Raw genomic sequence first — 144179 nt, forward strand, 5'->3', positions numbered from 1 at the left:
AGACCATTCAACTATTACAATACTTGTCCAGTTTTTCACTGAATCTTTGATAATGCTGATATTATCTCTTTCCTTTCTGGTCCAGTGCTGAGAAAGGTGAAAATATTTGTCCTGTCGTGGCTGTGCTAATCTAGGTAGGTCACTTTCATGCAGCCTTGTAAATTTACTAGGCTAAGTAATGCCTCCATGATTGCTACATGGGCACATCTCAAGCATACTGCTCAATCATCATCTAAATCTTGTAGCCACTATTATCTCGATTAAACCTTATTTCTGAGGTTGCCCACTATTACAATTATTGTTCAATATTGTATTATAAATGCTAACCTCGGCAATAAGAGTCGAGTAAGAGATTAAAGAAATTAAAGAAGGTAATGAGGAAACCAAACTATCTTTCTTTGCAGATGATATGATAGTATACTTAGAGAACCCTAGGGATTCTACTACAAAGGTATTAGAAATAATTCATAACTTTAGCAAAGTTGCAGGATACAAAATAAATGCACATAAATCTTCAGCATTTTTATACATCACCAACAAAATCCAACAGCAAGAGATACAAAGAGAAAATCCATTCAAAATAATTGTCGATAGCATAAAATATTTGGAACCTATCTACCAAAGGAAAGTCAGGAATTATATGAGCAAAATTACAAAACATTTTCCACAAAAACAAAGTCAGATTTAAATAATTGGAAAAATATTAAGTGCTCTTGGATAGGCCGAGCAAATATTATAAAGATGACAATACTTCTAAACTAATCTATTTATTTAGTGCCATACCAATCAGACTCCCAAGAAACTATTTTAATGACCTAGAAAAAATAACAACAAAATTCATATGGAAGAACAAAAGGGCAAGAATTTCAAAGGAACTAGTAAAGAAAAAATCAAATGAAGGCTGCCTAGCTGTACTTGATCTAAAACTATATTACAAAGCAGCGGTCGCCAAAACCATTTGGTATTGGCTAAAATAGATTAGTCGATCAGTGGAAAAGGTTAGGTTCACAGGACAAAAAAGTCAATAACTACAGCAATCTAGTGCTTCACAAACCCAAAGATCCCAACTTTTGGGAAAAGAATTGACTATTTGACAAAAATTGCTGGGAAAACTGGAAATTAGTATGGCAGAAAATAGGCATGGACTCACACTTAACACTGTACATCAAAATAAGTTCAAAATGGGTCCACGATTTAGTCATAAAGAAAGAGATTATGAATAAATTGGAGGAACATAGGATAGTTTATCTCTCAGACTTGTGGATGAGGAAGGAATTTGTGACCAAAGAAGAACTAGAGATCATTATTGATCATAAAATAAAAAATTTTTATTACATCAAATTAAAAAATCTTTGTACAAACAAAACTAATGCAAACAAAATTAGAAGGGAAGCAACAAACTGGAAAAACATTTTTTACAATTAAAGGTTCTGATAAAGGCCTCATTTCCAAAATATATAGAAAATTGACTCTAATCTATAAGAAATCAAGCCATTCTCCAATTGATAAATGTTCAAAGGATATGAACAGACAATTTTCAGATAATGAAATTGAAATTATTTCCACTTATATGAAAGTGTTCCAAATCACTATTGATCAGAGAAATGCAAATTAAGATAATTCTGAGATACCACCACATACTGTCAGATAGGCTAAGATGACAGAAAAAAATAATGATGAATGTTGGAGGGGATGTGGGGAAACTGAGACATTGATGCATTGTTGGTGGAATTGTGAACTAATCCAACCATTCTAGAGAGTTATCTGAAATTATGCCCAAAAAGTTATCAAATTATGCATACACTTTGATCCCACAATGCTACTACTGGGCTTATACCCCAAAGAGATACAAAAGAAGGGAATGGGACCTGTATGTGCCAAAATGTTTGTGGCAACCCTGCTTGTAGTGGCTAGAACCTGGAAAATGAATGGATGCCCATCAATTGGAGAATGACTGGGTAAATTGTAGTATATGAATGTTATGGAATATTTTTGTTCTGTAAGAAATGACCAGCAGGATGAATACAGAGAGGCTTGGAGAGACTTACATGAACTGATGCTAAGTGAAATGAGCAGAACCAGGAGATCATTATACACTTCAACAATGATACTGCATGAGGATGTATTCTGATGGAAGTGGATATCTTCCACAAAGAGAAGATCTAATTCAGTTCCAATTGATCAATGATGGACAGAAGGAGCTACACCCAGAGAAGGAACACTGGGAAATGAGTGTAAACTGTTTGCATTTTTGTTTTGCTTCCCAGGTTATTTTTACCTTCTGAATCCAATTCTTCCTGTGCAACAAGAGAACTGTTCTGTTCTACACACACACACACACACACACACACACACACACACATATATATATATATATATATATATATATTATCTAGGATATACTATAACATATTTAACATGTATAAGACTGCTTGCTATCTAGGGAAGGGGGTGGAGGGAGGGAAAGGAAAAGTCTGAACAGAAATGAGTGCAAGGGATAACATTGTAAAAAATTACCCAGGCATAGATTCTGTCAATAAAAAGTTATAATTAAAAAAAAAATAAACCTTGTTTCTGACTTGTTACAGGTGGGACCTCTGAATTTTCCAAATTCACCAAATCATCTGAACACATTTATTTCCAGAAACATGTTTGCCCAAGATAAGGAAAGAAAAAACACATGGAGTTAGATGGTTAAAGGCACATCATGTTGGATGACATCATTTGTTCAACATCACCTGTCTTACCAAACAATTCAAGGAACCTTTTTTCTCTTGAAGGAAAAGACTGAAATATTGTTGGGCTACACCTTTCATGTATACAGTCAATTCTGGTTCTTTACTTTACTCTTCTTTAGAAGAAGAGTTATCAGTTCTTCTAATTGCTCAGTCAATTGGAAGATTTCTTTTTATCATGCAGTGCAAGACCCTCAAAAACTCCTGCCTCAAATCAGGCTCACCAATATTCCATTCCACAGTTTGGTAGCACAAAACTGCAACTGGGTAGAGAATGTGTATGTTTGTGTATGTTTCTCCATCTCCTGGCTTCCCCTTCAAGTTTCACCTAAAATCTTACTTTCTGCAACAAGACTTTTTTTCTGTCCTCTTTAATTTTCATGCCTTCCCTCTGAGATTACTCCAGCTTATCCTATATTTATCTTGTTTGTACAGTTTTTTATATTGTTATTGTTGTTTTTCATGTTAGACCATAAAATAGAGAATAGACATTTTAAAAAGTATATCTTCAGGTCTTAGCAAAATAGCTTTGTACATAGCAGGTGCTTAATGAATTCTAGTTGACTGAATTAACTTAAGCTTATTTACTCAAACTAAAAAAGGTTAAATAAAAAATCGCAAATATCTATGTTTACTACAAGGACATGTGTGAAGCCATATTATTATAAGAGAAAAATTTTGATTCTTACTGTGGGAGACCAACAGGTGTTTAATTTAAAATATCACATAAATGAAAGCAATAGGTTTAATTAAAATAGTACATTTCAACCTTGCAAATAATAGTAGTTTTTCTTTCTCTTGGTCTTTCTCAGTCTCTCTCTCTCTCTCTCTCTCTCTCTCTCTCTCTCTCTCCTTTACTCCCTCCTTTCCTCCTTATCTTTCTGTCTCTGTCTCTATCTCTGTCTGTCTGTCTCACTCTCTTTTTCTTTATTTGTCTTTTTTTCTTTCATTCAAAGGTTACTCTCCTATCAGAAGGTAGGATGGATTGCACTAGTCATCTTTACTTCCTTTATTATAAAAATCACAAGTTACTATAAGCAAGGAACCTGGGAAAATTGCCTGTTTTTATTTAGTAGTATTTTTTTATAATTTCAATAAAGAAGCATTAGCAATAACACAGGACTCCGAATTTTAGAAGCAATTGCCTCATTTGACAGCTGTAATTCCCAGAAGTAAAGCATTTTGTACCTGATCTTAGAAGTAACAAAACTGGGTTTTGAACTCATGTTCTCTTGACCCCAGAATGAGTGTTTATTTCAAAAAGATCTTACACTACCACTATATTCTGAGTTATGGAATCACAGAGTCTTGAAGTTAGAATCGACTTTAGCTATTATCTAATCTAACCCTTCATTTTACAAATGGCTCTCCATCTAGTTTCTATGGTACAACAATGGTCCCTGAAGCAAATTTGGTATTGCATTTTAAAGGACAAAATTATCCTGTTATATAGTAGTCATGTCAAATAAAAACAACTCTTTATAGTGGAAAAAAGAAGTATACTATTTTCACAACTCTGGGAACCTCTATAAATATAGCATGTTATTTGAAAAACACCTAAATACTATGCATTGATTTTACAAGAGATATATCTTTCTGTTACAAATGCTTCCTTTCATACTATTTAACTTATAGGCAAAATTGTATAAAATATCTTTTGAAGTTTAGAAGCAATTTTATTTTATTTAAGTGATATCTTTCCTGACCTAAAAAGAGCTTAAACAAAATGTGATTTAAAAAATTATTCCACTATGTACTTATGAATATTTAATTTTTTTTTAATTTGTTGAAAGCATTAAACTAATAACCAGCTGAACTGTATGATTCTGAAGTTATTACACTTTTGTTTCCTGTAGTAGTTAATACTGTGCAATTATGTTGAAGACAATTTAAGAATAGATTATAGTTAACTTATTGAAATTTTCAAAACAAGATGTAAATTGATTTAAGAGAGCTAAGAAATATTGATATAGTTTAAAGCTACAGCAAACATATGCAACTTAACTTCCTAAAATAGATTATGTGAATTTAGAGTAAATGCAGATTATAGGAAAGGCAATATTATTCCTTATAAAGCATTGTGGCACAGTGTAATTTTCTCTAGTAAAAGAATAATGTTAACCTGTTGTTTACAATATTTTCTAAGAAAACAAACAAAAACAAATGGGAATTGTAGTAAATTGTTTCCAAAGATTTAGATTAAACTTAAAAAAAATCCTCACTTGGAATATTAAATATTGAAAGAGGTTAAGGAGGGAGGCTGGCATAGTCTTCTTCCCTTTCACATATACAACAATTAAGGAGAAAAGCATCCAATTATCTGTTGAGTGCTTTAGAGACGGTGACAAATACTGTCAATATGGACACTGCATATTTAAAAATAATAACATCCCGTGCATTTGTGTGAGCTGCCATGAAGCATCAATGCTATTAGATAAATCATGTTCTATCATGGTAAACCTAAGGAAGCATTTAACAATATAGAAAGAGTTGTAATCAATCCTCCCAATCAACTCTGTTAGGGCCATGGAGAATTAGTTGAACATGAAAAGTGATTTACTGATAGTAATTAAAGAACACTAATTATGCACATCTTAGATCCCTTATTCTAGGCGATTTTTCAAAAATAAATCACACTTCAGCCACAGTGGAAAAAGCAGCATGGTATTATAAGATGTAGGGAATATTTTATGAAATGATTTCATACTCCTATAATCAGCATAAAAATAAGTGGCAGCTATATCTACCAGGAATCCTAAACTTGGCCATTGATAGAACAAAGATTTTTCAGTCAAAATATTTTAGGAAAATTCTTAGGTAGGGACAAGCTTTTGAGCTAAAATACACAAATATTTCTAATGCCTCCTCTACATGTTATTCAGAATAGATGTGATAAAACCACTGAGTCAGCAAGCATTTATAAAATGCTTTATTAATTAATTCCAGGCATTGTGTGAAATTCTGGGCATGCAAAAAGAAAAGACCAAAACAGAGTTCTTGTCCTCAAGGGGCTCCCATGCAAATGGAATAGATGTAAATGATTAGGAAAATAAATGATATATACAAATTAGATATAAAATAATCTCAAAAAGGTAGACACTAGAAAGTAGATGAATGGGAAATGTTTTCTGCACAAGGTAGGTTCGAGCTTTTCTTGGAAGAAGCCAGTTAAATAGAGTAAACAGACATAGACATAGAAGATAGTGCATCCTTTGCAAGAAATAGTAAGCAGGCAATTGTAATTATAATATTGATGTCTTTTAGGGAGTAAATCTCTAAAGGCAGGAAGGGGATTCAAACTACAGGCATTTGATCATGAAGGCAACAGGAACCATTGGATTCATTGACTGTGGCAGGGCATGGGGATGAGGGGACACAGAAGGAGTATTGAGACTTACCCTTTATAACAATCCCTTTGGCAGCTGGGTGGAGGTACAATTGAGATTTGGAGGGACTTGAGACAAGAAAAATAATTATGAGGGTGATGGCTATAAGCAAAAAGAAGAGATATTTAAAAGATACTATAAAAATAGAAATGATAACATTTCACAGCAGACTGAAGTTGTGATTTGAGTGAGAACAAGAAATCAAAGATGACACAGATTTTGAAGCAGGATGAATGAAACTATTTGTGATCAAAAGACAAAAAAGTTAAAAATGAAGAAAGGCCCATTACATATGACAATTAAAAGATACCATTATCTCTGATGGTAATTTCTGAGATAGCACTTTCAGATGAATGCTGAGGTCAGAAGAAAGGTATCCAAAGACTGAGAACAGAATGAGAGGAAAGGAAGTGGGAACACCAAGTTTAAATGACTATCTCAACCATGTTGGCTTAATAAAGCTATTTAACTTCAGGTAAGTGGTTTTGTTGTTGTTTAGGCTAAGAGAGATGAGTGTCTTTGTAAGCAGTGGGAAAGAATATAGTAGATGGGAGGAAAATAAAGTTGAGAATGAGAATGGAAACAATTATGGGAACAATCTGATAGAGATAGAGAAGACTTGCTGGGATGGAGGTACAAGAACTTTGCCAGAAAAAACGATTCAACTATTTCTTTTAACAGTAATATTAGAATATACCTAAGTGATGCAAGATGAAAAAAGATGGGCAAGCTCTCTATAAACTGGGTCAATGTTTTTCAAGTGAAGTTTGAAGTATGTCTTCATCTGAGATAGGTGCCATAGGTAGGAAGAGTTAGAACAACCACTCTGTGTAATGGGATAGAAAACTGATTCAAAAGGAGGCATTGATATATAAACAGATGATATAAATCTGTGGTGAACTGAGTTGGCATAATTTTTTAAATTTCTTTCTGATCTATTTTGCAGAAAGTGAATACAATAGAAGGGGATAGATGGTATGTGAAATTCAAGGTTGGGGTTTGGCAAAACATATAACATAAGTGTTTAAGGGGAATTAAAATAGAAGGAAATACAGAATTGAGTAAGTTCACAAAGGTATTAAGCATGAATTGAAGAGTATGTAGACATTATAAAAGTAATTGATTAGGAAATAGCTGAGGAATAGAAAGAATGGTGAGAACAAATGAGAACAAATAAATTTAGGTGTTGTGATACGGGGAGGTTGGAATGATAAAATGTGATCAAAGGAACTTTGGAGTTTGTGCACATAAAAGAATTAGATTTGTGAGTGACAGTAAGATTAATTGTAAGACAACTTGTAGCTAAGCTTAACTGGAAGAACAGATAATTTTAATTGAATAAATTGAGGAACTCACAAGGTATAGCATTTGTGGGCACATCCGAATATATGTAGAAGGGCACAGGTTAAGGCAGTGGAAAAGTTTCTTAGTCAGGTACTGAACTTATTAAAGAAGAAAAAAGGTGATCCTGGAATTTTGTAGGTGCCACAATGATAGAGAGTAGGTGATAAATGGAATATGATGGGCAGTGGTTGAGATCTTATTTACTGATGTTTGTAGAAATAAAGTCCAGACATGGCAATTTGGAGCAAAGTATTCCGGCTTTTCTAAACTAATTTTTGAAGAGGGAAGAGGAGGAGGAGGAGGTGAAGAAGAAAAAAAATATAAGAAAAGGGAAAAAAAAACAAATTTAACAAATATGCATAGTAACTCTGCATTGGCCATGTCTAAAAGTAAATGTCTCATTCTACATCTTCAGCTTAAGCACTTTTCTTTCAGGAGGTAGGTACCAGTCTTTATCTTGTTCTTTAGCATCATGTTATATCATTGCTTTAATAAGAATTTTCACCTTTCAGAGCTTTTTTTTGTTGTTGTTGTTCTGTATCAGTTCATCCAAGTCTTTCCATTTTCTCTGAAGCCATTCATTTTTTAATTTATTCCAGCCTAAAAATATTCCATTTAGACTTCTGGTCAAGATGGCAGAGAGGACATACACATCTATCTAAGCTCCTTCTTGCCCACAAAATGTTTTTTTTTTCCTGACAAGTCTTCAGAATTAGTGCTTGACTGAAAAACCCACAAATACATTACCAACACAAGATATTCTCGAAATTCACCAGAAAAGGTCTGTTTTTGCTTGTAGTCAGGGATGGTTAGATCAGGAGCAGACTGCAGGCCAGCAGGGAGAACGTGGCAGGCTCACACTGAGCAGACCAGAAGGGGGTGGTGTGTGATCCCAGACAGCAGAAAAACCGCAGGCAGAACTTTACCACAGTGTGGCTACTTTGCCCTGGCAGCAAGTTAGTAGTAGATCAGTAGAGAAGCTATAAACACAGGGGTAAAGACTCTAATCCTGAAAAGCTAGGGTCTCTTTCAGGACATGACCACACCCACCTAACACCAGGAGTGACTCAGCACACTCAGATTCTCAGAGCACAAAAACAGCGTAGCCATTGCTGTCCTGCTTGTGCCTCACTACTACCTCCTGCAGTCTTTAGAGGAAGCTTGGTAATACCATCTAGCAGATCTCATTTGTTTTTGGTATTAGTTTGTTTTCTTTGATTCTTCTTTGACAAAATGAGCAAAAGGTGAAAGAGGGCTCTAGCAATAACTAGCTTCTAAACAGACAGAGAGTAAACTTTACTCCATAAGGAGACTGAAAACAGAGTGTCTCCAGATGAATCCCCAAAGAAGGATATGATCTGATCCCCAACACACAAGACTCTCATAGAAGACATTAAAAAGGCTTCCGTAAGATAGAAAGAAGTTAAATGGGGAGAGGAAAGGGAAGCTTGGCAAGAGGGTCTGGATAATCATCCCACTCATTTAAAGATAAAGTGGATAAAGAAATCAAATCATTGAAAAACAGAATTAGTGAACTGGAAAAAGTAAACAATTCCAAGGAAAGCAGAATTAGTGAATTGAAAAAAGAAAATAGCTGTCTAAAAAATAAAGTTGGTGAAATGGAAGAAAATTCCATAGAAGGAAACAATTCACTTGAAAATTGAATTGAACAATTAGAAAAAAGGAATAAAAAAGTGAGTGAAGAAAATAATTCATTATAAACCGGAATTGAACAAATGGAAATGAATGACTCAAGGAGATACCAAGAATCAGTCAAGCAAAATTAAAAAAAAAATGAAACAATGGGGTAAAAATGCCAAATACCTTCTTGGGAAAACAACAGACCTGGAAAATAGGTTTGGAGAGATAATCTGAAAATTATTGGACTTCCTGAAAAATATGATGAAAAAAAATTTAGACAATATTTTCCAAGAAATTATCAAAGAGAGCTTCCCAGATGTTATAGAAACAGAGGATAAAATAGACATTGAAATAATTATTGATCACTTACTGAAAGGGACACTAAAATCAACACTCCAAGAAATATTGTGACTAAATTCCAGAACTGTTAGACCAAGGAAAAAATACTACAAACAGGTAGGAAAAAAAACACAAAAACAAAAATAATTCAAATATGGAGAGCCACAATAAGGATTAGTCAGGATCCAGCAGTGTCCATATTAAAGGATTGAAGGGCCTGGAATCTGATATTCTGAAAGGCTAAGGAACTTGCTATGCAGTCAGGAATAACTTACCCAGACCACATGATCATTTTTTTCCCCAGGGAAGAAGATATACATTTAATGAAAGAGGTGAATTTCATCTATTTCTGATGAAAAAAAAAAAAAAAAAAAACAGAAATAAACAAAAAGTTTGATTTCCAAATATAGGACTCAAGAGAAACATAAAAAGGCAAAAAGAAATCTTGGAAACTAAATTTGTGTTATAAATATACATAAAGAACACATGTATAATTTTTACCTAGAAACTAGAGGTGGGAAGGAATCTGTATAAGAAAAAGGGTAAAGTGGAGGTACAATATCTCACAAAGAGGCAAAGGAAACCTATTCTATCTGAGGAAAAAAGGTACAGGGAGGAAAAGAGTGCGTATCTTACTCTAATCAGAATTAGCTTAAAGAGAAAAAAAAATATTAGACATATTCAATTTACAGAGAAACTTCTCCCACCTCATTGAAAAGTGGGAGGAGAAAAGTGAAAGGGGAATGAGTAAGCTAAGTGGAAAGGAACACAGAAATTGTGAGTAAAGGGGGTAAGAAAGGGTGAGAAACTCCAAGGTGAAGGGAGGGATACCAAAAAGGGAGCACTGTGAGAGACAAGTGGTGCTCGCAAGTTTAATACTTGGGAGGGAGGTAAGAGGGAAAGAAAGGAGAATAGCATAAGCAGGGGTTAACAAGATGGCAAGTAATACATAATTAGTAATGTTAACCATAAATGTGAATAAATTCCCCCATAAAATGAGAGCAGATAGCAGACTGGATTAAAAGCCAGAATACTACAATATGTTGTTTACAGGAAATACAGGGAAATACACACAGAGTAAAGGTAAAAGGCTGGAGCAGAAACTATTATGCTTCAGGTGAAATTTGGAAAAAAAAAAAGCAGGGGTAGCCATATTGATCTCAGATCAAACAATAGCAAAAACTGATCCAAGTAAAAGTGATAAGGAAAGACACTATATCTTGTTAAAGGGTAACATAGATAATGAAGCAATATCAATATTAAACATATATGCACCAAGTGGTATAGCTTCTGAATTCTTAAAAGAGAAATGAAGAGACCTGCAAGAAGAAATAGACAACAAAACTATAATAGTGGGAGATCTCAAGATTGCACTCTTAGAATTAGATAAAACAAACCACAAAATAAATAAGAAAGAAGTCAGTGAGGTAAATAGAATACTAAAAATGTTAGGTATGATCTAACTTTTAGAACTTTAAAGAAAACTGAATGAAGACAGAAAGGAGTACACTTTCTTCTCAGCAGTTCATGGAACCTATACAAAAATTGAACATATATTAGGCCATAAAGACCTCAAATTCAAATGCAGAAAGGCAGAAATAGTAAATGCATCATTTTCAGATCACGATGCAATGAAAATTACTTTTAATGTAAAGCCAGAGGGAAATAGACCAAAAATAATTGGAAACTAAATAATCTCATACTAAAGAATGGTTGGGTGAAACAGCAAATCATAGACATAATTAAGGATTTCACCTATGAAAATGACAATAATGAGACATCATAACAAAATGTGTGGAATGCAGCCAAAGCAGTAATAAGGGGAATTTTCATATCTTTAGAGGCCTACTTCCATAAAATAGAGAAAGAGAAGGTCAATGAATTGGGCTTGCAACTAAAAATGCTAGAAAAGGAACAAATTGAAAACCCTCAGTCAAACACTAAAGTCGAAATTCTAAAAATAAAAGGAGAGATCAATAAAATTAAAAGTTCAAAAAAACCCCATTGAATTAATTAATAAAACCAATTAATTAATTAATAAAACCACATGTAAATCCATCTGGCCCTGGAGATTTTTTCTTAGGGAGTTGATTAATACCTTGTTCTATTTATTTTTCTAAAATGGGACCATTTAAGTGATGTATTTCTTCTTCTATTCATCTGGGCAATATTTGTGAGATGTAATTTCCCTTATTTTACCTCCATTTTCCCCTTTTTCTAGTACAATCCCTTTTCAACGTCTAGTTTCTTTTTTTATGTTATATCAGCAAAATCAAATTATACATGCACTCTCTGTATCCATAGCATATATACAGTTAGTTCACAAGAGTTCTTTTCTTTTTACCTTTTTATACTTCTCTTGATTCTTTATCTGGAGGTCAATTTTTTTCAGCTCTGGTCTTTCAGAAATAAATGGATTCATTATTGAATGTCCATCTTCTTCTTTGAAAGAAAATGTTCACTTTATCAGGGTAGTTTATTCTTTGCTACATTCCAAGTTCCTTTGCCTTTCCGAATATCAGTTTCCAGGACCTTTGATCCTTTAAAATGGAATCTGTTAGATCCTGTGTAATCTTTGCTGTGCTCCTCAGTACTTCAATTGTTTCTTTCTGGCTGCTTGCAACATTTTTCCTTGGTCTTGTAATTCTGAAATTTAGCCACTATGTTACTTGGAGTTTTAATTTTGGGGTTTCTTTCAGGAGATGTTTAGTGAATTCTTTCATTGTCCATTTTACCTTCTGATTCTCAAAAATTAGGACAGTTCTCTTTGATGATTTACTGAAAAATAATATCTAAGCTCTTTTTTTTTTCATCATGATTTTCAGGAAGACTAATAATCCTTAGATGGTTTCTCCTAGATCTATTTTCCAGATCAATTGTTTTCTCATGTAAGTATTTTACATTTTATTCTTTTTTTTTTTTTTTTTTTTTTGGTTTTGCTTGACTGATTCTTGTTGTCTCATGGAGTCATTCATTTCCATTTGTTCAGTTCTGATTTTTAGTGAGTTATTTTCTTTATTTACATTTGTAGTACTTTTTGTATACACCAATTGAATTTTAAATGAGTTGTTTTGTTCTGTGGATTTTTCTCTATGTCACAAATTCTGCTTTAAGGAGTTATATGCTTTTTTCTATTTCACTGTTTATTTTGTAATGAATTTTCTTCAGATAATTTCTTTGTTTCTTTTCACAAACCCTCTTGCAAATTTCTCATTTCTTTTCCCCATTTTTCTTCTAGCTCTCTTTTAAGATTTTTAAAATTTATTGTAGGAGAGCTTTCTTTGATGAGGACCAATTTATATCACCTTTTGGCGATTCATCTGGAGATAATCTGCTTTTAATCTCCTCTGGGTTTGAAATTGTTTCTTCTCTTTCATCATAAAAACTATCTATGGTCAGAGTCAGTTTTCCTTTTTTACCCATTTTTTTTTAAAGTTGAGATCTGCTTTTAGGACTAGGGCAATTTTTCAACCTTTCTCTACAAGGGGCAGGAGCTACACTGAGTGAGTTCTGGTGATGGGAAGGCATGACCAGGTTCTGTAAAATTCTGATGTATCTGGTGTATCTGGTCTCTCTTTACCTTTCATGTTTGTATTGAAGGTTTTATAACTTCTCTGCTAATCTACTGCCTTGAAACCATGGCAGCATAGCCAACACTGCTGTAAATTCCTCCCCATAGATTCTCCAGGGCATTGAGGCCATACCACTCTGGAATTGTGCTTGGCCTGAATATGCTTGGCTTCCTTCCCTCCATGCCTGATTGAAACAGCCTTTTCTGAAGATCCTCAAAATTATCTTCTGCTGGTAATTTGTTACACCCCCAATATTTGTGGCTTCTGCCAGTCCAAAAGTTATTCAGAGACTGGATTTGCCAGTTAGTTTGAGGGTCATGGAAAGAAGTCAGAAAGAAATGTATGTTCTCTCCACCATCTTGGCTCCACTCTGAAATTAATTTTTTCCAGGAAATATTGACTTAACATATAACACACACACACACACACACACACACACACACACATACACACACACAAACTTACTCCTCCAATACTTTTAAACCATATCCCCTTGAATCATGTTAGTCTCAATGAAGAAAATGGGTTCAGACTTATAACTTAGCCCCATTCCTATAGAATATCGTCCCAAATCCAAGTCCAGTACATACTGTAGGCTCAAATTCCAGGTAACCACACTTCTCTGGACCCACTGGATACAATCACTGGCCTTCAGTTCTGGCTCCAGGATCTTTATTGCTCTGATTCACAGTGCAGTGCTTTCATCTAAAACTGGGAAAAATAAATGACTCGGAATAGAAACAAACACTCCTAGGCCAAGAGAAACTTTGGAGCCAAGTGGTAAATGAGAGAGCAGATGAAGGAAGTGCTATTAAACTCTATTCCAGTATTTGCTTCCACATTAACCAATTAAAGTGTTATATCCAACACCATAAAAATTAAAAAAAAAAACTTCTGGAAAACATAGACATATTGAATTTCTTTTTTTCGAATAATTATAATTCAAAAATTTACTTTTCTACTATATAGCAAAATGCCCTTATATATGTACTCCATATTCTACCCAAACCTCATCTGAAGCTTAACTCAAAAACTCCATTCGTTTTTGGGTCTTTTGTGCTATACCTATCAGAACCCATGAAATTATTTTGAACGTATTTTCTATAAACATATTTTATGTATATGAATTGAATTGAATTAATTGGATTAAATTCTCTCCTTTGATCTCAATGAGCCTTCTGCTTTTGTGTAGTTATATATACTCTCATCAATGTCTGGATTGGATTTATATGATTACTATTACCATTAGTACCGCCAACTCTATATAGTGCTGTTGTCTTCTTTTAAGGTTCATTTGCGATGGCACTTTGCAAACTAAATCTTCCCTAATGTCCTAAACAAATCATCCTTCCCAATTTTCCCGTTTGATTCTATTTGAACTCTCATGAAATTCATTATATAAATCTTGTTTTACAATTCTTTGTGCATATCTCATATTTCCACTAAATTGTAAGTTTCATATAGGTATTTTCCATTTTCTTATTTATGTCCTCAGTGTCTAGCACAGTGACATATATTAGACCTCTGTTATGAGAGATTTTTTAAACTCAATTTAAAATTATCCTAATCAATTTCAAAACTTTAGTCATGATATTTTTAAATATTTGTGGATCTAAATACAATCTCAGAAACTGGGTAAGAAGACTATAAACATATCTATTAAGATAACAAAATAATTTAAAATTTACTTGAAGCCTAAAGTACTTTTAATAATGAGATCAAATAAAGCATTATTGTATATTGTAAACTTCTTTAATTTTTCTTAGATACTTATTTAATAATTTAGATTTATACTATTGTCCAATTTTGGATTCTGGGATTACATTTTTTTTCTCAGATTCATTCAATAGGCGTTGAGAGTATTTAATATGTTTCAAGTATTATGATATGCACTTGAATTATACAGATGAAAATCAGTTCATGCTCTCAAGAACTTTACCTTTGGCTGGAAGGAGTGAAAAACTATATGTATGTACATTTTTAATTCAAGTAATTGAAGAGGAATGTACTAACAATAGCCCAAATCAGGAAAGGCTTCTCATAGTATAAGGTATTTAAGCTGAAGATTGAAAGAAGACAAAAGACTTCAAATGCAAAAGTGTGGAGAATGTAGATGGACCTTCATATGCAGGAGCTAGCAAATTGGTCAGTTTGGCCATCAAATATACACCGGAGAATAAGAGTGCCTAAGGGAAACAAATCTTTAATAGATCTTAAAAGGTAATTTGGATTCAGATTGTGTAGGGCTTTCTTTAAATGCCAAACTGAGAGATTTATATTTTAATTTCAAGATAATATATAGTAAAGTTTCTTGAATAGAAGTGTGGAATCATCAGACTTGTGCTTTCAGATACTTTTAAGCAAGTATATGGACATAGAAGATTTTGGTTATTTTTGAGCAAAAGAGTATCAACAATGTGTAATCTTCTATAATTCACTAAAATATTATACTCAAATGTATAAACACAAACTGCTGCCTTGTAAATTGGGGATACTGAATTGTTCATGATGAAGACCAAAAGCAAAATTTTTTAAGTTCTATAAATGAACCAGGAGTATTTATAGTATAAAGACAAATCCTAAAACTCTTTGGAAATAAGCCAAACTAAGAAAATGAAGAGCTTTGATGGTTTGTTTCCTGCATTCTCTTTTAGCTCTAAATATATGAGTTAGCAATAGATATACATATAGCTATACAACTAGATAGATGTAGAAGAGTATTGTCTTTAATATTACTCAACAACTTCCTGTCAGATGATTTAATTGTACAAAATGCTATAGAATATAGGTGTATTCAGCTGGAAGTATTTGATTAAAAGCATTTGATGTCTCAGGAATAAAATACATAAATGTTTAAATAACACCAATATCTACAGTATGAAAAAAACATAAAATTTTTAAAAAATGCATTATCTAACTACAACAACTCAACCAGCATCAATAATTTATTAGAACCAAAACTCAATCTGGTAATTTTTACAATGAGTCATGATAAAATAAATAAAAAATTCACTATGTTTTAAGTTAAGAAAAGTACATGCTTGTACATTTTGACAGCTTGTTTATAAGATATGCTTCCTGAAAAATGAAAGCAAGGAATTTTATTGATTTTTCTGAGAACAGCTTTAAATGGGATTCTCATTCAAGTATAATAAAAGTGTATGAAATCTCATTTACATTCAACATAAACTTTTTGCTTAAAAAGCAATATGTTGCATGTAGATGCCAAGATTTATCTTATTATATTAATTCATAAGTGAGGTAAAAGCTCCAAATTATGCACATACCATCATCTCATTTCCTTAATCAACATTGATTGCAAAATTCTTGCTAATTGACTCAATTGTGTTATGCCTGTCTCGACTCATTCAAATCAAAGAGGCCTAATTGAAATTCAGGTTGCTTATAATAACATCAGATTAAACTTTAATATGATCCATTTGTTTAGGTACAGAGTAGATCCAACTGTAGTGATTTTATAGATACAAAGATGGTCTTTGATAAATTAGAATGAACTAAATATATATTAAATATATTCTGTTAAAAGTTATTTTTATGAATTCAGTTATAATTTTCATGAAGGCATGAATGATTGGGTATATATTTTTTCACATAAAACATTTTATGATAGTGTTATTTTGATTGTTTTTGGAAAAACAATAAAAAAGTAAGGCATGATCCTTCAAAAACAAATTTTAAAGTAATCCTCAAAGTGATTTAATTTTTAAAATTAAAATATGTGTCACATATCTTTTGATATTACTTCTACCTGCTACATGAGTTAAGTAAAGGTGTAGCATCCCTTTGGGAACTTGTCAAACAATGATCTTCTCTCTCCTCCAAAGTAGACATATTTTGTCTTTGTTTCCTATAGGCAACAAATATGATTTTAATTATCTGCTAAGATAGACCTTCATGTGTATTAACAGAGAAAACCCTGTCTTTTACACTTTTTCATCCATTTTTCTAAGCCTGAGTGTTGCATACCTCATTAGTGTTTGCTTTCTGAATATATTTGTAAAAACATAATGTCAATGAATTTAGATGAGGGCCCAAACAAATTGGGTTTATATACTATAGGAAATCTAACAAGGACATTTTGATTTCTATAACTTAAAATTCAGGAATATATATATGTGAATATATATGAATATATATATATATATATATATATATATATATTTCACCATAATTCTGATGTCAAATGTCACAAATAAGAAATTCTAATGCATATTTCTAAGTTCCCCATTTTGACTTTGGCTATTTAGAATATACAGGATTCACACATGCACAGACATGCATAGTTTAAGAACTACTGATCTATATCAATAATATAAATTATTTTTGTTATAAAAATTATGAAAATGTACAAGAAAAAAGTAATGCCAATGTTTAAAAATGTTTTCAAAAAGCTATAGATTTCGATATAATATCAGGGAAATATAAATTAGAAAACTTCAAATAAGGATGCTTCCTATAGAATTTTAGATATTTCCTATCATTTTATCTTTAAACAATATTCTTTCCTCTTTTCATATCACCTCTGATGGAGAAAATATCAATTCATTTCAGATTTTACTATCAGGTTTCTATATTTTGGTTTCTATTTATGCTGCCATACAATGAACAGAATCTATTATTATTATCACTATTATATTTTGCTTATTGAAAATAAGCAAAAGAAAAAGCTGCTGATAAAAAAAGCTGATATGAAAGTAAACATCATTATTCATAAAACACATGTTATTCAGTGGTTATCTATGATTCACTGTATCAGATCATGATATAAATCCATTTATACTGATGTTTTCATACACATGATAGGCTATTATTACAAACATCATTCAAATGTTCAGTGAAACGATGAAACACCTGTTTGGGTTTGGGTATGGATAAATTGTTGCATTTTGCTGATAGTGTAGAGGACAATTCCTTTTGAGGTATATGATAAGCATTCTTGCATAACATGGGACAATGTTGAAAAAGTCTAAGAGAAAGTCAACAAGAGTTTCTAAAGAATCAGATTTAGAAAATTATACCTTTATACATTTAGACCCATAAAAGGGACAAGCAGAATTTCAAAAATCTATAGTGTGCTCATGTCTATTTGTTGCCATTTTTCAGCAATGAAAAATACCTCCTCTCTAACACAGCATGAAGTAATTTTTTCAGGCTGATACTAGATGTGGACCTCCTTAATAGCTCTATTTATTCATATAATATTTACTTTTTACTAGAATTGGCATTTCATTACTTAAAATGATGTACTTCCATTGAAAATATCTTGTAATTTAAGATGTTGTTTTAAAGGGTGACAAAATGAAAATGCATTAATCAGAACTTGCAGTTAGGAACAGAAGGAAAGATACATTTATGATACATTACCTTGAAAATGGATTGACATAGCAGTTTGAGGATTTTACGTTTATCTGCCTGTTGGTTCTAAAACAATTGGAATTGAATTTGGAGGCTCCTTTTTGTTATACATAATACTCCCTATCCTCCCTTCCAAAAAGGAGTAAAGGATTAGAATATATATAATATATATATATATATATATATATTGCAAGGACTCATTTTCTTATTATCCTTATCATATTATTATATTATATATCCTTATTATATAGTATATCCTTATAATATAGCTGTATATATGTATATATATTAATTTTACGAAGGGAATTAACTTATTTCAAATAGTAGGTGAGTGTATATGTGGCACTGTCTTCACAAAGGCAACTCTATATTATTTTTGTGTGTCATTTAAATTAAGGCCTAATTCTTTTTGCCTTAATATTCTTCTTTTCACACTTTAAGCATGAGGTAAAGTGTAGTCTTTTTTAATTATTTGTTTTGCCTGACATAATAGAAATTTTTTTCTGGGCATGATAAATATATTTAAATTCAGATTTAATAAACATTGCCTCTTATGTGCAGAACATTGTACTAGGCACTAGGGAAGACAAAACTATAAGTTAAGACAAGTTATCTTAACTATAAGTTAAGATAAGTTAAATTCAAGAATATTAACTGGCATATAAGAAATGAAAATAATGAATTGCCCTACTAATACTTGTCCAGTTCTAAACTGAAATTAATACTGAGTTTTAAAATATATAAATAAAGTAAACATTATTTGAAATAATGAATACAAGACTGTTCTTTATTCTTGGCACCAGATATGTTATACATTATATTGAATATATACATTATAACATACATAACTATATCTATGTAAAAATATAAGTATTTATTTTTATTTCATCAATAGAGAAGTGTTGATCTTTACATATGCTATGGAAAAAATGATACAAATAGCAAATGGGAGAATAAAATAGGGAAAGTGGATATCAAGAACTTAGCTCTTGAAATTACATGGAATATTCTTCAGACAAGAGCAGGATAAATCAGAAATGACTGAATCAAAATTAATGTCCCATAAAATTACATGTCAACTATCCTGCTAAAATATAATAATACAACATAAAAACAAATGTGAAGTGAATGTATGTATTAGAGATTCTGGTTTAGATTGCCTCAGAAAAGCCATCTCAATGTTTATATGGCATGTAACATGTGGACTATGTCATTTCTTCTTTATTCTTTTTCAGATCCTTTAATCTTTTTCCAGATTCCAGATAATAAGATAAGTTAAATGCCTCAAGCTATTAGATAATTATCTAAATGAATTATACTCTTAGAGTGGTCCTAGCATTTTCTGGTAGCCTACAAACCAAAAAAGAGTTTCTACCCTATAAGTTATTATATCCCTTTTATCTCTCCCCAGATCATCTTCTCAAAAGTAGATTCATTGAATAACATTATTCACATATTGAAATTTTTAGAAATACAATAGAATAGAATAGATTGTCCATAATTCATTAAATTAATTTAAAAATAGTAATGGATTTTTACTGAGGTACAAGAATCATTTTAGAGATGATTTTAATTCTGACTTTAGTGTTTAAAAGGAAGCCAGAATATGGCAAAAATATTTTTATTTAACTAGTATATATTTCATTATTCTATAAATTGTATAATATTGCATATATATTATATAATTTTCATATGTAGTTATCTCTTCCATTGGAAAATAAGTCCTTTCTATCAGGAAAGGAATTGTTCATCTTTTGTTCTTATATTCTAATCCTTGCAGAAAATAGGCAACACTCAATAAATAATAATTGATTAAGATGATGAAAATGACAACTAATATTCACATAGTGCTTACTATTGTGCCAAGGACTATGCCAAGAAATTTACAAATATTATTTTATTTGATCTTTACAATCACTCTTGGAGGGATAGGTACTATTATTATGCACATTCTACAGTTGAGGACATTAATATAAATTAAAATTTAGTGATTGCTTAGGGTGCTACAGCTAGTGGATATTTGGGGATGGATTTTATCTCAGGGATTTCTGACTCTAAGCCCAATGCTCGGTCCATTGCACCACCAAACAATTGATAGTTCAGTTTATTCATCTATAAAAAGTAAATGATCCCTAAAACTCCTTCCAACCATGAACTTAAGATTCTTTTTTTGCCTATTTCCTTCCTAAGAACCTTCAGGAAGATTACACTAACACTATGGTTCATTATGTTTTAATGTAAGTGCATGAAGGAAAAATAAGCTACAATTTAGAATTCTGCAGTCCAGAAAAGCTATGCATTGTTTGGGAAACAACAAGCAGAACAATTTGATGTGCCAAACTAGGCAGACCATGATGACAAATGAAAATCAGTGGTTGTTCAAAGGAGAAATGTTGGGCAGAATATAGGGTGAAGAGGCCAAGTCACATAGAGAGCCAGACATTACAAAGACCAGCTGCTGTGTCAGACAAACCGAAAGACTCAAATGCAGCATTGCATTACTACTGTCATTTTCAGATAGAAAAGAAAATCTTTAGGGACTTTAATACCTTCTGGGACTGAATAATGAATCTGAAAGATAAAGGCAGGAGCCCAAGATGAACCAAGGAGGTTCCAGAGTGATTTGTTCTCTTCTATTGTAAAGATTTTTGATTTAGGGAGTGTCCTGCATTAGTACATAGGAAGTATACACAGGTGAATGGAGTGTCAAGGTAGTCTGGCTAAGATGTGTAAGTGGAGATAGGCAATTAGCTAGTATCAACATTATCTCATTATGGGCAGCAGGTTCCTGTCATGTTAGGTGGGCAAGTAGAAGACCAACACATGACATAAGGGCTCAAAGAGAGGACTTAGGATTTTAATCATTGAAGGACTGTGTGTGTGTGTGTGTGTGTGTGTGTGTGTGTGTGTGAGAGAGAGAGAGAGAGAGAGAGAGAGAGAGAGAGAGAGAGAGAGAGACAGGGACACAAAGAGAAAGAGACAGAGAGAGAAAATACGAATATAAAGATTCCAGTCTTAGAGAAATTGGAATAATACAATTCTGTTGTTCTATGGGGCTTGCTTTGGGATCAATTTAGAGCAAATAAAAACAAGAGCAAGCAACTATTGGTACAGTGATACAGAGCCAAAGCTAAGTCATAAGGAGAAAAAAAATTACATTATAAGTTTCAAGTTCAGAAAAATATTAATAGTAAAACTGTTGAACTAAAAAAAGCAATCAGTCCATGGATTCTATTTTTTCACCGACAAGGGGGTTGAACTGGTTACTGGATTTTGTATGGGACTAAACCTACAGGTAGAGGTTAAATGGTGCCTTTTGTCAAGACAGAAAAACTTTAAGATTTAAGCATCAGGCCAGAAACCATAAGAATTATAAAAAGATGAGGTGTGAGTCAATAAAAATGGTGAATCATGCATCTCCTGCATTATTATCCCATCTCCTGGGATATCAGTGACACATAAGAAATTTAGTCTTAAAAAGACACATATGAATGGAATTTCCTTACTTCTTCAGATATGGGATATTTGGTTCATCATTTAACTCTTCTTCTACTTGCAAGATACTAAAAAATATTTGAGAGTTTGGTATTGTAAAGACAAAAGAGAAGGCATGTTCTCTTATTACCATCCTTGATTTATTGTTAATTAATTAAGACTCAACAGAGAGACTAAGTGACTTACATAAATTCACAATACTATTAAATGGAAGAGGAAAAGGACTTCAACTTGGACTTGAATTTAGTACTCCTGCCTCCAAGTCTCCTATTCTTGTCTTTACACCAACCTCTCTGCCTGTGATATGTCAATCAGTCAACAAGCATTTTAGCGACCTGCAACAAAGCTTGAGTATCTATAGAATGTACCTAGAAGTCACTCAGGCTGAAACTGAGACTGGCGATCTAGCGATTTTGAGTAAATAAATAAGTTAATAAGCAATCTATCCATTGCTCCTGAGCTATATTGAATCGTGCCAAAGGCAATATAAGTATTAAGAGAGAGGTGAGATTCTAACTGGCCAAAATTAGAGCAAAATGGAAAAAAGCATGGAAGAGATAAAAAAGAAAAAGAAAAAGAAAAAAAGTAGCCATAGCATATCGTGATTTACATCCTTCTTAGTCCTTTTTTTATATGTAGATGACATGTTATGTCCAAAGTCTTTTGGGATTGATTTGAATCACTGAACTACTAGGAAGAACCAGCTTTTGTATTTGATCATCACATATTCTTGCTGTTAATTGTGTACAATGAAGGTTTTATTTCTGGTTCTATTTGTTTTACTCAGATTAAGTTCTTTTAAATCTTTCCAGATCTTTCTAAAATCAACTTGTTCATCATTTTAGCTGGTCATCTCAGAACACTGCTATTACTTTCTATATAGTACATTTCATTTTGCTAGAGTTCATGGAGGACTTCCCAGGTTGTTGTTGTTGTTTTTTTCCCCAAGAGAATTCTGCTTATCTCATAGAACAATAATATTCCATGACAATCATTCTCCACAGTTTATTTAGCCCTTCCCTTATTTATGGGTATCCCCTCAATTTCCAATTCTTTTCCCTGAGAAGAGACCTGCTACAAATATTTTTTGTACATTTAAGTCCTTCACCCCCCATTTTTAATATCTCTTTTTGTATTCACTCCTAATAGTTGTATTGTTAGGTCAGAGGATAGGTATGAATTTATAGGCACTTTGGCATAATTTATCTTTTGAACATCTATCAATTAGGGCATAGCTTATTACTTTACATAATTTTGATTCAGTTCACTCTATTTGAGCAATCAGGCCTTATGACAAAAACTTGCTTCAAAATTCATTTTACAATTGCTATTGCTAATTGTATTTCCCCCTCATTTATTCTTTTCTCTCTTTTTGCCCTGCTCATTTTCAAATTTTTTTTCTACTGACCACTCCCTCCTCCAATATGGTTTCTCTTTTATCACCCTCACCTCTTCCTGTATCCCATTCCCTCGTGTTTTCCATCAGTATAAAATAATTTCTATATTCATATTGTGTATAATATTTTCTCTTTGAGCTAATTCTACTGAGAGTAAAGTTCAAGTACTCTCCCTCCCCTTTCACTCCTCTTTATCTTCACTGTTAAAGGTTTTTTTTCCCTTTTTTACGGCAGATAATTTATGTCATTCCACTTCTCCTTTTTCTTTCTTCCAGTATGTTCCTTGCTTTCATTTTAATTTCCTTAGTTTCAAGACATTGTCTCTTCATATTCAACTTACACCTGTGTTTACTCTGTCTGTCACTGTGTGTGTGCGTGTGTAATGTTTTCCTTAAAATTGCCATAATAATGAAAACAAAGTTATAATAAGTTATAAGTACCATCCTCCCATGTAGGAATGTAAACAGATAAACCTGAGTAAATTCCCTATGCTATCACTTTGCTGATTATCTTCTTATGTTTCTCTGAAAATTAAAGTTTCCATTCAGCTCTGGTCTTTTCAACACAATGGTTTGAAAATTATTTAATTCATTCAATATCTATTTTTTCCTCTAAAGGATTATTCTTAGTGTTGTGGAATAAGTGATTCTTGATTATAATCCCAGCTTCTTTACTCTCCAGAATGTATTTCAAGTTCTCCTGTCTTTTAAGTTAGAAGCTCCTAAATCCTGTATTATCCTGACTGTGGCTCCACTATATTTGACTTGTTTCTTATGGATGCTTATAATATATAGTTCTTGATTTGAGAGCTCTAGAATGTGGCTACAATATTCTTGGGATTTTTCATGTTGGGATCTCTTTCAGGAGGTGATTGGTGAATTCTTTTCTTTTTTATCTTCCAATTCTAGAATATCAAGGCTGTTTTCCTTGATAATTTCTTGAAAGATGATGTCCCACCAGCAGGATGATTTCAGAAAGACCTGGAGAGACTTACATGAACTGATGCTGAGTGAAATGAGCAGAACCAGAAGATCATTATATATTTCAACAACAATACCATATGATGATCAATTCTGATGCAAGTGGCCATCTTCAACAATGAGATAAACCAAATCAGTTCCAATAGAGCAGTAATGAACTGAACCAGCTATACCCAGAGAAAGAACTCTGGGAGATGAGTATGAACCACTACATAGAATTCTCAATCCCTCTATTTTTGTGCACCTGCATTTTTGATTTCCTTCACAGGCTAATTGTACACTATTTCAAAGTCCAACTTTTTTAATACAGCAAAATAACTGTTTGGACATGTATACATATATTGTATTTAACATAAACTTTAACATATTTAACATGTATTGGTCAACCTGCCATCTGGGGGAAGGAGTGGGAGGAAGGAGGGAAAAAGTTGGAACTAAAGGATGCTGAAAAATTACCTACGCATATATCTTGTAAATAAAAAGCTATAATAAAAAAAGAAAGATGATCTCCCAGATCTTTTGTTTTTGAGCATGACTTTTAAGTAGACCCATAATTTTAAAATTATCTGTCCTGTCTATTTTTGAGGTCAATTATCTCTCTAATGGGTTATTTCATTTTTTTATTTTTTATTTTGCTTTATTATATCTTGATTTCTCATAATATCATTAGCTTCCCTTTGCTCAGTTCTAATTTTTAAAGAATTATTTTTTCATTGGATTTTGTATCTCCTTTCCCAAATGGCCAATTTTACTTTTTAAAGCATTCTTCTTTTCATTAGTTTTTTTTTTTGAATTTTGTTTTGTACCACTCTCCAGTCTTTTTCTAAATTTTCCTCTATTTCTCTTCCTTGAATTTCAAAATCTATTTTGATTTCTTCCATAACCTGAGACCAATTTTAAGTTTCTTAGATGCTGGGATGTAGAAACTTTGACGTTATCACCTTTTAACAGTGTATTTTAATCTTCCTTTTCACCATAATAAGTTTCTATAGTCAGAAACATTTTTTGTTGTCTGCTCATCTTCCTAGCTTATTACTTGGTTTTTAACTCTTTATTAAAGTAAGGCTATGTTTCCATGGTTAAGGGTGCATTGTCCTAAGCTTCAATGGTTTTGTGCAACTGTTTTCAGAGATCCTTCTAGCCACCTGACTACTTGCACTGTTTTCTGCCTTGTGGAACTGTTAGGAGTGACACCCTCACTGCTGCAGTAAGATCTAGTGTGCTAAAGTAACAGTCTTCCTTTGCTTACATTAGGACTAGGACGGTGATGGTATGCTTCTCCCTGGGTCAGCAATCCTGATTCTCACCCTGATGCTAGAGATCTTCTCTATTGATATTCCAAGTCTTCCCTAGTGTCCCTGGGGCTGGAAGGTCCAAAAGCCATCAGAACTACCTCTGATTCAGACGTTCCACCTTGCTGATTCTAGGGTCTTGCTGGCTCCAGGCCAGGGACTGGGGTTGTACTGGAAGTGCCTGCATTAGTATTGTGCACTGGATTCTTACCCTAGTTCTCCAGACCTTTTCTACTGACCTTCCAAGTTTACTTTGGTATCTCTAGGCTGAGAGCTCTGGAAATCACGAACACTGCTGATGATTCAAATGTTCTGCTTTGTTGGGGCAATACTGGGGCTAGGTCCCAGACTATGGCATAGCCTACACCAGGACTGCATATGGAACTCCCACCCTGCTATCACAGACCTTTTATGCTGATCTTTTAAATTGCATTCTGTTGAAAAATTTTCTACTCTGTCTTTTTCTGATGCTCTAAAATTTGTTTGAGTCATTATTTAAAGGAATTTGGAGTGATTTAGGAAAAGGTTGGGCAAGTTTCTGTCTTTCTTCTGCCATCTTGGCTCCACCCACCCCCACAGCCTACACACACTTTCAGGATAATGAACATGGCATTAAGGGCATTTGTTGAACTGATGTTAAATTATTATTTAACTTGAAAAGGCTATTAGCAAAGACTAAATTGAATGGAGAGTTGGTGCATGATCTTTCTGATGTACAGATGGTATTGTGTACTAAATGCAATCTCTGAAACTGAGATGCAGCAACATATGAATAGATTCTCTGCTGCTTATGCTTATTTTACCTGGACAATTAATATCAAGAAAATGCAAGTTCTATACCAATCAGCACCACACTGTTCATTTGTGGAACTATTGGTTACAGCATATGGAGAAGTTTTGAATACAGTGGATAAATTCACTTTTCAGGAATGTACACAATGATGGTAAGATTGAACCATTAATTGCCAGAGATAGTTGCAAGTGTTTGGAAGGCTCTGAAGGAAAGTGTAGGAGAAATGAGGTATTGTTATACTTACCAAAGTGAAGGTCTATAGGGTTGTTGTGGTGACTTCATTGCTGTATGCCCATGCAACCTGAACAGTTTACCAGTGCCTTGCCAAGATACTGAGTCATTTCCATTTGCATTTTCTTAAGAAGATTCTGAAAGTCACCTGGAAAAATAAAATAACAGATACTGAGGACTTCTTTTCAGCTAAACTGCCAGACATTCAAGCATTGGATCTTTCTGGTAATATTGAGCACAATTTCAATGGGTTGACAACATTATTCAAGTGCCAAATTAGTGATTACCTAGCTGACTATTTTATGAAGAAGTTATACTAGGAAGGTGCTCACATGCTGGTCAGAAGAATCAGCAAGAGGACACTCTCAATATGTATTTAATGGACTTTAGACTTGTCTGCATGACCTGGGAGACAATAGCAAAGGACCATCTAGCATATGGGTGGGTCTGCATCAAAGAAGACACTATGCTCTATAACCAAAACAGAATTTCAATAGCTCCAAAGAAATATAAGATGCATATTTAATTTATAATTTAAATTTAAATATAAAGACATCTCTCCCATGAATGTTGATATGCACTATTTGTGCTCTACCTATGATAGCACATTCAGAGCTCATATTGGTCTGATCAGCTGCATTCACATAACTGTTCTTTGACTCCAACATAATGATGTCATTGTGGTCCTATTCAAAATGAAGAAAAACAATCAACCAGCTTATTCTAGTAAAATGCAGTATCTCTAAGATGAAGTTATAGCAAGTTTGGCTCTGAGCTCAATATAGTAAAGAATAAATAAAATTTATGATTTTATTGAAGATTAAAATGGTAATTATCAAGACTTTAAAGTCTAAGAGGATTGGTTTGTTTGATCAGCTTGCTATATATTAAACAACCTATCATTATCAGGGTTTTAAGTTAATATGATATTCTCAAAGGGAGCTTAACTTATTTGAAATTATACTATTATAACAGCACTGAAAGACATCATACCTTAGTTCTTCATTTTCAATAAATATATATTACTTTGAACAGAACAATCCCCATTATCAAAGGGATTAAGTTTTAGGTGAAATTCCCCCTATTTATACTAACCTCTGGAATGGTTACTGATGATCAGTGTTCCAGAGAATCTAAGGATATTCAGGTTATTCACACTTGGTAATTGTTTTAGGCCTTGTTCAAAAAAATTGAATATATAGATGTTGTGCTGCAAATATCTAAGGCTACAATAATACCAGAAAGGTCAAATCCTAAATAAGCAGTATGTATAAGGTAAAAGAAGAAAATGCTTAGAAATTTAGAATATTAGCATTAGTGTTCTGAAAGGTCCTTAGGCTATAATATATCTTCTTCGACTTCTTTGATTTATTGCATGCATAACCTGATGCATTTATTAAACAGTCTCTACTGGGTTTGCCCATAGGATTCTTCAGGATACTTCTGTATCCAATAAGAATTCCCTATTACCTTGAGAGATTCACTGAGTAAGAAATTAAGCAACAAATAAAACAGAGTTTTATTAAATGCAGAAAACTACTTTCTGGATTGCAAATTGATTTAATCAATACAGAAGCAGAATATATTAACTATTCACAGTATTTCAGGCACTATGTTAAGTGTCAGGAAAACATGATAAAAGAAACAAGGCATTTCATTAAGGAGCTTGTATTTCATTGGAATGATGGGATCTTGTATAATAAAGTTGGCTTCCTAGTATCCTTTAAAGAAAAAAATACATTTTTGAAGTACTTGACCTTTCCACATTTTGCTCTGATATTTTCTGATTTAAGATATTCACCATCGTTTTACTATATTTCTTGAAGTAGAGTTTGAAGTAATTAATGTTTTTTTTTTCTCTTGTAAGTTTCATAACGAATGCCTTTCAATTCAAATATTCTGAAAAATAGACCAATTTTAAAAGAAAATATCCAGAGAAACGGATGTCTCTTTTGCATGAAATAGCATGTATTTCATTTTTGGCAATAAAACGGTCATTCTGACTAAAAAGTCATTATTGGTTACCATGAACTTGAATGCCTGGTTACATGGCTAATAACCTAATATAATTTAATTATTCATGCCTAGTAATTTAGAACAAGGCTCCTTAATTTATTTCCCTCTCTTGATCCCTTTTTGCCAGAGAAAATTTCGCATCAACCCAAGTACATAGACATAAAACATACATACACAAATCAAACACTTCCTGATAATAAATTATAATTTCATGACCTCCTGCTTTCAGTTATGATATTCCATATGGGATCACAAACAAGATGCAATGCAAGAAGCTGTGTTATAGAAAACCAAAAACTATTCCCCAATGAATAAGGGGTTGAATGATATGAACAGTTTTCAAAAGAAGTATTAATCATTAAAAACCACGTAAAAAGAATGTTCCAACTAAATAATATAAATGCTAACTAATGGAAGTTTGAATTTTAAAAATAATTCATATGGAAAAATACAAGAAAGATAATAAAAGATATAAAAAGTCAATATTGGAGGGGCTTCAAACTAATGGAAACATCAATTATTTGTTGATGTATAAACTGTTCCAATCATTTTAGAAAACAATTTATAATTACATTTTTAAAAATGATATTCATCTTCTTTGACTCAAAGATCTAAATAGTAAGCATAAACCCTAAGGATGTCAAAGATAGAAAGGTTTCACATAAACTAACAAATTCATTACAGCACTTTTTGTGGTAACAAATGATGAAAACAAAGTAAGTGATCATCACTTATTGGAGAATGACAACAAAATGTAATATAGGAATTTAAAGGAACATTACTGTGTTGTTGGAAGCAATAGATAAGACAAATTTAGAAGAATATGGGAACACAAATGAAGGGACATAAGATCAAGTAAGAAGTATAAGAATCAATGTGTGTGGCTATAAAAATGTAGATATAATAAACAATAAAATTACATCAATATAAAGTTAGATGCTTATAATGATCAAGCTGGCTTGTAAAGGAAATTTGGGGAGGGGCCTCAGGAAGACCTCAGTTCAAATCTGGCCTCAGAAACTTAACACTTCCTCACTATGTGACCCTGGACAAGTCACTTAACCCCAATTGCCTCAGGGGGAGAGAGAGAGAGAGAGAGAATTTACCTTTTTCCTATCATTGCAGAGGTTTTAGAAGACTATGGAAATATGGAATTTGGAAATATGACATATATAATTCATTTTATCTCAAGTCAATGAGTTGGTTTTGCTATGGTATTTTTTCCCAGTTTTCCTTATTGTCACATTTCTTCTAACATGGAAACACTTAGTGAATTTAATGCAGGGGGCAGTGATTTAAGGGGCAGAGATATACAAAAATAAGGAGATGGTTAAAACAAAGCATTAAACATTAAAATATTAAAATTGGAAGTGGCTTATTTTGTTCACTGAAACAAAACAAATATTTTAATCAAGTACCTGGTAAAGAGTGATTGCTGAGAATATTTTGGTTTGTATGGCTATATCCAAAAGCAATACTAAACTGTATTCATATAATTATAAAAAGCAAAACTAAATTTTGTAAAGATAATTTTTTCTTGCATTTAAAGGTTTGTTCTTAGATTTATTAAATGAGTTTCCTAGAATCTTCAATGTCTATGTATTACCTAAAATTGAAGGAAAACATTTCTAAAATGTTTTTGAAAAAAAAGACAACTGAAGCCCAGCAATTGAATAGATCTGATGGGAACTATAACAGTATTTGTAACCTTATGAGGCCTTTGGAGGCACACAAAATTATATATAATATTTTCTGAATTAAAAACTTTGAGGATAGTTATAACAATCCATCTTCCATAGCCTTTTATTTATATAAACTCATTCTTCCAAAGATCCAGGACTACCTGAGACAAGGCCAAACTTGTCTCATCAACACCCTTCATTCCTTTAAGGAACTGGGAAAAAAAAGAGTCTAGTAGAAAATATTTTTAAAAAGGAAGTTTATGTGAGGGAGACCATGATGTTACTTAATTATATTTAGGGCTAATAAAATATATTTGTGTTTTGTTTTCCCCAAGGAACCCCATCTGATCACAAAAATAGGAACATCCTTAATATTGTTTGTTTCTCTTAAGTTGTGAATCATTACTCATACAAATTTGAGGTCATAGCTATAGCAATTATCCATTGTAACAATTGGGCTATATTTGAATCAGCTCTAGATATTTGACCATAAATTGTATGATGGACCAAATTAAATCCACACTAATATTTAGACATCTAAATTATTGAAATCATTTCATTCTTGAATGAATGTCCTGATTTATTTATTAAGCACAATAACAGTATTCCAAATCATTTATATAGCATGTTCTACAATTCTGCAGATGAAACTTCATATCAGTCTAGAGAACATTATAAAAATATCATGTGTTTTATTTAATAACCAGAGGTTGGATAGAGAGATCCCTCATTAAATATTTACCATCTGCTACTAAGCCAGATGGCCCAAGTTGTTCTTTTATTTATATGGTTCAAAATAAAGTATTTGTCTGATCTGGGATTTAGTAAAGTCTAAATAAAGATTATTTTATGTCAAGATTTAAGTGAGGAAATCATTTTACTTCAGGGGTTTGAAATTATTTACTTAGAGATCAGGTCCCTGGGTTTTAACTTCCTAACGAGGTTGCAGAACTTTAGCAGAGAAGCCCAGGAAGGCAGTATGTCTATCTGACCTCTTCTGTAACACAAATAAGGAAATATATATTTTCCTTTTTTTATAATCTGAGGTAATTTCATACATACACACACACATTATCAAGCTGGCACGTAAGCAGTCTAGAACTAAAATAGGGGCAGAGAAGCACTTATTTATAGAAATACAAAGTATTGTTTTTAAGCCAATATTGTAGGCAAAAAAACGTTATGAGTCTGAAAAATTGCTCACCAACTCAAATATGTTCTGAAACTATTTCTATATTTGTTTGTGCTACATCTCAATTTCTCCTAGTTTTAACTCTTTTCATTCTGCTATTAATCATGTGAAAATATAAGTTTAAGAATGTAACAAAATATTCAGATATATCCCCACACATAAATATAACCATGAATACCTAATAAACATTCAATGAAAAAGACTCCCAGAGCTCATTAAATTATCTTTAGTTCCTACTATCTGATTTCTGTCAGTTCTGGGGTGATTTCTTTTAGCATCAACTTATTTATCATTAATGCATTGGATTAAAAAAAACTAATTTCATCATCACATTATGTTAATATTAGTACTGAAGTAATGCTCTAGCATTCTTTAAGTATGAGGATAGAGGAATGGATGGAAACCATCACTGAATATGCTTGTCATTTCCTTGACAGATAAGGTATTTGCTCATCCAGCCCTTTAGCCTGGAAGCAGCTAGTTCCCTTTGTGATGTGTCTTAGTGGTTCCCCTGCACATAATTATCTTGCATATAATCTGGTATGATCAGGGGAATGCATAGGTAGCATTAACTTTGTGCTTTAAAGGTTATGGCATTAAAACATTCATTAAAGTATGCACATTTTTTCTAGGAATAATAATGTATTTTAAAGGACTATTACCAATTAACACCTTCATATAAGGTAATCAGAAATCATATTAGTTATTTACTTATCATAGTCATTGGTAGTTGGTCGAAGAACTGGATACTGATGGACAGACAAGAATATTAAGAAATTGGGATAATGTTAGATAACCATAGATCAAAAGCTCCATGAGCACATGTTTTAGCAGCTTCCCAATTGTTCCTACCTTAGATTCTGGGGCTGCCTTCATAAAAGATTATTCTGGGAAATATACATAAATCATCTCTTTGTGATATATAACAGGACTACCATTAAAGACAGAAAGAAGAGTTTTCCAAGTACTATGTACATGAACTTTTGGAAATTGTCATATAAAGAGAATCTGGATGGAAGGGTTGTAAGTATATGTGTGTGTGTGTGTGTGTGTGTGTGTGTGTGTGTGATGGAGGTTAAAATTAGTTCCCAAAAAGAAGTTAAAGATAGAGTTTTGAGATAGTTTTCCTCTAAAGTGAGAGTGAGGAAGTAAAATTATGTGTAGAAAAATAGCATAAAAACTAGGTTAACTCCATAGTTGTTTTTTTAATGCAACTAGTTTTCCTATGGCCAGCTCCTCCTTCACAGCAGGAGGTAGAGTTGGGGAGTGTTCAATTAGTGTTTCACTCTTCACTCACTCCATCCTACCCCAGGACACATATAGTTGGTGATGTATGCTGTTTCCTCTTTCTATTTTGAAATGATGGTATTTTAAATCAAGAATTTTCTGTTTTTTCAGTTGTTTACCTGCTGGTTTAATTAGTATCAAAGCATATCTATGATAAATTCTAATTGCTCTTTTGAAATTATTTTATTATTTGTCTCTCTGTGTTTCTCTCTCTCTCTCTCTCTCTCTCTCTCTCTCTCTCTCTCTCTGTGGGTGTCTCTCTGGCCTTCTGTCTCACCCTGGCTTACTTCCTCCCCTGTGTCCCCTCAGATTCGCAGATTCTCTTGCCAAATTGAGGTGTTTTCTTGCCTCAGGAGATGAAAAAAATAAAAACAAAACCCTTCCAAATCCCAGAATTCTATGTAAGCCCAGATCATTTTTATGCCTCCTAATACATAAGACTTTGTTCTAAATTAAGGATGAAGAATACTTTTCATCTTTTAAAAAAATCTGGAAGAGTTGAAAAAAAGATACCCAAATAATTAAAATACAGCACTAAGTATGCTTCAGACTTAATATTTTAAAAGTTTTTATTACAATTTCCATAAAAGCAATCCCTTGCTCCTTTGTTAGGTGGAGAATTAAAACATTAAAATCTAGATTTTGTAGATGAGGAAACAAATTCAGAAAGCTTAAATTCTTTGTACAAAGTCCCATATAACCAGTTAGTAGTAGAAGTAGACTAGAACCAAGGTCTAATAGGCAACAGCTGAAGGAATATGTAGATTTTAGGTTTTCACAAATAAATATCCTGAAACTTACAGTGTTCATGTCTATGACTAAAAATAAGATCCACTATGGTATTTCTTATTAATGCAAACATAAAAAAGAGAAACTGCCAAATTTGTTAAATGCACACATTAAATGTTTTCTTTAAGCACATTACTATGCATCATCTGGATGGATTCCTTCCTGATTATTATGCACAAATGATTTTTTTTTTTTTTTTTGCTGGAAATAGTCTCCCTAAGTCTCAAGATTTGCAATGAACTCCACTGGCTACCTGTTGCCTTTAACACAAAATATAAATTACTTGTCATTTAAATATATTCACAACTTGTCATCTTCCTACAGTTTCAGGTATTTTACATGCCCCTTCTTCATACAAGCTGTGATTCATCCATAATGACATATTCACTGATCTCTACACAATGCTTTATCTATTATCTCTATGCCTTTGTACTAGCTTTCATTTGCATGCTTTCACTCCTTACCTTTGCCTTTTTGGAAGCTCTAGTTGGAATTGGTAATTAAACAAACAGCAACAGCAACAACAACAACAACAACAACAAAAAAAAACCCACAAACATTTTACTGCTTTAGCCCCAGTTCTCAGAATTGTTCATGTTTCCCATTTTCAAGTTTCATTTACTCAGGATATTGGATCTCGACAACATCCTATTTTGGCTGCAACAATTTTTATCTTACTTTTTAATTCCTTCACTTGTGGTTAGAATTAAAATTTCTAAATCTCTGCTTCTTTTTCCTTATTAGTAAATTTAGATAATCCTCATTATATTGGTCCAAATCACTCCCCTGGTGATAGATGACATCTATTTGTTTCATATGAGCTCTGTCTAAAGCTATTAGTTCATTTTTTTTCTGAAACTACTTTGCAACCATTATGCTTTCATAAGTATATAATACTTTTCCCATTAGAATGTAAATTCCTTGAGAATAAAGGATATTAGATTTTTGCCCTTGTATCCCCTACACTTAAAAACAATACCAGTCATAAAATATATGCCTAATTAATCACAAGCATTTTTCATATGATTATTTAAGATTTGCAATGAACTTTATAAATATATTTTCAATTGATATTCACGATAGCTTTGGGGGATAGGTGGTGTTCTTTTTCCCATTTTACAGATGATGGAACTGATAGTGAAAAATATCAAAAGACTTGTTTCCTAAGGAAGAATAAATGTAAAAAATTATGAAAAACACAGGATGATTCATTGGTACCAGTTTAAGCAAAGAAAGCAAAACCCAAAGAGCAATATTCATGATGATTATAATTATGCTATCACCTTAATTCAAGCATTCAAGGGAAAGAGGGACAGATCCCTACAATTGTGCAGGTAAGAAAACTTCAGCCAAACTCCAAGGGAACTAGGGATTTCAATATGCTAAGATGAAATAAGGAGATCTTCAGTAGTAGCAGGTACAAACATGTAAAGTAACAGTTGTATTTTAGGAAAGGAAAATTAAATTGAAATAAAAGTGTACTTAGCCAAGCATTTGAACATGTGTAAGTGCCTTAATTACTTAGCGACATAGACAACTCTCTAAAAATTAATTTTATAAATGAATTCCCAAACTGCATTGCTAGAAATAGTACCAACACTAGGAATTGCAGTAATCATAGGAATAGGCAAAAATTTCTAAAATGCTATGACTTAACTAAGGCTTTGCAAAGTGAGAGCAAGCCAAAAATTGATTTTAATGCTAGAAAAATCATTTATACAAATAATGTTCAAGCTGTTATGCCCAACTAAATTAGAAATGGAGCCATTAAACTATACATTAAGATCATTGTAGCTACTTATTATTTCAGGAAATGACATATTTACATTATTTATATTCTTTTGTATTTTTATTTATTTTGTAAACTATTTCCCAATTACATTTTAATGCACTTCAGTTGCAATTGAAAGTTTTGTTGATGCCCTTCTATTGAAGAGATTAAATGAACACTTAGGAAGTAAAATTTCATGGAAAATAACTATGTAATATATAAAATATTTTAAGTCCAAATACCAACACACACCCATAAAGGAACTGTCTGCTACTAAATACACACAACATTTATGTTCATTAAAGACTTAAAGATAGACCCATACATTTAGAGAAATGTTAAATGATTATGGATAGACTATGCCAATATAATAAAAAATAACAAACTCTCTAAATTATTTACTTAGTTTCCTACAAATCAAACTACCAAAGGATTATTTTACAGAGCTACAAAAATAATTTTAAAATTTCACACAGAAGAATAAAAGGATAATATTCTGAAGAAATAATTTTAAAGACATTATGAACCAAGAAAAGGCCCTAAGTATAAGATCTAAGGATATGTTAAAAAGAAAATTATTATATAGTAACAAATAAATATACTATATTATACAAGTAAATATAGTAAACTTTAGTATAATAGTTTTTAATAAAAGGTCCAAATTACCAATGTAAATATATATTATCCAATGAAAACCATCAAGAAAATTAGAATATAATCTGGCAGAGATTAGGTCTGACCCATTATCTCATACCATATAACAAAATAAGCTCCAAATAGACATATGGCATATATAAAAAGACATAACTTAGAGAATACCTTTGCAGGAAATGGATGGAGGAAGAATCAATAAACTAATAAAAGAGGTAATCATAGATTTGAAAATGAATAATTTTGATTAAATAAGCATAAGCTTTGCAACAACAAAACCAATGTAATTAAAATGAGAAGGGAAATAGCTAAAGGGAAAATATCTTTGTAGAAAGTTTCTTTTATAAAATTCTTATATGTCAAATCAAATTATAGCATATATCTATATGTATATGTGAATATATTGATGTAAAGTCAAATCATATATTAAAATTCCAATGAATGCAATCAATATTTCCAGAGCACTGAGGATGAAGCTTGGTACACAGTTCTTATGATCCTTCTAATGTGGAAATTTTATATATTTGACTATGCACATTCATTATAAAATGTTTATCTTTTTTTATTTGCTCACTGGAGGATGGAAGGATGAGATAATTAAGGGCAAATAGGTATAGGGTTAACAGGGGAAAAGAGAAGTAATTGAACATGTTTTTTTTAATGCATAGAAAAGGAAAAAAACAGAAATTCATATGGAAGCATAAGCAATAGGTTATCTTTGAAAGGAAACTGTTGAATTTATTAATGTTTAAAATATCAACACAAATTTTACATTATAAAGATTTTAAAATTGCCCAACGTACCCTTTCTCTTCTACTGTACATATAGAAGTGATCTTGTTAGTTGATGTTAATTAAACTAAAATTTTAAAATAATGAGAATAAAATAATATTTATTTTGGGTAACAAATAATTGGTTAATTATTAATTAAATTATTTTAAATTGAATAGGAAATTATATAAGATCAAAATTTAAAGAACCAATCTTGGTAGAGAGTAATCCCCTACCAATAAAATTTTAGAAAATACAGTCCAAAATACATTTTAAAATATTTGAATAAAATAAACTACAGATAAAAAAATAATCTTGTACCTCGATCTTCCTATAATGCAGAGATAATTTGTGAACTTGGAGAATTAAAAAAAATATCAAAGATGTCATCTTGTAATAGAAATATATGAAAGAACTACCTAGTGAAGACTCTCATGTGCTGAAATTCCAAATGAACCTTCTATGACTTTTAAATAAATGACTTGCAAGGGAGAATGGTGAAATTTTGCTTGGGTAGCAAAAAAGAAAGTAGAGTCATTGAATAATTAATCACAAAGTGAAAATATGACCAGCATCATTTCCAAAGTGTTAAAATAGTAGTGTCAATAGTAATTTTATAGGATAAGCTCATTGGGAAAATATCAGGAATCACTTTAAATATTATAGCTACCTTAGAGCTTCATTAACCTTTACAAAGTAGTGGCTGATCAACCACATAACATAAGCTAAACTGACCATTAATATGGTTCACGTAGGAATTAATAAAATAAATGCTCAAGATAATGCAATTGTCTTAGGGGAACCCTCCAAATCAAAAATTTCTCTTAAGCACTATATATAAAGATATGTCTTAAACTAAATAGGATACCTCTGTAAAAATTATGGAAGTGCATAAATATGCAAGCTTCTCAGTTTATTAGTCTTTCCTAAGGCAATATAGTGCAATCAAAGAGAGTGCTGGATTTCCCATAATAAGAGTTGGATTAAAATTTAAGCTCTCATGCTAAGTAAATGATGTGACCTAGAGAAATTCAGTTAATGTCTCTAATTCTCAGTTTCTTCATTTATAGAATGAGTAGTTTGTCCTCTTAGGGTAATCTTTCTAGATTCAGTACATTAAGAAGGAAAAACTATATTTCCTACTATTGAAGTCTAAACATTGTTCAAAACAACTTATTAACATCTACTTAAGATAGCAAAATAATGTACTCAAGATTTCTTTGGTTAAACTGTTTCTAACATTGACATCTAAGTATGCAGTATTAAAATTCCAATAAACTTCCTGTATCATTATAATCCTGAATCCTGGGTGGTCCCTTTCAACTTTTTGCAATGACAGAGACAAAGTGGTAGAAAAGGCTCCCAAGAATCAAACAGATTTTTAGACTATGAATCTTAACTGTTCTCCAAATGAGCAGTGACTAACGATTAGACACAATGTTAGGAGGCAGAGATTGAATCATATCAATCTTGATATTTTCACTCTAAAGAAGACCAGAAGAAAGAAAGAAATTGTAGCTAAATTGTAAGGTCTATAGTACCTAAACTTTATAGAAACAAAGAAAAATATTAGCAGAATTGGTATTACAGTACTTCCAAAGAGAGTTAGGTACATTGTTTCTTGAGATAATTTGGTTGCTTTATATGGCTTGGGAAGAGGAAAGGGAAGGGAAGACAAAAGACAAGAAATTGGAGAGGAGAGAAAGAGAGGGGAGGCAAAGGAAAGGAAAGGAAAGATAAAAGAAGGCTGTTTTCGTCTGCTTGCATTTTTGATTTCATTAAAAGGTTAATTGTACATTATTTCAAAGTCCAATTCTTCTTGTGCAACAAAATAACTATATGGATATGTATACATATATTGTATTTACCATATACTTTAACATATTTAACATATATATTGGTCTACCTGCCATGTAGGGAGGGAGTGGGGGAAGGAAGAGGGAAAATTGGAACAAAAGGTTTTACAATTGTCAATGCTGGAAAATTACCCATGTACAGATCTTGTAAATAAAAAGCAATAATAAAAAAGAGAGATAGAGAGAGAAGAGAGAAAGGATGGAGAGGGCATTGAGAACTAAAAATAGATGTTAAAATGAAATAGATTATATGATGGGATGGCTTATTATTGATGAATCAGATTTTCATATACTCAAACCATCAGTTTGTCAAAGAAAATATTCAGATTTTATAAAAGCTGAAAAAGTACAAAGAAGACAAAGTAGATCAGAATTTCTAGGCTTTCCAGATTTCCTTCACAAACTGACAGAAAATTACAAGGAAATGAATATAGAATGGCAAAAATAAAGAGTAAAGCAGTTGTCCTCCTAAGATATGTTGAAAGGTCTTCAGAAAAGACTACAAGGGCTGGAATTTGTTCTTAGTAAAGTATAAACACCTCCACTCCATTTTATTGAATCAACAAACAGTAAGCCCAGAGAGAAGTAGAACAGACCTCAAGAAATTTTACTTCAAATAATCCTATCTAAATAACAACAAATGCTGAGTGAGGAAAGATTAAAGGACCCCCTTCTGTTTCTGAAAGTCAGTGTTGGCAGAGTTGACCAGACTCAATCCTTACCTGTAGCTATGATGAAAGAAGAGTGATCACAAGTGTATGGAATCATAGGGACAAGCACATTTTCAGGATGGTGTGACTGGGATTTACAGGAGGAAAAGAGGAGTCCCTGATATCGAGCCCTAGAAGAGAATTCAGAAAACAAGAAGAATGTGAAGATTATAGCACCATTACCAACAATTTAGGATTAAAACTTGTTTATAATAATAAATTGCTAAAACTAGAGTATGAAAAATTAAAAATAAAAATAAATAAGTAAAGGAAAAGAATCAATTATTGAAAACTATTTTCTTGTTAAGGAAGAACTGGGTTCATATTCAGAAGAAGAGAGCAAGAATAAAAGAAAGCCACACCTACCCCAAAGTCCTACATTTCAAACCATCACAAATCCTCAAAATATTTTTAAAAGAACTTAAAGAGAAATTTGAAGATCAAATGAGAAAGAATGAAGAAAAAATAGGAAAAAATAGAGAGAACAAGTAAAAATTAGGGGGAACATAAAAAAGTAAAAATTCCATGTTTTACATCAATTGCTTTTTATCTTATCATGTTGGTTTTATGTTTTATAGAACAAATTTCCATGTTTTTTTTTTTTACAGACTAAGCCATGAGTGTTAGAATCAAAGTATTTGTGATAATAAAAGCAATACAACCATAAACAAAAAAAAAAAAAAAACCTCTGACCACAATTATTTTTTATGGTGAAAGAGAAGAACAGATTTCAAACCATGAGGAGAATAAAAGCAGATTTTCTCCAGATGAAGCATCCAAGGGTGATATAAATTGGTTGTAATATCACAAGGCTCTCTTGGAAGAAATTTATTTTTTTTGTTTTTTTTATTTATTTTCATATTTGTCATGTTGTACAAGAAAGAACAAGAGGTAAAACAAATTACCCAACCAACCAACCAAAAATGAAAATACTATGCCTCAATCCATATGTAGTATCCATAATTTTCCCTCTGGATGCAGATGGCATTTTCCATCCCAAGTATTAAGTCATTGCATTGCTGAGAAGAGCCAAGTCCATCACAATTGATCATCACACAATCTTGCTGTTTACTGTGTACAATGTTCTCCTGGTTCTGCTAACTTCACTCGGCTTCAGTTTATTTAATTTTTTTTCAGGCTGTTCACCATTTCCTATACATCAATAATATTCCGCCATTCCCAAAAAGCTATCAAACTATGCATACTCTTTTTTAATAACTTTTTATTGACAGAACCCATGCCAGGGTAATTTTTTACAGCATTATCCCTTGCACTCACTTCTGTTCCGATTTTTCCCCTCCCTCCCTCCACCCTCTCCCCCAGATGGCAAGCAGTCCTATACATGTTAAATAGGTTACAGTAGATCTTGGATACAATATATGTGTGCAGAACCGAACAGTTCTCTTGTTGCTCAGGGAGAATAGGATTTAGAAGGTATAAATAACCTGGGAAGAAGAACAAAAATGCAAGCAGTTTACATTTATTTTCTAGTGTTCTTTCTTTGGGTGTAGCTGCTTCTGTCCATCCTTGATCAATTGAAACAAGGTTAGATATTCTCTTTGTCCAAGAAATCCACTTCCATCAGAATACATCCTCATACAGTATCGTTGTTGAGGTATATAATGATCTCCTGGTTCTGCTCATTTCACTCAGCATCAGTTCATGTAAGTCTTGCCAGTCCTCTCTGTATTTGTCCTGCTGGTCATTTCTTACAGAATAATAATATTTCATAACATTTATATACCACAATTTGCTCAACCATTCTCCAATTGATGGGCATCCATTCATTTTCTTGGAAGAAATTTAAAAAGGATCTTAAAGGAGAGCTAGAAAAAATGAGGGAAACAAATGAGAACTTTGAAAGAAGTTTTGTATAAAGAAACAAATAAGTTGTTTAAAGAAAACTCCTTACAAAATAGATTTAGTGAAATGGAAAAGGCATGCAACACATTGCAAAATAGATTTGACTAATGAAAAATAGAAATGAAAAAATAAAACTCCCTGAAAAACAGAATTTGTGAAATAGAAAAAGAAAACAACTCCCTGGAAAACAGAATTTGTGAAATGGAAAAAGAAATTCACAAAACAAAACATTCATCTAAAATTCAATTGGCCAAAAAAAGAACAACAAAAAAAGGTAAATGAAGAAAATAATTTACAAAATTCAGAACTGAACAAATGGAAATGAATGTCTTAACAAGACATCAGGAATAAGTCAAGCAAAACCAAAAAGAAGAAAAAAAGAATTAAACTATCAACTTGGGAAAAAATGATATAGAAAATAGAATAAAAAAGAGACAATCTACGGATTTCTGGAATTCCTGAAAACCATAATGAAAAAAGAACCCAGGCATTATCTTAAAGGAAATCATCAAAGAGAACTGACACAATGATTTAGAATCAGAAGGTAAAATAGCCATTGAAAGAATTCACTGATTACTTCTTGAAAGAGACTGCAAGATGAAAATTTCAAGAATTATCAGATAAAGAAAAAAAATATTATAAGCAGACAGAAAGAAACAATTCAAACACAATAAGGATTAACCAGGACCTAGCAGCTTCAACCTTAAAGGACAGAAGGACTTGGAATCTGATATTTTAAAAGGGAAGGAACTTGGAATGCAGCAAAGAATAAACTACCCTGCTAAACTGAGAACTTTTTTTCAGGGAAGAAGATGGACAATCAATGAAACAGGTGAATTTAATTTATTTCTAATGAAAAGACCAGAGCTGAATAAAAAAATTTGACTTCCAAATATAGAACTCAAGAGAAGTATAAAAAGGTAAAAAGAAAAGAACTCTTTTTTATTTTTTTATTTTATTTTAAGTCTTTTATTTACAGGTTATATGTATACGTAACTTTACAGCATTAACAATTGCCAAACCTCTTGTTCCAATTTTTCCCCTCCTTCCCCCCAACCCCTCCCCAGATGGCAGGATGACCAGTAGATGTTAAACATGTTAAAATAGAAATTAGATACATAATATGTATACATGGCCAAAGCATTATTTTGCTGTACAAAAAGAATAGGACTCTGAAATATTGTCAATTAGCCTGTGAAGGAAATCAAAAATGCATATAGGCAAAAATATAGGGATTGGGAATTCAATGTAATGGTTCTTAGTAATCTCCCAGAGTTCTTTCACTGGGGGTAGCTGGTTCAGTTCATTACTGCTCCATTGGAACTGATTTGGTTCATCTCATTGCTGAGGATGGCCAGGTCTATCAGAACTGGTCCAAAAGAAAAGAACTCTTGAGAACTATATCTCTGTTATGGGTATATATAGAGAATACATATATAATTTGATTTTACTGTTATAATATTTTTAAAAAAGCCTAAAAGTGAATAGGGGATTCTATTGAAAAGGGGGGAGATAAAATGAGGGAAATTATATCTTATGAAGAGGCAAAGAAAACATATGATAATTGAGAGAAAGAAGCGAGGGGATGAACATTGTGTGAATCTTATTCTCATGAAATTGGCTCAAAGAAAGAATATTAGATATATTTTATTTCGCACAGAAAGTTCTCTTACCTCATAGGGAAGTTGCAGGGGAAATGAAAAAGAAAAAGGGGAGGCTGATAGAAGGGAAAAGACAAGTAGTAGAGAAAAGTATAAGAAGTAGGTGCTGTAAAGGAGAAAAAAGCAGGGATAACCATCATGATCTCAAATCATGCAAAAGCAAAAACAGATCTAACTAAAAGAGGTAAGGAAGGAAACTATATCTTGCTAAAGGGTACCACAGATAATGAAGCAATATAAATACTAGATATATATGCACCAAGAGGTATAGCATCTAAATTTCTAAAGAAGAAGTTAAGATAGGTGTAAGATGAAATAAATACCAAACAACAATATTGGGAGAGCTAAACCTTGCTCTCTCAGAACTAGATAAATTGAATCGAAACACAATACAAATAAAAAAGAAGTCAAGGATATAAATAGTATACTACAAAAGCCAGGTATGATACACTTTTTGGGAAAATTGAATGGAGCCAGAAAGGAGTTTCCTTTTTGCTCATTGGTTCATAGAACCTATACAAAAAATTGACCATATTTTAAGGCATAAAGACCTCAAAATCAAATGTAGAAAACCAGAAATATTAAATGATTTTTTTCAGATCATGATGCAATAAAAATTACATTCATTAAAAGGCCAGGGGAAAATATAGCAAAAATCAGTTGTAAACTAAATAATCTAATCCTAAAGAATGAATGAGTGAAACAGCAAATCTTAGACCCAATCAATAATTTCATCCAAGACAATGAAAATAATGAGTCAACATACCAAAACTTTTGAGATGCAGCCAAAGTGGTAATAAGTGGAAATTTTATATCTCTATATCCGCACTTGCACAAAATATGGAAAGAGAAAATATACTGATAGGGATTGCAAGTAAAAAAGTTAGAATAAAAACAAACACATTGAAAAAAAACCCAATCAAATAGCAAACTTGAAATTCTAAAAATAAAAGGAGGGAATGAAATTAAAAAAAATTTAAAATTGAATTAATAAATAAAACTGAGTTGGTTTAATGAAAAAAAAAAACTAAATAGATACATCTTTAATTAATTTGATTAGAAAAAGGAAAGACGAAAATCAAATTGTTAGTATCAAATATGAAAAGGGACAACTTTCCACCAATGAATAAGAATTAGAGCAATAATTAGGAGTTACTTTACCCCATGAATTTGATAATCTAAGTGAATTGAAAGAATATCTACAAAAATATAGCTTGCCCAGCTTAACAGAAGAGGAAATAAATTGCTTAAAAAGTTCCATTTTAGAAAAAAAAATAGAGTAAGTTATTAATCAGTTCCTAAGGAAAAAATCTCCAGGGCCAGTTGGATTTACATGTGAGTTCTACCAAACATTTAAAGAAAATAAACTCCAATACTATACCAATTATTTTAAAAAATAGAGAAAAGAAGACTTTTGCCAAATTCCTTTTGTGATACAGATATGGTACTCATATCTAAACCAGATAGGATGAAAATAGAGAAAGAAAATTATATACCAGTTTCTCTAATGAATATTGATGCAAAAATGTTAAATAAAATATTAGCACAAAGTTATAGAAAGTTATTTCCAGGATGTTACATCATGACCAAGTAGGATTTATACCAGGAATGGATGGCTGAATCACTATATCAGTAACAAAATTGAGGAAAAAAATATGAATATATCAATAAATGCAGAAAAAGTATTTCATAAAATTAAACACCCATTCTTATTAAAAACACTAGAAAATATAGGATTAAATTGAGTTTTCCTTAAAATAATCAGTAACATTTATTTAAAACCATATGCAAGACTTATATGTAATGGGGATAAACTAGAACCATGCCCAGTAAGATCAGGGGTGAAACAAGTTTGCTCACTATCAACATTATTATTTAATATTATATTAGAAATGTTAGCATTGGAAATAAAAGAGGAAAAAGAGATTAAAGGGTTTAGAGTAGTTAATGAGGAAAGCAAATTATCATTCTTTGCAGATGAGTGATGGTATGCGTAGAGAACTCTAGAGAATAAACTAAATATTGGTTATAACAATTTACAAGTTTAGTAAAGTTTCAGGATACAAAACATATCCACATAAATTATCAGCCTTTTTATACACCACCTACAAAGTCCAACAGTGAGAGATACAAGGAGAAACTCCATTTAAAATAACTGTTGATGACATAAAAATACTTGTAATTTCTCTGCCAACAGAAAGTCAGGAACTGTATGAATGCAATTACAAAACACTTTCCATGCAAATAAAGGCAAATCTAGACAAATGAAAAAATATGAAATGCTCTTATGTAGATGGAATGAATATAATAAAAATAACAATACTGCCTAAATTAAAATGAACAATTTTCAGACAAAGAAATTGAAAATATCTCTCATCATAGGAAAAAGTGCTCTAAATTGTTATTGATCAGAGAAATGCAAATTAAGACAACTCTGAGATAACACTATATATCTGTCAGATTAGCTAAACTGGCAAGAAAAATAATGATAAATGTGGGAAGGGATGTGGGGAAAATGGGACAGTAATACATTGTTGCTGGGATTGTGAACAGATCCAACCATTCTGGAGAGCAATTTGAAACTATGTTGAAACGGTTATCAAATGGTGCATACCTTTGACCCAGCATTGTTTCTACTGGGCTTATAACTTCAGGATATTAAAGAAGGGAAAGGGACCCATCTGTGCAAAAATGTTTGTGCCAGCCCTCTTTGTAGTGAAAAGAAACTGGAAACTGAGTGTATGTCTATCAATTGGAGAATGGTTAAATAAGTTATGGTATAGGAATGTAATGGAATATTATTATTCTATAAGAAACGATAAGCAGGATGATTTCAGAGAGGACTGGAGAGACTTGCTTGAACTGATGCTAAGTGAAATAAGCCAAACCAGGATGTAGATGGAAACAGCAATATTATGCAATGATCAATTCTGATGTATGTGCCTCTCTTCAACTATGAGATGATTCAGACCAGTTCCAGTGGTCTTCTGATCAACAGAGCTATCTACATCCAGAGAGAGGACTGTGGGAACTGAATGTGATTTACAATATAGCATTTTCACTCTTTGTATTGTTGTTGGCTTGCATTTTATTTTCTTCATGATTTTTTTTCTGGTTTGATTTAATTTTTCTTGGGCAGAAAGATAATTGTATAAGTATGTATGCATATATTGAATTTAACAGATATTTCTACTAGGTTTAACATATATTAGACTACTTGTCATCTAGGGGAGGTGGTGGGAGAAGGGGGGAAAACTGGAACACAAGATTTTTCAGTGGCTAATTTTGCAGGATTATCTATGTATATATTTTAAAAAATAAAAAGCTTTGATGAAAAATGGAAAATGGAATAATATTATGATGAACTTTTATCAACATCATGACTAAACAGGATTCCTGAAAACTAATGATAATTATTTTTATGTTATCCCACCTTTTGAGAGAGAAGAATAATGTGGGATGAGAATTCCATTTATCCATTATATGAGTGAATTTTACTAGTCTTTTCTGCTTTTCTTTGCACACACATCAGACCTTTCACTTCTCCTATGGCTATAATTTTCTTACTTAAGGGCTCCTGACTTCTTTGGTTCCCTTCAAGAGCCTTTCCCAGACACCCTCACTACTGGTATCATTTCTGATATTGCTTTCCATTTACACTGTTTATTCTATTTAGGAATAGCAATGCTTGACACATAGTGAGCACTTAATTAGCATTTATTAAATTGAATTGAATTACTTATATGTTGGCCCTCTATTTTTTTATTTTTTATAATAATTTCCTCATTACATGTTAAAACAAGTTTAAAACATTTTAAATAGTAACTTATTCTCGCCTAATTACATGTCAATAAAATTAATATTTACAAGATAGAGTTCCAAATTTTTCTCCCTCCCTCCTTGCCCACTCCTCCTTCAAATATAATTAGCATTTGGTATATTTCATTACAAGTGCTATCGTAAAATATTTCCATATTAAAAATTGTTCTGAAAAAAGAAACGGAACAAAAGGGAAATAAAAACACAACAATAAATTAAATGAGGGAAAAAAGCTTTGTTCTGCATTCAAAGTCCATCAGTTTTTCATCTAGTTGTAGATAACATCATTTTCATAACTCCTTTGTACTTGTCTTGAATCATTATGATGCCAGGAACAATAGAATCAATCATAGTTGGTCATCACAATATGTTGCCAGTACTGTGTACAATGCTTTCCTTTTTGTGTTCATTTCATTTTTTCCCAATTCATAATGTTTTTCCTGAAATCTATTTGTTCATCATTTCTTACTGCACAGTAGAATTGTATCACATTCATATACCACAGCTCATTTTGATTGATGGACATCCCCTCTATTATATATATATATATATATATATATATATATGCATATATATGTATATATATAACATTTTATAGACATATAACTTTTTTCATACAAACAATATATATTCATGATTATACATCTATCTTTTATTGCCTTGTAGTTTATTCTTTTATTTTCTTCTGTGAAGTTTTTACTTTATTCTTTTTTCCCCCTTTCATCTTCACTCTACATTGTTGAAATGTTTGAAATGGTTAAAAACATTACAACCATGAAAAGGACTGCTATATGTATTTGTATATATATAGATATCCCTTCCTTTTAATTATTTTTTTTAATTTTGAAGATTTTAAATTTTTTTTAGTGAACTAAATACAAAATAACTAAAAGTAAAATAGAAATAGAAAGACAGAAAGGGAAAACAAAGCAAAACACTGTCATGTGCCCACCAAAACATCAGGAGGTATCTAAAATATATAAGAATAAATTTCCATTTCATGGGAGCATATATATTTATAGAAAAAAATATATATTCATGATTACAATCTATCTTTTATTGCCTTGTAGTTTATTCTTTTGTTTTATTCTGTGAAGTTATTACTTTATTCTTTTTCCCCCTTTCATCTTCACTCTACATCTCCCAAGCAAGCTACAATTAAGCACACACACACACATACACACACATATACACACACACATTCACACCTAACCACATACCCACAGATCCATATAGCTATATATACACATATATCTACCTACATACATATACATCCCCAGACACACACATATATATTATATGTACATATGTACACATACATATACAAGGTCACATAAAGAGTTAGTGGTAAAAACAAATTTGAAACTCAGGTCATGTGACTAAGCCCAATACTATAATCCAATGCATCTCACGCTTACATATGTGATTTACCCTTTCTTTCTTTCTCCAAATGCATTGTGTAGCACACATTCCCAATCAAAGATTTTTATGGTAAAGTTATGCTTATTCTCAGCATAATATTGACAACATAGTTCATTTAGTGAGCTTAAAAAGCCATAACTCATTAGGTGTTTATAACATTTAGAACTTTAAGAAGCCTTAGAGATGTTCCAATCTTTTAGAGATGAAGAAACTGAGGCCCAGGAATATTAAGATATTTGTCTACAGTCATATGGGTGACTTTGGGTGTTTCTGTAATTGTGATTCCCAGAGACACCCAACGGATTAGGATAATATAAAATATTACATGCCTAATATTAAATCAACTTTTATAATGTTATAAATATGACTTTTTATTGATTTTAATTTGATTCCATAGGGATGTCATCATGGTAACAATAAAGAAATTATCACAAAACAGAATATTATCCCAAGAGAAAACAATCTTATCTTAAGATACATGTATCTGTTTTGAAAGTGATTATATTTTCATAGAATTATGAAATGTTTTTCATACCTTTAAATTAGGAATGACAAAAACTAGATAGAAGATATGGTACAAATCACAGACTGTGATTATTATAAATAAATTGCTGTTGTGGTGAATTTAGATAGTATGTGGACATGGAAGTTCAGAGGATAGTTCTACAATTGATATTACAGGAGGGAGAAGGGTGTCCCACAATATAACTTGTTGTTCTTATGATCTGTAACACCTAAAGAATACAAAATGAGGCACAGTTCCCAGGAATAGGAATCTTGGAACTATGCCCTGCTACAAAGTTGCTTCTTTTCCTAGATTTCAATAACCTGATTTAAAGACTCATTCTATGTATGCCTCTATATTAGTGAATATGGATTAGAGATAGAGTTGTGACTCCAGAATTATAATGACCACAGTATCTCCAAAGCACCTCTATCCACAACTATGAAATTGTTATACCTTAAAATATGGGGGGAAAGATACAGTTAATTTGGGAATGTATAGTATTAATGGTACAATAATATAATGTTTTATCCCAAGGTAATACAAAATGCTGTTTATTGAACAGTAGGAAAGCATAATTCCATCTCTTTCAGCTAAAAGCACCCTTCATCATATAACCCTTATGAATTAATACCATTTTTCTTATTATATTGGCTTTTATCCAAAGCCATAAAAGAGGAATGGCAGCATATATGCTGATGGCAGCACATGTCCAGTAGTGAATGGGGAAAAAAAGACTTACATCACAGACTAAAGGAATGCTCTTTGACAATCCATCAAAGAGCCATTGGGTAAAATAAAAGCTCTGACTGAAAAAAAGGCAAAAAATGTCCTACCTGGTGCCAAGTTCTGCATTAAGAACATGAATTATGTGACAGCAGCAGTAGTTATGTTCAAATGAATCTATATCCTGGCAAGCATATTACATCAAACTAGATCAGTTTGAAATCAAAGACAGAGAAAAAAATCTACTTATATTCATTTTGTAGAATACATACAGAGATTGTAATATTTATAGTAAGAAAAGCGTACTTTCAATCTGATTCACTCTCCATTTATTAATTATATTTGCATGTTGTTAGAAGTAAAAAGATAGATGAAGCTCTTTGGCCTCTGTGAAAAATGCTGCCAGTATTTCCACCTGACCTTTTTAATATTTCTTCACTGGAGTATCACTCTAAAACATTGCTTATTATAAGTTAAAACCTATTAAAAGTCCACTGAGGTACTTATTTAATATAGTATAACTACTGAAATAACTGTCAGATTGTTTCATGTTAAGTATTGTAATTATCATAACTCTCTGTATGGGTACAAATATATATATATATATATATATATATATATATAAAATCTTAACCTCTTCATTTAATGCCAGTCCCACATCCCACAACACCAGTTGTAGGTTAGGTACCTCTTCTTGTATAAATCTTAAGCTTCTTAAGTTCAGTACATCTGAAGTGGAAATCATGCATGCACACGCACACACACACACACACACACACACACACACATAGAGTCAAGATGAGGAAGTAAATTGACTGAACTGATATATTTTTTTCAAGTAATGACAATATTTGAATTCACCTGAATTTCCCTTGAATCACTCAATCTGTAAGGACACAGCCTTTATATTTTGCAAGGTGAGAGGAAGCATGACAGTGGAGAAAACAGAATTTCTATGCCTCTACATCTATCCCTCTTATAAAATATCATATTTCAAACACTGAAGAAACTTAAATAACCTTAGAACCTCTTCAATTTAGCATAGTATATACCTAAATATTTCACATATTTTAATTCCCATAAATTTGGAATTAGAAGTACTTGAGTTCAAATCTTACCTCAGTTGATTATTAGCTGTTTAATCCTCTCACAGAATAATGCATTTCCCTGCTCTTTGCCTATTTCTCATGTCTGAAATTTTCTTCTTTCCCATACATACCTCAAAGCTTCCCTGACTTCCTTTAAGTTTCAGCTAAAGTTCTTCTTTCAACAAAATATCTTGCCTGGTCCTCCTCAATAGAAATTATTTTCAGTTTTGCATATATCTTGCTTATACATAGGCATTTGCAAATTGTCAATTCTGTGAAATTGTGATTTTTTTTTCCTTTTTTTGTATTGCCAGTATTAAGCAAAGTAAGTGCTTAATGAACATGTTGACTTGACACTAGATAAATTATTTAACTTTTGTGCACCTCATTATCTTCATCAACAAAATATTATGATTGAATTTAATATTCTTTATTGTATATATGCATACACATATATGTGCATATATACATGTATAATATATATATGTGTGTGTGTATACATGCATTCATGTATGTACATATACAAATGCAATATAATGGTCCATATCCCCTTTCCTCCATTTCCTAGAAGATTTAATGGTTTACCAATTTTACATCTATAATCTAATAGCCATTATCTTCCCTTATATACTCTCTAATGTTGTAAAAGCCCTAATCACATCTTTGTTTGTTTGTTTGTTTGTTATCCCATGAGCTCATATTTAATACCACCAATTTATTAGGAAATATACATTTCTTCAATGATTATTAATTATTTGATATAATTTTATGATAAAGCAAATATTAGTAAAATTACAGTAACAATCAACAATAACCTATAAACTGTATTAACCTTTCTTCTGGCCAAGGATTGATCTAGATATGTTTAATTTTTGGTCATGTGGCCTATATGCAAGCAGTGTTTTCCCTTGATCCATGTGCATCAGATTATCTCTTTTTAAAATTTTATTTATTTATTTTTATTATAGCTTTTTATTTACAAGATATATGCATGGGTAATTTTTCAGCATTGACAATTGCAAAACCTTTTGTTCCAACTTGTCTCCTCCTTCCCCCAACCCCTTCCCCCAGATGGCAGGTTGACCAATACATGTTAAATATGTTAAAGTATAAATTAAGTTCTCTCTCTCTCTCTCTCTCTGTATATATATATATATATATATATATATATATATATATATATGTCTATATAGTTATTTTGCTGTACAAAAAGAATTGGACTTTGTAATAGTGTACAATTACCCTGTGAAGGAAATCAAAAATGCAGGCGGACCAAAATAGAGGGATTGGGAATTCTATGTAGTGGTTCATAGTCATCTCCCAGAGTTCTTTCACTGGGTGTAGCTGGTTCAATTCATTACTGTTCTGTTGGAACTGATACGGTTCATCTCATTGTTGAAGAGGGCCACATCCATCAGAATTGATCATCATATAGTATTGTTGTTGAAGTATATAATTATCTCCTGGTCCTGCTCATTTCACTCAGCATCAGTTCCTGTAAGTCTCTCCAGGCTTTTCTGAAACCATCTTGTTGGCCATTTTTTACAAAATAAAAATATTTCATAATATTCATATACCACAATTTATTCAACCATTCTCAAATGATGGGCATCCACTCAGTTTCCAATAATCACATGTACTTCAAATCAGCAGCAAGTTCCAATTCAGCAAAGCAAGAGATCCTGAGTCTCACTGTGATGAAATGAACAAATGTGCAAATCAAGATCTCCTACCCACATGTGTCTTGCAAAACCAGAGAAGCTGACTTGTTCCAGATCTGGGAACTACAAGAAGCTTTGATGTAGGCCAATGCAGGCATCCTCCAGAAAGCAAACCATCATGGTCTATGGTACAGCATTAGACAAGTCAGCTTCTTTTAGCAACCACATCATATGTGCTTCAGCATGAACCAAGATAGGCAGATGTCCTGGAAGCCAAATTACCTATGTGTTTCATTATAGCCCTAGAGCAATGCTGCCACACTCTTAAAAATTCCAGTAGTACCACTCAAACTCAACATTACTCTCTTAACACAGCATCAGATATGAGAGTCACTTGTAGGCCTAAGGAAAATAGCAGTGCAGGACCAGGAAAATAGCCACAGCCTGTAGCCACTAGCACAAGAACCTTGAGACACTATTCCTTCCACCGTGGGAGCAAAACTTAAATAGAAAAGGCAAAAAAAAATGAATCAGATTATAGAAAACTATTGTGATAATAGGGAAGACCAAGACCAAACTCAGAAGTATCACAACAGGCAATAAGAGAATATCAAGAAATTAAAGGATTGAGATTAGGTAATGAGGAAATCAAATTATCACTCCTTGCAGGTGATGTGGTGAAATACTTAGTGAAGTCCGATATTTAGCAAAGTATCAGGATTCAAAACAAATCCACATAAATCATCAGTGGTTTTATACATCACTAACAAAATCCAACAGCAAAAGATACAAAGAGAAATTCCATTTAAAATAACTGTGGATAGTACAAAATATTTGGGAATCTATCTGCCAAGCAAAAGTCAGGAATATAGGAGCAAAACTACAAAATACTTTCCACACAAATAAAGTGAGATCTAAACAATTGGAAAAATATCAAGTGAACTTGGATAGGTCAAGTGATTATAATAAAGATGACAATACAATCTAAACTACTCTATTTATTTAATGCTATCAAACTCCCAAGAAACTATTTTACTGACCTAGAAAAAATAACAACAAAATTCATTTGGAAGAACAAAAAGTCAAGAATTTCAAGGGAGTTAATGAAAACAACAACAACAACAACAATAACAACAAATGAAGGTGGCCTAGCTATACTAGATCTAAAACTACATTATAAAGCATGAGTCATCATAAGTATTTAGTACTGGTTAAGAAAAAGAGTAGTTGATCAGTGGAATAGGTTAGGTTCATAGGACAAAATAATCAAAGACTATAACAAGCTAGTGTTTGGCAAACCCAAGGACCTCAACTTTTAGGATGAGAATTTATTATTGTACAAAAACTGCTAGGAAAATTAGATGCTGGTATGGCAGAAACTAGGCATTGACTCACTCCTAATATCATATACCAAGATATGGTTGAAATGGGTTCATGATATAGACATAAAGAATGATATTATAAACAAATTAGAAGAACATAGGACAGTTTACCTCTCAGATCTGTGGAGGAGGAAGGAATCTGTGACCAAAAAAAGAGCTAGAAATCATTACTGATCACTAAATAGACAATTATGATTAATTATTTTTTTTGGTACAAACAAAACAAATGCAGACAAGATTAGAAGATAAGCAATAAACTGGAAAAAAACATGTTTGTTATATTCAAAAGTTCTGATATTCAAAGGTCTCATTTCTAAAATATGTAGAGAATTGACTCAAATTTATAATAATTCAACCCATTCACCAATTGATAAATGGTCAAAAAATGTGAATAAACACTTTTCAGATGAAATTGAAACTATTTCTAGTCATATGAAAAGGTGCTCCAAATAACTATTGATCAAAGAGATGCAAATTAAGACAACTCTGATACCAATAAACACCTCTCAGATTGGTTAAGATGACAAAAAAAGATAATGATGAATGTTGGGGGGTATGTGGAGAAACTGGGACACTGATATATTGATGGGTGGAAATTTGAATGGATCCAAACATTCTCAAGAGCAATTTGGAACTATGCTCAAAAAGTTATCAAACTGTGCATACCCTTTGATCCAACAGTGTTTCTACTGGGTTTATATCCCAAAGAGATTTTAAAGGAAGGAAAGGGACTCACATGTTGCAAAAATGTTTGTGGCAGCCTATTTTGTAGTTGCAAGAAACTGGAAACTGAATAGATGCCTATTAATTGGAGAATGTCTGGATAAATTATGGTATATGAATATTATGGAATATTATTGTTCTGTAAGAAATAACCAAAAGGATGGTTTCAGAGAGGCCTGGAGAGATATGAACTGATGTTAAGTGAAATGAGCAGAACCAGAACATTATACATGGCAACAGCAACACTGTACAACCATCAATTCTGATTGACATGGCTCTCTTAAATATTTTTCAAACCAGTTCCAATTGTTCAGTGATGAAGAGAGCCATCGGTACCCAGAGAGAGGACTATGGGAACTGAGTGTGGATGACAACATAGTATTTTTGCTCTTTCTGTTATTATCTGATTGCATTTTTGTTTTCTTTCTCAGGTTTTTCTTTTCCTTCTTGATCTGATTTTTCTTCTGCAGCAAGACAACTGTATGTGTGTGTGTGTGTGTGTGTGTGTGTGTGTGTATATATATATATATATATATATATGATGTAACATATATTTTAACATATTTAACATGTATTGGACTATTTGCTATGTAGGGGAAGAGGTGGACTTAAGGAGGCAAAAATTTGCAACAGAAGGTTTTGCTAGGGTCAATATTGAAAAATTACCCATGCACATGTTTTGTAAATAAAAATTTGTAATAAAAAAATAAAAAAGAATAATGTAAAAGATCATATACTGTTCAAAATAGAAAAAAGGAAATTGAGCAACACTGCAAAATAAAAAAAAATCTAGAAAAAGAACAAATTAGAAACACCTAATGAAATACCAAACTTGAAATTCTAAAAATAAAAGGAGATATTAATAAAATTTAAAGTATTTAAAAATAATTTACTTAAACATTAAAAATTTAATATACTTGATTTTCATACCTGCATGTTGAGTTTTGTCTACCTCTCATTTTACAGATGCTAAAATTCACATTGAGAAAGGTTGTGATTTATTTATGGTCATCCAACTAGTGACCACTAGAAGCAGAATTTCAACCTACATTGGCCAACCCAAATCCAGTTCCCTTTCTGATATGCTAGTCTACATTAGTAATATATATATATATATGCATACATATGTATATATATATTATCATAATAATCAAATATTTATTGAATACTTACTATGTGAACTAAGATTCAAAAGACATATTTTTTTTTACTTAAATAATTAGAATGTGTTTAGAGAATTTAGATTTAAAAAGTAGAACCATCAAGAAAAGTTTATATATATATATATATCTCAACTACATAAATAAATGTTATGTAAAATTTATCATAGCAAAGTTCAGGAGAAGGGGGAAAAGATGATAGCTGGGACAGTGAGGGGAGGATTCATGGTTTAGTTAACATAATAATATTGGTTGAAACTATTTGAAGGTCAAATGTCAAAAAGGAAATCTAGCAGTCATTACATTTTTATTTAACCCCAATTTCCTTGATTTTTCTTAACTTCTAGCTTTGAAATTTGACTCAAAAGAATATATAAGATAAAATAAGGAAATTAATAATAATTTGCCTGTACCATAGTTGATTATTTAAGCTAGTGTTAATTTTTGCTTTTTAAAATATTTCAAAATTAATTTAAAATGATTTTAATAACATGATGACTACTGCAATTTTCTTGTATCATGATTTTCAAGCCTAATCTTTATAATTCTCCAGTGATGCTTAATTACTTACAGATGATATTGCTAAGCAACCACTTCACCTTTTAATTCTGCTGCTTCAAGTCAATGAGGTACTTAATGTAAACCATTGTTTCTAGATTTAAAGAGAAAGGGATTAAGGATGTAAAATACATTGGTTTTATGGCATTGTAAAAATTGAAATTAGTAGATGCAAAAAATTATTAGAGATTACAAAAATGCAGTCACATGATGAAAGATGGAATTTTTTTAATGGATGAATGAATAAAAGTGAATTTAAGCACTTATAATTAGGCAAGCACAAGGATACAACCAGAAAATAAAACTGCCTTGTTTTCAAGTTGTTGATACTCTGATTAGGTACAGAGATCTATATCACTATATAGTGATAGGCTCTGCTTATCCCTGTAGGACTAAGACAATGATGGTGCAAAAAAAGAAGAAGAAAAAGGCAAAGAGGTTTAGAGAAGAATGTGGAGATTTGAGTATCATTAAAAACCAGAGGATGGAGGAGGAATGAAGGGTAAGAGATTAATAAAGAATCACTAATATTGTGAAATAAAAGCCAAATTAAGAAGAAAAAAAATATAAGAAACAATAAACAAAGTAGAAAAAATTATATGATTTAATTTGTATTTAGAGTCAATCAGTACTTTATCCCAGATTTTTTAATCCCCAGTTCTTTATCTGGTTATGGAAAGCATTTTCCTTCATGAGTACTTTATACTTTTCCTGGACCTCTGTATGGCTGAGAAGAGTTGAGTCAATAATAGTTGATCATAACACAATTTTAATGATGCCATGTACAATGTTTTCCTAATTCTGCCTATTTTGTATTGCATTGGTTCACATGTCTTGACAGTTTTTTTTTTCTGAAACTTGCCCATCACCATTTCTTATTGCACAATAACATTACTTTACATTCTCTTGTTCTTATTGTAGTAAGTTTGTTTATTTTTAATACACATTGCTTTAGGAAGCATGTTGGGAGAGGAAAAATAAGAACAAAAGGGAAAAATGATGGCAGAGAAAAAAAAACAGAAAAAAATATGTGAACCCAAAGCACATGTTGATATACATTGATTCTCGTTCTTTTTTTTTTCCTCTGCATGCAGATGGCATTTTCTATCTAAAGGCTGTTTGGATTGTTTTGGATCACTGAGAAGAACCATACCTTCCTGAGCAGACCAGGGGTAGGGGTGATATCTGTGGCTAGGGAAGTTATAGAGACAACTCTGCTATAGGCTAACTGCTCAGCCTTGATTACAAAGCAGTAAATTGGCAGAGAAATTAAAACCTAAAACAGAGGGTACTCTCTAAAAAACGCTAGAACCTAACAAGATCTGGCTGTAAACACTCAAAATCAGAAGTGACTCAGGACAGTAACACAGCCCTGCAGCCACATCCTGCAATATAGGGTTTTTGTGAGGCAGTTACAAATCTACACAGCAGGGGGTACAGCCTGGGGCAGCCTCTAATCTGAACAGTGGGGGGCTTGGCCTGGGGGAATAGAACTTGGCCTGTGGGGGTTTAGCTGGTTCAATTCATTCATTACTGCTTCATTACAACTGATTTGGTTCATCTCATTGCTGAAGAGGGCCAGGTCCATCAGAATTGATCATCATATAGTATTGTTGTTGAAGTATATAATGATCTCCTGGTCCTGCTCATTTCCCTCAGCATCATTCCATGTCTGTCTATCCAGGCCTTTCTGAAATCATCCTGTTACTCATTTCTTACCAAACAAAAATACAGTTGGCCACTTTCATTTGATTTTGTTTTCATTAATTCCCTTGAAATTCTTCACCTTTTATTTTTCCAGATGAACTTTGTTGTTATTTTTTCTAGGTCATTAAAATAGTTTTTTGAGAGTCTTACCAAATTCCTTTTATGACACAGCTGTGGTACTGATACATAAATCAGGTAGGTTGAAAAGAGAGAAAGAAAATTATAGACCAATCTCCCTAATGAATATTGATGCTAAAATCTTAAATAATATATTAGCAAAAAGACTACAGAAAATCATCACCAAGATAATACACCATGATCAAGTAGGATTTATACCAGGAATGCAGGGCTGGTACAATATTAGGAAAACTATCAGTATAATTGGCCACATTAATAACCAAATTAAAAAAAAAAAACCATATGATCATCTCAATAGATACAGAAAAAAATATTTGATAAAATCCAACATCCATTCCTATTAAAACACTTGAGAGTATAGGAATAAATGGACTTTTCCTTAAAATGATCAGTAATATCTATTTAAAACCATCAGTAAGCATCATATTTAATGGGGACAAACTGCAACCATTCCCAATAAGATCAGGAGTGAAACAAGGTTGGCCACTATCACTATTACTATTCAATATTGCATCAGAAATGCTAGCTTTGGCAATAAGTGTTAAGACCAGATAACTTAGGTGGATTTGCACAAATTTATCTTTTTAATTATACCTTTTTATTTAAAGTTATATATATATGCATGGGTTTAGAACATTAACAATTGCCAAACCTTTTGTTCCAGTTTTTTGCCTCCTTCGCATCACCTTCTCCCCCAGATGGCAGGTTGACCAATACATGTTAAATATCTTAAAGTATAAATTGAATACAAAATAAGTATATAAGTCCAAACAGTTATTTTGTTGTACAAAAAGAATTGGACTATAAAATAGTGTACAGTTAGCCTGTGAAGGAAATCACAAATGCAGGTGAACCAAAATCTGGGGGATAATTAAAAAATCTGGGGATGATTTTCTGTATTCTTTTTGCTAATATCTTATTCAAGATTTTAGCATCAATATTCATTAGGGATATCAGTCTGTACTTTTCTTTCTCTGTTGTCAATCTGCCTGGTATAGCTATCAGTACCATGTCTGTGTCATAAAAGGAATTTGGTAGGATTCCTTCATTCCCTATTTTTTTAGATAGTTTATATAACATTGGGGCTAATTTTCTTTAAATGTATGGTAGAATTCACATGTAAATTCATCTGATCCTGGGGATTTTTTTCTTAGGAAGTTGATTAATAGCTTGTTTTATTTCTTTTTTTAAGCAATTTACTCCCTCCTCTGTTAATGTCGGAAGCCTACATTTGTGGAGGTACTCATCCATTTCACTTAGGTTAGCAAATTCATTGACATAGAATTGGGCAAAGTAACTCCTTATCATATCTCTAATTTCCCCTTCTTTTTTTTTCTTTTCTTTTTTTTATTATTTTTATTTTTATTTTTTTTTTTGCTTTTATGTTTACTTTTTTTTTTTATTTAATAGCCTTTTATTTACAGGATATATGCATGGGTAACTTTACAGCATTAACAATTGCCAAACCTCTTGTCCCAATTTTTCCCTCTTTTAAACCCCGGAATGGAATGACCAGTAGATGTTATACTTAAAATATGAATTAATAAAATAATATACATGACAAAACGTTTTTTGCTGTACAAAAAGAATAACCAAATATTTACTTAACTTGGAAAATAAAATAGGTGGGCATAAATATAGGATTAGAATTCAATTAATGGTTTTTATCATCTCCAGAATCTTTCTCTGGGCATGCTATTCAGTTCTTCTGGTCCTTGGAAAGTTGGGTTGATCTTTGGAGGATGGCAGGTCCATCCAAGAACCTATCATATAATTGTTGTTGAAGTATATAATGATCTCGGTCCCCCATTTTCCTCAACATCAGTTCCTGGTCTCGAAATTTCTGAAATCATCCTGTTGGTCATTTCTTCAAACGTAATATTCCATAATATTCATATAAATTTATTCACCATTCTCAAACTGATGACATCCATTCAGTTTCCAGTTTCACCAGTACAAAAAGGGCCCACAAACATTGTCTGGGGTCCCTTCTTTAATCTCTTTGGGATATAACCCGTAGTTCTCGGATCGGGTTCAAGTTTGATAACTTTTTGAGCATAGTTCCAAACTACTCTCCAAAATGGTTGGTTTCTTCCAAACTCCTCAAAAATACATCAATGTCCCAATTTCCCATCCCCTCAACAATCTCATTTTTTTCGTTCATCTTAGCCAATCCACGGGTTGTGTGGTATTTAAAGGTTTTTAATTTGCATTTTCTCTGATTAATAATGACTTGGGCACCTTTTCAAAGCTGAAAAGTTTCCTTTCTTCATCTGAAATTGTCTGTTCATTCCTTTGACCATTTTCAATTGGAGGGTTGATTTTTTAAAATTAGGTTAATTCTCTATATTTTTGGAAATGGGCCTTTATAGAACCTTTATTAAAAATATTTTCCCAGTTTATTCTTCCCTTCTAATCTTGTCTGCATTAATTTTGTTTGTACAAAAACTTTTCAGGTTGGTATAATCGAATTTTCTATTTTTGTGATAGTAATGATCTCTAGTTCTTTGGTCATAAATTCCTTCCCTTCCACAGGTTGGGGTAAACTATCCTGTTACTCTAATTTTATTTAATTTCATTCTTTATCAGGTCATGAAACATTTGACCTTATCTTGGTGTCAAATGTTAAGTGTGGATCAATCCTATTTCTCCAATATTTCAATTTTCCCCAATTTTTATCAAACAGTAATTCTTTCCCGCTGGGGTCTTGGGTTTGTCAAAGACTAGGTCCTTATTTGTTGCTGTTTTTCCCTTGAAAACCTATTCCACTGATCAACTAATCATTCCTTAGCCAATATCAAATGGTTTTGGTAACTGCTGCTCTTAATATAGTTTTGATCTGGTAAGCTAAGCCCCCTTCATTTGTTTTTTCATTATTTCCTTGAAATTCTGCCTTTTTTTTTCATATAATTTTGTTGTTATTTTTCTAGGTCTTAAATAAATTTTTTGGGGTCTGATTGGGGTAAATAAATTTAGTTTAAGGGTAATTTCATCTTTTTATATTTTCCCCTATCCAAAAGCATTTAATATTTTTCAATTGGTTAGCTCCTTTTAATTTCCTGAAAATGGTCTGTAACTTTGTTATAAAGTTTTGTTTTTTGGTTTTATATTTTTTATTATCATATTCTTTAAATAAATTTCTCTTTCTCTGTGGATTTTTTAGTGTTAAAGAATTGTCTTATTGGGTTTTTTTATAAAGCAACTTTGCTAAATTTGTGGTTATTTCTCTTTTCAGTAAGAATCTCTGGGGTTTTCAAATATCCTCATGTCACGGCAAATGAAATTTGCCTCATTCCCTATTCTTATTCCTTTAATCTCTTTTTCAACTCTTTTGATAGCTTTTAATACAATATTTGTAAGGTAATTTTGTTTTCAGATCTTATTGGGAAGGCTAGTTTTCTCCATTAATATGATGCTTATGGTGGTTTTAAAGGGTGTTGGTTATTTTGGAAAATCCATTTTTCCTATATCCAATGTTTTAATAGGAATGGATTTTTGGTTTTTCAATCTTTTTCTCCATCATTGGATGATCATATGGTTTTGTTAATTTGGTTGTTAATTGGCCAATTATATTGTAATTTTTCCAATATTAACCCATTCCTTATAAATCCTATTGTTTTTGTATTATCGGAATGATTTTTCTGTAGCTTTCAATATCTTTTTTTTTTACTAATATTATTAGGAATTGGTTTTTTTCCCTTTTCATACCTGGTTTGGTTGTAATGCTGTGTCATGAAGATTTGGTGGGACCCAATCCTATTTTATCAAATAATTTTTGCATTGGGGTTTGTTCTTTAAATTTTGGTAAAATTCCATGAAATCCATCTGGTTAGGGTTTTTCTTGGGGTTGTTTTGCCTGTTCTTTTCTTTTTCTGTGGGACTTTAAAAATTTCCCTCCTCTAAGTCTGGGAAGTCTATTTTTTGGGGGTTATCCATTCCAGGTTATCAAATTTTTTGGCATAAATTGAGCAAAATAACTCCTTATTTTTCTCTAATTTCCTCTTCATTGGTGGAAATTCTCCTTTTTTTTTTGAGACTATAATTTCTTCTCCTCCTCCTTTTTCTAATCAGATTTCCAAAACCTCTATTTTTTGGCTTTTTCATAAACCAACTCTCAGTTTTATTAATTAGTTCAATGTTTTTTTCTTTCAATTTTTTAATTTCTCCTTTTTTTTAAATTTCAAATTTATATTTGATTGGGGTTTTAATTTGGTCTTTTTTTTAGTTTTTTGTTAAGAATTCATTTTTTTTTTTCTGTTTTATTTAAGTAAGCCTCTGGGATATAAAAATTCCCTCTTTTACCACTTTGGTCATCCATAAATTTTTGACTCTCATCATTGTCATTACCTTGGGTGTAATTATTAAATTATTTATAATTTGCCTTCCCAAAATCATTCTTTTAAGATGAATTGTTTTATTTCCAATTACTTTTGGTCTATTTCCCCCTAACTTTTTTGAATGTAGTTTTTTTGCATCATAATCTGAAAAGGGGCTTTACTATTTTCTTTCTTGCATTTAATTTTGGGGTATTTTGTCCCTAATACATGATCAATTTTTGAATAGGTTCCATGAACTTGAGAAGAAAATTATTCCTTTTTCTTGTCCATTAATTTTCTCCAAAGATCTAACATACTAATTTTTTCTAAGATTTATTGATTTCTTTAATTTCTTTATTATTTGTTTTGTGGTTTGATTTGTCTAATTTTGAGAGTGCAAGGTTGAGATCTCCCACTATTACAGTTTTGTTGTCTATTTCTTCTTGCAACTCTCTTAACTTCTCCTTTAGGAAGTTGGATGCCCTACCACTTGGTGCATATATGTTTAATAATGATATTGCTTCGTTATTTATGCTGCCCTTTAGCTGGATGTAGTTACCTTCCCTATCTCTTTTAATTAGATCAATTTTTGCTTTTGCTTGATCTGAGATAAGGATGGCTACCCCTCCTTTTTTGACTTCACCTGAAGCATAATAGATTTTGCTCGAGCCTTTTACATTTACTCTATATGTATCTCCCTGCTTTAAGTGTGTTTCTTGTAAACAACATATTGTAGGATTCTGACTTTTGATCCAGTCTGCTATCTGCCTCATCTTTATGGGGGAGTTCATCCAATTCACATTTATGGTTAGAATTACTAAATCTGTATTTCCTGCCATCCTAGTAACCCCAGATTATGCTTTACTTTTTCTTGCCTCCCCCACCCTCTTTCCCCTTTTTGAACTTATGTACCCCACTTGTATCACGATGCTTACCCTCTTTAGAATCCCTCCCTCCCCCCTTTGAATCTTTTCCCCTTCCTTCCCTAATTACTCTTTTCCTTTTCCCTTTTCCTCTCCCCCGTTTTTAATGAGGCAAGAGAGAATTTTCTTTAAAACAAATATCAATTATTTTTTCTTTGAGCCAACTCTGATGAGAGTAAGATTCATACAATGTTCCTCCCCCTCTCTAAATTCCCTCAGATATGATAAGTTTCCTTTGCCTCTTCGTGGGATATGGTTTCCCTCTTTTTATCCCTCCTTCCCACCCACCTTATTCTGCCATCATCCCTTTTCCATATCTACTTCCCTTTTTTATGTTATATCAGTACAATCAAATTATACATGTATTCTTTTTGTATATTCACAGCAGAAATATAATTCTCAAGAGTTATTTTTACCTTTTCTGCATCTCTTGAGTTCTATGGTTGGAGATCAAATTTTTTGGTTAGTTCTGGTTTTTTCTTCAGAAACTAATGGATTTCATTTGTTTCATTAAATGTCCATCTTCTTCCTTGGAAGAAAATGCTCAGCTTAGCTGGGTAGTTTATTCTTGGATGCATCCCAAGTTCTTGTGCATTTTGGAATATCAGATTTCAGGCCCTTTGTTCCTTTAAGGTGGAGGCAGCCAGATCTTGGGTGATCCTTATTGTGGCACCTCGATATTTAAATTGTTTTTTGTTTTTTTTTTTGGTTGCTTCTAAATTTTTTTCCTTAATCTGATAGTTCTGAAATTTGGCCACAATATTCCTTGGGGTTTTTATTTTAGGGTTTCTTTCAGAAGGTGTTCGATGAATTCTTTCAATGCCTATTTTAACTTCTGATTCTATTACATCTGGACAGTTCTCTTTGATGATTTCTTGTAAAATACTATCTAGGCTCTTTTTTTCATCATAGTTTTCGGAAAGTCCAATAATCCTCAGATTATCTCTCCTAGATCTATTTTCCAAGTCTGTCGTTTTTGCAAGTAGATAATTCATGGTTTTTTCCAGTTTGTCATTTTTTTGTTTTTGCTTGACTGATTCTTGCTGTCTCAATGAATCATTAGTTTCAACTTGTTCAGTTCTAATTTTTAAAGAATTATTTTCTTCATTAGCTTTTTTTACTTCTTTCTGTATATGTCCAATTGAGTTTTTAAATGTATTATTTTTGTCTGTGGAATTTTTTCCATTTCACTAAATTTTTTTTTTTAGTGAATTATTTTCTTTTTCCAATTCATAGATGCTACTTTCTTGGGAGTTCTTTGTCTTTTCCAATTCACAAATCCTAATTTCTAGTGAATTCTTTATTTTTTCCAATTCACAATTCTTTCTTTCCTGAAATTTTTTTTTATTTTTTCCAATTCACAAATTTTGTTTCCCTGTACTTCCTGGGAATTTTTTATCTTTTCAAATTCATATTTCAGGAAGTTGTTGCTTTCTTGTAAGGCTTCTCTTTTCTTTCCCCATTTATCTTCTAACTCTCTTTTGAGACTTTTAATGGTCTCTTCTATGAGAGCATCATGTAAAGGAGGACAATCCAGTCCATGTTTGCTGTTTGCGGTCTCTTCAGGTTTGCTGACCTGCTCTTTTTCTGCATAGAAGCTGTCAATCGTTCTTTTCATCTTTTTATTCATGTTTTAAAGCCTTTAGTGTATGTCTACTAGGCAAGGGGGTTACCAGCTTTCTCTGCAGAGCAGGGAGAGATGTAAACCGATTTCTGGCTCCGAGGTATAGGAGTGCTCTGAGTGAGAGTTTTCCCTTCCCCCAACAGGAGGTGGATTCAGCACTGGCCGAGCTATGGAAGTGCCCAGTAGGGCTGTGTGGGTTAGCGATTGCCCTAGGCTAGAGACTAAGGGGTTAAAGTGTCACTGCCCCAGGCCGGAGCCTCTTGTGGTACTGTGAGTATTAGCAGGTGACCGCAGACCACCGGATTTTACTGGACTGTCCCGGAACTCTGCCCCAACATCTCTGCCTGATGCAAATTGGCCCTGCAAAAGCTCTATGGCCCCAAGCCGAGTCCCCCACTGAGTAGATTGGAGGCTAACCCGGGCTGTGTCCTCCTGCGGTGCAAGATCACAACTGCCCCAAGGAAAAGCCCTGTACTGTGTGTTAGGGCTGTGAGCTTGTGCTTACATCTGTGCTTTCACTTTCGGTTTGAGGCTCTCCACAGAACCTAATTTCTCTCCCAGTCTGCTCTGATCTCCCCCCTGGCCCTGGAACCAACCTTTTTTTTGGCGAGACTGCATATTTTCTTCCACTGGTGAGTTGTTCTAATTCTTATCTTTACAAATTTTAGCAGTCAAGACTATTTTTGAGGCTCGATATAACATTGATAAAGAGGGTAAGAGAAGAGCTTAGAAAGTCGTGTGTGCCTTCTCCGCCATCTTGGCTCCGCCCCCCTTGTTATTTATTTATTTATTTTTTGTTTTGCTTGACTGATTCTTATGTCTCAATGAATCATTCATTTCTATTTGTTCAGTTCTGATTTTTAATGAGTTACTTTCTTCATTAGTTTTTTTTTTTTTTTTTTTACTTCTTTTTGTATATGTCCAATTGAGTTTTTTAATGAGCTGTTTTGCTTTATGGAATTGTTATTTCCATTTCAATATTCGTTTTACTTAGTTCTTTAATTTTTCTAATTCACCAGTCCTATTTTCTTGAGAGTTCTTTATCTTTTCCAATTCACCAATCCTACTTTCTTGGGAATTTTGTACCTTTTCTAATTCACAAATATTGTTTCCCTGCACTTCCTGGAAGTTCTTTACCTTTTCCAATTCACATTTCAGGAAGTTATTACTCTCTTGCATAGTTTCTTTTTTATTTCCCCATTTTTCTTATAGCTCTCTTTTATGATTTTTTATTGTTTCTTCTAGGAGAGCCTTGTGTAATGGGGACCAAATTAAATCCCCCTTTGGGGTATTGTCTGGAGGCTTTTGGCTATTAGTCTCCTCAGGGATGAAAACCTGCTTTCTTTCTGTATAGAAGCTGTCAGTAGGCCTTTTGGTTTTTTAATTAATTTTTTTAAAGCCTTTAGGGTTTGCCTTCAGGACAAGCGTATTAGCTTCCTTACAGAGCAGGGATAGGTATATGGACAGTAGTTATCCTGCCAATGGGCTGCAAAGAATAGTTGAACTGTGGGGGTGCTCTGGGAAAAGCTCCACACCAGAAGTGTGGTTCCATGGGCTGAGCTGTGGAAATGCCCTTTAAGGAACTCCACTGTGAGGATTAGTGACTGCCTTGAGGCTTGAGGATAAGCAGAGAAAGTGCCTCTGCCCCACCCCCTTCAAAATCCCACTTTGGATATTAGCAGTTGCCATACCCCTCATTGCACTGGAAGCGTTTCTGCCTGGGGAGCAGATTTGGGCTGGGAAATTCTATTGCCCCCAGGTGAAGCCCCACACTATGTAGATTAAAGGCTGCCCAGGGCTGTCCCCCCTATCATGTGGATTTGTGACTATCCTAGCAAAAGCCCCTGCTGCATAATGCCCCTGAATAGCTGTGTTGTGGCCTGTACTAGTTCATTCACTTCCAATTTGGGGTGGGTATAGTCAGATCCTGTTAGATTCTGGCATTTTTTAGAGTACCCTCTAACTTTGGCTTTAATTTCTCTGCTGGTCTACTGCTTTACAACCAAAGCAGAACAGCCCAATCTGTGATAGAGTCCTCTCTGTAAATTTTCCAACCACAGAGATAACCCCCACCCCTGATCCACTCCCAGATGCTAGCCTCTGGTTCTAGCCCAGCTTGAGCTGGTCTGTTCCCACCTGATCAGGACAAAGCTTTTCTGCCAATCTTCCAGATTATCTTTGGCTGGTAAGTTGTTGTACTTCCAACCTTTAGGGAATTTTATTGTCAAGACTTATTTTTGAGGCTGATTTTAATAATTAGTAATGAGGGTATGAAAAAAGCTCAGAAAGTAATGTGTGCCTTCTCTGTCATCTTGGGTTCACCCCTATCTATGAAAAACTTTCCAATAAAAGTGGTTAAAATGGATAAGTACTCTGAAAAAGCCAGTATATTTGTCGATTAATAATTAGAGAGACAAGTTTTAGTTAATTGACTAGGTCCGAAGTCAGATTCTTCTAAAGTTTTATTTGTAGACATACTGCTTTTAAACTTCAGTATGAATATATATTTTTATGAATAAGCAAAAGTTTTCCACAGAAGATGTCTAATTACATTTTTACCTCTTGGTTTTCTTATAGGTTTTTTTTAATGATTAAACCACTTTTTATTACATTGGGAAATTCAGTATCATGAATTAATTATTAGGGCTGATTATTGATCAAAGTGTTATTTTGTTTCAAAAATTAATTCTTTAGAATTTTGACCTGTCATATTCTTGTAATGCCAACTCTTCCTAATTTGTTTTTTTATAATGGAATTTTTTAAATAATAGATTTTTATTTACAAAACATGTGCATGGATAATTTTTCAACACTTACCCTTGCAAAGCTTTCTGTTCCAAATTTTCCCCTCTTTCCCCCACTCCCTCCCCTATATGGCAGTTATTCCAATACATGTTAAAATATGTGTTAAATCCAATACATGTATACATAACCATACAGTTATCTTACTGCACAAGAAAAATCAAATCTAAAAAGAAAAAAAATCTGAGAAGAAAAACAATAATGCAAGCAAACAACATAAGAAATAGTGAAAACGCTAAGTTGTGGTTCACACTAAGTTCCCACAATCCTCTCCCTGGGTGTAGATGGCTCTCTTAATTAATGAACAAGTGAAACTGGTCTGAATCAATTCATTGTTGAAGAAAGCCATATCCGTCAGAATTAATCATATTATAGTCTTGTTGTTGCCTTGTATAATGACCTCCTTGTTCTGCTCATTTCACTTAGCATCAGTTCTGTAAGTCTCTCCAGGCCTTTCTCTGAAATCATCCTATTGGTCATTTTTACAGAGCAATGATATTCCATGACATTCATATACCATAATTTATTCATTCATTCTCCAATTGATGAGAATTCATTCAGTTTCCAGTTCCTAGACACTAGGAAAAGGGCTGCTAAAAACATTTTTGCACATGTGGATCCCTTTCCCTCCTTTAAGATCCCTTTGCAATATAAGCCCAGTAGTAACAAATGTTGGATCAAAGTGTATGCACAGTTTGATAACTTTTTGAGCACAGTTCCAAATTGCTCTCCAGAATGGTTGGATCTGTTCACAGTTCCACCAACAATGTATCAGTGTCCCAATTTTCCCATATTCCCTGCAACATTTGCCATTATATTTTTCTATCATCTGAGACAAACTGAGAGGTTTGTAGTGGTATCTCAGAGTTGTCTTAATTTGCATTTCTTTGCTCAATAGTGATTTGGGGCAACTTTACATATGACTAGAAATAGTTTCAACTTCTTCATCTAAAAATTGTCTATTCATATCCTTAGACCATTTATCAATTGGAGAATCGCTTGATTTCTTTTAAATTTGAGTTAATTCTCTATATATTTTGGAAATGAAGCTCTTATCAGAACCTTTAACGGTAAACATGTTTTTAAACATTGCTTTTTTTCTAATCTTGTCTGCCTTAATTTTGTTTGTACAACCATATTTTCATTTAATATAATCAAAATTATCTACTTTGTGATCAGTAATGATCTCTATTTCTTTGGTCACAAATTCCTTCCTCCTCCACAAGTCTGAGAGGTAAGCTATCTTATATGCTCTCCTGCTTCTAATTTATTTATAATGTCATTTTTTATCACAAATCATGAACCCAAGTGTGGGTCAATGCTTAGTTTCTGGTATAATAACTTCCAATTTTTGCAGCAGTTTTTGTCAAAACATGAATTCTTGTCGCAAAAGCTAACATCATGGGGTTTATCAAACAGTAGATTGTTATAGTTATTGACTATTTTGTCTTGTAAACCTAACCTATTCCACTGATCAACTAGTCTATTTTTAGCCAGTACCAAGTGTTTTTGATGACCACTGCTTTATAATATAGTTTTAGATCTGGTATAGCTAGTCCATCTTCATTTGAATTTTTTTTTCATTAGTTTCCTTGAAATTCTTGATCATTTGTTCTTCTAGATGAATTTTGTTCTTATTTTTTCTAGGTCTGAAAAATAGTTTCTTGGGAGTTTGATTGATCTAAATAAATAGATTAGTTTAGATAGTATTGTCATCTTTATTATATTCACTCAAGCTATCTAAGAGCATTTGATATTTCTCCAATTGTTTAGATCTGACATTATTTGTGTGGAAAGTGTTATGTACTTTTGATCATATAGTTTCTGACTTTCCCTTGGCAGATAAAGTCCCAAATATTTTATACTATCGACTGTTGTTTTAAATGGAATTTCTCTTTGTATCTCTTGCTGTTGGATCTTGTTAGTGGTGTATAAAAATGCTGGTGATTTATATGGATTTATTTTGTATCCTGCAACTTTGCTAAGTTGTTGATTGTTTCTAATAGTTTTTTTTTTTTTAGTTGATTCTCGGGGGTTCCCTAAATATACTATCATACTGTATGCAAAGAGTGATAATTTGGTTTCCTCATTACCCACTCTAATTCCTTTAATGTCTTTTTAATATCTTATTGCCAAAGCTAGCATTTCTAATACAATATTGAATAGTAATGGTGATAGTGGGTTTCAACCCTGATCTTATTGGGAATGGTTCCAGTTTATCCCCATTTTATATGATGCTTGCTGATGGTTTTAAATAGATACTACTTGCTATTTTAAGGAAAAGTCCATTTATTTCTATACTCTTTATGTGTTTTTTTATAAGGGGAATGGGTATTGGATTTTATCAAATGCTTTTTCTGCTTCTGCTGAGATCACCATATAGTTTTGTTAAGCTGGTTATTGATATGGTTAATTATTTTAATAGTTTTCCTAATATTGAACAAGTAGTGCATTCCTGGTATAAATTCTACTTTGTTATGGTGTATTATCTGGGAGATGGTCTTCTGTAATCTTTTTGTTAATATTTTATCTAAGACTTTTGCATAAATATACATTAGAGTGATTGATCTTAAGTTTTCTTTCTGTTTCATCCTACCTGGTTTAGGTATCAGTGCCATGTATTTGTGATAAAAGAAATTTGATAGAAGTCCTTCATTCCCTATTTTTTCAAATAGTTTATTTAGTGCTATGGGTCAGAATTCTGAATTTGAAATACTAATTCTTACAAGGTTCAATGGAATTGATAAAGACAATGGTTAGCTAGTTTAGCATGGTGTTTAACAGTACTCTATATTCAGTCTGATTTCTTTCATCTTACAACAAATAATGATTTCCCAGTGATATAATGATTGTTTTATACTCATTGTAGAGCATATAAGTGGGGACACAGAGCCAGATTCATTCAGACCAAAAAAGACAAGCAGACTGGTGGCAGGAGCTCAAGCTCTTAGAGTCAAGGAGAGAGAGATTCATTTCCATCTTCATCAGCCTTGTGGTGGCTGGCCTGTCCTCCTGAATTTTCTCCACTGAAACCAAGTCTCTTCTGAAGGCCATGAGAAAGCTAGCTGAGCACCAGGCAAAGGAGATAATAAAGACTTCTGGACTTTAACACCTGGCTATTCTTGTGGTGAATGCCACTCTATTGAAAAGAAGGCTGCCCCAAAGCCCTCCAGAAAACTAAAAAAGAACAACACTTTATAGTATTAGAGTTAATTGTTCTTTAAATGTTTGGTAGAATTCACATGTAAAACCATCTGGTCCTGAGGATTTTTTGTTAGGGAGTTGTTCCATTTCTTTTTCTAAAATAGGATTATTTAAGCAATTTACTTCCTCCTCTGTTAATCTGTGCAATCTATATTTTTATAGGTATTCCTCCATTTTACTTAGATTATCAAATTTATTGACAGAAAGTTGGGAAAAGCAATTCCTAATTATTGTTCTAATTTCCTCTTCATTGGTGGAAAGTGCTCCCTTTTAATTTTTAAGACTATTTGATTATCCTGTTTCCTTTTTCTAATCAAATTTAATAAAGGTTTATCTATTTTGTTTTTCTGGTTTTTTTTTTTGTGACAATTCCCCTCCTTCTACCTCTACTAGATTGTACTTTACCACTATTCTGATTTTCTTGCTAGATATTACAATCTATTCTTCGGTTAAATAACTTAAGATTTATTTATTTAATCTTGTTCTTATACTTATGTTCACTGCTATCAACTTGTAAATGATGTCAATATATTGATTCTGTTTACTAAATGAAAAGTTATTGAGCATCATCTATTGCTCAACATTGTGCTAAATGTGGCAAACTTGAATGAAATTCAAAAATAAAGTATATATTAATCATTAAGAGATATTTGGAGAGGAAAAAAATTTCCAATGTCTGCTTAATTTGTAGAATCCATTGGATTTGAAAACATCTGAGGCATCAAGAATATTGTATACAATGAGTAGGAGAGAGGAGTAAAGCATGACACAGGGAAAGGATAGTGAGCCATTATTAATTATTTTATCAAATTACAGGCAAATATACTTTAAGTATTTGAATTTTAATATTACCTCAACTTTACCCAAGCCAAGAGAGAAGAACACTTTAACAATTATAAATTGTTACACAGAATGCCAGCCAAACCCCCCAAATTCAATTTTAGGTTATTAAGATTTAAAAGCACACAACGACTTCTAGGATAGTGTATATACTATATATTATATATAGGTAGATAAGGAAGACTCACTATTAGAAAAGGAATGATTTAAATTATTTAAAAAAACATAAAAAGGACAAAGATAAGCAATTAGAGGTGGAAATAGTATGTCATAAAATATTGCATAAATATTGAATTTTAACTCATAATAATTTCCCACATTTTAAGTTTCTTTACTATAGTTCTAAACTTTTAGAGTCCCATTGTTATTTTCTTTATTATGTATAGTTAATTTCTTATTATTCTCCCTAATGTAATCATGGTTTTGCTCCAAACAAGGAAATCAAAAACAGAGCTACTTCTGAAAAGAAATACTTCATATTGTTTTAAATGCTGTTCTAAAGAGGGTATTCATAAAAAGTAAGCTTACAAATGAATGAATTTCTTATTTATCCTAAGAATTTTGTACTATCAGCAAAAGTGAAAGAGAAAAAATTATTTTCTTAAAGACTATGATTTTTATCTTTCATCAAATTAATATGAACTAAAGATAACACATAATAATGGCAAATGAAAGCTCAAGGTGAAAACCAGCTTGAATAGCAAAAAGTATTGACAAATAAGTCTAGATATTTAGAAACATTCATTAAAGAGACAAAAAAATCATGAATCAAAATAAGATTTTCAGAGAAAAAAGTACCAAGTCCTCTGGACATATTTAATATATTGGATAGGCTAATTATTTTCAAAAATTAAAATTTTAAAACATTAAGATCAAAATATTTCTATTATATCCATTTCAATCCCCTTCCTTCCTTCCCAGTCATTATGTTTCCTGCTTTAGATTTTTCTTAGCCTTTTTTTCCAGTGACGTCAGTAGTCTAACTTTATTCCTTAGAGGAAGCTATTTGTGGCAGAGTGAGTTTCCTTTTTTAAAAGTGCTAATTGCTTGGCAGCTGAACTTGAACAGGGAGACTCTTACTTTTTCTATTTCTGGAAGACAATGTGTGAAGTCAATTTAGGTAAGATATCGATTTAAAAAAAAAAGATAGCTTCCAAGTTTGCATTTTTTGAGGTAAAGCAAAGACTTCACTAGGGAAACACAGACACCTTTAAATGTGAGAAGACATAGTAAATTGCTTCTTTTTAATAAAATAGTAATGAATCACAAAGCATATTAACAGGTAATGTTTACATAGTGCTTAAAACTTGCAAAGCAATTTGTATTTGTTGTTTTTGTTTGGATCTCAAAATTATCCTATGAAAGGTGTGTTATTATTTTTCCCATTCTGCAGATAAGAAAGCAAGACTAAGAGATGTTAACTGATTAACTTAACAAGACTAGTAGCTGTGGCAGTTGAATTCAATTCTTTATTATTTCCATGTCCAACATTCTATTTATTAAGCAGGTAATAAAAGAGAGGGTCTAAAGTCGTTGTCCTTCTATCAAAAAAGAAACAAACAAACAAAAAGCAAGCATGTTTCTCTGGACTATTAAAATTCTATATGTAACTACCCGATAACATTATTTTTGCTAAAAGAGATTTCATTTGCCATTTCAGAGATCACATTTTGTACAAGCCTTATCTTCTAGTATTCTGTCTAGAACTATCATCACATACTCATTGAAAAATTTCTACTGATTAATTGGAAAAGAAATGAACTTCCATAATAAACATCACAATTTATATATTTATTTAGGTCAATCCTCAATTCTGCAGATAAGGAGTTTGAGTACCAGAGAACTTAAGTGACTTTCTTATGGTCTAACAGGTAATTAATGGCAGAGTTAGGATATGAAATATGGTTCAATAGGAACCAATAGGAAATAGGACAATAGGATGAGTTTTGTTTCCCACTGAAATCAACCATACTAGCTTATCAGAATAGCCATGATCTTCTGGCCATTTTTTTTTAAAGAGATTTGGTCTTCTTAGTTCAAGTTAATGATTTGGGAAATTTTTGTGTTTTCTATTGCTTAGATGATTTATCTCAAGAAATCACTTAGATTTGATTTGATTTTTTTAACCAGAATTTTTGGCGGCTTCTTATAAAATGCTATTGTTATCACTAATGAGAATTCCATATTGAATTTTGTGACAGAGATGATTCATTATGTTCCACTTTTTACTGTTTAGAATGTAGAAATTAATATAGTTGATCTTGCAGACATCTTAATGCTATATATGAACATTACTGTAATATGCTTATTAACTTTAGATTTCATTTACTAATTTAATACTTAAATATTAGATTTGGATGTCTGGTATTTGAGGACCAAACAAATCTCAGATGAAAATAATTTCATCAGCTCATGTGTTAGATCAATTTGATAAGTGTTATCATTGAAAGCTAATTTTAAATGATAATTGTAATTAATAGTATGTATGGCATTTGCAATCATGGTATTGATTATCCTAATTCCATAAATGCAGAAATGAAATATATATGTCTAAAAAGTGGATGAGTCCAGATGACTTGGGCAATAGCTACAACCACTTTAAATACAGGGAATAGGTGTGATTTTTGAAGGAGAAATCTTAAATCCTCTGGGATCTTGAAACTGCAATGCCCTGAACATCCTGATAATATCTTGTCAATGAAGATAATTAACTTCTTTGGAAAATAGGATATTTTAGTTAAGTGAATCCTGACTTTTAACTGACAGATAATAGATAATTCCTATAATTATGAAAAACAACACTGAAAAATACCTTTGTGGCAAATAGAGCATAAGAATTTTATCCCACAAAATTTGTAGAATAACCTTTGAATTTTTCCTCTTTCTAGACGACTAGGTAATTATTTGATGAATAAGCAGCACCAACACAAAGAAAAGAATATAATTAATCTCACCCTGTTTTATGTGTAAATTAAAAAAAAAATTAAAAATCAGTACAGCAGAATCCTTAAGAAACAGAATCCTGATAAAATATCTTAGTTAATTATATGATAATAATTTATTCCTGTCACAAAAAAAATCAAGATAAAAAATAATCTATCCAATGAAGAAATTAAATATTTTCATAACAATGTGAAGAAAATATAGGATTTCATAAATTCTTTGCTAGTAGTTATAAAAGAGCATCGTTCTTGCTTTGGAATCTCTTGTACTACTGAATCATTGGAATGTTTTCAGTTTTGTGCTGGTGTCAGCTCTAACAGGATGTCATGTCAATTGTTATATTTTCAATGTGAGCATTTATACCTTAGAAATCAGATTCTTAGCAAATTAGGTTTTGATTTATTTTGTTGGTTTCTAAACTTAATAAAATATTGCAATGCAGATTAAATTGAAAAGTGTGTATGCATGCATTTTAAAATGTAGTTCAGGTCTTAAACATTGACCACTATATTCTTGTAAGACTATAAACATCAATTGAGTTCAGTGGGAGTGCAATAGGAGGCTTAAAGAATGAAGTCCTCATTAGACTGAAACCTTATTTCTGTTGTCTGCTGCTGCTGCTGCTGTGTCATTTAAAGTTTTTCATAGTGCTTTGCTTGATGTTTATTATTACATCATTTGACTTCACAGCACGTTTGGCTCTTTGAGGAATGATAGTTATACAAAGACAACACAGTCCACCCAATCCCAATCAGATGCATTAGCTATACTTAATCTATTTATATGTTTTCTTTTTACATTTACAAATTAATGCCTTTTTGTAAGAAGTCTTTTGTAATAAAGTTAAATAGACAATACTAACAATATATTGACTTCTTTAGGACACTCATGGAACATTTCATATCTGTAATGGAGAAAGAAAAATAGAATACATATTTGTTAAGTGTCTACTAAATGTCAGAGCTAAATACTTTACAAATAGTGCAAACAATTTTTTATTTCATGATTAACTTCTACAATTAGTAATTATCTGCAGCTGAATTTGAACTCAGATTTCTGACTCCTGGCTCAGGAGTGCTCAATTTTTTTATGACAGAGCTATATTTTGTTAAACTTAAAAGAAAAAAAAAGCAGTTCCAAAAAATAGCTATAGTTTATGGAAATATAATCACTTCTAGGTTTACATCCAGAAAAGATCTAAGAAGAAGGTTCTATATTATGGAAATACTGAATTGTTTGTGGTTGCAAAGCACTGGAATTAAAGGGATATCCAAGTATTGGGGAGTGACTGAATATTAAGGTATACAATAGAGAAAAAATACTATTGTGCTATAGAAATACAGAAATAGATGATTAAAAAAGGCAATAAAAGATATATGAATTCATGCAGAGTTAAGTAAGAAGAACCAAGGGACAATTTATTCATCATTGTTTCAAAAATGAATATAAATAAAATTACACCAATAAATAAAATAATTTGTGCAATTATCTCAACTCTGTAATCTTTGATTTCAATAACAATCCTGAAATCAATAACAATCCTGGTCAATGAAATGACAAACCTGATCAATAAAATGATCATTAATGAAACCAGAATATGGATGATAAAAAGTGCTGCCTATTAGAGAAGCGGTGGATTTAAAAACCTTATATGCATATCCATATCTATATTTATATAATCATGCCTACATATGTGGACAAATATATATGTTTGTGGTTGTCTGATTATTTTAAATGCATATATTTATATATAAATGTGTATATGTACACATATATGTGTATATATACAACCGTCAAGTGAACTTGTTTTGTTTGGCTTTATATTTTTGTAATGAATTTTATTGTATTTTTTTTTCTTTAAATAGCTTTTTATTTACAAGTTATATGTATGGGAAATTTTACAGCATTGACAATTTCCAAACCTTTTGTTCCAATTTTTCCCCTCCTTCCCACCCCCTCTCCTAGATGGCAGGATGACCAGTAGATGTTAAATACATTAAAGTATAAATTAGATACACCATAAGTTTACATGACCAAGCCATTATTTTGCTGTACAAAAAGAATCAGATTCTGAAATATTGTATAATTAGGCCGTGAAGGAAATTCAAAATGCAGGCAGGCAAAAATATAGGGATTGGGAATTCAATGTAATGATTCTTAGTCATCTCCCAGAGTTCTTTCACTGGGCGTAGCTGGTTCAGTTCATTAATACTCCATTGGAACTGATTTGGTTCATCTCATTGCTGAAGATGGCCAGGTCCATCAGAATTGATCATGATATAGTATTGTTGTTGAAGTATATAATGATCTCCTGGCTCTGCTCATTTCACTCAGCATCAGTTCATGTAAGTCTCTCCAGGCCTTTCTTAAATCATCCTGTTGAACCCAAAGATCCTAACTTTTGGGATAAGAATTCATTATTTGACAAAAACTGCTAGGATAACTGGAAATAAGTATGGCAGAAATTAGGCATGGAACCACACTTAACACCATGTACCAAGATAAGATCAAAATGGGTCCATGATTTAGGCATAAAGAATGAGATTATAAATAAATTAGAGGAACATAGAATAATTTATCTCTCAGACTTGTGGAGAAGGAAGAAATTTGTGACTAAAGATGAACTAGAGACCATTATTGATCAGAAAATGGAAAATTTTGATTACATCAAATTAAAAAGCCTTTGTACAAACAAAACTAATGCAAACAAGATTAGAAGGGAAGCAACAAACTTGGAAAACATATTCACAGTTAAAGGTTCTGATAAAGTCCTCATTTCCAAAATATATAGATAATTGGCTCTAATTTATAAGAAACCAAGCCATTCTCCAATTGATAAATGGTCAAAGGATGTGAACAGACAATTTTCAGATGATGAAATTGAAACTATTTCCACTCATATGAAAAAATGTTCCAAATAACTATTGATCAGAGAAATGCAAATTAAGACAACTCTGAGATACCACTACATACCTGTCAGATTGGCTAACATGACAGAAAAAAGTAATGATGAATGTTGGATGGGATTTGGGAAAACTGGGACCCTGATGCATTGTTGTGAACAAATCCAACCGTTCTGGAGAGCAATCTGGAATTATGCCTAAAAAGTTATCAAACTCTGCATACCCTTTGATCCAGCAGTGCTACTACTAGCTTATACCCCAAAGAAATACTAAGGAAGGGAAAGGGACCTCTATATGCTAAAATGTTTGTGGGAGCCCTGTTTGTAGTGGCTAGAAACTGGAAAATGAATAAATACCCATCAATTGGAGAATGGTTCAGTAGATTGTGGTATATGAATGTTATAGAATATTATTATTCTGTAAGAAATGACCAGCAGGATGAATACAGAGAGGCTTGGAGAGACTTACATATACTGATGCTAAGTGATATGAGCAGAACCAGGAGATCATTATATATTTCAAGTATGATGCTGTACAAGGATGTATTCTGATGGAAGTGGATTTCTTCGACAAAGAGATCTAACTCAGTTTCAGTTGATCAGTGATGGACAGAAGCAGCTACACCCAAAGAAAGAACACTGGGAATTAAATGTAAACTGTTTTCATTCTTGTTTTTCTTCCCAGGTTATTTCTACTTTCTGAATCCAATTCTCCCTGTGCAATAAGAGAATTGTTCAGTTCTGCACACATATATTGTATTTAGGATATACTGTGACCTCTTTAACATGGATAGGTCTGCTATAGGTCTGCCCAGAGATTCTGCTAAGATTATTAGAAATAATCCACACCTTTAGTAAAGTTTCAGGATACAAAATAAACCCACATAAGGCACCAGATTTCTTATATATCTTTTTTTTATTTACAGGTTATATGCATGGGTAACTTACAGCATTAACAATTGCCAAACCTCTTGTTCCAAATTTTCACCTCTTACTCCCCACCCCCTACCCCAGATGGCAGGATGACCAGTAGATGTTAAATACATTAAAATATAAATTAGATACACAATAAGTATACATGACCAAAATGTTATTTTGCTGTACAAAAATAATCAGACTCTGAAATATTGTACAATTAGCTTGTGAAGGAAATCAAAAATGCAGGAAGGCATAAATGTAGGGATTGGGAATTCAATGTAATGGTTTTTAGTCATCTCCCAGAGTTCTTTCTCTGGGTGTAGCTGGTTCAGTTCCTTACTGCTCCATTGGAACTGATTTGGTTCATCTCATTGCTGAAGATGGCCAGGTTCATCAGAACTGGTCATCATATAGTATTGTTGTTGAAGTATATAATGATCTACTGGTCTTGCTCATTTCACTCAGCATCAGTTCGTGTAAGTCTCTGCAGGCCTTTCTGAAATCATCCTGTTGGTCATTTCTTACAGAACAGTAATATTCCATAATATTCATATACCACAATTTATTCAGCCATTCTCCAACTGATAGACATCCATTCAGTTTCCAGTTTCTAGCCATTACAAAAAGGGCTGTCACAAACATTCATGCACATACAGGTCCCTTTCACTTCTTTATTATCTCTTTGGGATATAAGCCCAGTAGTAACACTGCTGGATCAAAGGATATGCACAGTTTGATAACTTTTGAGCATAATTCCAAACTACTCTCCAAAATGGTTGGATTCGTTAACAACTCCACCAACAATGCATCAATGTCCCAGTTTTCCTGCATCCCCTCCAACAATCATCATTATTTTTTCCTGTCATCTTAGCCAATCTAACAGGTGTGTAGTGGTATCTTAGAGTTGTCTTAAGAATTCTTATATAACATTAACAAAATCCAATAGTTAGAGTTACAAAGAGAAATTCCATTTAAAGTAACTACTGATAGTATAAAATATTTAGGAATCTATCTGCCAAGGGAAAATCAGAAACTTTATGAGCAAAACTACAAAACACTTTCCACACAAATTAAGTCTGATCTAACCAATTCCAAAAATATTAAATGCTCTTTGATAGGGTGAGCAAATATAATAAAGATGACAATTCCACCTAAACTAATCTATTTGTTTAGCGCTATACCAATCAGACTCCCAAAAAAACTATTTTAATGACCTAGAAAAAATAACAACAAAGTGTATATGGAAAAACAAAAGGTCAAGAATTTCAAGGGATTTAATGAAAAAAGATCAAATGAAGGTGGCCTAGCTATATCATGTCTAAAATTATATTATAAAGCAGCAGTTACCAAAACCATTTGGTATTGGCTAAGGAATATACTAGTTGACCAATGGAATACGTTAGGTTCGAAGGACAAAACAGTCAATAACTTTAATAATTCAGTGTTTGACCAACCCAAAGACCCCAGCTTTGGGGATAAGAACTCACTGTTTGACAAAAATTTTCGGGAAAATTTGAATCTAGTATGGCAGAAACTAGGAATTGACCCACACTTAACACCATACACCAAGATAAGATCAAAATGGGTTCATGATCTAGGCATACAGGATGAGATTATAGAGGAGCATAGGATAGTTTACCTCTCAGACCTGTGAAAGAAAAAGGAATTTATGACCAAAGAAGAACTAGACATCATTATTGATCACAAAATAGAAAATTTTGATTACATCAAATTGAAAAGTTTTTGTACAAACAAAACTGATGCAGACAAGAGTAGAAGAGAAAAAATAAACTGGGAAAATATTTTTACAGTCAAAGGTTCTGATGAATGTCTCATTTCCAAAATATATAGAGAATTGACTCTACTTTATAAGAAATCAAGTCATTCTCCAATTGATAAATGGTCAAAGGTTATGAACAGACAGTTCTCAGATGAAGAAATTGAAACTATTTCTAGCTATATGAAAAGATGCTCCAGTCATTATTAATCAAAGTAATGCAAATTAAGACAATTCTGAGATACCACTACATACCTGTCAGATTGGTTTGAATGACAGGGAAGGTAATGTGGTATATTGGAGGGGGTGTGGGAAAACAGGGACACTGATACTTTATTGGTGGAATTGTGAATACATCCAGGCATTCTGGAGAGCAATTTTGAACTATGCTCAAAAAGTTATCAAAATTTGCATACCCTTTGATCCAGCAATGTTTCTATTGGACTTTTATCCCAAAGAGATTTTGAAGGAGGGAAAAAGACTTGTATGTGCAAGAATGTTTTTGGCAGCCCTGTTTGTAGTGTCCAAAAACTGGAAACTGGGTGAATGCCCATCAATTGCGGAATGGCTGAATAAATTGTGGTATATGAATATTATAAAATATTATTGTTCGGTAAGAAATGACCAACAGGTTGATTTCAGAAAGGCCTGGAGAGACTTAGATGAACTAATGCTAAGTGAAATGAGCAGGACCAGGAGATTATTGTATACTTCAACAACAATACTATATGACTATCAATTCTGATGGACCTGGTCATCTTCAGCAATGAGATGAACCATATCAGTTCCAATAGAGCAGTATTGAATTGAACCAGCTACGCCCAGAGAAAGAAGTCTGGGAGATGACTATGAACCATTACATAGAATTCCCATTCCCTGTATTTTTGTCTGCCTCCATTTTTTATTTCCTTCACAGGCTAATTGTACACTATTTCAAAGGCTGATTCTTTTTGTATAGCAAAATAACTGTTTGAACATGTATATTTATTTTGTATTTAATTTATATTTTAACATATTTAACATGTATTGGTCAATCTGCCATTTTGGGAGAGGGAGGGGTGTAAGAGGGGGAAAACTGGAACAAGAGATTTGGCAATTGACAATGTTGTAAATTTACCCATGCATATAACTTGTAGATAAAAAGCTATAATAAAAAAGGGGGTATCCTGATCTCAAAACAAAAGCACAAATATGCCTAATTACCTCAGGGAGGAAGGGAGGGAGGAAGAATGGAAAGAAGAAGGAAAGGAAGGTTGGGAGGGTGGAAGGAAGGAAGGACAAGATGGAGAGGACAAGATGGAGGTAAAGGAGGAGAGAAGGAGGGAAGGACAAAAGTAATTAAAGAAGTAAAAAAAAAAAAAAAAACTATTAGACACCAAATGTAAATTAGAAAAAAAAAGACATAATCTTGTCAGATCTATGAGAAGGAGAAAAATTCATGATTGAACAAGAGATAGAGATTAAATGCAAAATAGATAATTTATAGTATATTAAATAAAAAGCTTTTGTATAAACAAAATCAATGAAATCAAGATTAGGAGGGAATTAGAAAGCTGGGAAACAATCTTTATAGCAAGTGTGTTTGATAAAGGCATCATTTTTAATACATATAGAGAATTGAATTTAAAAGATTACAAGCCATTCCCTATTAATAAATGGTCAAATACTATGAATAGAGTGCTTTCAGATGAATGAATTAAAACAATCTATTGGCATATGAGAAGTACTCTAAATTACTTTTGCCTAGAGAACTGCCACTTAACACAGCTCTGAGATTCTATCTCACACCTATCTGGCCAATATAACAACTACAATAATAAAATAACAGAAAGTGATAAATAGTGCAGAGTATGTGGGAAAGTCGGGACACTAATACACTGTTGGTGGAATTGTAAATTAATCCAACCATTCTGGAGAGCAATTTGGAAGTCTGCCCAAAGGCCTACCAACCCATGTATGTCCCTTCAAACAGCAATAACACTACTACATCTATATCCCCAGAAGATCACAAAAAAGAGGAAAAACTTACATTGCAAAGATATTTATAGAAGTTATTCATGGTGGCAAACTATTAAAAACTGAGGGGACACCACCAATGGGGGAGTGAATAAGCTGTAGTATATGAATGGAATGACATATTATGGTCTAACAACAAATGATAAACAGATACATTTCAGAATAATCTGGAAAGGCTTGTATGAATTGATGCAGAGTGAATAAGTAGAATCAAAAAACATTATAAACAGAATAAGCAACATAGAGTGGTGATCAAATATGAATGCCATAGCTCCTCTCAGCAACACAATGATCCAAGACAAGAACAAAAAATTCACAAAGAGAATTGCTATCTATAATCAGGTAAAGAACTGATGGATTCTGAATACAGATTGAAGAACTGTTTTTTTTTTTTTTAAACTCACTTTCTTTTTGCTTTTTTTTTTCTTTTTGATCTGATTCTTTTCCCTCAAGTGTGAGACATATGGAAATCTGTTTTACATGATAACACATTTATAAACTATATCAAAATGCTACCATCTTTGGAAGAAAGGAGGGGTGGAACTCAATTTGGAACTCAAAATCTTGTAAAAATGAATGTTAAAAATTTTTCTGACATGTAACTGAAGAAAAAAATTATACTAAAATAGTATTTTATTGGGAAGCTAAGACAACTACTTAGTATTTAGTTTGGAAATAAGTAGTTTTATCACCATCAAATCATTTGGATATAATAACTCAAGATTTTTTTTTTCTTTTTAGAGCCTGACTTGTCACTTTTTAAATTCTATACCACATGAACACATTCTAAAACAGCCTCCATATGAAAATTTGAAAATGATATTGAAGCATAAATACCTTTATACACATCAATCTTAAGTTTTGCTTCATAAATTAATTCTGATAGGTGTGCTTTTACAAAACACACTACAAAACACACTCTTAATAGGGGAATGACAATTTTCTTTTGTTATATGTATGCATATAACCATGTTGTTATATGCATATAACAAAAGAAAATTGTCATTCCCCTATTAAGAAGGCAATTAATGTCAAGTAGTTTTAGTAGTGGAATATTTGCACTAAGACATTCATAACTTCACTGGAATTCACATAACTGTATTCATTACTAATGCTTTTGCAACTTTCTTAAAGTGTAGAGAATGCTTTATAAACATGATTTTATTTAATTTTTTTCCAACTACCCTGCAAAGCAGGTAATTTGAGTATAAATGTGCTTATTTTTAAATTGTGGAAAATGAAGATCAGAGAGATAAAGTGTTTTTAAGGCTATGAAGCTAATGTGACAGAAAGAAGACAATCCATATTTAGAAGGGAGGGATTAATGTGGTATTCACAAAGGAAGAACATTCCTTAATGTGAGGGCTTACTGAGCTTTTTTCAGGGCTACTCATTCACCCATGGTGTGTGCACTTGATTCTCACCTTTGATTCCAAGAAGCTGTAGCAGACAGTGGCATCATTCAATAAAACTATCTTAGCAAATAGAATAAACAATAATGATAACTGACAGGCCTAAAACTCATCAGTGATGTTAGGGGATGTTTCCCTCAAGCATGTCAAGACTATCCCCTGATTTATGGACAGATGAGAACAATTTTTCCAATAGCCATGAAGACAGCTGAAATTGGCATTGTGGAAAGCTCAGAGCTTAGTCAGATACTAAAGATGCCAAAGTCCTCTGTTTATCCTGACTTTTGTTTGGCCACTAAACCTTGATGACTCTGGAAGAGAAAATGAGATTATAGACTTTATGCAATTGTACCTCTCTTAAATCAAAGTCTTGTACAAGTCAAGAGATTATCCTGTGATGTAATTGGTTCTCTGTGAAAATAAGGAGAACAACAAACAATAGAAGCAAGATGAGAGTTTTAATGCACTCTACCATGATCATACCCCATCTGGAGTGCTGTACTCAGTTCTGAGCATATCATTTTACAGAATTCACTGAGAAATTAGAAGTTATCTCAGGAATGACAATCATGATACTGAAGGATTGTATTTGATTCCATATCATCAGCCTAAATTGAAAGAATAGTCCTAAAACTCTCACTGAGGCCACTTTAATGCTCTTGGAAAGTACACTTGATTTTTAGTTAGAGGAGAGATTATTTTCAGGATTATCTTGTGAGGAGTGAATTCTAAAAGATTATTATAAATAGTGAGTTGAAACAAAGTGATGAGAATGTATTCAGCCATCAGGGGATTTTATATATAAAATCCCCTGATGATACAAAATCTATGTATCTATATCTATATATCTATTTTATAGATATAGATATATAGAGAGATCTCTGTATCTATATCTATATATAAAATAGAAGAGATAATTTTTAGTGACACACAGTTTAGAGAGCAGGGAGGGAAAGCATCTACAAAATACAGAGAAAATAGATATTAGAAAAATCAATGGGAAAGCACTGCCATATGATGAAAGCAATTCTAGGAGGAGGTGGTCTGTTGTGTCAAATGCCATCAAAAACTGAAAGAGGATGAGGAAGGAAAACAATATGATTAGATTTATTGATCAAAATATTAGTGACTCTGGAGAGAGTAATTTTACTAGAGTAGTTGGAATAGAAGCCTAGTTATAAAAGATCCAAAATCTAATTCTATAGCTCTAACTACTAGTCATTCCCTCTAAAACATTGTTTTTATTAATAGCAATTTCAATTGTAGATGACTAAATACCCAATTATTTTTTTATACAGAAGGAGTTGAACGACAGAAAAAAAAATGTATTTCAACATAAGGTTTAAAGAAAATGCCAAATCTAAGTTGAGATCCTGCCATATTATGTTGTTCAAAATAAAAAAAAAAGAAAAAAGAAAATAAAGCAAGATCAATAAAAAGCATTAGCTGTATGAAGACAGTGACTAGCATATTTAACTACCTGGTATTTATTTACTGGAAATATGCTTTGAGCGATTTTGAAATGCTTTTTTAAATTATTCAGCATAAAAATTGGCCTAGGCAAATACTGTGGTAAATCTAAAACTCATCAGCATTCTTGCCCATAGTCTGTAAACTCCTAGAGGAGGGAAAAGGATTAACTGCATCCATGATTGTGTGTGTGTGTGTGTGCGTGTGTGTGTTTTGTGTGTGTATGATATACAATACAGGTATTTAAATGGAGTTCTATATATAATTGACCAAATGATTTTTTGAAAGTTTATCTCATCATATATGATCATAACTGATATATTCAGATGATAAATTCAATTTAGAAAGTGGATCACTTTCTTTAATGCATTTTTGCATGTGCATTATAATAGATATGTTTGGAATGAAAACTATTGTTCCTAGAAACATCCATGCATGTCTGACTTACAAGCATACATCTGGTTAAAGGTTTATAAAATCTGTATTCTGAAACATCAATACCTGTCATGACATCACCAAAAGGAAGATCTTGGGAAAAAAAAAGATGAATGAATGTTTAAAGGAAAGCTAGGTATCCTTGTGTAGCAAACAGGGTACTTGATTTGGAATCAGAATACAAGAAAGAGTTTTAAATCCTGCATCTTGATATTTATTGGCTATGTTATTCTGGGCAAGTCATTTTTTCTTTCTTTCCATGTCATATGTTAAATGAGGAAATTTAAATTAGAATGGCTATGGTTATTTCCAGCTATAAATCTATTTTGAAGATGGAATATGTTATCAACACATCCAACTATCTGGCACAGAAAATAGAGTATATAGTTAGGAAGACCTAAGTTCAAATCCACCTTAAAGATATTGACTAACTATGTGATCCTGGCCAAAACACTTAACTCTGTTTACCTCAGTTTCCTCATCTTTAAAATGAGTTGGAGGAAAATAATAGCAAAGCACTGCAGAACTATAAGAAATGAAGAAAATCCAGAGAGATCATGGAAATTAAGACATGACTGAAACAACTGAGTTACAATATCAATAGTTTCAACCCATGCCAATATTAATAGGAAATAATTATAGGAAAAACAGATATGTTGCCTATTTACCCTATACACATGAGACATCTTTTTCAGCAAAATGAGTGCTTTTGGAAGAAAAAAAACACTTCATTTTAAATTTTTGTTTTTGAATTTTCAGTGCCTACCATAGTTTCATACACATATTGCTTTCTGTTAACTTAATTGACAATCTTACAAAGGTGAGAATTGGTGGGCATTTTAGGGAGGTTAAGGAAAGAGAGAATATACAAATGGCTGCTGATGATATTATACCTTCCTCATCACTATGTCAGCTACTCGCAAAGCAGTTGTGAGAAGGGGAATAGAGAAAAATTAATTGCAGGCAAGGAAACAGTCTATATTGAATTTAAGTTGAATGTTCTGAATTATGAGGTCACAATTCAAAAGAAAGCTGAAAAATACATAATGGTAAGGACAGAGAGAAACATCAATTTTTATAGATTATAAAATAGTTCTACTTGTTTATTAATGGAATGGCTTTCACATTGTTGAATAAGTCATTTTTTCCCAATAAGCTACTTATTAACTTGAAAAAGTTATTTTAAATTTGAAAATTATTAATAATATGATAACATGATTCATTGGATTCTAAAGTTACCTCTTTATTGTTTGCTCGAGGCTACGATTTCATTTGTGGAAGGAAATAGCAATGTGGAAATTACTTCCATCATTGCTAATCAACAACTTCTGCAATCTATGGTTTTAGAGAAGTGCCTCCCAGGGAACACTGATGGGTCAAGTAAACTCTGGTCAGAAAGTTTTTATGTGAGTTTTACTGACTATGAATTAATCTCTTTATGCACTATCTTCTATTGCCTCTCTAAATTTTGATAGATGTAGAGAGTTGAAACTCTGAAAAAGTATGCTTGAATCAGACAGCAGAACACTTAAGGCTAATTACCTATTCGATGTGAGATGATGACTCCACATAGATATATTTAGATGAAATGGTGATGTGATGAATCTCCTCACCATTGGTGCTTGCTGAATGTTTGGTAGTGAGATAATCTTAGGCAAGGATTGGAGGGCTGGGGGAGAGAAGTCATAGTCACTTGGCTGCAGGAAGAGGAGGAGAAAACCTGGAAATTTCAGACTCCAGAATCCCAGGATACATTTTTAGCCAGCCCCATGGCAGCTTGCCTGCCTCCTTCACTTCTCCCCTAAAGACCAAGAACGTTGATTAATCCTGATTCTGACTGATCCTAAGGCCCTCCAGGGAGCTAGTCTGGAAATTACAGATATTATGATAAAATCAATATAAAGTTATACATTAAATAAAACCAACATATTTTGAAAAAAAAATTTGTTCTTATTTTTCTTCTTTTTTTTTTTTTTTTTTTGGTGGGTGAAGGCAATTGGGTCTAATTGGCATTTCCAGGTACATATAGCTGATAATTAAGCAAGTAAGAGAGGAAAAAACAGGTCCTCTTGACTTCAGAACTGGTTCTCTATCCACTGTACCACTTAGTTATCAATAACATATATAAATCCACTAAAGAAAAATCTTCCAATTATAGACAAATTTGGCAAAAATACACACACATATGCATACACACATACATGCATATGTTACTAATATATGACTATAAACATACATGTGCATATATTTAAATATAAGTGCATGATTAGTGTATGTATATATATGTAAAATCTTAGAACATTATCTAGGAGCATTTAATAGTTAACTCTCATAAGGCCATAGAGCTAGTATCAATATCTATGACTATCAGAGGTCAGGTTTGAAACTAGGTCTTCCTGACCCCAAGGTTGCCTTCTTATCTGATCTATAATGTTGCTTTTCTCTTTCTTGTGTTAATTTTGCATGCATTTTACACCATCCTTTGCTAGAAGACTGACTCTTTAAAGTCATGTAAACTTATGGAAGTGTTTTTCAAGATTAAACATTTTAGCTTAAAGAGATCATAAAAGTGGGAAAAGGGCCCACATGTACAAAAATGCTTGGAGAAGCTCTTTTTGTAATGAAAAAGAATTGGGAAATGAGTTGAAGTCCATCAAGTGGGAACTGGCTAAGTGAGTCATGGTATATAATTTTTTTTTTAACTTTAATAGCCTTTTATTTACAGGTTATATGTACGGGAAACTTTACATCATTGACAATTGTCAAACCTCTTGTTACAATTTTTCCCCTCCTTCCCCCGACCCCCTCCCCCAGGTGGCAGGATGACCAGTAGATATTAAATATATTAAAATATAAATTAGATACACAATAAGTATACATGACCAAACTGTTATTTTGCTGTACAAAAAAAAAGTGGACTCTGAAATATTGTACAATTAGCCTGTGAAGGAAATCAAAAATGCAGGTGGGCAAAAATATTGAAATCTTTCATTGGGTGTAGCTGGTTCAGTTCAGTACTGCTCCATTGGAACTGATTTAGCATCTGTCATCTCATTGCTGAGGATGGCCAGGTCCATCAGAATTGGTCATCATATAGTATTGTTGAAGTATATAATGATCTCCTGACCCTGCTTGTTTCACTTAGCATCAGTTCGTGTAAGTCTCTCCAGGCCTTTCTGAAATCATTCTGTTGGTCATTTCTTACCAAACAATAATATTCCATAATATTCATATATGTGATATATAAATGTAAAGGAATATTGTTGAAGTATAAGAAATGAAGAGCAGCAAAAAGTTATCAAACTTTGCATACTTTTTGATCCAGCAGTGTTACTACGGGGTTTATATACCAAAGAGATCTTAAAGAAGGGAAAGGGATCTGTATGTGCAAGAATGTTTGTAGCAGCTTTCTTTGTAGTAGTCAGAAACTGGAAACTGAGTGGATGCCCATCAACCGGAGAATGGCTGAATATATTGTGGTATATGAATGTTTTTGTTTGTTTGTTTATTTGTTTTTTTTTTTATTTTTTTATTATAGCTTTTTATTTACAAGGTATATACATGGGTAATTTTACACCATTGACAATTGCCAAACCTTTGGTTCCAATTTTTCCCCTCATTACCCTCATCACCTCCAGGTGATGGCAGATTGACCAATATATGCTAAAATATGCTAAAGTATAAATTAAATACAAAATAAATATACATGTTCAAACTGTTATTTTCCTCTACAAAAAGAATCAGACACTGAAATAGTGTATTATTAGCCTGTGAAGGAAATCAAAAATGCAGGAAAACAAAAATAGAGGGATTGGGGATTCTATATAATGGTTCATAGTCATCTCCTAAAGTTCTTTCACTGGATATAGCTGGTTCAATTCATTACTACTCTATTGGAACTGTTAGTTCATCCCATTGCTGGAGAAGGCCACGATCAGAATTGAGCATCATATAATATTGTTGTTCAAGTATGAAATGATCTCCCTGCCCTTCACATTTCACTCAGCATCAGTTCAGGAAAGTCTCTCCAGGCTTTTCTGAAATCATCCTGCTGGTCATTTCTTATGGAACATTAATATTCTAAAATATTCATATATCACAATTTATTCATCCATTCTCCAATTGATGGGCATCTACTCAGTTTCCAGTTTCTGGTCACTGCAAACAGGGCTGCCACAAACATTCTTGCACATACAGGGCTTTTTCCCTTCTTAAAAATCTCTTTGGGATTTAAGCACAGTAGAAACACTGCTGGATCAAAAGGTATACACAGTTTGATAACTTTTTGAGCATAGTTCTAAATTGCTCCCCAGAATGGCTGGCTGTATTCCCAATTCCACCAATAATGTATTAGTGTCCCTGTTTTCCCACATCCTTTCCAACATTGCACATTATCTTTCCATGTTATTCTAGCCAATCTGACAAGTGTGTAGTGGTATGTCCGTGTTGCTTTAATTTGCATTTCCCTGATTAATAATGACTTGTAGCATCTTTTCATATGGCTAGAAATAGTTTCAATTTCTTCATCTGAGAATTATCTATTCATATCCTTTTACCATTTATCAACTGGAGAATGGCTTAATTCCTTATAAATTAAAGTCAATTCTCTATATATTTTGTAAATGAGGCCTTTATCAGAACCTTTGATTGTAAAAATGTTTTCCCTGTTTATTGCTTCCTTTCTAATCTTGTCTGCATTAGTTTTGTTTATACAAAAACTTTTCAGTTTGATATAATCAAAATTTTCTATTTTGTGATCGATAATGATCTCTAGTTCTTCTTTAGTCATAAATTCCTCCCTCTTCCACAGGTCTGAGAAGTAAACTATCCTATGCTCTTCCAATTTATTTATACTCTCATTCGTTATGCCTAGATCATGAACTCATTTTGACCTTATCTTCGTGCACGGTGTTAAGTGTGGGTCAATGCCTAGTTTTTGCCATACTAATTACCAATTCTCCCAGCAATTTTTGTCAAATAGCGAGTTCTTATCCCCAAAACTGGAATCTTTGGGTTTGTCAAACAATAGATTATAAAAATTATTGGCTCTTTTGTCCTTTGAACCTAACATATTCCATTGATCAATTAGTCTATTTCTTAGCCAATACCAAATGGTTTTGGTAACTGCTGCTTTAAAATATAACTTTAGATCTGGTACAGATAGGCCACGTTCATTTTTTTTTCATTAATTCCCTTGAAATTCTTCACCTTTTGTTTTTTCATATATACTTTGTTGTTATTTTTTCTAAGTCATTAAAATAATTTTTGGTGGGTCTGATTGGTAGAGCGCTAAATAAATAGATTAGTTTAGGTAGTATTATCATCTTTATTATATTTGCTTGCCCTATCCAAGAGCATTTAATATTATTCCAGTTGGTTCGATGAGACTTAATTTGTGTGGAATATGTTTCATAGTTTTGCTTATAAAGTTTCTGATTTTCCCTTGGCAGATAGATTCCTAAATATTTTATACTATCAGTAATTACTTTAAATGGAATTTCTCTTTGTTACTCTAACTGTTGGATTTTATTAGTGATATATAAGAATGCTGATGATTTAGGTGGGTCTATTTTGTATCCTGCAACTGTGATAAAGGTATGGATTATTTCTAATAACTTTTTAGTAAAATCTCTGGGGTTCTCTAAGTATGCCATCATATCATCAGCAAAGAATGATAATTTGGTTTCCTCATTACCTACTCTAATTCCTTTAATCTCTTTCCCAACTCTTATTGCCAAAGCTAGCATTTCTACTACAACTGTGAATAATAACAGTAATAGTGGATAACCTTGTTTCATTCCTGATGTTACTGGGAATGGTTGCAGTTTTTTTCCCCATTACATAGGATGCTTATTGATGGTTTTAGGTAGATGGTACCAATTATTTTAAGGAAAAGCCCATTTATTCCTATGCTCTCAAGTGTTTTTAATAGGAATGGATGTTGGATTTTGAAAAATGCTTTTTCTGCATCTATTGAGATGATCATATGGTTTTTCTTAATTTGGTTATTAATATGACCAATTATATTGATAGTTTTCCTAATATTGAACCAGCTCTGGATTTCTGGTATAAATCCTACATGATCATAGTGTATTATCCTGGGTATGATTTTCTGTAATCTTTTTGCTAATATCTTACATAAGACTATAGGATCAACATTCATTAGGGAGATTGGTCTATACTTTTCTTTTCTGTTTTCAACCTACCTGGTTTAGGTATCACTACCATGTCTGTGTCATAAAAGGAATTTGGTAGGACTCCTTCATTCCCTATTTTTTCAACTAGTTTATATAGCATTGGGGCTAATTGTTCTTTAAATGTTTAGTAGAATTCACATGTAAATCCATCTGGTCCTGGGCATTTTTTCTCAGGGAGATGATTAATATCTTGTTGTATTCCTTTTTCTGAGATGGGACTATTTAAGCAATTTACTTCCTCCTCTGTTAATCTAGGAAGCCTATAGTTTTGGGAGTAGTCATCCATTCTACTTAGGTTATCAAATTTGTTGACATAAAGTTGGGCAAAGTAACTCATTATTTCTTTAATTTCCTCTTCATTGGCGGAAAGTTTTCCCTTTTCATTTTTAAGAGTACTAATTTGATTTTCCTCTCTGCTTTTCCTAATCAGATTTACCAAAGGTTTATCAATTTTATTATTTTTTCATAAAACCAACTCTTAATTTTATTTATTAGTTCAATAGTTTTTTTTATGTTCAATATTATTAATTTCTCCTTTTAATTTAGAATTTCGAGTTTAACAATTGATTGGGGCTTTTTAATTTGTTTTGTTTCCTAGCTTTTTCAGTTGCAAGCCCAATTCATTGATCTTCTCTTTCTCTATTTTATTCAAGTAAGCCTCTAAGGATATAAAATTTCCCCTTATTACCGCTTTAACTGAGTCCCACAAATTTTCATAGGATGTCTCATCATTGTCATTATCTTGAGTGAAATTATTGTGTCTATAATTTTCTGTTTCACCCAATCATTCTTTAAGATGAGATTATTTATTTTCCAATTACTTTTTGATCTATTTACCCCTAACTTTTTGTTGAATGTAGTTTTTATTGTGAGAGTGCAAGGTTGAGATCTCCTACTATTATGGTTTTGATTTCTATTTCTTCTTGCAACTCTCTTAACTTCTCATTTAGGAAGTTAGATGCTATACCACTTGGTATATATATGTTTAATATTTATATGGCTTCATTGTCTATAGTATCCTTTAGTGAGATATACTTTCCTTCCTTATCTCTTTTAATTAGATACATTTTGCTTTTGCTTGATCTGAGATAATTATGGCTATCCCTGCTTTTTTGACTTCACCTGAAGCATAATAGATTTTGCTCCAACCTTTTACCTTTACTCCAAATGTATCTCCCTGCTTTAAATGTGTTTCTTGTAAACAACCTATTGTTGGCTTCTGACTTTTGATCTAGTCTGCTATCCATCGCTGCTTTATGGGAGAGTTCGTCCCATTCACATTTATGGTTAAAATGACTAATTCTGTATTTTCTGCCCTCATGATATCCCCAGATTGTGCTTTTCTTTTTCTTGCCCCCTCTATTTCCTTCCCTATTATTAAACTAATGGGCTCCACTTGTGTTATGCAGTACTCCCTTTTTAGGATCCTTCCCTCCTCCTTTTGAATTCCTTCCCCTTTCTTGTACCCTTCCCTTATTACTCTTTTTCCTTTTCCCTTTTCCTCTCCCAGTTTTTAATGAGTTGAGAGAAGATTCTCTGTACAATGAATATTGAAGTTATTTTCTTTTTGTGTCTACTCTGAAGAGACAAATCTTCACACAATGTTTCTGCCCCTCTCTTCATTCCTTGAGATATGATATGTTTCCTTTGTATCATTGTGGGATGTAGCTTCCCTCTTTTTATCTCTCTTTTTCCCTTTTTCCAACACTTTCCATTTCTACTTCTATTTTTTTTATGTTATGCCCATAAAATCAAATTATACATGTGGTTTTTATGTATACCCATAACAGAAATACAGTTCTCAAGAGTTCCTTTTACCTTTTGCTGCTTCTCTTGAATCCTATGGTTGGAGATTAATTTTTTTGTTTAAATCTGTTTTTTTCCTTAGAAATAAATGGAATTACTCTGTTTCATTAAATGTCTATCTTCTATGGAAAAAAAAAAGCTGAGTAGTTTATTCTTGGCTTCATTCCAAGTTCTTTTGCCTTTTGGAATATCACCTTCAATCCTTTAATTTTGAGGCAACCAGATCTTGAGTGACCCTTATTGTGGAACCTTGGTATTTGAATTGCTTTTTTTTTTTTCCTGGCTGCTTGTAATATTTTTTCTTTAGTCTGATAGTTTTGAAATTTGGCCACAATATTCCTCAAAGTTTTTATTTTAGGGTCTTTTTCAGAAGGTTTTTGATGAATTCTTTCAATGCCTATTTTACCTTCTGGTTCAATTACTTGTGGGCAGTTCTCTTTGATGAATTCCTGTAAAAAATAATATCTAGGCTCTTTTGTTCATCAAAATTTTTGGGTAGTCCAGTGATCCTCAGGTTATCTTTCCTAGAAGTATTTTCCAGGTCTATTATTTTTCCAAGTAAATAAATATTTGACATTTTCTTCTAATCTTTCATTTTTTTGGTTTGGCTTGACTTATTCTTGATGTCTCAATGAATCCGTCATTTCTTTTTGGTCAGTTCTGATTTCTAGTGAATTATTTTCTTCATTACCTTTTTTATTACTTCTTTTTCTATATGTTCAATTGAGTTTTTAAATGAGGTTTTTGCTCTATGGAATTTTTTGTCCATTTCCCTAATTTTTTTTAGTGAGTTATTTTCTTTTTCCAATTCACAAATAATACTTTCTTGTAAATTCTTTACCTTTTTCAATTCATAAATTCTGTTGCTCTGCTCTTCTTGGGAGCTTTTTTTACTTTTTTCCAATTCACATTTCTGGTAGTTGTTGCTCTCTTGCATAGCTTCTCTTTCCTTTTCCCATTTTTCTTCTAATTCTCTTTTAAGTTCTTTAATAGTGTCTTTTAGGAGAGCCTTTTGTGTTGGGGACCAATAATTGTGTGTAGACTGTCTACTCTTAGTCTTCTCGGGGTTGAAAACCTGCTCTCTTTCTTTATAGAAGCTATCAATTGTCCTTTTGATTTTTTATTTTTTTGCTCATTTTGTTAAAGCCTCTAGGATATGCCTTCAGGGCCAGAAGGTTACCAGCTTCCTCTGCAGAGCAAGGATAGGTATATGGATGGGTAGCTGTCCTGCCAACCAGCTACAAAGAGCAGGGAGGTACAGGAGTGCTCTGGGAAAGAGTTCTCCCCAGAAGTAACTCAAGCCTGCATTGTGGAGCTGCAGAAGTGCCCTGCAAAGAACCCCTTTGTGATAGTTTAGGGCTGCCTTGGGGTTAGAAGCTGGGCAGTGAAAATGTCACTACCCCAGGCCAAAGCCTTCTGTGGAGTGTGGGTATTAGTGGCTAACCAGTGAATAGTCGCACAGTGACAGTAAGTGTCCCTGCCCAGAGAAGCACAATCAGCTGCGAAAATTCTATTGCCCCAATCTGAGTCCTCCACTGTGCAGATTAGGGGCTGCCCCTTGCTGTGCCCTGCTGCCATGCAGATTTGTAACTACTCCAGCAAAAGCCCCATAGTGCAGAATGTGGCTGCAGAGCTGTGTTATGGCCTGAGCTGAGTCACTTCCGGTTTTGGGTGGTTATAGACAGATCTTGTTAGATTGGCATTTTTTAGAGAGTACCCTCTTTCTCTGGTTGTAATTTCTTTGCTGGTTTACTGCTTTATAATTAAGGCAGAGCAGTTAGCCTATGGGAGAGTTATCCCTAGTCGCAGAGGTCACCCCTACCGTTGGTCTGCTCCCAGACACTAGTCTCTCCCTGCCTGTGCTAGTGTATTCCTGGCCCCCCAGGACAAACCTTTCCTGGAGATCTTCCAGATTATCTTTGACTGGTAAATTTTTATGCTTCTAAACTTTGTGGGTTTTACCAGTCAAGCACTATTTTTGAGACTGAATTTAATAGTTGGTTGTGAGGGCATGAGAGGAGTTTAGAAAGCCGCTTGTGCCTTCTCCACCATCTTGGCTCCATCCCTGGTATATGAATGTTATGGAATATTATTGTTCTATAAGAAATGACCAGCAGGATGATTTCAGAAAGGCTTAGAGAGATTTACATGAACTGATGCTGAGTGAAATGAGCAGGACCATTATATACTTCAACAACAATAATATATGATGATCAATTCTGCTGGACTTGACCCTCTTCAACAATGAGATGAACTAAATCAGTTCCAATAGAACAATATTGAATTGAACCAACTACACCCAGCAAACGAACTTGGGGAAATGAGTATGAACCACTACATAGAATTCCCAATACCTCTATTTTTCTCTGCCTGCATTTTTGATTTCCTTTCCAGGTTAATTGGACACTATTTCAAAGTCTGATTCTTTTTCTACAGCAGAATAACTGTACGGACATGTATACAAATATTGTATTTAACACACACCTTAAAATATTTAACATCTATTGGTCAACCTGACATCTGTGGGGGTGGGGGTGGGGAAGGAGTGGAAAAATTGGAATAAAAGGTTTTGCAATTGTCAATGCTTAAAAAATTATCCATGCATATATCTTGTAAATAAAAAGCTATAATAATAAAAAAAATAAATAAAGCATTCATAGCTGAAAAAAAAAGAAATGACAAGATGATTTCAGAAAAACTTGGAAGTACTTACATGAACTGATGTTGAATGAATTGAGCAAAATCAGAAGAATGTTGTACACAGCATCAGACAGATTATGTGATGATCAATTATGATGCACTTACCTCTTCTTATCAATACAGTGATCCAAGAAAATTCCAATAGATTTGGAATGGACAATGCCTTTTACAAGCAGAGAAAGAATTATGGAGACTGAATGTGGATCACAGCATAATATTTTACCTGTTTTATATTTTTCTTTCTTTCTTATGTTTTGTTTTTCCTTTTTGGTCTGACTTTTTCTTGTGCAACATGACAAATATGGAAATGTTTCTTTAACAGGATAGTACATGTATAACCTATATCAGATAACTTTCTGTATTGTGGAGAGGGAGGTCAAAATATTTTAGAACACAAAATCTTACAAAATGAATGTTGAAAACTATCTTTACATGCATTTGGACAAAATAATCATTGAGAAAAAAAACACAATATGAAACATCTATAAAATAATTATCTCACAACAATACCTTAAGAATTAGCTATCAGCTACAGAGATCAAGTACTTCCTAAAAGATCAACTTTTTTTTTTGTTTTTGGAGGAACTTTCTCTATCAACATTAACTATTTCCTTCCTCCCTCCCCAGTTGCTACAAAAGAAGCATACATTTTCTATCCAAGCTCTATCCAAGCTTATCCAAGCTCTCCTTTGTAGTGTCCTGCCTGTTTCTCTTAGGAGAATCTCATCAAGAACATAAAATTGCCCTTAATTCTATTAGGATAGATAAATCTAGATGGCACACTATTAATTCTAATATTGTACACATTTGAGATACAAAATTCTCACCATTATCCTAATTATGTACACTTTTAATTGACAAAAAATTCTTTAATAAATGCATGGTTTTTGACAAATTAAATGATGGAATGCAATATCCCTTTAACTAAGGGATTGCTAACTTTTTAGTGGGTGATTTATTTCTGAAACTGCTATATTCCCATGAGAATATGAAAAACTATTATTACCAGGAGAAAGCATATTTTACCACAGCAAATTGTCAAAACCAGATCTGCTACTCATCTTTGCCTCACAGATGGATTTATGATATAATTGACTACCCATTCACCTCTGACCCAAAGAAGTCCTAATTTATTTTAAAATTACCTCATGGCCTATTTCCTATCTTAAATCTTTCCTAATTCCCTTGAATTTGGGGGATACACTCCATTTTTTATATTTATTTACCTACATGTGTTATCCCTCTTCATCTCCAATCTAAATTCTCAAAGGTAAAGGTTGGTTTTATGCTTTTGTTTCCACATTGACTAGTATAAGGTTTTATTTTTCATAATGAGATAAGTTTTTTATTTCTTTTTTTTTTCCAATTTGTAATTTTTAATTGACTTCTGCTATCAGAATGAACTCCAAATTTTTATCCAAATGCTGTTATAAAATATATTCACTTATACAATAATTTATTTTGTTTTATTTTGTTTTGTTTTGCTTTGTTAAGTTCTGTCTATGGTGGAGCTAAGATGACAGAGGAAAGGCAGGAACTTCCCCAATTTCTTTCCCAAATTGCTCAGATTCCTTAAAATAATGACTCTAAAAATTTTTAGAGCATCAGAACACTAAAATGAAAGAGTAGGACATTTTTAAGCCAAAGGCTGCTTAAAGATTCAGCAGAAAAGGTTTTTGACAATAGGGTTTAAGTTCAGTGTATAGTCTTGGTGTAGGATATGGTGCAGCTGTAGACCCAGCTCAAGTTTCATCTAGGTCCGACCTCTGAATAAGTAGCAATAATGGTGACTTTCAGACCTCTCAGCCCAGAAACACCAATGAAAATCTGAAAGGTCATCAGAAAAGATCTGTGTAACTAGGGTGGGACTCCAGCACAGAACCCCAGCAAAGCCCTAGCCTTGGCTCAGTATCAATGAGGCAGGATCTCTCAATTAGCAGCAGAGTTAGAGGCTTCTACACCTTTCAACCAAGGGACATGAAGGAGGACTCTGAAGATCAATGGAAAGTATTTATGGCAACAGTTTGGAATTCTGGTATTCAGATCCCCAGCCCCTGCAAGTATACTAGTTCTTACATCTCCAGTGGGATGGCAACACATCTTATACCTCCAGGGCAGAAAAGAGTGCTTGAAATCTGATTCCTAGGAGGATCTCTGAAAATAACTATACAAGATTCCTGAAGTTAAGGGCAATGGATATTGCACTCTACAAATAGAACACTGTTTTAATAAAAAGTTAAAAGATGAGTAATAGGCAAGGAAAATAACACAGAAAACAAAAAAAAATTCTGATCACTGAAAGTTATTATGGTGACAAGGAAGAGCAAAATACATACAAAACACACAAAAATAGCAAAGTCAAAACTTCTAAATCCAGACTCTAAGAAAAATAAGAATTGGGTTCAGACCATGGAAGAACTCAGAAGGAACTTTAAAAATCAAGTAAAAGAAATAGAGGAAAAATTAAAGAAAGAATCGAGAAAGGTACAAAAGGAAATACAAAAAGTTAATGAGAAGAATCCTTAAAAAGGAAACTTGGTTTGATGGGAAAGGAAAAATAAAAGCTCACAGTGGAAAATAATTTCTTAAAAGGTAGAATTGAGCAAATGAGATCTAAAGCAAATCCCCCAAAAATTTTAAAAATTGAAAAAATTATGATACATCTCATTGGAAAAACAACTGACCTAGAGAGAATTTAAGAGTTATTGGTCTATCTGAAAATCATGATCAAAAAAGAAGAGCTTGGGAATCATCTTTCAAGAAATTAACAAGGAAAATTATTCTGTTATTCTGGAATCAGAGGATAAAATAGAAATTGAAAGAATCCACCAATTACCTCCTGAAAGAGATCCCAGAATGAAATAACCAAAAAATCTTATAGCCAAATTTTGGCCTCCCAGATCAAGGAGAAAATATTGCAAGCATACAGAAAGAAACAATTCAAGTGGACAAAACACTTTTATAGAGGGACAGGGTCAAAGGAGAGAGTGAATAAATAGATGGAAATACAATCAGCAATAGTAATTGCAAAAAAAATTCAAGTTAAGATTCTCTGATAAGACCTCAGTTCTCAAACATAGGGAATTGAGACGCATTTATATTTTTAAAAAGATCCATGTCACAATTGATAAATTATCAAAAGGTAGGCATTAATATCAAAACAGATTCAGAAAAAAAAAACAAAAAAGAAAAATTATCTACGCATATATATATATGTATATATATACATATATATATATATATATATATATATATGTATGTATTCACAGAAACTTTCTTCTTCAGGGGAAAAAAAGGAAATTTAGGGGATCTCCTTCAATTGGGGAATAAATTTTGGTATGTATCTGTAATGTAATATTATCATTCTCTGAGAAATAATGAGTAGGATGCTCTCAGAAAAAAAAATGCACCTGAAAATTTTTTCATGAAAAAGGTAAAATATGCTGTATACAAAATAATAACAATGTTCTGGGATGACCACTCTAAATGCCTTTGCTATTCTGAGTAGTACAATCATCTCCAACTACTCTGAAGGATTTATGATTGAAAAATCCTATCCATACTCAGAGTAGAGATTGATTGTGCTTGAATACAGACTGAAACAGTCTCTCTTTCTTTTTCACTTAATTTTTCTGGAGGGTTTTTATTTTCATTAGTGTGAGAGAGAGGTTTTCATTCACAACTTGACTTTTATGAAATTGTTTTGCATAACTACACATGTGATGTCTTAATAGTGGATGGGGATAAGGAAAAGATCCCCAAACTGAAAAATCCTAAAAACAAATGTAAAAAAAATTCTTTGAATATAATTGGGGAGAAAATTAAATAAATACATAAATTCAAAAACAGAAGTTCTGACTATTAGGTTCTATGTAGAGTTAAAAAATATTGTTCATCATACTTTTTGTTAAAATGGTTGATGAGGATGAGTCTTTTTTTTTCAGTTATGCCCAACACTTCTTGATTCCATATGGAGTTTTCTTGGCAAGCATACTGTAGTGGTTTTCTATGTCCTCTACTTCATTTTGTAGATAAGAAATAAAATAAACATGGTTGAGGTACTTGCTCAGGGTCACACAGGTAGTAAGTTTCTGAGGCTGATGAAGTCCTTAATATCTAAGCAGGCATTGACAGAGAACCCCTGAAGTGCTGTAAAGGATCTGGAAGCCAAGATTCTTTCTAAAACCAGCATAGAGAAGCCTTGATCAGATTATAAATGAACTTTTTTTTTATTTTGATTAGGCCTTTTGTCATCTTTAAATGGACTTTTATTATAGGTCCATCTCTGTGGAATTCTTAGTAGAATACACTGTATTGACAAAATCATCAAAACTCCACAGTTACTATATTTAATTAAAAAGCCAAATTATGATGCCCAACCCTCCACTCCATGTTGAGATTATATTTCACACAAAAAAATCTTTTACCTCACTAAGTCCTTTTAGGATTAGTGTACTTATTATCACAATGGTTAACATTTTTAGGGTGTTAAATCCTTTTTAGAGTCAGTCCACCCAACCAATGGCATAATTCCCTCCTAACTTTCTTTAGTAATTTGGGTTTAGTCAGGAGCTTGTCATGCCCTAATGGTATCTTCTCCCAGTTTAAATCCTAAATCCCCTTTTGCTACTGGAGAAAAGATTTTTGCATTCAATGTTTCTGAAAAAGGCCTTAGTATATGTAAAGAAATGTACCAAATTTGTAAGAATAAAAGCTATTTCCCAATTGATAAATAGTCAAAGGATATGAACAGAAAATTTTCAGATGAAGAAATTAAAGCCATTTCTAGTTTTATAAAAAGTACTCTAACTCACTATTGATTAAAGAAATGCAAATAAAAAACCACTAAGATACCACTCCACATGTTTCAGATTGGCTTAATGACAGGAAAAGGTAATGGGAAATGTGGGAAGAGATGAGGGAAAATTTGGACATTGATATATTGTTTGTAGAGTTGTGAATGGATTCAACCACCCTGGAGAGCAATTTGGAATTATACCCAAAGAAGTATAAAAATGCACATATCCTTTAATCCAGCAATGTTACCACTGGACCTGTATCCCAAAGAGATCATAAAAAAGAGAAAAGGACGCAGGTGTGCAAAAATGATTGTAGTAGCCCTTTTTGTAGTGGCAAGGAACTAGAAACGAGTGGGTACCCATCAGTTGGGTAATGACTGAATAAATTATTATATTAGTGAATGTAATGGAATGTTATTATTCTATAAGAAATGGTGAACAGACTGATTACAGAAAAGCTTGGAAAAACTTATATGAACTGATGCTAAGTCAAGTGAGTAGAACCAAGAAAACATGTACCCAAGCACCAACAAGATTGTGTTATGATCCAACTGTGATAGACTTGGCTCTTTTCAATAATGAGGTGATTCAAGTCAATTTTGATAGAGTTATTATGAAAAGAGCCATCCACATCCATAGAGAGGAATATGGAAACTCAATGTGGATCACAACATAGTATTTTAACCTTTGTTGCTGTGGTTGTTTGTTTTCTTTCTCATTTTCACCCCTTTTGATCTGATTTTCTTGTACAGTGAGGAAATAGTACTATAAGAATTGCACATTTAATCTATATTAAATTACTTGCTGTTTATGTAAGTGGGGAGGTGGGAAAGGAGGGAGAAAACTTTGGAAAACAAGGTTTTTCAAGAATGAATCTTGAAAATTATCTTTGCATACATTTTGAAATATAGAAAGCTATTGTAAAATACACAGAATTTCTGGAGAAGAAAAAAACTGAAAAAGAATAAAACCATTTTTATTTTGCCTCTTGTTTTAGAGAATTATTTTGAGACACCTTGTGACACTGGCCTGAGACACCAGTATATGTTAGGCATCCAATAATCCTTCTTCCCAACATTTGGTGTCTGAATACCATTGAGACCATATTTAAACTTTTGTCTCCTTGACTCAAAACCTAGTACTCTACTGTAGTACTTTGCTCCCAGAAGGTAGATTACAAAAGTGCTTGTTCATTTCTTTTTCTACCCAGAATGTGTGAATCAATATTTATTATAAAAGAAGATGGTAAAGCACATATTCAGCAACCGTTTCTTCAATTAATTTTAGAAAAAAATATGGGAAATATCAGCCTGCTTCTATTTTCACTATGCCAGACATTTTGAAATTTTAAGAATTTATTATAACCAGAGACACTGTATCAAGATTTGGATAAATAAAAAAAAATTCAATCAAAGGAGGATTAGAAATAGCACATTCAACTATAGTTGAACAATCAATCTTCTAATGACCCAGGTTACCCAGGAAGAAACAACCAACGACCAAAATTTTAATATACAGCATGTAGGACAACAGACCAAAAAATCTACTATATAAATCTAATGAATTTTATAGTACCATATATATAAAAGAAAACAGATGCTCTCTTTTTTAAAATAGCTTTTTATTTACAACTTATATGTATATGTAATTTTACAGCATTGACAATGGCCAAACATTTTATTCCAATTTTTCCTCTCCTTCCCCTCATCTCCTCCCCTAGATAACAGTATAATCAGTAGATGTTACATATATTAAAGTATAAATTAGATACACAATAAGTATACATGACCAAACTTATTTTGCTGTACAAAAAGAATCGGACTCTGAAATGTTTTTTAAAATTAGCTTATGAGGAAAATTCAAAATGCAAGCAGGCAAAAATATAGGGACTGGGAATTCAATGTAATGGTTCTTACTCATCTCCCAGAGTTCTTTCCCTAGGTGTAGCTGATTTAGTTCATTCCTGCCCCATTGGAACTGATTTGGTTCATCTCATTGCCGAAGATGGGCAGGTTCATCAGAATTGATCATCATATAGTATTGTTGTTGAAGTATATAATGATCTCCTGGTCCTGCCCATTTCCCTCAGCACCATTTCGTGTAAGTTTCTCTAAGCCTTTCTGAAATCATCCTGTTGGTCATTTCTTACCAAACAATAATATTCCATAATATTTATATACCACAATTTATTCAGCCATTCTCCAATTGATGGGCATCTATTCAGTTTCCAGTTTCTGGCCACTACAAAGAGGGCTGCCACAAATATTTGTGCACATACAGATCCCTTTCCCTTCTTTATGATCTCTTTGCGATATGAGCCTAGTAGAAACACTGCTGGATCAAAAGATATGCACAATTTGATAAATTTTGAGCATAGTTCCAAAGTGCTCTCCAGAATGGTTGGATGTATTCACAATGTATTAGTGTCCCCGTTTTCTCACATCCCATTCAACATTCCGCATTATCTTTCCCTGTCATTCTAGCCAGTCTGACAGGTGTGTAATGGTATCTCAGAGTTGTCTTAATCTGCATTTCTCTGATTAATAATGACTTGGAGGATCTTTTCATATGGCTAGAAACAGTTTCAATTTCTTCATCTGAAAATTGTCTGTTCATATTCTTTGACCATTTATCAATTGGAGAATGGCTTGATTTCTTATAAATTAGAGTCAGTTCTCTATATATTTTGGAAATGAGTCCTTAATCAGAACCTTTGACTGTAAAAGTATTTCCCCAGTTTATTGCTTGCCTTCTAATCTTGTCTGCATTGGTTTTATTTGTACAAAAAGTTTCAGTTTGATATAATCAAAAATTTTACTTTTGTGATCAGTAATGATCTCTAGTTCTCCTTTGGTCATAAATTCCTTCCTCTTCCACAGGTCTGAAAGGTAAACTATCCTATGTTCCTCTAATTTATTTATAATCTCATTCTTTATGTTTAGGTCATGAACCCATTTTGACCTTATCTTTGTGTATGGTGTTAAGTGTGGGTTGATGCCTAGTTTCTACCATACGACTTTCATATTTTCCCAGCAATTTTTGTCAAACAGTAAGTTCTTGTCCCAAAAACTGGGGTCTCTGGGTTTGCCAAACACTAGATTGCTATAGTTATTGACTGTTTTGTCATTTGAACCTATACTATTCGATTGATCAACTAATGTATTTCTTAGCCAATACAAAATGGTTTTGGTACTGCTCTATAATATAATTTTAGATATGGTACAGATAAGCTACCTTCATTTGATTTTTTTTCATTAATTCCCTTGAAATTCTTGACTTTTTGTTTTTCCACATACACTTTGTTGTTATTTTTTCTAGTTCATTAAAATAATTCTTTGGGAGTCTGATTGGTATACTGCTAAATAAATAGATTACTTTAGTTAGTATTGTCATCTTTGTTATATTTGCTCGCCCTATCCAAGAGCATTTAATGTTTTTCCAATTGGTTAGATCAGATTTAATTTGTGTGAAAAGTGTTTTATAGTTTTGCTCATAAAGTTTTAATTTTCCCTTGGCATATATATTCCTAAGTATTTTATACTATTAATAATTATTTTAAATAGAATTTCTCTTTGTAACTCTGACTTTTGGATTTTTTTAGTGATATATAAGAATGCTGATAATTTATGTGGGTTTATTTTGTATCCTGCAACTTCAATAAAGTTGTAGATTATTTATAATAACTTTTTAGTAGGATCTCTGGGGTTCTCTAAGTATACCATCTTATCATCAGCAAAGAATGATAATTTGGTTTCCTCATTGCCTACTCTAATTCTTTAATCTCTTTCTCAACTCTTATTGCCAAAGCTAGAATTTCTAATACAATATTGAATAGTAACAGTGATAGTGGGCAATCTTATTTCACTCCTGATCTTATTGGGAATGGTTGCAGTTTTTTTCCCTTTACATATGATGCTTACTGATGGTTTTAAATAGATGGTGCTGATTATTTTAAGGAAAAGTCCATTTATTCCTATACTCTCAAGTGTTTTTAAGAGGAATGGATGTTCTATTTTATCAAATGCTTTTTCTGCATCTATTGAGATGATCATATGGTTTTTGTTAATTTGGTTTTTAATATGTCCAATTATACTGATAGTTTTCCTAATATGGAACCAGCCCTGCATTCCTGGTATAAATCCTACTTGATCATAGTGTATTATCCTGGGGATGATTTTCTGTAGTCTTTTTGCTAATATCTTATTTAATATTTTAGGATCAATATTCATTAGGGAGATTGGTCTATAATTTCTTTCTCTGTTTTCAACCTACCTGGTTTAGGTAACAGTACTATGTCTGTGTCATAAGAGGAATTTGGTAGGACTCCTTCATTCCCTATTTTATCAAATAATTTATATTGCATTGGGGCCAATTGTTCTTTAAATGTTTGGTAGAATTCACATGTAAATCCATCTGATCCTAGGACTTTTTCTTAAGCAGTTGATTAATAGCTTGTTCTATTTCTTTTTTCTGAAATAGGACTATTCAAGCAATTTACTTCCTCCTCTGTGAAACTGGGAAGCCTATATTTTTGAAGGTGGTCATCCATTTCACTTAGGTTATTAAATTTATTGGCATAAAGTTGGGCAAAGTAACTCCTTATTATTTCTTTAATTTCCTCTTCATTGGGGAAAGTTCTCCCTTTTCATTTTTAAGAGTATTAATTAGATTTTCCTCCCTCCTTTTTCTAATCAGATTTACCAAAGGCTTATTTATTTTATTGGTTTTTTTTATAGAACCAATTCAGTTTTATTTATTAGCTCAATAGTTTTTTTTTTTTTACTTTCAATATTATTAATTTCTCCTATTAATTTTAGAATTTCAAATTTAGTATTTGATTGGGGGTTTTTTAATTTGGTCTTTTTCTAGCTTTTTTACTTGCAAGCCCAATTCATTGATCTTCTCTTTCTCTATTTTATTCAAGTAACCCTCTAAGGATATAAAATTTCCCCTTATTACCGCTTTAGCTGAGTCCCACAAATTTTCATATGATGTCTCATTGTTTTCATTATCTTGAATGAAATTATTAATTTAGTCTATAATTTGCTGTTTTACCCAATCATTCTTTAAGATGAGATTGTTTAGTTTCCAATTACATTTTGGCCTATTTTCCCCTAACTTTTTGTTGAATGTAGTTTTTATTGCATTGTGATCTGAAAAGAAAGCATTTACTATTTCTGCCTTCCTACATTTAATTTTGAGGTTTTTATGTTCTAATATATGGTCAATTATTGAATAGATTCCATGAACTGCTGAGAAGAAAGTATATTCCTTTCTGTCTCCATTCAGTTTTCTCCAAAGAGCTTTAATACCTAATTTTTCTAATATTCTATTTACCTCTTTAATTTCGTTCTTTTTTTTTTTTTTTTTTTTTGTGGTTTGATTTATCTAATTCTGAGAGTGCAAGGTTGAGATCTCCCACTATTACAGTTTTGTTGTCTATTTCTTCTTGCAACTCTCTTAACTTCTCCTTTAGGAAGTTAGATGCTATACCACTTGGTGCATATATGTTCAGTATTGACATTGCTTCATTGTCTATGCTACCCTTTAGCAAGATATAGTTTCCTTCCTTATCTCTTTTGATTAGATCAATTTTTGCATTTTCTTGATCTGAGATATGGATGGCTACCCATGCTTTTTTGACTTCATCTGAAGCATAATAGATACTGGTCCAGCCTTTTATCTTTACTCTGTATGTATCTCCCTGCTTTAAATGTTTTTCTTGTAAACAACATATTGTAGGGTTCTGACGTTTGATCCAGTCTGCTATCTGCCTCCTCTTTTGGGGAGAGTTCATTCCATTCATATTTATAGTTAAAATGACTAATTCTGTTTTTCCTGCCATCTTGTTATCTCCCAATTATGTTTTTTTTACTTGCCCCCCAACCCTCTTTCCCAGTTTTCAACTTATGTGCCCCACTTGTATCCTGCCACTCATCCTCTTTAGGATCCGTCCTTTTCCCCCTTTGAATCTCTTGCCTTTCTTGTACCCTTCTCTTATTGATCTTTTTTTTTTCCTTTTACTCTCCCCCTTTTTAATGAGGGGAGAGAGGATTTTCTATAAAACAAGTATGTTAATTATTTTCTCTTTGAGCCAATTCTGATGAGAGTAAGATTCACACAATATTCTTCCCCCTCTCTGAGTTCCCTCAGATATAATAAGTTTCCTTTGCTTCTTCATGGGATGTAGTTTCCCTCTTTTTGTCTCCTCTTTTCCTTTTTTCTGACATTATCCCCTTTCTATATCCACTTCCCGTTTTTATGTTATATCAGTAAAATCAAATTATACATGTAGTCTTTTTGTATATCCACAACAGAAATACAATTCTCAAGAGTTCTTTTTACCTTTTATGCATCTCTTGAGTCCTACGCTTGGAGATTAAATTTTTTGTTTAGTTCTGTTTTTTCCTTAGAAACAAATAGAATTGGGGGGCGGAGCCAAGATGGCGGAGAAGGCACATGCGACTTTCGAAGCTCTTCTCTTACCTTCTTTATCAATATTATATCGAGCCTCAGAAATAGTCTTGACTGCTACAATTTGTAAAGATAAGAAGTAGAACAACTCACCAGGCGAAGAAAATCTGCAGTCTTGCCAAAAAAAAGTTTGGTTCCTGGGGCCAGGGGAGAGATCAGCACAGACTGGGAGAGAAATTAGGTTCCGAGGAGAGCCTCAAACCGAAAGTTAAAGCACAGATCTCAGCACAAGCGCACAGCCCCAACCCGCAGTACGGGGCTTTTCCTTGGGGCAGCTGTGATCCTGCACAGCAGGAGGACACAGCCCTGGTTAGCCTCCAATCTGCGCAGTGGGGAGCTCGGCTTGGGGCCATAGAGCTTTTCCAGGGCCGATTTGCATCAGGCAGAGACCTTGGGGCAGAGTTTGCAGCGGTCTGCAGTCTGCGGTCTGGGGTCAGCTGCTAATACTCACTGTCCCACAAGAGGCTCCGGCCTGGGGCAGTGACACTTTCACCCCTTAGTCTCTAGCCGAGGGCAATCGCTAACCCACACAGCCCAACTGGGCAAATCGATAGCTCGGCCAGTGCTGAATCAACTTCCTGTTGGGGGAAGGGAAGACTCTCACTCAGAGCACTCCCATACCTCGGAGAAGGAAATTGGTTTACATCTCTCCCTGATCTGCAGAGGAAGTTGGTAACCCCCTAGCCTAGGAGACATACCCTAAAGGCTTTAAATCATGAATAAAAAGATGAAAAGAACGATCGACAGCTTCTATGCAGAAAAAGAGCAGGTCAGCAAACCTGAAGAGACCTCAAACTGCAAAAATGCATCAGACTGTCCTCCTTTACATGATGCTCTCATAGAAGAGACCATTAAAAGTCTCAAAAGAGAGTTAGAAGATAAATGGGGAAAGGAAAGAGAAGCCTTACAAGAGAGCAACAACTTCCTGAAATACGAATTGGAAAAGTTAAAAAATTCCCAGGAAGTGCAGGGAAACAAAATTGGTGAATTGGAAAAAATAAAAAAATCTCAGGAAAGTAAGAATTGTGAATTGGAAAAAATAAAGAATTCACTAGAAAGTAGGATTTGTGAATTGGAAAAGACAAAGAACTCGCAAGAAAGTAGGATCTGTGAATTGGAAAAGACAAAGAACTCACAAGAAAGTAGGATCTGTGAATTGGAAAAAGACAATAATTCACTAAAAAAAAATTAGTGAAATGGAAAAAAATTCCACAGACAAAACAATACATTTAAAAACTCAATTGAACGTATACAGAAAGAAGTAAAAAAAGCTAATGAAGAAAATAATTCTTTATAAATTAGAACTGAACAAATAGAAACTAATGATTCATTGAGACAGCAAGAATCAGTCAAGCAAAAACAAAAAAATGACAAACTGGAAAAAACCATGAATTATCTACTTGCAAAAACGACAGACTTGGAAAATAGATCTAGGAGAGATAATCTGAGGATTATTGGACTTTCCGAAAACTATGATGAAAAAAAGAGCCTAGATACTATTTTACAAGAAATCATCAAAGAGAACTGCCCAGATGTAATAGAATCAGAAGGTAAAATAGGCATTGAAAGAATTCATCGAACACCTTCTGAAAGAAACCCTAAAATAAAAACCCGAAGGAATATTGTGGCAAAATTTCAGAACTATCAGATTAAGGAAAAAATTTTACAAGCAGCCAAAAAAAAAAAACATTTAAATACCGAAGTGCCACAATAAGGATCACCCAAGATCTGGCTGCCTCTACATTAAAGGAAAGAAGGGCCTGGAATATGATATTCCGAAAGGCACAAGAACTTGGGATGCAGCCAAGAATAAACTACCCAGCTAAGCTGAGCATTTTCTTCCAGGGAAGAAGATGGACATTTAATGAAACAAATGAATTCCATTTGTTTCTGAAGAAAAAACCAGAACTAAACAAAAAATTTGATCTCCAAGCATAGAACTCAAGAGATGCAGAAAAGGTAAAAATAACTCTTGAGAATTGTATTTCTGTTGTGGATATACAAAAAGAATACATGTATAATTTGATTGTACTGATATAACATAAAAAAGGGAAGTAGATATGGAAAAGGGATGATGGCAGAATAAGGTGGGAAGGAGGGATAAAAAGAGGGAAACCACATCCCACAAAGAGGCTAAGGAAACTTATCATATCTGAGGGAATTTAGAGAGGGGGAGGAACATTGTGTGAATCTTACTCTCATCAGAGTTGGCTCAAAGAAAAAATAATTGACATTTGTTTTAGAGAAAATTCTCTCTCGCCTCATTAAAAACGGGGGAGAGGAAAAGGGAAAAGAAAAAGAGTAATAAGGGAAGGAAGGGGGAAAGACTCAAAGGGGGGGAGGGAGGGATTATAAAGAGGATAAGTATCGTGATACAAGAGGGGTACATAAGTTTAAAAGGGGGAAAGAGGGTTGGGGGAGGCAAGAATAAGTAAAGCACAATCTGGGGTTATTAGGATGGCAGGAAATACAGATTTAGTAATTCTAACCGTAAATGTGAATGGGATGAACTCCCCCATAAAGAGGAGCCAGATAGCAGACTGGATCAAAAGTCAGAACCCTATAATATGTTGTTTACAAGAAACACATTTAAAGCTGGGATATACATATAGAGTAAAGGTAAAAGGCTGGAGCAAAATCTATTATGCTTCAGGTGAAGTCAAAAAAGCAGGGGTAGCCATCCTTATCTCAGATCAAGCAAAAGTAAAAATTGATCTAATTAAAAGAGATAAGGAAGGAAACTACATCCTGCTAAAGGGTAGCATAAACAACGAAGCAATATCAATATTAAACATATATGCACCAAGTGGTATGGCACTCAACTTCCTAAAGGAGAAGTTAAGAGAGTTGCAAGAAGAAATAGACAACAAAACTGTTAGTAAGAGATCTCAACCTTGCACTCTCAGAATTAGACAAATCAAACCACAAAACAAATAAGAAAGAAATTAAAGAAGTAAATAGAATATTAGAAAAATTAGGTATGTTGGATCTTTGGAGAAAATTGAATGGAGATAGAAAGGAATATACTTTCTTCTCAGTAGTTCATGGAACCTATTCAAAAATTGACCATATATTAAGACATAAAGACCTCAAAATTAAATGCAAGAAAGTAGAAATAGTAAATGCTGTCTTTTCAGAGAATGATGCAATAAAAACTACATTCAACATAAAGTTAGGGGGAAATAGACCAAAAAGTAATTGGAAACTAAACAATCTCATCTTAAAGAATGATTGGGTGAAGCAGCAAATTATAGATACAAATAATAATTTCACCCAAGATAATGACAATGATGAGACATCATACCAAAATTTGTGAGATGCAGCCAAAGCGGTAATAAAAGGGAATTTTATGTCCTTAGAGGCTTACTTGAATAAAACAGAGAAAGAAAAGATTAATGAATTGGGCCTGCAACTAAAATAACTAAAAAAAGACGAAATTAAAAACCCCCAATCAAATACTAAACTGGAAATTCTAAAATTAAAAGGAGAAATTAAAAATATTGAAAGTAAAAAAACTATTGAACTAAGTAATAAAACTAAGAGTTGGTTCTATGCAAAAGCCAAGAAAATAGATAAGCCTTTGGTAAATCTGATTAGAAAAAGAAGAGAGGAAAATGAAATTAGTAGTCTTAAAAATGAAAAGGGAGAACTTTCCACCAATGAAGAGAAAATTAGAGAAATAATAAGGAGTTATTTTGCTCAACTTTATGCCAATAAATTTGATAACCTAAGTGAAATGGATGACTACCTCCAAAAATATAGACTTCCCTGACTAACAGAGAAGGAAGTAAATTGCTTGAATAGTCCCATTTCTGATAAAGAAATAGAACAGTCAATTAAACAACTCCCTAAGAAAAAATCCCCAGGACCAGATGGATTTACATGTGAATTTTACCAAACATTTAAAGTACAATTGGCCCCAATGCTATATAAATTATTTGATAAAATAGGGAATGAAGGAGTCCTACCAAATTCCTTCTATGACACAGACATGGTACTGATACCTAAACCAGGTAGGCTGAAAACAGAGAAAATTATAGACCAATCTCCCTAATGAATATTGATGCTAAAATCTTAAATAAGATATTAGCAAAAAGACTATAGATAATCATACTCCGAGATAATACACTCTGATCAAGTAGGATTTATACCAGGAATGCAGGGCTGGTTCAATATTAGGAAAACTATCAATATAATTAGCCATGTTAATAACCAAATTAACAAAAACCATATGATCATCTCTATAGATGCAGAAAAAGCATTTGATAAAATCCAACATCCATTCCTATTAAAAACACTTGATAGTATAGGAATAAATGGACTTTTCCTTAAAATAATCAGCAGCATCTATTTAAAACCATCAGTAAGCATCATATGTAATGGAGACAAACTGCAACCATTCCCAATAAGATCTGGAGTGAAACAAGGTTGCCCACTATCACCGTTACTATTTAATATTGTATTAGAAACGCTAGCTTTACCAATAAGAGCTAAGAAAGAGATTAAAGGAATAAGAATAGGCAATGAGGAAACGAAATTATCACTCTTTGCCGATGACATGATGGTATACTTAGAGAACCCCAGAGATTCTGCTAAAAAGTTATTAGAAATAATCCACAACTTTAGCAAAGTTGCTGGTTATAAAATAAACCCACATAAGTCATCAGCATTCTTATATATCACTAACAAAATCCAACAATCAGAGTTACAAAGAGAAATTCCATTGAAAGTAACTACTGATAACATAAAATATTTAGGAATCTATCTGCCAAGGGAAAATCAGAAACTTTATGAACAAAGTTACAGACCATTTTTCAGGCAAATTAAGTATGATCTAACCAATTGGAAAAATATTAAATGCTCTTGGATAGGTCGGGCAAATATAATAAAGATGACAATATTACCTAAACTAATCTATTTATTTAGCACTATACCAATCAGAGTCCCAAAAAACTATTTTAATGACCTAGAAAAAATAACAACAAAGTTCATATGGAAAAACAAAAGGTCAAGAATTTCAAGGGAATTAATGAAAAAAAAAATCAAATGAAGGTGGCTTAGCTGTACCAGTTCTAAATTTATATTATAGAGCAGCAGTTACCAAAACTATTTGGTATTGGCTAAGCAATAGATTAGTTGATCAGTGGAATAGATTAGGTTCAAGGGATAAAACGGTCAACAAATATAGCAACCTGGTCTTTGACAAACCCAAAGATCCCAGCTTTTGGGATAAGAACTTACTGTTTAATAAAAATTGCTGGGAAAATTGGAAATTAATAAGGCAGAAACTAGGCATTGATCTATACTTAACGCCGTACACCAAGATAAGGTCAAAATGGGTTCATGACCTAGGCATAAAGAATGAAATTATTAATAAATTAGAGGAACACAGGATAGTTTACCTCTCAGACCTGTGGAAGGAGAAGGTCTTTATGACCAAAGAAAAACTAGAGATCATTACTGATCACAAAATAGAAAATTTCGATTATACCAAACTGAAAAGTTTTTGTACAAACAAAACTAATGCAGACAAAATTATAAGGGAAGCAATAAACTGGGAAAATATTTTTACAGTCAAAGGTTCTGATAAAGGCCTTATTTCCAAAATATATAGAGAATTAACTCTAATTTATAAAAAAATCAAGCCATTCTCCAATTGAAAAATGGTCAAAGGCTATGAACAGGCAATTCTCAGATGAAGAAATTGAAACTATTTCTAGTCATATGAAAAGATGCTCCAAGTCATTATTAATCAGAGAAATGCAAATTAAGACAACTCTAAGATACCACTACACACCTGTCAGATTGGCTAAGATGACAGGAAAAAATAATGATGATTGTTGGAGGAGATGTGGGAAAACTGGGACATTGATGCATTGTTGGTGGAGTTGTGAACGAATCCAACCATTTTGGAGAGTAGTTTGGAACTATGCTCAAAAAGTTATCAAACTGTGCATACCCTTTGATCCAGCAGTGTTACTACTGGGCTTATATCCCAAAGAGATTATAAAGAAGGGAAAGGAACCTCTATGTGCACGAATGTTTGTGGCAGCCCTTTTTGTAGTGGCTAGAAACTGGAAACTGAATGGATGTCCATTAGTTGGAGAATCGCTGAATAAATTATGGTATATGCATATTATGGAATATTACTGTTCTATAAGAAATGACCAACAGGATAATTTTAGAAAGGCCTGAAGAGACTTACACGAACTGATGCTGAGTGAAATGCGCAGGACCAGGAGATCATTATATACTTCAACAACAATACTAGATGATGACCAGTTCTGATGGACCAGGCCATCCTCAGCAATGAGATCAACCAAATCATTTCCAAAGGAGCAGTAATGAACTGAACCAGCTATGCCCAGAAAAAGAACTCTGGGAGATGACTAAAAACCATTATATTGAATTCCCAATCCCTATATTTATGCACACCTGCATTTTTTATTTCCTTCACAAGCTAATTGTACAATATTTCAGAGTCTGATTCTTTTTGTACAGCAAAATAACGTTTTGGTCATGTATACTTATTGTGTATCTAATTTATATTTTAATATATTTAACATCTACTGGTCATCCTACCATCTAGGGGAGGGGCTGGGGGGGTAAGAGGTGAAAAATTTGAACAAGAGGTTTGGCAATATATAATGCTGTAAAGTTACCCATGGATATATCCTGTAAATAAAGGCTATTAAAAAAAAAAAATATTTTCAGGTTTACTGCCACACAATTTTGCAAAATAAAAAAAAAAGAAACAAATGGAATTCATCTGTTTCATTAAATGTCCATCTTTTTCACTGGAAGAAAATGCTCAGCTTAGCTGGGCAGTTTATTCTTGACTGCATTCCAATTTCTTTTGCCTTTTGTAATATCAGATTCCAGGCCCTTCAATCCTTTTATGTTGAGGAAGCCAGATCTTGGGTGATCCTTATTATGGCACTTTGGTATTTAATTGTTTTTTTTTTTCTGGCTGCTTGTAATATTTTTCCTTAATCTGATAGTTCTGAAATTTGCCCACAATATTCCTTGGGGTTTTTATTTTAAGGTCTTTTTTAGAAGGTGTTCGATGAATTCTTTCAATGTCTATTTTACCTTCTGATTTTATTACCTCTGGACAGTTCTCTTTGATAATTTCTTGTAAAATAGTATCTAGGCTCTTTTTTTCATCATAATTTTGGGAAAATCCAATTATCCTCAGATTATCTCTCCTAGTTCTATTTTCCAGGTGTATTGTTTTTCCAAGTAGTTATTTCATGGTTTTTTCCAATGTATCAGTTTTTTTGGTTTTGCTTGACTGATTCTTGCTGTCTCAATTAATCATTAGTTTCTATTTTTTCTGTTCTGATTTTTAATGAATTATTTTTTTCATTAGCTTTTTTTATTTCTTTCTGTATATGTCCAATTGAGTTTTTAAATGAATTGTTTTGCTCTATGGGATTTTTTTCCATTTCACTATTTTTTTTTAGTAAATTATTTTCTTTCTTCTTCACAAATTGCATTTTCTTGTTCACAAATCTTACTTTCCAGAGAATTTTTTTTCCTTTTTCCAATTCACAAATTCTGCTTCCCTGTACTTTCTGGGAATTTTTTACCTTTTCCAATTCATATTTCAAAGCTTCTTTTTCCTTTCCCCATTTTTCTTCTATCTCTTTTTTTGAGACTTTTAATGTATTGTCTCTTATATGAGAGCATTATGTAAATGGGTCAGGTAACATTCTACTTTGGGATATTATTGGGTGACTGTTTGCTATTAGTCTCTTTGGGGTTGCAATCCTGCTCTTTTTCTGTATAGAAGCTATCAATCTTCACTTTAATTTTTTAACTCATTTTTTAAAGCCTTTAAGGCATGCCTTCAGGGTAAGGGGGTTACCAGCTTCCTCTGCAAAGCAGGGAGAGATGTAAATTGGCTTCCAGCAGTGAGGTAGGGGAGTGCTCTGAGTGAAAGTTTCCCCCTCCCCCAACTGGAGGTAATTTAGCACTGGCCAAGTTAGGGAAGTGCCCAGTGGAGAACCCTGCTATGTGGTTTAGCAACTTCCCTAAGGCTAGAGACTAAGTTGTGAAAGTGTCACTGCCCCAGGCCAGAGCCCCTTGTGGGGCTGTGGGTATTAGCAGCTGACCAGTGAATAGCCTGGCTCAGACAGGAAGTTTCTGGCAGGAAGCAAATCTCCCTGGGAAAGTTCTATTGCCCCAAGCCAAGCCCCCCACTGTGCAGATTAGAGCCTGCCTGGGGATGTGCCCCGTTGCCATGTAGGTTCACAACTGCCCCAAGGAAAAGCCCTGTACTGTGTGTTGGGGCTGCAAGCTTGTGCTGTGATCTGTGCTCTCACTTCCGGTTTGTGGTTCCACTAGGTCTGTCTATAATTTTCTCCCTGCCTATGCGTATCTTCTCCCCAGCCCATCAGGACTGACCTTTTCTGGCAAGATTCCAAATTATCTTTGGCTGGTGAGTTGTTGTATTTCTAATCTTTATGAGTTGTAGCAGTCAAGCGCTATTTTTGAGGATGAATAAAATATTGATAGTGAGGCTAAGAGAGGAGCTTAGAAAGTTGTGTGTGCCTTCTCTGCCATCTTGGCTCTGCCCCCAGATGTTCTTTTTTATTGAAAGAGACTTTCTTCCCTAAAGGGGAAGCCTTTTCTATATCTAGAAAAATGACTTCACACTTTGAGAATCATGTAGATCCTACATAAAATTCAAAACAGGGTCACAAAGATTGTTAAAAGGATGGAAATTTGCTTTGTCTGTACAAAAAGATCACTTTAAAAAAATATGTGTGGAAAATGGCAGAGAAAAGACAAGTACTACCCGAAAAAGGAAGAAGATACATGAAAGAGGAAAGGTGATAGAGGACAGAGGACAGAGAATATTGGAGAATGAGGTGGTCACTTGCAAAACATTTTTGAGGAGGTTCAGTTTGAAAGGAGAGATAGAATAGAATGGGGGAAATACAGTTAGATAATCATTGGGAAAATAATTTTTAAGCAAGTTTTTCTGCTGAAGGTCTTATTTCTCAAATGCATATGGAACTGTCTTTTTTTTTTTAAATAGCCATAGCCCTATTGATTAATGATCAAAATATATGAAGAATACTCAAGGGACTATAATGTATAGCCTTTGACTTAACAATGCTACAACTAAGTATGAATCCCAGAAGAGATCTAAAAAATAGAACAATGACCTATACATACAAAATATTTATAGCAGCTCTTTTTCGAGGACAAAAAAAAATTAGAAACTGAGGGGTTGCACATCAAATGGGCAAAGGTTGAATAATATGGTATGTGATCATGATGACTTATTGTTAATCTATGGGAAAGGATGAGTAGAAGCCTTCAAAGATGATCATCTATGAATGAATGACTTTTCTATTCTCAGCAATACAATGATCCATATCTATTCTGGCAGACTTAGAATGAAAAGCACTGTCTATACTCAGAAAAAAAAAAACTGACTCTTTCTGAAAACAAATCAAAGTATATTCTTTTTTTCTTTTTACTTTATTTTTCTTGAGGGCTATTTTGGGGGGTGATGGGAGATAAATCTATATTTTATTTTGCACCATGAATTTTGTAGAAATGTTTTGCATAACTTCATATGTGCCTTGTTAATGGGAGGTGAGAATAGGGAAAAAGGAAAAGAATTTGAAACTCAAAGTTTAAAAAAAAAAAAAAATATATATATATATATATATATGTTTTACATGTTACTGAGGAAAATAAAATTATTAAAATAAAGTAAAATATATGTGTGTATATATCTATATCTATATCTATATCTATATATATATATATATATATATATATAGATATATATACATATATATCCAAAAATAGGAAGTTTTTCATATTAATTGAAAATAAATTTTCCCATTGTTACTAATTGGCCACTACTAATGACTGTGGCAAAGATTGTAGATTTAGAACTGGAAAAAGATGTAAGAGGCCATCTAGCCCAAGTTGCTTATTTTATCAGTGAGGGAACTAAGACTCAGATAGGTGCTTCACTTGCCTGAGATGCCAGATATAAGAAGTTGCAATGCAAAAACTCATTCTCAGGTGCTCTGACTCCATATCTCAATTTGTTTGCTTGGTACATTGTACCTTCCTCCATATTTTCCCTAGGTTAAATGTGGATATGAGGTTTTTGTTCATGTGCCAAATTGACTAATACATTTAAACACTAATTCATATTCTAAGTAAAACTCCATTTTGAAAATATATTTTCAGTTTTTTTTTACTATTCTCCTTCCTCTTCTTTCCTTCTTAACATCCATACCCGTGATGAATATCAGAAAGATCATAATTCAGATACTTTTTACTGACTTTATATGCAAGTTTGCATGAAAACTAGTTCTCTAAACCCCAAATTGCATGCTTCCAAATGCTAATATTAAGGAAGAGTAATAAATCAATGCCATATTTCCACTGTGACCTGCCCTTGAAGGATACATTAATATTACAGTGACAATATCTCATGGCAAAGGGCAAACAGAAACATTCTCCATCCCTGATATCATCCCCTCTCTCTGTTTCTCTGCATTAGTATCAAATATGACACTGGGAATGCACAGAAATGAATTTATTTGGCTCCAGTAGATAGTCAAGGTAACAAATAAAGTGTGAATTCAGACAATGCATTGTTGTTTACTCAAGGGAGGGTTTGACTTCACTAAAACTGATTGAAATAAAAAACCAAAAGTAAAAATGAAAAATCATAGTACTATGTTATAGAATAGTTCTCTGTGCTAAAGCCTTTCCACATTCATTATATCATTCATCTATTAACAAAATCTTTGTGAGGCAGATAAATGTTTTGAGGGTAACTGCCTTGAGAAGAAGAAACTTAAGACAAAATTTTTTTGAATAGCCCAAGGTCACATAGTTTATGACAAAACTTCATTTTGAATCCATATCTTTTAATTCCCAAGTCCAACGTCTTTATTGTATCTTGTCAAATGTTTTTTCAATTAAAAACTCTAGTTAATTTATTATTCTTTCATAATTTTGAATATAACTTGATCTCATTTGCATTCCACCCCAATCCATAAGCCTTCTTCTGGCTCTATTCCAACACTGAAAATGAAAAATAACTAGAAACTATAATTTACACCAGTTAAGAAGTAAAGTTCTGATTAAAGATTGTCCTATTCTTCCTATTAAGAGACAGCACTGATTGGTTTATTCTAGATCATAAGGCCTAGTTCTCCATCTTGGAGTACTATATGTATATATACTCTGCATTCCAAATATCCACTAAAACCTTAAGTCATAAAAGTCAGCATACCAATTTTGGGGCACCTAGAACAGCTGCATATTTAAAAAATCAATTCATTAAAAATTACATTATCTGACTCTGCTACTATCATGATTTTGAATCCTCAAAGTAAATCAAAGCCTATTAGGAATCTATATCCTGGAAACAAACTAACTTCCTTTAATCCAATTTTTTCTTCACATACAGAAAAGGGTTTTAATCCAATACATAATTGGCATCATCTCATCCTTTGATAATAATTAAAAATAGAAAGTACCATTATCTTCCATGTATGATAGAAGGGCATTTCCCCTCAACTTGGTTATAGAGGATCATTTTTTTTCTTGATATTTATTACTACTTAAGGTACAATTGCATTTAAAAAAAAACAGTAACAACTTAAATAATCCACATTTACATATTGTGTATATTTTTTTTCTGATACAACAAAACATATGCAAACCATAGAAACATGGATACAGTTTCATCTTTCTCTGGACACAGCAATTTTTAAAAATCAGAATGACAGGTTGAAAGTCAAGCTCCTAGGACTATGAGATGTGATCAGTGAATCATTTCATTCCCAACTAGAAACAGTGGCCCAGAATTACAGTGATTTGATTGTTATGATTACATAGGTTTGTTCATTTGCCTAAAGTGTTTTTTTAAGGTATTGTTTTGCATGTTCTATATTTAATCACACATGAATTAATGTTCAGTATTTCTCCAACATAATGAGATCTCAAAATTCTATTAAACACTCATTTACTGAGTGTTTATTGCGTGCAAGGCACTGTGCTAGGGATACAAATGGAAAATAGTTACTAACCTCAAGAATTTTATGTTCTACTGGATTAAAGGGGGAACTGCAATACCTATGCAATTAAGTGAATGCAAGCAAAGAATAAGAATGTGAATGTAACTGAAAGTTTGCATGAGAAGAAAATGTTAAATGAACAAACTTGTCAATTCAGATATATTTTGAATATGAGTAAAGAGGTAATTGGGGGGATAGTTAGTAAATATTATCAATTTTCCATTAAATTACTTCCTTTTTATTTCTCTGGAGACTTTTATTTTTTCCTTTAATTTCATCTTGTTTTACATTGTCCTATTGACAGTTAAAAATATAACATATAGCTCTCATGACATTTTCTCAAAAAAAAAAAAAGCTCAACCACAAAAGTGAGATAATATTGTTAGTAAGAAAAAGATTTGTGCATTCAGTTGAAACTATTTAAACTGTCTGTGAAAGGATTAAGGTACCACATCTAAGGAAATATTTAAAGCAGGGATATAATAAATGAGCTTCATCAAATTTGTAGATTTATATTTTGTTTCTTAACCTTTGTATATCCAAGCTGCAAATATTTAAATTTTGTTTTTAAATAGATAAGCTTAATCAATTTTTAATTTCTTTTTCAACAGTATTTTGTTTTTCCTAGTTACATGTCCAAAAATTAGCATTCAGTTTTACAAGGTTTTTAGTTCCAAATTATTATTTTTCCCTCCTTCCTCTTTCCTCATCTGAAGATGGTAGGTAGTATAATTTTACATGTGCAATCATGTAAAACATATTTCCATATTAGTCACAATTGTGAAAGAAGAAATAAATTAAAAGGGTGTAAAACCAAAAAAAAAATAAGGTTAATGAAAAATATGCTTCAATCTGCATTCTGAGTCCATCAGTTCTTTATCTAGATATATGAATAGCATATTCCTATGTGTCTTTTGTTTTTGGCCTAGATCATTGTGGTATTGAGAAGAATGGAGTAATGTGTAGTTATTCATCCCACAATATTGCTGATTCTTTGTATAAAGTTTTTTCTGGGTTTGCACATTTCACTTTGTATCACTTCCTGCAAGTCTTCACATATTTTAAGAAACCTGCCTGTTCATTTCTTAGTGTACAATATTCATTCATTCATACACCATATTCATATATCATAGTTCAGCCATTCCCCAATTGATGAGTGTCCCCTCAGTTTCCAATATCTTGCCACCATGAAAAGGACTGCCATAAATATTTTTGCATATATAGGTCTTTTTTCCTCATTTTCTATGGTTTCTCTGGGATACAGATCTAATAGTAATAGTAGTATTGTTGGATGAAAGAGTAAGCAGCAGTTGACTGCCTTTTGAGCATAATTCCAGGTTGTACTTCAGAATGGTGGGTCAGTTCACAACTTTATATTGCCTCAATTTTCCCACACATTTTTCCAAGATTTATCACTTTTCTTTTTCATAAAAACTAACCTGATAAATATGAGCTGTTATCTCAGAGTTTTAATTTGCATTTCTCTAATCAAAAGTGATTTAGAGCACTTGTTCATATGTCTAGAGATAGCTTTGATTTCTTCATCTGAAAACTGTCTGTTCATAGTCTTTGACCATTTATTATTTGAAGAATGGCTTGTATTCTTACAAATTTACTCAGTTCTCTATATATTTGAGAAATGAGGCCTTTTATCAGAGACATTTGCAATAAAGATAATTTCCTGATTTCCTTCTTTCTTGCTGTTCTTGGGCCATTGATTTGTTTGTAAAAGATTATTGTTTTAATATAATGAAAATCATCTAGTTTGCTTTTCATGTTGCTCTCTATTCCTTGCATATCATGAATTCTTCCCCTCCCCAAAGATCTGACAGGTAGACTATTTCTTGTACATTCTCAAGTATGCTTACTACTTGTGTTTTTTCTCCATCCTATTCTTCCTTCTGTTTGTTCTTTTTCTCATTTCACCCCTTCCATGCTCATTAATGCTTTGCTTCTGTTTATGTCCTCCCCTGATCTGCTCTCTTTACTGTCAGTATCTACTCAAACATACTCCTTTGCTTAATCTCTTTTCCTTCTACTTCCTTGTTGTGTAAGATAGATTTCTATATTCAATGGACAGAATTTATTATTTCCTATCTGAGCCAATAATGATGAGACTAACATTTGAGTAATATCCATTGCCTATTCTCCCATCTTCCCCTCCATTGTGATAAGTCTTTTGAGTTTCTTCATGTGAAATAATTTACACCATTCTATGTCTCCCTTTCTTATGCACCAAGTGTACTATTCTTTCTTATCCCTTAATTTTTATATCATTTCCTCAAATCTACCCTCTATCCTTATACTGTGTGTCTGTGTATACACACACACACATATATATATGTATATATGTATGCATGTAGGTAGGTATGCAGAGGGCTGGAACTCTGAAAAAGGTGTACTTGAATCCAGAACAACAGAGTACTTAAGCTAAGTACCTACTCAATGTGATATGCTTCTATAAACATATACTTAGATGATATGGTGATGTGATGGCTCTCCTCACCATTGGTGAATATGGTGTGGTGAGGTAATTGATGTAATTATAATAGAGTATATAAGAAGCCAACAAGGACAGAGAGAGAGACATTCCATCTTTGGTCAGGCTCCTAGTGGCTCTCCTGAAAGACTGGTTCAGACTTGGAAGGGCTCATAAACAAACTCAGAAGGACTAGGAGAAATCTGTGGAGAAAGCTCCAAGACAGACTCAGAGAAGACAGAAGGCTGGAGGCTGGCACACAAGGAGACAGATTTCAAGACAGAGACCGTAGTGATGGTCCTCCTGCCTCCCCCATAGAAACCAAGACACATTCCGGAGAACTTTAAGAAAGCTAGCCTGGGCCCCAGGCAAGGAAACTAGACTGTGAAGGAGATAATAAAGAATTTGGACTTGATCCTTGGCTGTTCTCGTGGTGATTACTCTACTGAAATGAAGGCTGGTCCAGAGACCTCCAAAAAACCAACCAGAACTATAGTCATCCCCCCCACCTTTTGGTTGTAGTCCTAACTCCTTTGATTTAGAATCTCATGTTTTATTATCTCTGATCCTTTCGTATTGCAACTGCCAAATCCTATGTGATACTGAATGTGGCTCCCCAATATGTAATTTCTTTCTACCTGACCACTTGTAATATTTTCCTTGACTTAATTCCTGACTAATTCCTTGACTGAAATTTGATTATACTGTTCTTTGGAGTTTTTATTTTGGTATCTCTTTCCTGGGGTCATCAGTAGATTTTTGCAGTGCCTATTTTGTTCTCTAGTTTAGGACATCAGGAAAGTTTTCCTTGGAAGATTCTGTCAAAATCCTCATTTTGATTATGGCTTTCAGGCATTCCAATGATTTAGATATCATCTATCCTGGATATCTTTTCCAGGTGTGTTGTTTTCCTCATAAAGTATTTTCTTTTTAATTTTTTTCTCATTCTTTTTTTATTTTTAAATTGATTTTGGGTATCTCATAGAGTCATTTTAGTTTTTATTTGTCCAATTTTAACTTTTGAAGTATTGTTTTCCTCAATTAGCTTTTGCACTTTTTTTCCATTTGGCCAACTGAATTCTTTAAGGAATTCTCTCTTTAGTGTCTTTTTGTATATCTTTTTTCCATTTAGCCAATTCTATATTTAAAGCATTTTTCCAACCTCTTGACTATTTTCTCACAATTTCACTGTATCACTTTCATTACTTTTCCCCATTTTTCTTCTATCTCTCATGATTTTTGAGCCCCTTTTTTATCTCTTCCATGAGTCCTTTGTTGGCTTGAGACAATTTCCAATTATTCTTTGGGACTTTGCTTGTTGATATTTTGACATTTCTTTTTTTAAGAAAGTGATCACTCTATGAAGATGAGGAAAATGAAAAAGTAGAAAAGAAAACCATTTATCCAAATCAATAACAAAAAAGAAACCAGAGACATGAGAATATGGAGCAGGCAATTAAAAAAAATGAATTTCCCATTGAGATCACTTTAACTCAAAGAAGATGGAGAGTCTTGATCTCATTCAGAGTAAAATTCCCTGATGTCTTTAGTATAGTTAACTTAGGAGAGGGACGTGAGAGCTATTGCCAGCTCTTCTTATATTGAGTTAATACACTTTTTTTTTTCCTTCAGTAACCTGAAGGGGCATTAACATTTTTCATCTTCTCTAGAAATGGGAAGCACCCGAAGACATTCAAGGGACTAGGAGAAACTCAAAAGATTCAGATAGTTAAAAGACTGAAGAAAAAAGAGTTTTTCTCTCTTCTACTTTGGTCAACTCACACAGTCTCTCAGGCAAGCATAGGTTATTAATCTCTATTAAATGGAGTCCCATAGCAATGGCCTTTAAAACTTGGGTTAAAAATAACGATGGCTCAATTATTAATTAAGTAAATAATCTGGCAATTAAGATTTTTTTTGTTTTGTTCTTTAGTAATTATTTAGGTATGGAACTGCATAGAGGTAATACCATGAATTGAATGATCTTTGTTTTAACCCTGCTGATTTCGATTGTTACTATGAAGCAGAGAAACAGAATAACTACTTTTAAAATTAATCTAAATAATTGCACCATATCAGAAACTATGTCATTATTGCTTTGTTATATATTATATGGGACAGAAATTCAATAAGCATTTATTAAATATTTACTGCATTCCAGGTTTCACACTAGGTAATCTGTATAAAAAGATTAAAAATTACACAGTTCCTGCTCTCAAAGAGCTTGCAATCTAGTCTAGGTAGATACAGCACAAACATAGCTAAGTCTCACATACAGTAGACTTTGATAAGAACAAAGGAGAAATCAGATTTGGCTCAAAGAAAGAATATTAGACATATGGTGGTTTCACAGAGAAACTTCTCTCATCTTATAGAAAAGTGTGAGGGGAAAGAGTAAAAGGGAATGGATAGGCTAAACAGAAGGGAAAACAGAAATAGTAAAGGAAAGGTATAACAGAGAAGAACTCTAAAAAAGGAGAGCTGTTTGAGGCAAGTGGTGCTCATAAATAAAATACTGGGAAAAAGGGAAAGTGGAAAAGGAGAAAGAAAAATATAATTTGGGATAAATAAGATAATGGTGGATATCTGGGGAGAAGGAAGGAATTTGTGACCAAGGAAGAACTAGAAATCATTATTGATCACAAAATAAATAATTTTAGTCATATTATGTTAAAAAGTTTTTGTACAAACAAAACTAACGCAGACAAAATTTGAAAGGAAGCAATAAACTGGGAAAACATTTTTTATATTCAAAGTTTCTGATAAAGGCCTCATTTGTAAAATTTATAAGAATTCAAGACATTCCCCAATTTGTAAATTGTCAAAGGATATGAACAATTTTCAGATAAAGAAATTGAAACTATTTCTAGTCATATGAAAAGGTGCTCAAAATCACTATTGATCAGAGAAATGCAAACAAAATGGAAATACAACTCTGAGATACAATTACATACCTCTTACATTGGCTAAAATGACAGGAAAAGATAATGATGATTGTTGAAGGGGATGTAGGAAAACTGGGACACTGATACATTGTTGGTAGAATTGTGAATGAATCCAACCATTCTGGAAAGAAATTTGAAACGATGCTCAAAAAGTTATCAAACTGTGTGTACTCTTAATCCAGGAGTGTTACTACTGGTCTTATATCCCAAAGAGATCTTAAGTGAAGGAAAGTGAGTTATATGTGCAAAAATGTTTGTGGCAGTCCTTTTTGTAGTGGAGAAAGGCTGAATAAATTATTGCATTTGAATGTTATGGAATATTGTTGTTCTGTAAAAAATGATCAGCAGGATGATTTCAGAGCAGCCTGGAGAAACCTATATGAAACCTACATGAACATTAGCAAAATCAGGAGATCATTATATATGGCAATAACAAGATTATACAATAGCCATTTCTGGTGGAAATTGCTGTCTTCAACAATGAGATGATTCAGACCAATTCCAATTGTTCAGTGATGAAGAAAGCCTTCTTCACCCTGAGAGAGGACTGTGAGAATTGAAGGTGGTTCACAGCATAGCATTTTTTGCTATTTTTTGTTGTTGCTTGCTTGCATTTTATTTTACTTTTTTTTTTACTTGTTTGATTTGATTCTTCTTGTGCACCACAATAATTGTGCAAACATATATGCATACATTAGATTTAGTATATATTTCTACAAGGTTTAACATATATTGGGCTACTTGCCATCTAGGGAGGGGCATGGGGGAAGGGAAGGAAAATTGGAACATAAAGTTTTGCATAGGCTTATGTTGAAGAATTGTCCATGCATATGTTTTGAAAAATAATTTAAAAAAACCTTTACTTAAAAACAACAACAACAACAACACTAATTTTGTTGTTGTTTAATAGTTTCAATTGTTTCTAACTCTGTGTTATCCTATTTGGGATTATTGGTAAAGATAATGGAGTGGTTTGTCATTTCCAATTTTCCCAGATGCTTTTGTCAAATAGTGAATTCTTATCCCCAAAGCTGGGGTCTTTGGGTTTGTCAAATAAAAATTATTATACTCATTGACTATTTGTCCTATAAACCTATCTTATTCCACTGATCAACTACTCTATTTCTTAGCCAAGACTACATAATTTTGATGACCGCAGCATTTTTTTTTTACTTTCAATTTTATTAATCTCTCTTTTTATTTTTAGACTTTCAAATTTGGTATTTGATTGGGGGAGGTTAATTTGTTCTTTTTCTAGCTTTTTTAATTGCAAGCCCAATTCACTGATCTTCTCTTACTCTATTTTATGCAAATAAGCATCTAGAGATCTAAAATTTGCCCTCATTGCTGCTTTGTCTGCATCCCACAAATTTTGGTATTTTGTCTCATTATTGTCATTCCCTTGGATTAAATTTTTTATTATACCTGTGATTTGCTATTTCATGAATTCATTCTTTAGGATGAGATTATGTAGTTTTCAATTACTTTTGGTTCTATTTCCCATGGCTTTTTATTAAATGTCATTTTTATTGCATCATGATCTGAAAAAAATACATTAACTATTTCTGCCTTTCTGCGTTTGATTTTTAGGTCTTTATGTCCTAATAAATGGTCAATTTTTGTATAGATTCCATGAATTGCTGAGAAGAAAGTCTACTCCTTTCTATCTCCATTCAATTTTCTCCAAAGGTCTATCATGTCTATTTTTTCAAGTATTCTATTTACCTCTTTAACTTCTTTCTTATTTATTTTGTGTTGATTTATCTAGTTCTGAGAGAGCAAAGTTGAGATCTCCCACTATTACAGTTTTGTTATCTATCTTCTTGTAGCTCTCTTAACTTTTCCTTAAATAATTTAGATACTATATCACACGGTACATATATGTTTAGCATTGATATTGCTCCATTATCTATGGTACCTTTAGTAAGATATAGTTTCTCTCTTTAAATCAGTTCAATTTTTGGTTTTCCTTGATATGAGATTAGAATGGCTACCCCTGTCTTTTTTAACTTCACCTGAAGCATAATAGATTCTGCTCCAGCATTTTATCTTAATTCTGTTTCTATCACTCTGCTTTAAATGTCTTTTTTGTTAACAGCATATTGCAGTGTTCTGCCTTTTAATCTAATCTGCTATTTGTTTCCATTTTATGCGAGAGTTCATCCCATTCACATTTACAATTAAAACCAATAATTCTGTATTTCCCACCACCTTATTTACCCCAAATTATAATTTTCCCTTTTCTTTTCTCCTTTCCTTTCTCACCAGTATTTTACTTATGAGCAACACTTGTCTTAAATGGTTCTCCCCTTTCATAGTTCCTCCCCCTTTCTTATACCTCTGCCCTACTATTTTTGTTTTCATTTCTATTATCCTACCTTTTCCCTTTTTTTCTTTCCCCTCCCTCTTTTCTATATAGTGAGAGAAGTCTCTATATGAAACAAAATATGTCTAATATTCTTTCTTTGAGCCAAATCTGATGAGAATAAGATTCACACACTGCTCATCCCCCTATTTTATTTCTCACATTTATAACAGGTTTTCTTTGCCTCTTCATGAGATGTAATTTCTCTCATTTTACCTCCACTTTCCCCTTTTTTGGTACAATTCTCTTTCCATCTTTAGTTTATTTTTTATATTGTAATAGTAAAATCAAATTATACATGCACTTTCTATGTATACCCATTACATAGATACAGTTCTTAAGAATTCTTTTATTTTTTGCCTTTTTATATTTCTGTTGAATTATATATTTGGAGGGCAATTTTTTTGTTCAGCCATGGTCCTTTCCTCAGAAATAAATACAATTCATCTGTTTCTTGAATATTCATCATCTTCCCTCAAAGAAAATGGTCAGTTTTACAAGGTAGTTTATTCGTGACTGCTATTCCAAGTTCCTTTGCCTTTTCTAATATCCAATTCCAGTCTCTTTGATCCTATAAGGTTGAAGCTGCTAGGTCCTTCCTGGGTAATCCTGATTGTGGCTCCTTGGTATTTGAATTGTTTCTTTCTGGCTGCTTATAATATTTTTCCTTGGTCTCATTGTTCTGAAATTTAGCCACAATATTCTTTCAAGTTTTAATTTTGAGGTCTCTTTCTGGGGTCTTCTTTCATATTCAGTGAATTCTTTCAGTGGCTATTTTATCTTTTAATTCCATGAAATCAGGGCAGTTTTCTGTGATGATTTCCTGGAAAATTATGTCTAAGCACTTTTTTTATCATGATTTGCACCAAGTTTAATAATCCTTAGATTGTCTCTCCTAGATCTATTTTCCACATTAGTTTGTTTTCCCACTTAGGTATTTTATATTTTCTTCTATTTTTTGAGGGGGCTTTGCTTGACTGATTCTTTTTTTTTTTTAATAGCCTTTTATTTACAGGATATATACATGGGTAACTTTACAGCATTAACAATTGCCAAACCTCTTGTTCCAATTTTCACCTCTTACCCCCCCACCCTCTCCCCTAAATGGCAAGATGACCAGTAGAGGTTAAATATATTAAAATATAACTTAGATACACAATAAGTATACATGACCAAAACATTATTTGCTGTACAAAGAATCAGACTCTGAATTATTGTACAATTAGCTTGTGAAGGAAATCAAAAATGCAGTGTGCTAAATATTAGGATTAGAATTCAATGTAATGGTTTTTAGTCATCTCCAGAGTTCTTTTTCTGGGTATAGCTAGTTCAGTTCATTCTGCTCCATTAGAAATGATTTGGTTGATCTTGTTGCTGAGGATGGCCTGATCCATCAGAACTGGTCATCATCTAGTATTGTTGTTGGAAGTATATAATGATCTCCTGGTCCTGCTCATTTCCTCAGCATCAGTTCCTGTAGGTCTCTCCAGGCCTTTCTGAAATCATCCTGTTGATCATTTCTTACAGAACAGTAATATTCCATAATTTTCATATACCACAATTTATTCAGCCATTCTCCAACGGATGGACATCCATTCAGTTTCAGTTTCAGCCACTACAAAAGGGCTGCCACAAACATTCGTGGCACATACAGGTCCCTTTCCCTTCTTTATAATCTCTTGGATATAATCCCAGTAGTAACACTGCTGGATCAAAATATGCCAGTTTGGTAACTTTTTTGAGCATAGTTCAAACTCTCTCACAATGGTTGGATTCGTTCACACTCCACCAACAATGAATCAATGTCCCAGTTTTCCCACATCCCTCCAACAATCATCATTATTTTTCCTGTCATCTTAGCCAATCTGACAGGTGTGTGTAGTATCTTAGAGTTGTCTTAATTTGCATTTCTGATTAATATGACTTGGAGCATCTTTTCATATGACTAGAAATAGTTTCAATTTCTTCATCTGAGGAATTGTCTGTTCATATCCTTGACCATTTTCAATTGGAGAATGGCTTGATTTTTATAAATTAGAGTTAATTCTCTATATATTTTGAAATGAGGCCTTTATCAGAACCTTGACTGTAAAATATTTTCCCAGTTTATTGCTTCCCTTCTAATCTTGTCTGCATTAGTTTTGTTTTGTCAAAAACTTTTCAGTTTGTATAATCGAAATTTTCTATTTTGTGATCAGTAATGATCTCTAGTTCTGCTTTTGGTCATAAAGACCTTCCCTTCCACAGGTCTGAGAGGTAAACTATCCTATGTTCCTCTAATTTATTAATAATTTCATTCTTATGCCTAGGTCATGAACCCATTTTGACCTTATCTTGGTGTGCACGTTAAGTATGGATCAATCCTAGTTTCTGCCATATTAGTTTCCAATTTCCTAGCAATTTATCAAACAGTAGTTCTTTCCCCAAAAGCTGGGATCTTTGGGTTTGTCAAAGACTAAGGTTGCTATATTTGTGACTGTTTATCCCTTGAACTAATCTATTCCACTGATCAACTAATCTATTCCTTAGCCAATCAAATAGTTTGGTAACTGCTGCTCTATAATATAATTTTAGATCTGGTCGCTAAGCCACCATCATTTGATTTTTTTTTTCATTAATTCCTTGAAATTCTTGACCTTTGTTTTTCCATATGAACTTTGTTGTTATTTTTCTAGGTCATTAAAATAGTTTTTGGAGTCTGATTGGTATGGCGCTAAATAAATAGATTAGTTTAGTAATTTGTCATCTTTATTATATTTGTCCCTATCCAAGAGCATTTAATATTTTTCCAATTGGTTAGATCAGACTTAATTTGTGTGAAAAGTGGTCTGTATTTGCTCATAAAGTTTCTGATTTTCCCTTGGCAGATGATTCCTAAATATTTTATATTATCAGTAGTTACTTTAAATGGAATTTCTCTTTTAACTCTTTGTTGGATTTTGTTAGTGATATATAAGAATGCTGATGACTTAGTGGGTTATTTTATAACCAGCAACTTTTGTTGTGGATTATTTCTAATAACTTTTTAGCAGAATCTCGGGATTCTCTATATACCATCATGTCATCGGCAAAGAGTGATAATTTAGCTTCCTCATTGCCTATTCTTATTCCTTAATCTCTTTCTCAGCTCTTTTCTATAGCTAGCGTTTCTAATACAATTAAATAGTAACGGTGATGTGGGCAACCTTGTTTCCTCCAGATCTTATTGGAATGGTTGAGTTTGTCTCCATTACTATGATCTTACTGATGGTTTTAAATAGATGCTGATTATTTTAAAGAAAAGTCCATTTATTCCTATACTCTCAAGTGTTTTTAATAGGAATGGATGTTGGATTTTATCAATGCTTTTTCCATCTATTGAGATGATCCCATATGGTTTTTTAATTTGGTTATTAACATGGCAATTATAATGATAGTTTTCCTAATATTAGAACCAACCACCATTTGGTATAAATCCTACTTGATCATAGTGTATTATCTTGGAGATGATTTTTGTAGTCTTTTGCTAATATCTTATTTAAGATTTTAGTATCAATATTCATTAGGAGATTGTCTATAATTTTCTTTCTCTGTTTTCAGCCTACCTGGTTTAGGTATCAGTACCATGTCTGTGTCTAGAAGGAATTTGGTAGGACTCCTTCATTCCTATTTTATCAAATAATTTATATAGCATTAGGGCCAATTGTTCTTTAAATGTTTGTAAAATTCATGTAATCCATCTGGTCCGGGATTTTTCTTAGGGAGTTGTTTAATTGCCTGTTCTTTTTTTTCTGAAATGGGACTATTCAAGCAAATTACTTCTTCCTCTGTTAGTCTGGAATCTGTATTTTTGGAGTATCATCCATTTCCTTAGGTTATCAAATTTATTGGCATAAAGTTGAGCAAAACAAGTCCTATTATTTCTCTAATTTCCTCTTCATTGGTGGAAAGTTCTCCTTTTCATTTTTAAGACTACTAATTTCATTTCCTCCCTCCTTTTCAAATCAGATTTCCAAAGGCTTATCTATTTTATTGGCTTTCCTAGAACCAACTCTTAGTTTTATTAATTAGTTCAATAGTTTTTACTTTAATATTTTAATTTCTCCTTTTAATTTTAGAATTTCCAATTTAGTATTTGATTGGGGTTTTTAATTTGATTTTTTGTTTTTTTGTTGCAAGCCCAATTCTTAATCTTTTCTTTCTCTGTTTTTTCAAAGTAAGCCTCTAAGGATATAAAATTCCTCTTTTACACTTTGGCTGCATCCACAAATTTTGGTATGATGTCTATCATTGTCATTATCTTGAGTGAAATTATTAATTGTATCTATAATTTGCTGCTTCCCAATCATTCTTTAAGATGATTGTTTAGTTTCCAATTACTTTTTGCTCTATTTCCCCTAACTTTTTGTTGAATGTAGTTTTATTGCATCATGATCTGAAAAAAGCATTTACTATTTTGCTTTCTTGCATTTAATTTGAGGTCTTTATTCCTAATATATGATCAATTTTTGAATAGGTTCCATGAACTGCTGAGAAGAAATATATTCCCTTCTATCTCCATTCAATTTTCTCCAAAGATCCAACATACCTAATTTTTCTAATATTCTATTTACTTCTTTAATTTCTTTCTTATTTGTTTTGTGGTTTGTTTGTCTAATTCAGGAGTGCAAGGTTGAGATCTCCCACTATTACAGTTTTGTTGTCTATTTCTTCTTGCAACTCTTAACTTCTCCTTTAGGAAGTTGGTGCCATACCACTTGGTACATATATTTTAATATTGATATTGCTTCGTTGTTTATGCACCTTTGCAGGATGTAAGTTACTTCCTTATCTCTTTTAATTAGATCAATTTTACTTTTGTTGATCTGAGATAAGGATGGCTCCAACATTAAGCATATAGTTTTTACCTTTTTCTTTTACTCTATATATCCCCTGCTTAAATGTTTCTTGTAAAAACATTGAGGTTCTGACTTTTGATCCAGTTCTATCTGCCTCCCTTTTGGGAGTTCATCCCATTTACATTTGTTAAATTACTAATCTGTATTTCCTGCCATCCTAATAACCCAGATTGTGCTTCTTATTCTTGCCTCCCCAACCTTCTTTCCCTTTTAAACTTATGTACCCTCTTGTACCACATTCTTATCTCTTTATAATCCCTCCCTCCCCTTGAGTCTTTCCCCTTCCTTCTATTACTCTTTTCTTTTCCCTTTTCCTCTCCCCGTTTTTAATGAGGGCGAGAGAGTTTTCTCTAAAACAAATATCAATTATTTTTCTTTGACAACTCTGATGAGGAAAAGATTTACATGTTCCTCCCTCTCCTAAATTCCCTCAGATATGATAAGTTCTTAGCCTCTTTGTGGTATGTGGTTTCCTCTTTTATCCCTCCTTCCCACCTTGTTCTGCCTTCATCCTTTTCCATATCTACTCCCTTTTTTATGTTATATCAGTACAATCAAATTATACATGTATTCTTTTTTGTATATCCACAACAAAATACAATTCTCAAGTTATTTTACCTTTTCTGCATCTCTTGAGTTCTATTCTGGAGATCAAATTTTTGTTTAGTTCTGGTTTTCTTCAAAACAAATGGAATTCATTTGTTTCATTAAATATCCATCTTCTTCCCTGGAAGAAAATGCTCAACTAGCTGGGTAGTTTATTCTTGGCTGCATCTCAAGTTCTGTGCCTTTCAATATCATATTCAGGCCCTTCTTCCTTTAATATAGTGGCAGCGATCTTGGGTGATCTTATTGTGGCACCTCGGTATTTAAATGGTTTTTGGCTGTGTAATTTTTCCTTAATCTGATAGTTCTGAAATTTTGCACAATATTCCTTGGGGTTTTATTTTGGGTTTCTTTCAGAATGTGTTCGATGAATTCTTTCAATGCCTATTTTACCTTCTGATTCTATTACATCTGGGCAGTTCTCTTTGATGATTTCTTGTAAAATAGTATCTAGGCTCTTTTTTTATCATAGTTTTCGGAAAGTCCAATAATCCTCAGATTATCTCTCCTAGATCTATTTTCCAAGTCTTCATTTTGAATAGAAATTTCTGGTTTTCAGTTTGTCATTTTTGTTTTGCTTGACTGATTCTTGTGTCTCTATGGATCATTAGTTTCAATTTGTTTCAGTTCTAATTTTAAAAATTATTTTTTTCAATAGCTTTTTACTTCTTTCTGTATATGTCCAATTGAGTTTTTGAATGTATTGTTTGGTCTGTGGAATTTTTTTTCCATTTCACTAATTTTTTTTAGTGAATTATTTTCTTTTCAATTCAAGATCCTACTTTCTTGCGTGTTCTTTGTCTTTTCCAATTCACGGATCCTACTTTCTTGCGAGTTCTTTGTCTTTTCCAATTCACAAATCCTACTTCTAGTGAATTCTTTATTTTTCCAATTCACAATTCTTACTTTCCTGAGATTTTTTATTTTTTCCAATTCACCAATTTTGTTTCCCCTGCACTTCCTGGGAATTTTTTTTCAATTCGTATTTCAGGAAGTTGTTGCTCTCTTGTAAAGGCTTCTTCCTTTCCCATTTATCTTCTAACTCTCTTTTGAGACTTTTAATGTCTCTTCTATGAACATTATGTAAGAGGACATCCTGATGCATTTTGCTGTTTGAGGTCTCTTCAGGTTTGCTGACCTGCTCTTTTTCTGCATAGAAGCTGTCAATTGTTCTTTTCATCTTTTTATTCATGTTTTAAAGCCTTTAGGGTAGGTCTCCTAGGCAAGGGGGTTACCAGTTTCCTTTGCAGAGCAGGGAAAGATGTAAACCGATTTCCGGCTCCGAGGTATGGGAGTGCTCTGGGTGAGAGTTTTCCCTTCCCCCAACAGGAAGTGGATTCAGCACTGGCTGAGCTATCAAACTCTTAGTAGGGGCTGGTGGATTATCGTTGCCCCTGCTAGAGACTAAGTGAAGTGTCACCGCCCAGGCGAAGCCTCTTGGGGACTGTGAGTTTAGCGACCCCAGAACTCAGACAGCCACAAACTCTGCCAATTGTCTCTGCCTGATGCAAATCGGCCCTGGAAAAGCTCTATGGCCCCAAGCTGAGCTCCCCACTGCGCAGATTGGAGGCTAACCCGGGCTGCGTCCTCCTGCTGTGCAGGATCACAACTGCCCCAAGGAAAAGCCTGTACTGTGGGTTGGGGCTGCATGCTTGTGCTGAGATCTGTGCCTTCCCCTCGGTTTGAAACTCTCCTCGGAACCTAATTTCTCTCCCAGTCTGGGCCGATCTCCCCCCTGGCCCAGGAACCAACCTTTTTTGGCGAGACTGCAGATTTTCTTCTGCCGGTGAGTTGTTCTACTTCTTATCTTTACGAATTGTAGCAGTCAACTATTTTTGAGGCTCGATATAATATTGATAAAGAGGGTAAGAGAAGAGCTTAGAAAGTCGCGTGTGTCTTCTCCGCCATCTTGGCTCCGCCCCGCTTGACTGATTCTTGATATTTCATTGAGTCATTCATTTCTATTTGTTCAGTTCTGATTTTTAGTGAATTATTTTCTTCATTTACTTTTTTTTAGTTGTTTTTGTATTTCCCTAATTGGATTTTTATTTGAATTGTTTTATTTTAGATATTTTTTTCCTATTTCACAAATTCTCTTTTTTAAGGAGTTATTTTCTTTTTCAATTTCCCAAATTCTGTCTTTCAGGAAATTGTTTTTTTTTTCATTTTGCCAAATCTATTTTGGAAGGAGGTATTTGCTTTTTATATTTCATCAAGTCTAATTTGTAAGGAATTTTCTTCAGATAGTTTCTGTGTTTCCTTTTCCAAACCCTCTTGCAAAGTTCTCACTTCCTTTTCCCATTTTCTTCTAACTCTCTTTTAAAATCCTTTTTAATTTTTTTTTCTAGGAGAGCATTGTGTGATAGATACCAATTTATATCATCCTTTGTGGCTTCATCTGAAGATGACCTGCTTTTATTCTACTTCGGGTTTGGAATCTGTTCTCTTTCACCATAAAAACGATCTATGGTGAGAGGTTTTTTTTTTTTTGTTTGTTTTGTTTTGTTTTTGTTTGTTTGTTTGTTTGTTTGTTTTTTGTTTTTGTTTTTGTTTTTGTTTTTTGCTTTTTTGCTCATTTTTTTTAATGTTGAGATTATTTTTTAGCGCAAGGGAGATTGTCCAAGCTTCCTCTACAAACAGAAGCAGCTATTCAGTGTAAGTGCTGACTGACTTCTTGTTCTGGGTGGGCGTAAGCAGGTATTGTGAAATTTTGGCATTTTGGGGTTCCCTATTTACCTTTTGTATTTGTGTTGGATATTTTATAACTTCTCTGCTGAGTGGCTCACAACCAGGGCAGAGTAACTATCACTATTGTAGATTCATTCCCATAGATTTTTCTCAGGAATGCATCCCACACAGTCCTGGGACTGTGTGCTGCTTACTCTGCCTTTGTGCTTGGCCTGCATGTTCTTGACCTGCCTCCTTCCATGCCAATTGACACAGACCTTTTCTGGAATTCTTCGAGATTATCTTCTGCTAGTAATTTGTTACCCTTCCAATATTTATGTTTTCGGGAGCTCCCAAATTAATTCAGAGGGTTGTGGGAAAATGTCAGGAAAAAAAAAAGTGTGTCCTTTCTGCCATCTTGGTTTGCCTCCCTTCCTCCCCCCCAAGAAATTATCAAGGAAAACTGTGCTGATATATCAGAATCAGTGGGTAAATATAAAAGGAAAAAATACATCAATCACCCCCTATAAAAGATCCCAAAATAAAAATTTCCAGGAATATTATAGCCATATTCTTGAACTTCCAGGTGAAGGGGAAAATAGTGCAAGCACCCAGAAAAAAATGATTCAAGTAGAGTGGATCCACAGTCAGGATAACACAAGATTTAGCAGTTTATACATTAAAGGACTGGGGGGCTTGGAATATAATATCTTGGAGAGCAATGGAGTTAGGATTGCAACCAAGAATTATCTACCCCACAAAACTGAGTATAAGCCTTCAGAGGAATGGTAGACATTCAATAAAACAGAAGGTTTTCAAGTATTCAGGATGAACAGACCAAGCCTGAATGAAAAATTTGATTTTAAAATACAATCTCTGAAGAAGAATAAGGAGGTAGTCAGGAAATTAATATCATAAGGGACTTAGTAAGGTTTATCTTTTACATTTCTGCAGAGGAAGAGGATACTTGTACCTCATTAGAACATTCTCATTATTATGGCATTTAGAATGTGTATGGGTGTGAGTGAAGGGTCATGGGTGTGAGTTGAATATGAAGGAATAATATCTATTTAAAAATGATGAAATTAAAGAATGAGAGAGGAATGTACTGGGATAAAGGGAAAGGAAGAAATGGAATGGTGCAAATTACCTGTCATAAAAAAAGGCAAGATGGAATGTTGGAGGGGATGTGGAAAAATCGGGACACTGATATATTGTTGGTGGAATTGTGAATACATCCAGCCATTCTGGAGAGCAATTTGGAACTATGCTCAAAAAGTTATCAAACTGTGCATACCCTTTGATCCAGCAGTGTTACTACTGGGCTCATATCCTAAAGAGATTTTAAAGAAGGGAAAGGGACCTGTATGTGCAAGAATATTTGTGGCAGCCCTCTTTATAGTGGCCAGAAACTGGAAACTGAGTGGATACCCTTCAATTGGAGAATGGCTGAATAAACTGTGGTATATGAATATTATGGAATATTATTGTTCTATAAGAAATGACCAGCAGGATGATTTCAAAAAGGCCTGGAGAGAATTGCATGAACTGATACTAAGTGAAATGAGCTGGATCAGGAGATCATTATATACTTCAACAACAATACTACATGATGATCAATTCTGATGGACGTGGCCCTCTTCAACAATGAGATGAACCAAATCAGTTCCAGTAGAGCAGTAATGAACTGAACCAGCTACAGTCATCAAAAGAACTCTGGGAGATTACTATGAACCACTACATAGAATCCCCAATCTCTCTATTTTTGTCTGCCTGCACTTTTGGTTTCCTTCACAGGCTAATTGTACACTATTTCAAAGTCCGATTCTTTTTGCACAACAAAATAACTGTATGGACATGTATACATATATTGTATTTAACTTATACTTTAACATATTTAACATGTATTGGTCAATCTGCCATTTGGGGGAGGGAGTGGGGAGAAGGAGGGGAAAAGTTGGAACAAAAGTTTTGACAGTTAATGATGTAAAATTGCCATGCATATAACTTGTAAATGAAAAGCTATAATAAAAATTTATTAAAGAAATAGAAAAAAATTGGAAGGAAAGCATTATTTCCTTTGGCAATGGGACAAAACCTGTCCTAAATCTCTATACTGGGAAAAATTAGGAAGCATAGGAAATAGGGGTAGGGATTCATGTTAATACCAAATGTTAATGGAACTTCTTTTGTGGAAGTTATCCCAAAATCACCATAATTAGACATTTCTAATTGTTACTCTATTAGGTTGTACCCAAATTTGTAAATAGAATTAAGGGGGAGAGGAGTGGAATACACTCTGACCTCCAGATAACCTTGATATTGGTTATAGTGCATATATAGTATTTGAATATATTTTAATGGCCAACCAAAATGTATAAGTCTCACATAGGGTAGGGAAAGGACCGGGAGGAAGAAGAACTGGAACTTAATTAAAAATATTAAAAATGTTAAAATTTTATATTTATAAAGTTGTTTACAGCAGCTTTTTTTGTCGTTCCAGTGGATTAGAAATTGAGGGGAAGCTCACCAATTGGAGCAAAGAAGAACAAAGTATGACAGATTATTGTGGGAAAGTACTATTGTTTTGTGGGAAATGACAAAGTAGTGGTTTTAGAGAAAACATGTTAAAAACTATATGAACTGAGGAAAAGTTAACGCTCCATTGTGTAGAGGAATAGCCATGTTGTATTGATGATCCACTGAAAGACTTTGATACTCTGATCAATACAGTGATGCAAGAAAATTGAAAATGACTCCTGATTAAAAATGATATTCAGTTTCAGCGATAGAGTAATTCAACTCTGTATAGAAATTGAAGCATTATTTTTTCACTTCAAAAAAAAATGATACAGGAATGTTTTCCATGTTTTCACATATATTATTGACATTATATAGATTGCTTTTTCAAGAGGGAGGGAGAGAAATCTAAACTCAAAATTTATAATGGGAATAAAATAAAATAAATACATATTTCTAAAAAAATAAAAATGTGCAAAATAAATAAATGAAAAAGAAAAAAAAAGTTTTTATACTGAGACCAAAATATTTGTATATGGCAGCAGAATTCCATCAGTTACAGAAGAAGATCAATGAATTCTTACTTGGTTTTAGGATTATTCCATGGAATTTTTCTGGTTTCTCTATTTTTAAAATTGCAAGAGAGAGAATGCTAGAATACAGCAGAAAGGGAATTGTCACTATAAACTTCAGGTTTATTTTAGACATTTCCTTTTTTTAGCAGGCAGCATCATACATAAAACATTGTCAGAACTATTACTAGAATGGGATAATAAGGAATGTGTCCATCAGTCAGTTACACACTTTTTAATTCTTACTTTGTGCTGGACCTTGGAGATACTTATACATGCAAATAGAATAACCCTATGTTCCCATAAAGAGTTTATACTTTAATGTAAATAGAATATAAAAGGAGTAGAAAAGCAAAGGAATGAAGTTACCAAAGTCTGTAAATCCTGTTCTAGAATGCTGAGAAAAATGAAGAGTAATGATATAAGCCCTTCTTTAAAATTAAAATGCGATTAATGGGAAAATAGTATTCTACGGTCCCCTCACAGGGGCTAAGGAAGATTCCATAGTGAAAAAGTCACAGGGAATAAAATGCAGATGATGAATCTTATTTAGAGAGTCAGATTTAGAGCTTCAAAAATAATTTTGTATAACTTCCTAGTTGGAGGGGGCATAATCCTAAAGTGCCAGGGAACTGATAGATTAGTTATCTTGCCCAGTTGCTAACTTCAGTACTTTGCCCTGGTACATTTTTGTCCACAAGAAGAAGACCATATTTACCAATATGAATAATTTTTACTGTTAAAATACCTTAGAGACCCATATTTGGGAAGGAGGCATCAACTAACAGAAAAGGAGTTTGTGAGAATGTTTAAATATGCCAGTCTTCTACCATGGTTAACTTAATCATTACTATATTCCAGTCACTATAATTTCTTTGTACTCCTTATCCAGCATTATATCTAAGATCTGTCATCCATTGTAATACAGTAGAAAGCTCATTTATATAGAGCCAAGAAGACTTGAGTTTATGTTCCAGTTTTGGCATTTTTTATTTTGATGAACACAAGTGGTCACCTTACATCCTTGTATCTCAGTTTCCTCATGTAGTAAAATCATTACTAAGAATCCTTTCAGCTCTAAATCTATGATTGTTATTGATCTTGAATTTCTTCCTATCAAATGTCTCCCATTTTCTAGTGCTCATTAACTTATAATATTTTTTCCAAAAATAACAGATATTGGTATCCTTTCCAAGAATAGCTAATCTAAAATAAATGGCTTATTTCTGCTTTTCAATTAAAACCCCTATCAAAATAGTCTATCCCCCTACCACTACCACTCAGTAGCCTCCTCTCCAAATTTAAATTTCATTTTGCCTTGTCCAAATTTTTATAATCTAGGTACCTTTGGATTACTCTTATTTTTTTCTAAATCATTTCAGAATCTGCCTCACAATTTTCTTCCCATATCTTAACTCCTGATAGAAGATAGAAGAGGAAAGCCAAGGACTTGCCTGAGCTCTCCTAAATTCATCTCCAAACAAATTTAAATAATGCTTCAAAATGAATTTGAGGGTAAGTTATTTTTTAACAGTTTTCCCAATTACATGCAAAACAAATCTATAACATTTGTTTTGTTTTTGTTTTTGTTTTTTTTTAACAATTTTGAGTTCTGCATTCTCCCCTTTTCTTTTCACCACTTCAATGAAAAGACCCATGTGAAGTTGTGCAAAACATTTCCAAAAAAGTCATGTTGCAAAAAAGAAAACATACATCTTCCCCTTTCTTCCCTCAAAAAATCAATCCTCGAGAAAACAAAAGGAAAAGCAAGAAAAAAAAAAACATGCTTCAGTTTGTATCCAGATACAATCAGTTCTTTCTCTTGGTATGGATAGCATTTTTCATCACAAATCCTCCACAGTCAGGGGCAGAGCCAAGATGGCAGAGAAGGCACACCTGACTTTCTAAGCTCTTCTCTTACCCTCTCTATCAATAATATATCGAGCCTCAAAAATAGTCTTGACTGGTACAATTCGTAAAGATAAGAAGTAGAACAACTCACCAGGCGAAGAAAATCTGCAGTCTCGGCAAAAAAGGTTGGTTCCGGGGCCAGGGGGGAGATCAGCACAGACTGGGAGAGAAATTAGGTTCCGAGGAGAGTCTCAAACCGAAAGTGAAAGCACAGATCTCAGCACAAGCTCACAGCCCCAACCCGCAGTACCGGGCTTTTCCTTGGGGCAGTTGTGATGCTGCACTGCAGGAGGACACAACCCCTGTTAGCCTCTAATCTGCACAGTGCGGGGCTCGGCTTGGGGCCTAGAGCTTTCCCAGGGTTGATTTGTCCAGCAGAGACACTGGGGCGGAGTTCTGGGCAGAGTTCGGTAGAATGGGAAGTCTGCAGTCAGCTGCTAATACTCACAGTCCCACAAGAGGCTCTGGCCTGGGGCAGTGACACTTTCACCCCTTAGTCTCTAGCTTAGGGCAGTCGCTAACCCACACAGCCAAACTGGGCACTTCAATAGCTCAGCCAGTGCTGAATCCACCTCCTGTTGGGGGAAGGGAAAACTCTCACTCAGAGCACTCCCATACCTTGGAGCCCAAAATCAGTTTACATCTCTCCTGTTCTGCAGAGGAAGCTGGTAACCCCCTTGCCTAGGAGACATACCCTAAAGGCTTTAAAACATGAATAAAAAGATGAAAAGAACGATTGACAGCTTCTATGCAGAAAAAGAGCAGGTCAGCAAACCTGAAGAGACAGCAAATAGATGGACCAGACTGTCCTCCTTTACATGATGCTCTCATAGAAGAGAACATTAAAAATCTCAAAAGAGAGTTAGAAGATAAATGGGGAAAGGAAAGAGAAGCCTTACAAGAGAGCAAAAACTTCCTGAAATACGAATTGGAAAAGATAAAAAATTCCCAGGAAATGCAGGGAAAAAAATTTGTGAATTCGAAAAAATAAAGAATTCACTAAAAAGTGGGATTTGTGAATTGGAAAAGACAAAGAACTCGCAAGAAAGTAGGATCTGTGAAATGGAAAAAGGAATAATTCACTGAAAAAAATTAAGGAAATGGAAAAAAATTCCACAGACCAAAACAATACATTTAAAAACTCAATTGGACATATACAGAAAAAAGTAAAAAAAGCTAATGAAGAAAATAATTCTTTAAAAATTAGAACTGAATAAATAGAAACTAATGATTCATTGAGACAGCAAGAATCAGTCAAGCAAAAACAAAAAAATGACAAACGGGAAAAAACCATGAATTATCTACTTACAAAAACAACAGACTTGGAAAATAGATCTAGGAGAGATAATCTGAGGATTATTGGACTTTCTGAAAACTATGATAAAAAAGATCTTAGATACTATTTTACAAGAAATCATAAAAGAGAACTGCCCAGATGTAATAGAATCAGAAGGTAAAATAGGCATTGAAAGAATTCATCAAACACCTTCTGAAAGAAACCCTAAAATAAAAACCCCAAGGAATATTGTGGCCAAATTTAAAAACTATCAGATTAAGGAAAGAATTTTACAAGCAGCCAAAAAAAAAAAAAAAAAACAATTTAAATACTGACGTGCTACAATAAGGATCACCCAAGATCTGGCTGCCTCCACATTAACGGAGCAAAGGGCCTGGAATCTGATATTCCGAGAGGCAAAAGAACTTCAGATACAGCCAAGAATAAACTAACCACCTAAGCTGAGCATTTTCTTCCAGGGAAGAAGATGGACATTTAATGAAACAAATGAATTCGATTTGTTTCTAAAGAAAAAACCAGAACTAAACAAAATAATTTGATCTCCAACCATAGAACTCAAGAGATGCAGAAAAGGCAAAAACAACTCTTGAGAATTGTATTTCTGTTGTGGATATACAAAAAGAATACATGTATAATTTGATTTTACTGATATAACATAAAAAAGGGAAGTAGATATGGAAAAGGGATGATGGCAGAATAAGGTGAGAAGGAGGGATAAAAAGAGGGAAACCACATCCCACGAAGAGGCAAAGGAAACATCATATTTGAGGGAATTTAGAGAGGGGGAGGAACACTATGTGAATCTTACTCTCATCAGAGTTGGCTCAAAGAAAAAATAATTGACATTTGTTTTAGAGAAAATTCTCTCTCACCTCATTAAAAACAGGGGAGAGGAAAAGGGAAAAGAAAAAGTATAATAAGGGAAGGAAGGGGAAAAGATTCAAAGGGGGGAGGGAGGGATGATAAAGAGGGTAAGCATTGTGATACAAGTGGGGTACATAAGTTCAAAAAGGGGAAAGAGGGTTGGGGGAGGCAAGAAAAAGTAAAGCATAATCTGGGGTTATTAGGATGGCAGGAAATACAGATTTAATAATTCTAACCGTAAATGTGAATGGGATGAACTCCCCCATAAAGAGGAGGCAGATAGCAGACTGGATCAAAAGTCAGAACCCTACAATATGTTGTTTATAAGAAACACATTTAAAGCAGGGGGATACATATAGAGTACAGGTAAAAGGCTGGAGGAAAATCTATTATGCTTGAGGTGAAGTCAAAAAAGCAGGGGTAGCCATCCTTATCTCAGATCAAGCAAAAGCAAAAATTGATCTAATCAAAAGAGATAAGGAAGGTAACTACATCCTGCTAAACGGTAGCATAAACAACGAAGCAATATCAATATTAAACATAAATGCACCAAGTGGTATGGCATCCAACTTCCTAAAGGAGAAGTTAAGAGAGTTGCAAGAAGAAATAGACAACAAAACTGTAATAGTGGGAGATCTCAACCTTGCACTCTTAGAATTAGACAAATCAAACCACAAAACAAGAAAGAAATTGAAGAAGTAAATAGAATATTAGAAAAATTAGGTATGTTAGATCTTTGGAGAAAATTGAATGGAGATAGAAAGGAATATACTTTCTTCTCAGCAGTTCACGGAACTTATTCAAAAATTAAACATATATTAGGACATAAAGACCTCAAAATTAAATGCAAGAAAGCAGAAATAGTAAATGCTTCCTTTTCAGATCATGATGCAATAAAAACTACATTCAACAAAAAGTTATGGGGAAATAGACCAAAAAGTAATTGGAAACTAAACAATCTCATCTTAAAGAATGATTGGGTGAAGCAGCAAATTATAGATACAATTAATAATTTCACCCAAGATAATGACAATGATGAGACGTCATACCAAAATTTGTGGGATACAGCCAAAGCAGTAATAAGAGGGAATTTTATATTCCCTTACTTGAGGCTTATTTGAATAAAACAGAGAAAGAAAAGATTAATACAACTAAAAAAACTAAAAAAAGACCAAATTAAAAACCCCCAATCAAATACTAAATTGGAAATTCTAAAATTAAAAGGAGAAATTAAAAATATTGAAAGTAAAAAAACTATTGAACTAATTAATAAAACTAAGAGTTGGTTCTATGAAAAGCCAATAAAATAGATAAGCCTTTGATAAATCTGATTAGAAAAGGAGGAGGAAAATGAAAATAGTAGTCTTAAAAATGAAAAGGGAGAACTTTCCACCAATGAAGAGGAAATTAGAGAAATAATAAGGAGTTATTTTGCTCAACTTTATGCCAATAAATTTGATAACCTAAATGAAATGGATGACTACCTCCAAAAATACAGACTTCCCAGACTAACAGAGGAGGAAGTAAATTGCTTGAATAGTCCCATTTCAGAAAAAGAAATAGAACAGGCAACTATACAACTCCCTAAGAAAAAAAATCCCCAGGACCAGATGGATTTACATGTGAATTTTACCAAACATTTAAAGAACAATTGGCCCCAATGCTATATAAATTATTTGATAAAATAGGGAATGAAGGAGTCCTACCAAATTCCTTCTATGACACAGACAT

The sequence above is a fragment of the Sarcophilus harrisii genome, chromosome 3 (genome assembly GCF_902635505.1).
Source record: "Sarcophilus harrisii chromosome 3, mSarHar1.11, whole genome shotgun sequence".
Classification (NCBI taxonomy): Eukaryota; Metazoa; Chordata; class Mammalia; order Dasyuromorphia; family Dasyuridae; genus Sarcophilus; species Sarcophilus harrisii.